We start from the raw sequence: 138999 nt of genomic DNA, 5'->3' as shown, positions 1-138999 counted from the left end.
CTGTGGGGCCTTTCATCTCCCGCTTTCCTCTCTGGGCCACTCCAGTGCCCCCCGCCCTTGCTTCTTCCCACCCCACCAGCCCCAGCGCGGCAATTACGGCGTTAATTAGGATGCTTTGATCATCTTTAGAAATGGCCACACTAGGCAGGGACGCTGCCAAGCAATTAGGGGCAGAGGGGCTGGAAGCTTAGTGGCTTCCACAGGGGGTGGGGCTGCTGAGGACCCCCAGACCCCCCCCTGCCCTCCTCCCTTCAAGAGTATCTGCCCCCAGCATAGCCGTAGACTCCTCAGGGGGCACCAGCAGATGGGGATCCCCCCTCCCAGCCCCTGCCCACCAGCCCCCCTCTGCCTGGCCCCGGGCCCAACCGTCAGCTCTTCTCCCCTGTCTCAGCCCCTTTGATGGAGCCGCAGAAACAAGGGCTCCTTTGACAGAAGGGGGGCTCAGAGCCGGAATGATGAGGCTTCAAAGGTGAGGGTCGAGCCCACTACCTCATTCCCTCCCCCAGTCCTGGCCGCCCTCCCCCTTCTGCCCTCTATATAGCCCCCACAGGCCCATTTCCCGCGGGCTCCTAGGAGGTGAGGGCCAGGTGAGGCACAGACCAGGGGAAGTGGGGAATTTTGATGTAAGGAACAGGGTCAGATGATTTGAAGGACAAAAATTCTGTGCCCAGGGGCAGAAAGGCAGTGGGAGGCAGACAGGACAAGCACGGGCAGGGTAGGCCCAGAGGAAAGAGGACGGGGTCTCCTGCCCCAGCTCCTGGTCACCATGCTGCTGGCTGTGCTGCTGCTGCTGCTGCTACCGCCCCGCCCCGACCCCTGGTCTGCCTATGGGCACCCACTGTACGTGCGCCTGCCCCCCAGCACCCTGCAAGGTGAGCCTGGGCTGGTCTGGGGGAGCGACTGAGGTGGGAGGGGCATAGAGGAAGTGGGGTTCCTGGTGTGGAAGGCAAACTTGTCACCCCCCTCATCTAGGCCTTTGGTGACTTCTCCCCACCTCCTGAGAGAAGGGGCCAGGAACTGAGATACAGAGAGGAGAGGAGGAGCAGATAGGCTGGCCGGGGAGCAGAGCTGGAGAGCGATGCCAAAGGCATAAGGAGAAGGCTCCAGACCTAGCAGACAGCAGGAAAGTGCTGCAGAGCACTTCAGCTATTTGGGCCCAAATGCGGGCAGGTGAACCATAGCCGCTTCCTGTCGATCTGCCTGAGTTCTGGGATATTTATATCTTGGGGTGATGGTTTTCCTCCTATGCTTTTAAGGACAAGTACTTTTGAGAAATTCCGACCAGTTTGTTTGAATTAAGGAGATATCTGGGCTGAGAATCTGAGACCATCTGCTTTGAGGCTTGGGCCTGGGGCCCTGGAGCATTCTTTCCCCCTCCCCCCGCCCCCCCCCAGGCCCTCTGGGAGCCCAGCCTGCTTCCCTGTGGTCCCCCAAGGCAGGGCTCAGGGCTGGGGCAGACTAAGACTCTGTCCCAACCATGCTTAATTTTGTGTCCATGTCCCAGCAGTTCTGTCAGCCCAGGGGACCCAGGCATTGCAGGCTGCCCAGAGGAATGCCCAGTGGGCAGTGAAGCGGGTGGAGATGGAGATTCAGCACAGACTGCACACCTGCAGAGGTGGGCCACTCATGCCCCTCATTACCCTGAACTGCGCTCATTACCCTGGGCTCTCTCTGTCATCCCTCTCCCTTATCTTCAGACCCCCCTCTCTTGGGGACAGACACTGCTGGGGCTGGAACCACACTACTTATAGAGTTCTCTCCAAGTGGAAAGGGCATACCAGCTTGGGGCACAGCATATGGAAAGGCAGGAAGTGGGAACAGGCTGCTGAGAACCTGTGGGCTAGCAGGTGGGGTGCAAAGCGGGTGGAAGAGCAGAGGGCACTCAGGCCCTGCCTAGGGAGGAGGAGCCACAAGAGGGTGGCAGTGAGGTTCAAAGGGCTGTTTCTCAGCAGGACCTGGACACCCCAGGCCTCAAGCACCCCTCCTCCAGGACCCACCTGAACCAGGTGAGGCTAAAAAGGCTCAGGGGGCAGGGCAAAGAGCAGGGTGGGCCTCTACGTGAGGACAGCTTGAAGTTGTCCCTCACGATATTACTTCTGCCTTTCTAGGCTCATGTGGTGAAAGGAGCCCTGGAGCTGCCAACGTGTCGCGGGCTCACGGACGCATAGTGGGGGGCAGCGCGGCTCCCCCCGGGGCCTGGCCCTGGCTAGTGAGGTTGCAACTCGGCGGGCAGCCTCTGTGCGGCGGTGTCCTAGTGGCAGCGTCTTGGGTGCTTACAGCGGCGCATTGCTTTGTGGGGTATGTTGGTGTTCCTCGGCACCTGCAAACCTAAGTCCCCAACCGTGGGTCTGGGGACTTGCCAGAAGACTTGAGAGAGAGCCGGTCTCTGCTGCCCCCTGGCGGAGGCCTGTCCAGGTTCAAGGGGCCAGCACCAGACAAGCCAGCATGCAGACCCCAGCCCAGGGCATTGTCCTTACCTGGAGGATGGCCCTCCCGCCTTCCCTACCCACCGCCCCACCCTGAGGAGGATCAGCCAGGGTTGCTGGGTGGTGCGGGTGCGCTTGGTGAGGGTCAGGAGCTCCAAGGGGCCTCCTGCATCCTTGTCCTTGCTGTGATCAGCCCTGCTCCCTCTGCAGCGCTTCGAATGAGCTTCTCTGGACTGTGATACTGGCCGAGGGGCCCCTGGGGGAGCAAGCCCAGGAGGTGCCAGTGAACCGCATCTTGCCCCACCCCAAGGTGAGAGATCAGTCCCCAAGCCTGGAGCTGGAAATAGGACCCCAATTCCATGCTTCCTTGACATTGTGCTACTCCCTTGTCCCATCCCAGTTTGACCCGCAGACCTTCCACAATGACCTGGCCCTGGTTCAGTTGTGGACGCCAGTAAACCCTGCGGGTCCCGCGCGCCCTGTGTGCCTGCCCCAGGGGTCCCGGGAGCCCCCAGCCGGCACCGCTTGTGCCATTGCAGGCTGGGGAGCCCTCTTCGAAGGTATTGAGCCGGGCAAGGCAGGGATGAACCAAGGTGTGTGGGGGAAGAAGAGGGCCGAGGGGATGGAGTTTGGGAGATCAGAGTGTAAAGGCAAATTACTGCCCAGTCTTAAGGGAAGGAATCAAAGAGGGCAATGGGAGGGGCCCCCAACCCTGAGCCCCTTCCCTCTTCCCTGTAGACGGGCCTGAAGCTGAGGCGGTGAGGGAGGCGCGGGTCCCCCTGCTCAGCGCGGACACTTGCCAAAGGGCTCTGGGGCCTGGGCTGCGCCCCAGCACCATGCTCTGTGCCGGTTACCTGGCCGGGGGCATCGACTCATGCCAGGTATGAGCCCAGACTGATTGGAGGGCTTGGCTTGGGCGGCTTCGCAGGGGCAAGATGGTTCCTTTCCTCCTGGAAAACTGCTGTCACTCAGTTTCTCTGAGCAATTATGTCCTTATAGCTAAAATGGGTACAAAAGAGCTCAGAGCAGACAGATCCTTCCAGGTGTAAGGTGGGCATGGGGGTGGTGGTGAATGCAGTGAGCTCTTCCTTTTGGAGCTCTCCTGTACCCCAGGGTGACTCTGGAGGGCCCCTAACCTGTTCGGAGCCTGGCCCCCACCCCAGGGAGGTACTCTTTGGGGTCACCTCCTGGGGAGACGGCTGCGGGGAGCCAGGGAAACCTGGGGTCTACACCCGTGTGGCTGTGTTCAAAGACTGGCTCCTGGAGCAGATGAGCGGTGAGCGCCCCTTCCAATTCCCTCTCCCCACAGTGCCCCGCGAACAGCCCTGGGACAAGTCTGCCCCCTCCTCACCCTAGCGTTGGTCCCCAGCTCCCAAAGGGCTGCATGGAGGGCTGGGAGCAAACATAGGGTGAGCTGGCCTCTGCCCCGTCTGCAGCGGCTTCCTCCACTCGTGAGCCCAGCTGCAGGGAGCTTCTGACCTGGGACCCGTCGGAGGAGCGACTGGCAGACGCCGCCAGGCTCTGTGCCTTCTACGCCCGGCTGTGCCCAGGATCCGACGGCGCCTGTGCGCGCTTGGCTCACCAGCAGTGCCTTCAACGCCGACGGCGATGCGGTGAGTCGGTTCCCCCGGCAGGGGCAGCGCCTGGGACGGGAGGCCTGACCACCTCTGACCGCCACTCAGATCCTGTCCTTCCCGCAGAGCTGCGCTCTCTGGCGCATACACTGCTGGGCCTGCTGCGGGGCGCCCAGGATCTGCTGCGCCCTGGGCTGCGGCGTCTGACCCCCGCCCTGGCTCTCCCGGCTCTGTGGCTCCGGCGGCCTCCGCGGCACCCCGTCCTCGAGCAGCGGCTACACTCAGGTACCCCGCGCCCTCCAGCCCCGCCCCGGCCCTGGGCCCCAGTCCTGTGCGGCGGAGCCGCTTTCTCCAGCTGAGGAGGTCCCGTAACCCTGCCTTCCCCAGGATCCAGGGCTACGGGAGTGTGGTTCCAGAAGCCGAGGCCAGAGCAGCGCGGGGCGACAAACAGTAAGGACGCCCCCCGCCGGCCTTCCCGAGGGGTGCAGCCTCGGGGCCGGCGGAGCCCAGAGGGGCTTCAGGCGGGGAATTCTGGGCTAGCAGGGGTTCCCCACCCGGCAACGTCGCAGGCTCTCTCCCTTTGGTCGCGGTGGGGCGGACGAGTTAAGCGGAGAACTATGACTTTAGGTCCTCATCGGCGTCAAAGAGATACTCCTCCTTGCGTGGCTGTTTAAGCTCTCCCAGCCTCAGCTTCCCCACCTGTACTGAGCAGAGGATGGCTGCCCCCGGAACCTGACCCTGGGCGGGAGGCCACTCCCTGTTATTCCAGGGCCTCTCCCCTCTGTGCAGGCTGCCCTGGGCTGGAGCCCCTGAGACAGAAGTTGGCTGCCCTTCAGGGGGCTCATGCCTGGATCCTGCAGGTCCCCTCAGAGCACCTGGCCATGAACTTTCAGGAGGTAGGTCCCCAGGCTTCCTAGACTCCTTCCTGGTGACGGGGGAAGGCTGGCATGATGCGGGCCCTGAGACAGAGGGACAGAGTCCAGCCCTGACAGGTGGAGGAAGGAGGGACAGAACCCAGCCCCAGCCCGGAATGCCCCTGCCCCGCCCCCAGGGGGACCCAGGGAAGTGGATGGGGGACCACTGTGTGTGCGCTGGGGCATGGTGGGTATAAGCAGAGGGAGTGGAGAGGCGTGGGGTGAGGGCGCATGGGGGTGCCACTGGGTAGAAATCAGCCAGGCATGAGTCTGGTGAGTTTCTGGAGTCCAGGGGGAGGGGGTGACTCCCAGTGCCTACTTGGGCCTGGGTTTCTGGGTCCCTGATTACCTCGTCCTCTACAGGTGCTGGCAGATCTGGGCTCCAAGACACTGACTGGGCTCTTCAGAGCCTGGGTGCGGGCAGGCCTGGGAGGCCGGCGCGTGGTCTTCAGTGGCCTGGTGGGCCTAGAGCGGGCCACACTGGCTCGAAGCCTCCCCAGGCTATTGGTGGAGGCCCTGCAGGCCTTCCGCCTGGCTGCCCTGGCAGAGGGAGAGCCCGAGGAGCCCCAGATGGGTGTGAGGCCGGATCCAGGGCTGGGGAGGAAGGAACACCAGGCACTCCACCCTCAGGTTCCCTCTGCCAGGCAGCCGTGGTGAGGACCTGCTGCTCCCACGCTGAGGGAGGCAGGAGTCATTGAAACAACAAGCCAACAAACTCACCGCCCCCTTTGGCACGGGGCGGGTGGGGTACTGGGTCTTCCCAGGAGTGCCATCAGAGAATTGCCGCTGCTTTAATAAATGTTATTTATATTCTGTGGAGACCATTTGGAGCTTTCTTGGCTGGGGAAGCAGTGGGTGGGCATTAGATCTGGGGGTGGGCAGAGTTTCTGGGAGCAGTTGGCAGAGATCACAGAGAAATGGGAGAAGGGGCTGCTAAGCCCCCGTCTGAGCATACACTCTGTCTCCCAGGAGGCGGCAGCTGGCCTGCCCGTCACCACTCCCGTCCATGGCTGACTCGTGTCTCCACCAGCCCCACCCTTCCTGCTCCTCTGAGAGTCCTGGCCTGGGATCTCAGCCTCTCACTCTTGGGCTCCAGCCCTGGCCCTGACTGTCCATCCCCACCCCCTCATCACCTGCCTTGAGGTGTCAGATTGCATTTCCGGCTGCCTCTTCCCCTGGGCCCCTGCCCCCACCCCCACCCTGCACCTGTCCACTCTGCCTTCTGCCCTCATTCCACAGCCCTGCAGGGCACACACAGACCAGGGGACAGGATGGAGGGCCCTGTGCTGACACTGGGGCTGCTGGCCACCTTGGTGGTGTGTGGTAAGGGCATCACCCCACCCTGGGGTCCCTCGTGCACCCACCTGGACTCCCCCTGCATGGCCCCCTGCTTGGGATCATGCCTAACTCCCACTCCCACTCTGCCATCTCTGCCTGGGAGGGGCCGACCTCCAGGGTCCCCATGCCCAGGAGGTGGTTGGATCCCCTCTGTTCAGCCCAGCCCGATGGCCCAACAGGATCTCAGGGCTGCTTCCTTCCTGGGCCCCCTGCCCAGTGCCCGGTTGCCATCCCTGGCCCTCCCCAGGCAGCTGGGGCCTGAACGAGGAGGAACGGCTGATCAGGCACCTGTTCACGGAGAAGGGCTACAACAAGGAGCTCCGGCCCGTGACCCGCAAAGAGGAGAGTGTGGACGTCTCTCTGGCTCTCACTCTCTCCAACCTCATCTCCCTGGTAAGAGGCCCCTCCCGGCCTGGGCTGGGGAAGGAGGGTAGCTTCTCCAGTGCTGGATAGCCGTGGAGGAAGCTCACCTAGGGCAGCTTCCCTCCCTGGAGACACACTGTCACCCCCAAGCCCTGTGTGCTTCCAGCACTCCAAGGCTGGTGCCCCTTCCCCTCCAGCTTCAGTTCTGTGGCCACCATGCCACACCCATGACCTGCCCTCCTGCTCCCTGGCCTGCCTACCCACCCCTGAGGGCCTGGCTGCCAGGGTTCCCTGGTTGCAGCCACATGAGGTACCGGGTGGATGTGTGCAGCAGGTAGAGACGTGTCCCTTTGACAGACAGCCCTCCTGTCTGATTCCAGAAAGAAGTGGAGGAGACCCTCACTACCAACGTCTGGATAGAGCATGTAAGGAGAATGCCCCCCTCAGGGCCAGGAGTGGGGGTCCAGGGCCCAGGGTCCCCTGTGCTCTCTTCCCCTAGGGGACCTCTAGTCTGCCCTGGATACTGTCCTCCAGAAGGGCTTAGTGCCTCCCTACAGAGAAACCCCAGGCCCAGATGCCCTTCTGTCCCACCTAGACCCCTGCTAGCTCTGATGGCAATTTCAAGAAGATTAGAATGGATCTTTGGGGAAATTGTCACTCTACTCTGATTTTTATTACAAGACACTCTTAATAAAAGTGTCAGAGCTGTCAGAAGTTCCTAATACAGAAACAAATAGGAAATAATGCTCCCTTCATTGTGCAGTGCACATTGTATACAGCTGTTCGTGACAGACCTGAGTCCTCACTTTTTACCTGCCTCCCTCCTCATCTGTCACAGCTCCCAGGTCCTGTTCAGTCTTTCCTGGTGGAAGTGGGAGTGATGAGGAAGGCTGGACAGCAGCAGAACCCACTGCTGACATGCTTTTGGGCTTCCAGGGCTGGACAGACAGTCGGCTACAGTGGGATGCGAAAGAATTTGGGAACATCAGTGTCCTGCGCCTGCCCCCTGACATGCTGTGGCTTCCCGAGATTGTGCTGGAGAATAAGTTGAGTGGCGCCTCCTTTTCCTAGGCATTCTCCACCTCTCCTCCAGCCCCAAGTTCTCCCCAACCCTGCCAGGTCTGAGCTTGTCAGTGCTCACAGTGACATGTGTCCCTGTCCCCAGCAATGACGGCTCCTTCCAGATTTCCTACTCCTGCAATGTGCTGGTCTTCAACTCGGGCTATGTGTACTGGCTGCCACCCGCCATCTTCCGCTCCTCCTGCCCCATCTCTGTCACCTACTTCCCCTTCGACTGGCAGAACTGCTCCCTTAAGTTCAGGTGCGCCCACCTCTCTAACCCCTCACTGCCCAGGGTCCCCTGGGCAGGCTGGAGGAGGTGACTGATCAACCCCCACCTACCCACAGTGGCCCTCTGTTCTAACCCTCTCACCTCACTGGCCCACTGCGGCTGCAGGTCACCCTCTGTCCACTGCTCTCCCCAGTTCACTCAAGTACACTGCCAAGGAGATCACCCTGAGCCTGAAGCAGGAGGAGGAGGATGGCCGCGCTTACCCCGTGGAGTGGATCATCATCGACCCGGAGGGCTTCACAGGTGCTGGGAGCAGCGCGGGGTGTGGGGAGGCCCGGTGACGCACACAGGAGTAGACACAGACCCACCGACACCTCTCAGCCACAGACCTAGGACTCTGACGCTCACGACAGACACATCCCGCCCTTGGAGGACCACACACCCAGTATCTCACAGGACACCCAGCGGCAGAGCTGCCCCACCCAGGGCAGAACATTCTTCTGGGTGCAGCAGGGGTCGCTGAGGACGGGTGTGGCCCACGGGAGGGGTGGTTGGTGGACACCCTGGGGGTGTGGTGGGGGAGTGGGCTGTGACACCTGATGGGGTGACTGTCACCCCCACCCCCTGTCTGTGACCAGGCTCAGATCTATGGGGCCCACTGCTTACCCCTGACCCTAGGGTCCTGCCCAGCTCAAGGCTGGGACATCAAAGGAGGCCCTGTTATCCTCAAGACCCGGGGGGAGGAGAGGAGAGGCCCCGTTGACGTCAACTGAGTTTCCTTTTGACATGTGCAGTAGCTGGGAAGTCTTTCACTCCAGCTGCACACAGTCCAGCTGAGACGTGCTCCTTATTGAACTCTGTTTGGCCTCAGCTTCCATTTTTCCCAGAGGGGGAAAAAACAGCCACAGAGGAAAACGTCCCCTGGGGACAGACACCCAGCAACACAACCTGAGACCTCCCCGCCTCCCCACCTCCGACCCTGCACCCCAGGCCCCTCACTCCGCCAAATCTCATCCTGCCCCTGAGGCCCCAGTCCCTGGGACCCCCGCACCTGGCCTGATCCCAAGGTGTCAATGTCCACCCTCAGAGAATGGGGAGTGGGAGATAGTGCACCGGCCCGCCAGGGTCAACGTGGACCCCAGCGCCTCGCTGGACAGCACCAGCCGCCAGGATGTCACCTTCTACCTCATCATCCGCCGCAAGCCGCTCTTCTATGTCATCAACATCCTGGTGCCCTGCGTGCTCATCTCCTTCATGATCAACCTGGTCTTCTACCTGCCGGCCGACTGTGAGCTCCCCGCCCGGCCACACCCAGGCCCCTGAGGCCTCTGGGGTGAGGGCCTTCCAGCACTGCCCCTTGTTTCCCCCTGGGCCACAAGGTGTCACTCCTGGAGGCCCTGCCTGGGGCACCCCGCCTGAGGGCCAGGAGGCCAGCTGGGGGAGGCCCCTGGCCCACTGAGAGCCCAGTGCCCAGGGCAGGGGCCCACTCTGCCTCTCTCAAGGAGCTTTCCAGGGGCCCCGGGAGAGTGGCCAGGCAGAGCCAGGCCTCACAGGGTCACTACTTTGGGCCTAGTATCCAAGAGGCCACAGCTGTTGACCCAGTGAGTGGGCCAGGGGCCTCTGGGAGGCTGGGATGTGGGAGCAGAAGATCAGCCTGGGCTCATGTGGCTCCAGGAAGCAGTAATTTTACAATTTCAGGACATTCACCATGAGCCACCCAGTGCCTGCCTGCCTGTGGCAGACGGTGAAGCCACAGGCCTGGGTGGTGGCCCTACTGGGGGACCATTCTAAATGGTGGTGGGGGCAGGATTCCTGGAGGAGGTGGAGTTTTGCCAGACAGGACCACTGTGGGAGCAGGTGCAGGGGGAGGGGCGGGGCGGGGGGCACATGTGACCCTCCTGCTCAGGAGCTCAGGTGGGAAGGGCAGGGCAGGGCAGTGCTGGCTGGGTCCTTGCTGGAAGGGTGGCATGTTGGGTGTCATCGTGTGCTGTGCGGATGTCCCAGCGTTTTCTGAAGGAGGGTGACACACACAGCTCTGTGATTCAGAGGGGTAGCGGGGTGTCAGGGGCTGGGCTAGCAGTGATGGTTGGGGGTTTGTTTTGTTTTGCAGTGCTGGGGATGGAACCCAGGGGTGCTGCACCACTGTGCTACACCCCCAGTCTTTTTTTTTTTTTGAAACTGGGTCTTGCCAGCCTCGAACTGGCTATCCTCCTGTCTCAGCCTCCCTAGTCACTGGGATTCCAGGCAGGTGCCATGGCACCTGGTGACAACTAGCATCCATTCAGCACTTGCCTGGTATTGACACTCTCGTGAGTGTTGAGAAAACAGGCACAGAGCAGTTAGGCTACTTGTTCCAGGCCGCCCCTCCAGTCAGTGGCAGAGCTGGGATCTGAGCCAGGCACTGCAGAGCCACAGCCTGATGTTGGTCAGGCACCATGGCCTTGTGAACAGTGGTGGCAGAGCCCCTGCGGTGGGCCCTATGGCTGGAGGTCTCGGGTTCCAGTCAACTCTGGCTCCCCAGGTGGCGAGAAGACGTCCGTGGCCATCTCGGTGCTCCTGGCCCAGTCTGTCTTCCTGCTGCTCATCTCCAAGCGGCTGCCTGCCACGTCCATAGCCATCCCCCTCATTGGCAAGTGAGTGGCCCACGCCTGACTTTGCCCACTCCCGGCCCGGCCCTGTGCGCCCGCCGCCCCCAGGCTCTAGGCTGCCTGTTGCCCACAGGTTCCTGCTCTTTGGCATGGTCCTGGTTACCATGGTGGTGGTGATCTGTGTCATCACCCTCAACATCCACTTCCGGACACCCAGCACCCACGTGCTGTCCGAGGGCGTCAAGAAGGTGAGTGCTGGCAACAGCCAACAGCTGGAAGTGGTGCAGGGCCAAGCTCAGGAGAGGGGTCAAACGGGGGCTGCGCCAGCCTCCGCTGCAGGCTGTCCCCTGAGAGGCCAGGCAGGGAAGCATGCAGCCGGGTGGGCTTTCTCTGACGCTTAAGAACAGGCAAAAACAGTCTTTTTCTTTTTCTCTTGTGGCACTGGGGGTTGAACCCAGGCTTCAGGCAGGCTAGGCAAGCCCAGTACCACTGAGCTACATCTGCAGCCCTTCCAAACCAGGCTTTGATGATAGAAGTCGGGATGGTGGCTCCCTCGGGTGGGAAGGAATTGAGAGAGAGGCATCTTTGGGGACAATGCTTGCTATTGTGTCTGGGTGGTGACTACACAATTGAATGCAACTGTAAAAATTTATCTGGCTGCCAGGCATCGTGGCGCATGCTTGTAATCCCAGCTACTCAGGAGGCTGAGGCAGGAGGGTCACAAGGTCAAGGCCAGCTTGGGCCACTTGGACCCTGTCTCAAAACAAAATAATAAGGGCTGGGGATGTAGCTCAGGAGTAAAGCACCCCTGGTTCAATCCCCAGTTCCAAAAAAATAAAGAGAGAAAAAAGAATAAGGTGGAGACTGGGGTACAGGTGCTTAGGACAGGGCTGTCCTTGCCTCTTAGGCACTGCAGGGCCAGCAGGCTGTTCTGGGACGGCCTACTACTCGTTGCATCTTTAAGTATTTAAAGGGAAGAGTTCAGTATTTGGGGCATTGATCTTGCTGTTTTGTTTGTAGTATTTATTTTCATGACCAAGTTTTGCTCTGTGCTGTGAGTAATGAGGGGAAATTGGAAGCAACCTAGGTGTCCATTAGTAGGGGATTAGGGAAATAAGTGACAGGGTCAGGGGAAGGAGCAGCTTGTGGCAGCCAGAAATGGGAGACACAACTATGAGGGAGTGTGAAGGTCACCCTGCATTTGTGAAGCAGCCTTTCTTGTATCCTCTTGGCCATGGAAGCTCTTCCTGGAGACCCTGCCAGAGCTCCTGCACATGTCCCGGCCGGCAGAGGACGGGCCCAGCCCCGGGGCCTTGATCCGGAGGAGCAGCTCCCTGGGCTACATCTCCAAGGCTGAGGAGTACTTCTCACTCAAGTCCCGCAGTGACCTCATGTTCGAGAAGCAGTCCGAGCGGCATGGGCTGGCCCGGCGCCTCACCACTGCCCGTGGGTCCTTGGTGGCTTTGGGGCATGGGCCATCTATGGAAGGTGACAGGGCAGGCCTCACACATGCCCTTTGGCTCATGTCCACAGGCAGGCCCCCAGCAAGCTCTGAGCAAGCCCAGCAGGAGCTCTTCAGTGAGCTGAAGCCCGCTGTGGAAGGGGCAAACTTCATCGTTAACCACATGAAAGATCAGAACAACTACAACGAGGTGAGAGGCCCGGCTACAGCGCGCAGTGTCCACGCAGCGCACTGGCTGATCGAGCGTGTCCTGCCTTAAGAGGGTGCTGCTCCCCCATATCCATACCCCGACTTCGATGGGGGAGTCCTTGGTGGGTATGGATCCCAGGCCTGTATTCCTGTCCAGCTGCCCAAGCAGCACACCGGCCAGGTATCCGCAGGGACACACATGGCTCCATGGTCCCGCCCTGGCCAGGCCATACTCTGAGCATTTCTTGGGGTCCCTTCTTTCTCCCATGGCTTACCTTTTCTGTCCCTGCCCAACCCCAAGCCTGCTACTCCAGACAGAGCCAGATGTCCACAGGCAGGCCCAGCCATATGTGGTCGTTTACTGTGTGTAACTTTTAAAATTCTCCCTGGAGAAAGTCTCACTTCCAGTTTGTGGCCTGGAGCTGCCAGGAGTAGCTGGGAGCACTCCAAGAGAGCAGAGGGACCTGCCCATGTCCTCGGGCCCCTGAAACCCTGCAGTATATCAGCAAGGGTGGCTGTGGTCTCCTCCCCCAACAGACACAATGACCAGTCCTGCCTGTGTCCAAGGGGCCTAAGCCCTTGCTGGGGACCATGCCAGCACATCCCATCCATCCTATGTGCTGCCAGCCCCAGACGTCCTCACAGACACGTGGAGGCCAGGCCAACACTTCTGTTGCTGGACCCTGCTTGAGGTCCCCTCAGACCTGCAGTCTGAGGACCCTCCTCACCTCATGGTGTCTGCCCCCTCCTCCAGGAGAAGGACAGCTGGAACCAGGTGGCCCGCACAGTGGACCGCCTGTGCTTGTGTGTGGTGACGCCCGTCATGGTGATAGGCACAGCCTGGATCTTCCTGCAGGGCACCTACAACCAGCCTCCACCCCAGCCTTTCCCCGGGGACCCCTTCTCTTATGACCTGCAGGACAAGCGCTTCATCTAGGGTGGCCCCGCTGGGCAGCGTTGTGGACAGTGAGTCAGAGAGGAGAGGCCAGCTCAAGCCCTGGACTGTATCTGCTTGTCCTACGAGGCTGGGGCCAAGGTCAAGGCAAGGCCCGGAGCAGCCCCTGCTCAAGAGCAGGAGCCACCTATGTGGGCTGAAGGTAGAGTAGGCTGGAGGGTTTGGGGAGAGGAGGAGGCTTGCTCAGGGACCAAGGATGGTGTCACTGCAGCCAGCCTCATGGAGAGAGGTGAATAATCGGCCCACTGTAACTTCCTGTACCCTGTGAGGGTCCCACAGACGGTGTCCTTCTCCGCCAGGACTCTGGGCCTGTGCTCCCGGCTCCCCCTGCTCCCCCACCTTCAGCCTGGGCTTCTGAAGGCCCAGCTGGGGCCGAGGGTGGGTGTCTTCCTCTCTCCCGGGCCTGGGGAAGGAGGTCTTCTGCAGGGTGGGAGCAGCAGGGTCCAGTGTGATTTTTCTAGTCCTTTCTGCTTAGGTGCTGTGGGTCTCTCCGGGAAGCCGGGGGCTGGTGTCAGAGGGCTGGGCTTGGCATCCACCAGGGTCCTGGTCTTCTTGAGTTCCCATGTATGACCCTAGAGCGCTAGATCTGGACCCCCTGGAAGGCGTGTCACCCTGAGTACTGCTCCTCCTCCCCACAGTAGGGTTGCCAGGCGATCTCTGGGACATACTTACTCTAAGCAATGATTCATTTTTATCTGAAATTCATATCTAACCAGGCAACCTGTATTTGTATTTGCTAAATGTGTCAATCCTCTCCCAAAGGGAGCCCCACTGCCTCCTATCCCAAGGTCCAAAGGCTGATGCTGTAGGAACCCTAGTTGTGGGTCTGTGGTTGGCCCACCTCCAAGATAGTCCAGTGACCCCTACCTCCTGGCATTCACACCCTGTGCAGTCCGGTCCACCCGGAAGCTGGCTGGTGTGTGTCACCAACAGAATGAGGCAGAGGTGATGGTAGGTCACTTCTGGGGTTAGGTCATAAAAGGCGCAGCCAGTCCCGTTCACACACAGTGACTCACTCTGGGGAGCCAGCTGGGAAGCTGAGGCCCTGTGGAGATGCCCACATGGCAGAGAACAGAGGCCTCCAGCCGACAGCCACTGAGTGAACTTGGAAGTGGGTCTTCTTGCCTCAGTGGAGCCTCCAGATATCACAGCCCCCTGAAAGCCCCCGAGCCAGCTGAGCTGCTCCTGGATTCCAAACACTCCAAAACAGTGTGCAATAATAAATGTTTGTTGTTGTAGGTGACAGAGTTCGGGATAATTTGTTACACAAGGAGTGTGACCTTGACAGAGCTGCAACTCAGCTCTTAGCCTCAGTTTCTTATCTGTAAAATGTGTGTGTAGTAAGTCCCACACATGGGTGTTGGGAAAGTTGGCTAGTAGTGGTGTTTATATTCATTTGTGGGCCTCAGGGGGCTCCCGTGAGAGGACTGTACCCAGGTCTCGGGCATCCAAGCCTGGCACAGGGACAGGGAGAGGACAGGAAGGTACAGTGGGCCGATTATTCACCCCTTTATGTACAGGCTTTGGGTTGTCAGGGCTCAAGCCATCTCCCTCAGAGGAGACTGGTGTCCTCAGCAGGCCACAGGTGAGCTTCTCCATCTTCAGCTGTGACCCTTTAAAGCCAAAGCTGACTCTATTTACTTCTACCTTCCACAAATTCAAGGTGCAAAACTTCATTTTCTCTGAATAAGAAAACCAGTTTAAACTCACACAGGTCAGCCAAGCAGGAAGTCCAGGCCTTCCCCAGAATCATCCAACAATTCAGGGAGGATCCCTGATTCCTGCACAGAGATGAGAGAGGGCCTGAATCCAGGGAAATGCAGTTTTTCCCATGGCCACACGGTGGCGCTGTTAGCAGTGGGTCTTAGTCTAGCCCCCAGGTGTCTTCAGCTGGGTTACCTGCTCAGATTACTGTGGACCTTCAATAGAAGACAACTCCAAAATGCCACACAAGAGGTCTCAGAGGTGGGAGGGGCTTTGGAAACTCCAGGGGAAGTGGGTTTCACAGACAGATGCTCAGTGAGAACAAAGCCCGTCGGGAGGCTGAGTTCTAGGCCCGCTGCGCCACTTAGTGAGACCCTGTCTCAAAATAAAGGATGCCTTTTGTACCATTTTCACCAGCAGCATCCGCTTCCCCAGTCCTGTCCGGTCCACCCTGGTTGACATGGTACTCTACCTCCTTCCCTGCCAGGAAGTCACACTCAGGGGAAGTTTCTCTGGAAGCCAAAGGATGTCCCTGTTCTCTCTCCAGAGCTTTTAAAAAATAAGCTTTCTTCCTTCTCACATAATAGAAGTCCAGGGGCAGTGGTGGCTGCATTGCCTCAGCAGTCCAACAAAGCTATCAGGGACTTAGGCTCCCATCTCTATAGCACATGGGCCCTGTTCCTTGTGCTTGTTGCCTCAGATGCAAGCTGACTGCCACAGCGCCACACTTCACATCTATGTTTAGGCAGCAAAATGGCCAGACATTTCTGACTCCTTTTATCATGAAGCAGTGTTCATCATGAAGTGCCACAGCATCCTGTTGGTCTGGTCAAAACATCACGTGGCTACCATTATTCTGCAAGGGAGCCTGGGAAATAAGAACAGGCACCCCTCCATGACCATCACCATGGGTGTGGCATCTGTGGATTCAACCAGCCATGGGCTGAAAATATTTGAGACAAAAAATCCTGTCTATACTATATACACACAGACGTTTTTCCTTGTCACTCCTTAAACCATACAGAGTAACAAATATTTGCACATCACTCATCCTGTATGAGGTGTTACAAGTAACCTAGGGATGATGGAAAGCACCCTGGAGGACCACCTGGGTGATGTGTGAATACTGCACCATTGTACATGAGTGCAGGGAGCAGTGGCAGGTTTGGTGTCTAGGGGAGTCCTGCCTGGGGGGACCAAGGGGCAACTCCAGTTTTCCCTCCTCTGTAATAGGAGGTGGGAAAGGATAAGGGGCAGTGAGCATGCCCACTGGTGATCTTCTCCTAGTGGACTCTGCCCTTCACACCTGACCCTGCCCCCCTGTCTCCCAACCCCTGGTGGCCGGCTGCCCCTCACAGAGGACTCACCATCCTAAGAGCCAAGGCCTTCTCAGGCCTCTCCTCCAGAGCAGAGAGGGCACAAAGCAGGAGATGCAGCACCATCCTACCTGGGTGAGATCCAGTCTCCATGCTGGTCCCTCCCAGACACTGTGGGGAAGGAAAAGGACAGTGGGACAGCATCTGCCTGGCTCCTACACTTCAGCACTGCTTCCTGACCACAGAGGCTGCTGTTGGTCTTTGGCGAAGGTGGGCTTGGAGGGGAGCAGAGGGGTGGGGGTACTGCTTTGCAGAAGAGGTGAGAAGTTGAGTCTCTGAGGCCTGGGGAGGCAACAGGGGGAGGCAAGAGGTCTCAGAGGTGGGAGGGGCCATTGGCTTTGGACTCCAGGGGAAGTGGGTTTCACAGACAAATGCTCAGTGAGAACAAAGCCCGTCGGGAGGCTGAGGCAGGAGGCTGAGTTCTAGGCCCGCTGGGCCACTTAGTGAGACCCTATCTCAAAATAAAATTTGAAGGTCTGTGAATGTAGCTCAGTGGAAACATGCCCCTGGGCTAAATCCCCAGAACCCCCTCCCCTCCTGACACACATACAAAAAACAAAGAAAAGAGAAAAGGGGAAGAAACTGGAGGGCCAGGAGCAGCTGTGACCACAGGGACAGCTGATGGAATGCCCATAGGTAACGTGGTGGCGAAGCAAGTCAGGCCCAAGGTGGCTGGGAAGAGGGTGCTGTCACCACCATCCCCCATCCCCTGGACCTGGCAGCACAGCAGGGACCCAAGGCCCTGGGCGCTGGGTTCTGAGCCAGCCTCTCAGGTCTCCCAGGTTGGGCCTCACTTCCGGATTGCCAGCACACTAAAGTGCCACAGGCAACATCCGGCACCTGAAGGCCTTCGTTGCCCTGTCCCCCAGATACCAGGAGCAGCTTGAAGTGTGGTGGCACTTGTGGGCTCCTGGACTTTCCTTCTTGCCCTTATGCTGATGATACCGCTGTTGACCGGTGACGAGTTCTTGCTTCCCCAATGTTGAAGAATAACACCAGAAAGCACACGCCGAGGCAAGGTCAGAGTAGAAATGAAACCGCTGTTGACCGGTGACGAGTCCTTGCTTCCCCAATGTTGAAGAATAACACCAGAAAGCACACGCCGAGGCAAGGTCAGAGTAGAAATGAAACCGCTGTTGACCGGTGACGAGTTCTTGCTTCCCCAATGTTGAAGAATAACACCAGAAAGCACACACCGAGGCAAGGTCAGAGTAGAAATTAGAAATTTATTAAAGGACAGCAGAAAAGACTTCTCCCGGAGGAAGAAGGGGACCCAAAAGGTGGGAATCCGTGGAAGGGCTGTTCTTTCCCCTTTTTATAGTTCTTTCAGTGATGGAATGTAGGTTGGAGGCCTACAGGTGGGCTTAATTATCACCTTTTGGGATGGGTTATCTCCAAGTCTGTTGGGGCTGTTTTCCTGGGCTCCATTAACATTTCTTTGAGGTGGATGGACTTTGGCCTAGGGCCTTTAGGACTTCATTAACATTCCATGAGTTGTCCTGCGTTTTCCCTGAGTCATTCCCAGCGTGGCCTCCATTTTAGATTTCACTCGATATTAGACCCGATTTACCTAACTACACTGACTACCTAACTTTAAATCTGGCTTCAGAAATTAGAAGTTTATTAAAGGACAGCAGAAAAGACTTCTCCCGGAGGAAGAAGGGGACCCAAGAGGTGGGAATCCGTGGAAGTGCGGTTGTTTCCCCTTTTTATAGTTTTGGTGATGGAATGTAGGTTGAAGGGGTTAGGACACAGGTGGGCCCAATTATCACCTTTTGGGATGGGCTTATCATTTCTCTAGGATGGGCTATCTCCAAATCTGTTGGGGGCTGTTTCCTGAGCTCCATTAACATTTCTTTGAGGTGGACTTTGGCCTAGGGCCTCTTCAGGACTTCATTAACATTCCATGAGTTGTCCTGTGTTTTCCCTGAGTCATTCCCAGCATGGCCTCCATTTTAGATTTCACTCGATATTAGACCCGATTTACCTGATTTACCTAACTACACTGACTACCTAACTTTAAATCTGGCTTCACTGAGACATGCCAACCCATCTGCTTGGAATAGGTGGCCACAGGCAGGGGCTGGAGCAAGGCTGTGGGCTCAGCCCTGCCCTTTCCCAGCCACAAACCACAAAGTAGGTGGGGCTCGTTTTCTCACCCTCTTTCTCCTCTGGGTCCCCTCATCTGGCTTCGGGGAATATGAGCTCAATTTTTGGCTGCCACCTCAGTGGACCATGAGTTCTTACAAGTCGCTGGGGCATACCCCAGGGTCTCCCCAGCCTCATGCTGTGCCGGCCACCACAGGAGCCTCCACAGTCTGTTGGGTGTTTTAATAAGGGCTGAGCTCCACTGAGGAGCCCTGCTGGGAAGCTGTCCTAGTCCCCAGAGCCCCGAGCTCCAGATCCTTCTTGGCCCTCCCATTTCACAGCTTGCCAGGTCTGTGTCCCTGTCTCAGGGCACAGAGGACCTGAGGATGGCCTGCTATGCCAAAGCGTCTTTCTCCTGGGCACTTCACCCTGTCTGCTCTCAGTGTCTCAGAGCAGTGGAGTGGCCCACGAAGATGTCAGGCTGGTGGCAGAGATCTGGGGTTCTCAAGCATATCACAGAGAACCTCGGGTACAAACCGTGCCTGCCCCACCGCCTCCACCTCGCCTCTCCCCAGATCCTGCTTCTCTCCCACACCCATCTCTTCTTGGTCTGTCCTGAACCCCACCTGGGAAATGGGGTTGGGTTGGGTCTCTGTGTTTGAGGGTGGGGATGGGGTGCTCATCTCTGTTGGGACAGAAAGCCTCTCCCCATCTGGGGGCCCAGGTAACCTGAGCCCAGCATTGTGTGCATCCTGGGACAGCTGACAATGCTGTGGTCGGACAGCTGGTGGAGCGGGTGGGAGTGCAGGCTGTCACATGACACCCCGTCCGTCTCTCCCTCCCTCCCTCCCTCCTTCCACCCTGGACCTGGGGAGTTGCTGTCCCATCCCTGTCGCTGGAGAGAGCCGAGGCACCATGCATGGAGGCTGGGGGCTGCTGTTCCTCCTGCCACTGCTGGCTGTCCACATGGGTAGATGGGGGAATCTGGGTCTGGAGGGCCCAGAGCAGGGGCCCAAGCCTCAGGGCACAGAGGCTCTGGGGGGCTGTTGAAGTTCCTGCCATCTGTTGCAGGGGCCCAGGGCTGGAACCAGGAGGCACGCCTGCTTGCTGACCTGATGCACAGCTACGACCCCCACCTGCGGCCCGCAGAGCGGGACTCTGATGTCGTCAATGTCAGCCTGAAGCTCACCCTCACCAACCTCATCTCCCTGGTGAGTTGAGGGAGGGAAGAGAGGCTGTCACCAGGCCCTGGGACTGCTGGGGAGAAGAGGGAGGAAGGACCCACTGGGGTGAGGGGCTGCCAGGGATAAGGAAACCCCCTGGTGGGGGCACTGCTCAAGGGCCTGGGGCCTCTGGTTCCATCAATGACCTCTGGGAATAGCACGGGGGGGGGGGGGGGGGGGGCAAGGCATGAGGTGCTCAGCCCTTCATCTGAACCCCTAGAACGAGCGAGAGGAGGCCCTCACCACCAATGTCTGGATAGAGATGGTAAGAGGCTCCCCTGCTGCCCTCTTGTCTACCAGTGTCCTTACCCTAAGGCCCCTGGCCCCCCAAAGCTGCTCCTGCCTCCTGGGCTGTTCTTCCATTCCTGGGCTCTGTGCAGGCGAGAGCAAAGGCCTGGCAGCCCCCCTCTCCCTGCAGCAGTGGTGTGACTATCGCCTGCGCTGGGACCCACAAAACTACGGAGGCCTGTGGGTGCTGAGGGTACCATCCACCATGGTGTGGCGGCCGGATATCGTGCTGGAGAACAAGTGAGCAGGGGACATGGGCAGGAGTGGGGGACAAAGGATGCCAGGCCAGGGCCCAGCTGAACAAGAAAATTACGGAAAAAGAGACAGGGGGTGAGGTGGGGGCAGAGGGTGCAGAGCAGGTTGCTGCAGGGGCCTGGGGAAGGACCCCATGAGCAGGCCTTGGGGCAGCCCTCTCCCCCTGCTGACACGGACTCTGACCCCAAGGCCAGCAGACCCGACCGTACACCTGACTCTGTCTCGCTGGGCCACCTCCCTGTAACCTGGGGCCAGTGACAGGGTTCATCATAAGAGTGTAACAGTGTCAGATGCTATAATTGGACGACTGTTTTGGCCGTCCAAGGAAGAAGAGAAGCAGAGATCAGGGCGGGCCCAGAGGGAGTCTGTCCGGGTTGGGGAAGTTGCTGGAGTCAGTAGTGGTTCAGGATAAGGACCTGTGAGGGGTGTGGCAGGTTGGGGTGTTGGTGTCCTCTGGCCTCCATCCACAAGGGACAAAGGGCTGGATTGGGCTCTGGGGTCTCTGCTTGGGCTGTTGAGGTCTGAACCCACAGCAGTGGACTGGCCTGTGCCCACAGTGTGGACGGTGTCTTCGAGGTGGCCCTCTACTGCAATGTGCTGGTGTCCCCTGATGGCTGTATCTACTGGCTGCCACCAGCCATCTTCCGCTCTTCCTGCTCCATCTCCGTCACCTACTTCCCCTTTGACTGGCAGAACTGCTCCCTCGTCTTCCAGTGAGGCCACTTATGGGGTGGGGGAGATTCCAGGAGCTGCTCTGAGAAGTGCCTGGGCAGGGGTGGGGGGACAAGTGTTCTGGAGTCCCCTAGAGGGCAGGGGCCAGGATCCATGGCTCCCAGGACTCTGCTCATCTCAGGTAGGGACTGAAGGTGCCCAGACCTCTCACCTCCTTCATGGCCTCGGTTTCCCAGCCTGTGCCCCAAGCAGGGAAATCAACGTCTGGGGATGGGGCAGGAGGGAGGAGCGGGGTAGAAGGTGACCTGCGTGCCTGGGCACCCACAGTACCCCCACCAGGCAGGGCTGTCCCAGGAGAGAAACCAGGCCAGGGGGGTCTCTGGGTCTCAGTTCCGACTCCATAAAGGTGAGAGCAGGGCCTGAGTGAGGTGTTCCTGTGTTTTAGGCGAGTGGTCTTTTTTCAGGGAAATCTGGCAGGGAGGGTCCTCCAATAATCAGACCTGAGGGACTGGGGCTGGGGCTCAGTGGTAGAGCACCTGCCTAGCATGTGTGAGGCACTGGGTTCGATTCTCAGCACCACATATAAATAAATGAATAAAATAAAGATCCATCAACATCTTTAAAAATTTAAAAAAAATTATAATCAGACCTGAGAGGGCCTCTCCAGGTGGACATGTATTTGCTATGTTATAGTTGCTGGCAGCAGCGAGAGGGACAAACCCGGAGTGGTCCTGGGTACTTTGGTCGGACAACCACATGGAACAGCAGCAGCCTCTGGCCCTTTGACTCAAACGTCCTGGCTCTCCAAAAGCCCATTCTCCCCACACTCTCAGCAACCCCACAACCAGGGCTTTACGGAGAACCCAGAAGTGCAGGACTGAACTTTTTGAAGCCAAATGCCCACTGTTGCCCTCAAATGGCCAGGTCTGGACTTTGGGGGTTGACCCTTTCACCCTCTGTGCCCCCAGGTCTCAGACCTACAGCACCAGTGAGATCAACCTGCAGCTGAGTCAGGAAGGCGGCCAGACCATCGAGTGGATCTTCATTGATCCCGAGGCCTTCACAGGTAACCTCCACCCACAGGGCCCCCACCAGATGTGGCTGAGTGGGTCAAGGCCAGACCAAGGCCATGCCCTTCAGTGGAGCTCCAGATGAAAACCAGAGCAACCCACAAAGAAAGTTCCTGAAATATCCAATGACTTCTGACTTCTTCTGTGACAATTACTCCCATTTTGGAGGGAGGGGGGTCAATACCCACTCTCCCACCCCACTGGTGTCCCTTGATGTGCCCACGCCTGCTCGCCCACCTGTAGAGAACGGGGAGTGGGCCATCCAGCACCGACCAGCCAAGATGCTGCTGGACGCAGAGGCGCCACCCGAGGAGGCAGGCCACCAGAAGGTGGTGTTCTACCTGCTCATCCAGCGCAAGCCCCTCTTCTACGTCATCAACATCATCGCCCCCTGCGTGCTCATCTCCTCTGTGGCCATCCTTATCTACTTCCTGCCTGCCAAGGGTACCTGGAACCCATGGGAGGGGAGCATGCCCCTGTCCAGCACAGGGGACCACTGGGAGGCCAGGGAAGAAGGCCCTGCCCAGGCACAGAGCAGCACCAACCATGACCAAGAAGCAGGGGCAGGGGCTCCTTGTGGGGTGAGGGGTTCCTCTGAGGGCAGGGAGGGAGGAGGTGGGGAGACCTGCTCTGAGGGCTTCTCCGTCATGGTCAGCGGGCGGCCAGAAGTGCACAGTGGCCATCAATGTGCTCCTGGCCCAGACCGTCTTCCTCTTCCTGGTGGCCAAGAAGGTACCTGAGACCTCGCAGGCAGTGCCACTCATTAGCAAGTAAGGCAGCCCTGTCTCCTGCCCACCCTTCCCCTCCCTTCTCAAGACCCCAGATTGGCCCTCCTGCCATCCCTCCACCCCACCACCCTCTGCCAGGGGACCTGAGGAGAGGAGCCGCTTATGGTGGGGGAGTCTGTGCACAGGGTGCCTGAGGGCCACCCAGCCCCGCCCACCTGCTCCTGACAGGTACCTGACCTTCCTCATGGTGGTGACCATCCTCATTGTCGTGAATGCTGTGGTGGTGCTCAACGTATCCTTGCGGTCCCCCCACACACACTCTATGGCCCGAGGGGTTCGAAAGGTAAGGCCCCTCCCTGCCCACCCCAGCATCCTCCTGTCCAGCCATTCACATGCGCTTTCCTTTGTGCCCGTCCTGGTCATATTCAGCAGCAAACCTGTCCTCTATGTACCTTCAAGCACGTGCTAAAATAGATGGATGGATGGTGATGGGAGGGAGATTACACATGTGAGCTTATTTAATCTTTATAAAACCCCTATTAAGTGGATATTAGTATCATTTTCATTTAATAGATGAGAAAACCAAGGCTCAGAGCAGTTAAGTAGCTTCTTCAAGGTCACACAGCCAGAAAATGGAGGAAGCAGTCTGATTCAGAATCTGTGTGTCCACCTGAAGCAGAAGACTGAGGCTCTTGTTACACATACAGATTCCCAGGCACCCAGGCATTCTAAGCCAGAAGAGCAAGCATGGGGGACAGGAGGCAGGAATCTGTGTTTGTAACAAGCACCCTGGTGATTCTTATATGCACAAAAGTTTGAGGCCTCAGTGTCCATGTTCAGGATACAACAGCCAAGTTGTCCCAGGGCCAGGCCACTGACCCTAATATGCTGCCTCTAAGACCTAGCAGCATGGGTCTTTCTTGCAAATGTCCAGCTTTAGCTCCAAAGCTCAGCCTGGCTGTCCAAGCTGAGCCACCCAGAGTAACACCCTTTGCAGGTGTTCCTGCGGCTCCTGCCACAGCTGTTACGGATGCATGTTCGCCCACTGGCTCCACCCACTATGCAGGACACCCGCCCCAGGCTCCAGAATGGTTCCTCCTCAGGGTGGTCCATCACAACTGGGGAGGAGGTGGCTCTCTGCCTGCCACGCAGTGAACTCCTCTTTCGGCAGCGACAGCGCAATGGATTGATGAAGGCAGCACTGGAGAAGCTAGGTGAGGCCCAGGGTGCCACTGGGGACACTCCTGCCCAGGGACTCCAGTTGGGGAGCCGGGCGCAGCAGATGGTGTTGGACAAGCATCCAAGCTGGGGAGAAAGGGGCTGGGGTTTCAAAGGAAAGACCAACTTCTTTGCCTGTTTCTCCTCCATTTACTCTCTGATACACCCCAATGGAGAGTGACCTGACTGTCTACACTCCATCAGAGAGTAGATGTACTCTCTCCCCATCAGAGAAAGGCCTAGAGCCAGGACAGAGCCAGGAGTTCTGTGGCAGCCTGAAACAGGCCGCCCCTGCCATCCAGGCCTGTGTGGACGCCTGCAACCTCATTGCCCGCGCCCGGCACCAGCAGACTCACTTTGACAGCGTAAGCCGGGTCAGGCTTGGACCGGTGGGGTGTCCAGGGTACATGAGTACATGAGCATGAGATGGGGGAAGGCGAATGGGGTGTCCAGGAGAGGGCAGTGGGTGGAAAAGGTGGAGCTGGCAACAGGGAGGAGGAGGGTCCTCAGGGAGAGGGACCATGGAAGAAGACAGGCTGGAGCCTGGAGGGAAGTAGGAAGCACCCCCAGAAATGGAGAATGGAGGCCCAAGGACAGAAGAGGGAGCCAGGGCAGGCTGGGTGCCACAGTCACCTCCCTCCCTGCTCTTGCCCTCAGGGGAATGAGGAGTGGTTCCTGGTGGGCCGCGTGCTGGACCGCGTCTGCTTCCTGGCCATGCTCTCACTCTTCATCTGCGGCACTACTGGCATCTTCCTCATGGCCCACTATAACCGGGTGCCCGCCCAGCCATTCCCTGGAGACCCCCGCCCCTACCTGCCCCCACCAGACTGAGTCAACCAATGGCTGTTGGACATACAGGAGTCATATTTGTGGGTCAACCTGTCTTATCAGCTGTGCTGCACTGCTGAGGTCATGAGGACGCTCTTTGGGAAGAGCTGGGGAAATAAAAAGACAGAGTTGGAGTCCTGGAGTGGTTAGGGATGATGGGCTGCGGTCAGGGTATGTTGCTGGGGTTGGCACCCACATAACATCAGCTAGATGACCCTGGCACTAACCATTCCTCTGCTTAGCCCACTCCTCTCTCTCCAGCAAAGCATCATCCCCCATCATTGTGAAACCGTTTGTTTTATATCATGCCCCAGCTGGATGATGAGTCCTCCCTGAAGGAAGGCAAATCAAGAGAGGTGTGAAGAGCCCTCTCAAAAGAAGGGTGGCAGCCCATGCCAGCTGGCATGTGGCTCCCTATTCCTGGGTGCTATAAGCACCCAACAGCCACCTGCAGCAGTGACTTTCCCCTCATGTGCTTTTTGTGTCATTGACCACAGAAGATTTCTCAGGTTGTATCATTTTTTTTCATTGCTAACGGTTCCTCACAACATCACAGACAGGAAAGAGTCACTATTCCCCCCTTGTGTCATATGGGCAAATTTGGGCCCAAAATAAGAGGGACTCCTCCAGATACTAGTGATTCAGGGAGGTTTGGAGTTCAGAATTCCTGACTCTGACCTAATCTCAAACACTCTAAGAAAGAGTCTGTGGCCTGAAAAGTAGACTTTCTTCCCACTCTTCTCTAAAGCCAGGGCCTTTGCACTGGTTCCAAAGCATGGTTAAAACAAGGAAGAGCTAAGCAGGAAGATGATTAACAAAGAGCCACTGGGCTCTGCCTTCCAGAAGGAGACCTTGATCAGACTCTCTTGGCCCCACTTATCAGGAAATAAGACCATCAGCTGTAGTCTTCCTGGGGTAGAGGCATGGCCCCGCTCTGAGCATAGAAGGGCCTGAGTTCTGCAGGTGCCCATGAGCCAGTCACTTATGCCTCTTAAGACTGCTTACCCGCCTGTAATATAGATACAGGTGTTTCTATATTATCCTAGCCACAGGATCAGAGATGGGAGTAATAGTGATTCAAAACTGTGAAAGTGTCACCTAAAGGCGGGAAGAGGGGACCCGGAAATAAGTCCTCCCCCAAGCCAGGTTGTTGGCTTTGGGGCTCCACTGCCAGCAGGTTCATTTTATTTACTCGATTATGTGTGTGATGTACCTGGGGCGGTCATGACCACAGGGTCTTAGGGAGTGGCGAGGATGGGGGTGAGGCTTCCACCCAGGATACCATTGCACAGTCTCAGGTTCCTTACTAGTTTTGTCACCATGGTGCGACTTTCTAGCCTCTCAGGAAGGCTCAGAGAGCCGAAGGTAAGCTCCAGCTCTCAGCCCACAGTAAGCACTCAGAGATGAACACTGGCTACCATTAACCGTGGGTTCCTGAGTCTGGCACCTGTCACTCCGGAATCCACACGGCAACCCGCCGAGGTGGGTCAGCTCTACTGGACAGCGGTGCCAGGGGAACTGGCCTGGGGAGGTTTAGAGAGGAACCGGGCCGCGTCGCCGCGCCGAAGGTGGAGTCGGGATTTGTACCCGACAGCCAGCGCGGAGCCCTGGCGCGGCCCACAGACGCCCAACAGCCCTAGGGTCCGCAGCGGCCCGCGCCTTTGCGCATCCTCCCTGGGCGGGCGCCCCGGGAAAGCTGTCCCGCTCCGGACCTGCGCGTCGACGTTCCGCTGAGCCACGTGCAACCGGAAGTTGCCGGGCCCTTGCCGGAGGGACCAGGCAGAACGGAAGTCACTCTGTGAGATAGTGGCGACAGCGGCGGCGAAAGGATGAACAACAAGTTCGACGCGTGAGTGGCGCGTGGCCGCCCCCCGGGGCCCCTTCCCCCAACCGTTCCCCCCGCGCCCGCCCCCGCTGGGACTTGGCGGCGCACACTCTGCGGCACCGGCCTCCCTCCAGGGCGCGGCCGCACGGGCGTCGGCGGCGGCGGGGAGGAGGGGGCCGGGGACCCCAGGGCCTCCGGCACCGAGGGCGAAGCGCGGGGCCCGCGGGAGGGGTGGCCGAGCCGCCCGGAAGGAGGAGATTCCCGCGGCCCCGCCCCAGGTGCGGGGTGCGGCGGCGTGGAGGGGTGGAGACCCCGGCGGCTTGGCGGTTTCCGTAGCCCGGCGTGCCAGCCCCGCTTTCCTCACGCACGCACCTGGCTGGGCAAGGTCGCCTGGCTCCTCTGGGAATCGGTTTTCTCCTCTGCAAAGTGGGGACGGTAACAGCCGGTGTAGTGCAGCTGTGATGAGGCCGTGTGGCTGCCGCGCGGCGCGGCGGCTGCCCAGTGACGGAATTCTCACCCTCTTCCCGAGATTCTGCTCTTTCGCCTCCCCATCTGGTTTCCAGGCTCCCGGCACGGCGGGCCCACCCCGCACTCCCTAGGACCCACTCTGATCCCTAGTCCCAGCGTCACATAATTTAGGGGTACGGAGAGGAAATACAGGTCCTTCCAATGATTGTATCTTTTTGCATTACAATTTTTGTTCGTATCTTTTAACAGTACCTAGATAAGGGTATTACAACAGTTATACCTTGAGGTAGATTATGTTTTTACCTCCTTTCTATTAGTCTAATCTGTCTCTTATCCGAAGACCCAGATCCTAGTCCCAGATCCTCCAGTTGTTTGACAACAGAAAAGTCCCCCAATGTCTGAGCTGTTGTCACCCCACGTTAATGTTAATACCCTGCTGGAGGAAGCCAGTCATAGTCAGCAAATAGTCTAGATTGCCGATTAATGCAGTTATAAATGCAAAGTGGAATTACTGTTAATAGGTTTTGACCTGGTGTTGCCGACAGAAATTGTTTTTCCCCCCAATACAATGGGTGCTGTTGTGCAAATTCAGGGCTACTAGGTTTCCAGCGTACTCTGCAGCTCCTCAGGCATGTTTCTTGCTTACTGAGAGGTCTCTGATTCTTGAAAAAGTAGGGGTCTTCTCCATCCTGCAGCTTAGTTGAGTCAATCAGTGTATGGACCCCTCACTCCCATCCTAAGGTGAACAATTCCTAGCTCCAGATCCAAATCCTACCTCAGTGGAGCTTTCTTGTAACCCTTATATCCCTCCTCCATTTATTTGACCAGATCATATTGCAAACCTGAAAGGAGTCCTGCCGGGTGTTTCTTTCTTTCTAATTCTCTGCAAATGGGATCTTGTTACCTCTTTGTAAAGAATATGAGGCTCTCTGACTTGAGTAGCTTGCCCAAAACAATAGACAGGGCCCACCCAGATTTGTTATTTTACTTTGGTTCAGGCATCTCCTGACAGAAGTTAACCTGAGTCATTTTAATTATTTCTGATTATTAACTGTTGTACTGAGCCAGAATCTTTTAATATCTGTCCCCTAGCTTTTCAGGAAAAAAAGAAAGAAAGGGGGAAAAACAATAATGTTTTCTTTTGTGTGTGTGGGGGGGGGATGGAAGCCAGGGCCTCTGGCTTGCCCAAGTGCTTCACCACCAGCTTTCTTAATTAGAAATTGATGACCTTAGTTTTGATTTTTTCATTTAGACTATTGTTACATATTTGGAGTCTGAACTCTTTGCCACATCACCACAAAGGATGTATTTCAGCTTTCCTCAAAGTGAGGTTCCTGGAGCTGGTAGCACAGTAATATAATCTGTGGACTCAAGAGAGTAAAGAGGAGCTCAAACCTCCTTTACCATGTAGGTCTTCTTCTCTGAATGTAACCAGATTGTAATTACTTTTTTTTTTTTTTTTTTCTTTTTGGTGGTGGTGCTGGAGATTGAACTCAGAGCCTTGTGCATGCAATATCCCCAGTCCCAAGGTTGTAATTATTTTTAGGGGAAGAAGATATGAAATTGTAGGATCCTATTGACATGTAAAACTCTAAGATGATTTCTCAAGAACTGCAGTCCTGATTGTGATAAACAATCAGGTTTCAGATTTTGGTTTTCTAGATACCATACTTGATTTTGACCATTGTCTATATAAATTACCTTTTAGCCCTTTCTTAACTGCTGTCTGAACCACTTATTTGGCATTTATTGCTTTCGTATTTTAGATCCATGAATTAAACAAATGTTTGTTTTCTGCCACTGTCAGATGCTGGAGATAGAAAGGTGGCTTCAGATTCCTACTGTAAAGAATGGGTCTAGTTCAGAGTGTGAAGAAATTCCTGGGCAGCAGCTTAGTGAGCTAACCAACTACACAGTCTGGACAGCCTCGTGTCCTGATTGTCGGCATGAGCTTATGGAACACTGATTTTTCAGTGCTTGGCTCAAATCCAGCTTTGATCTGGGAAGGGAAACCTCTTGGAAATAGGTTGCAAAAGATTTGCCTTATGCATAGTCTCAGAGGGCAGGGTAGTTGGCCAGCTCCCGATCAGGAAGTAAGGAAGTAAAAGCACTAGATGAAGATGCATTACATTTTCCATTTGCTGGCTTAGAAAGGAGTCAGTCAGGAAGCAGTCCTGGGATCGTGGTAACATTGTTTCTTCTTTGCCATAATTATTTTTCTTATTCTTCCTGGTTTCTACTAGTGATCGGCAGCAAAACCCCTAAAAAGAAAAGAACTTAAATGCTTTGGGGGATGACAAAAATGAGAGATGTTGGGTGACTGCCCTTCTTCTGCCAAGAAGACCCCAGCAGCTGTCATTGGGATTGGAAGCTAAGAAGAGAAGAGTGCAGTTTGTATCCCTGCATTGTGCCCTGAGGATTTAGAAGATATCCTGGGCCTAAGCCTAGAAAGACCCATGAGATGTTCTTGATTGGGTGGCCAAAAACTGCCCATGACAACACATAGCAGGGACAAGTGTAAACATGTTTATATGGGGAAATTCAGAAGAGGGGAGACTGACATTGCCTCTGATGGGAGATATTTCCAGGAGAAAGTGAGTCCTGAAGGATAGTTAATTAAGGGAGGAGTCAAGACCACATGCTGATCATGACAGGTGATATTAGAGAACTGCAATTAAATTGAGGCAACTAAGTGAGAGGAGTGTGTTGAGGCAGGAAATGCTGTTGAAAGAGGGCATAACAGGGGCTTTAGCACTATGCTGGGACATGAATATCTGTGTACCATATCTCCTCAGTTAGGTCCTGATAAGACTAGATGCTTAGTAAATGTTGGTAAATTTGGATCCACAGAACTTGTGTACTAGGTAGACTCCTTTTGAAAAGGAAAATAAGCGCAAGTTTAATCGAGGGGAAGAAGTATCATAAGCGTAGATAAGGGTCTCCCAGAAGTCCAGGGAGGCTGAACTAAGCCAGAGAGAGATGGCCATTTTGGCAACAACAACCAAGATTGCCTCTCTATCCTCTCTTCTCCAATCTCTCTCAACTAGCTTGCTGTTTTCACTCCTTGTCTTGATTCTCTCATGGCTTTTCTTACATGGGGCCCTTGTGGCTGCCCCAGCTTTCATATCTGTGATCTTTCCTCTCGGGTGAAATGCTGAGGGAGGATTGCTTATATTTTTTAGCTAGGCCTTGAGTCACAGGTTATTGCCCAAGCTGGACTGCTTGGGGGAAGGGAATGCCAATGACACGAGTCAGATTCTAGAGGATCTTGCATTTCATTGTACTTTATCATCCTTGAGGCTAGGCATTAAAGAGCGAAGGACAATTGACAGTCTTAGGATGAAAATTAAATAATAAGATTTGCAGTCAGATAATACATTTCATGGTGGGGATGGGGAGGCTCATGGCACAGGATACAACTACCGGAGTATCCCTACAGCTAGGGCAGGCATCTCAACACACAGCTAATTAATCTGTTCTCCTATTTCTCAAGTGTTTTTGGTGTTAGGCAATGGGGGTTCAAAAACCCCTACAAATGCAGTTTCCTAGGACACATTTCTATGTCTTCGTATGATAATGTTTGTGGTTATACTTGGTGCATCATTGGTATCTTTCTTGACAATTGCCTAATTCCGTTGAGTATACATATAGTTATGAGGCCAGAAAGTTGATTCTGGAAAAATCCCATAATAAGTGAATAGTCCAACTGTAGAATAAATGGCATTCTTATCTTTGTAAACTCACAATCTGTTTATAGTTTTACCTGGATCAGTAGATTTGAGGTAGTTGCTCTGTGCTTGAAAGGGTAACTCCTAAAGTGCATTTGACTGTACTTATTGAGGCAAGAACACATTCATTCATCCTGTCGGGCATTTATTTGCCCTTTTCATTCAACAATTTTTCAGTGTGTTCTTGTCCCAGGGGCAGGAGATATTGAGATGATGTAAGACACTGTTCTGAGGGAACCCTACATTTGGTAGGAAAAACAGACATGGGAAATAATGACACGTCATCTTGAAGGGATGGTGTTTGTAAGTGGTGGGAATATAGGTTATTAGAAGGAACGGGGGAAGGGAATGCCAATGACACGAGTCAGATTCTAGAGGATCTTACATTTCATTGTACTTTATCATCCTTGAGGCTAGGCATTAAAGGACAATTGACAGTCTTAGGATGAAAAATTAAATAATCAGATTTGCAGTCAGATAATACATTTCATGTTGTGGAGGATAGGTAGAGATGTGTGTTAAGGAGCCCATTTAGAGATTTATCGTAGTGATTGAGATGACAGAAGTAGATGGCCTAAACTAAGGCATTAACAATGGGGAAGTCTAGGAGACATGGAAAGAAAGAAATGTGGCAATATATATATAGGTAAGATTAACCTTCATTTGAAATGCAAAGGAATTATTTGATAGAAAAACTTCTTGTGGGGCTGGGGTTGTGGCTCAGTGGTAGAATGCTCGCCTACCATGCATGAGGTACTGGATTCAATACTCAGCACCACATAAATGTAAAATAAAAGATATTGTGTCCATCTAAAACTAAAAAAAAAAAATAAATATTTAAATAAAAAGAAAAAACTTCTCGTTATTGCTGGGTGTGCTGGTGCACCTGTAATCCCAGCAACTCTGGAGGCTGAGACAGGAGGATCTCAAGTTCAAAGCCAGCCTCAGCAATGGTGAGGCACTAAGCAACTCTGTGAGACATTCCTTTATGTCAGGTGCATCTCACAGGCTCGCAATATGAGTGACTGGATTGGTTACATGGTAGGTTGTAAGATCTAGTGGCTCTGTTAAATAATGGGAATCAGCTTAGTCATGTAATAACACTACTTTGTCTTTCTTTTCAGCTTGAAAGATGATGACAGTGGGGACCACGATCAGAATGAAGAAAACAGCACACAGAAAGATGGTGAGAAGGAAAAAACAGAGCGAGACAAGAGCCAGAGCAGTAGCAAGAGGAAGGTGCGGTTTGTGCTGCGCAGGCCTAGTTGCCTCTGGATGAGTCGTGTTTGTCTTGTGGAGTCTGTTTATTTGGAAGACATCGGGTTAACGTTGTAGTACCCTATTTTGTAATATCTGGTTAAAAAAAAAAAAATTGTGGATTCACTGAAAACATAAGTGATTGGGACTTAGAACATTCCTCTTGCCATATCTTGAGGTGCTGTCTGGCCTACAAAATTCACCTTGCCCACCTTAAGCAAGCCCAGTTGTTGCACTCAGCTAGCTAGACTGCTGGCTGCTTCAGAAGTTGCCGCTCAGTTCTTCAAATTGTATGCATCCCTCCAAACTTTAGACTTTGTAGTCAGTAATAGTCTGAATTGAAAATGACATGGAAGAGAAAAAATTTGGGGAATGAGAGCTAGGTGGATCAGCTTTTTCCTTGAGATATCAAGGCAGTCGTTAATTTATTTATTCTACAGTATTGCATACCTCCAAGTGCAAGCGTTTTCTGCTAGGCATTATGAAGACACGAAGGTGAATGATACTGTGGATTGAGGGGCTCACGTTTAATAACAGTAATAAAAGGGTAGCTGGTATTGAGCACTTACTGTGACACTGTCTGAGCACTTTACATATACTAATTCATTGGACCCTCTCAGCAGCCATTTCAGATGGCCATTATTAATTTCCCCATTTTGCAAGTGAGAAACCGAGGTACAAGCAGATTAAACAACTTGCCACTCTTAAATGATAAGAGTATTCTGGAGGAGGCAGTGCTTGGACCAGGCATAACAAATATAAATGCCTGTGATATAGGTGGAAAGTCATAAGAGCCATAAGAACACGGGTGAAGTGTTAATAGGAGTTTAGAGTCGGTTAACCACTAGAAAAATTTATTTATTTATATTTGGTGCTGAGAATCGAACCCAGTGCCTCACACATGCCAGGCAAGCACTCTACCACTGAGCTACAACCCCAACCTTATGTTCTTTTTTAATTGTGAAAGTAGTAGGGAATAACACTGTTAAATGTTTCAGAGTTGTAGAGCGCATGACAAATGCCTAGGGCAAACCCACCCTTTTTTACTTTCCAGGCTGTCGTTCCTGGACCAGCAGAGCATCCCCTGCAGTACAACTATACGTTCTGGTACTCCAGGAGGACCCCAGGCCGTCCCACCAGCTCTCAGAGCTATGAACAGAATATCAAGCAGATTGGCACCTTTGCCTCTGTAAGTACTTAGTGGTTTAATGGAGTGTGCCTTGGCAGAATGCTCATGCCTGTGTTTCTGTGGCTGTGTTTATGTACCTTCCTGGTAACTTGTTTAACATTCTGCTTTCCTTACTTGACTAACCTGAGTCTCCAAGACCAGACTTATTTGTTCTTAGGTTTCTCGTTAGACATCCACAGTTAACCATAGCAGGGTATAATACAAAAAAAAAAATTTTTTTTCCTTTTGTTTGTGGTACAGGGATTGAACTCAAGGATGCTCTACCACTTAGCCACACCCACAGCCCTTTTATTTATTTATTTATTTTTTTGAGGCAGGGTTTTGTTAAGTTGTCCAGGCTGTCCTTGGATTTGTGATCCTCCTGCCTCAATCTCTGAAATTGCTGGGATTATAGGCTGTGCTGCTGTGCATATCTGACAGGTTTGTTTGTTTGTTTAACCAAGGGGTGTTTTAACCATTGAGTCACATCCCCAGCCTTTTTATTTTTTAATTTTTGAGACAAGGTCTCGTTAAGTTGCTCATGGCCTTGCTAAGTTGCTGAGGCTGGTTTTGAACTTGTGATCCTTCTGCCCTGGCCTCCCAAATTGCTGGGATTACAGGTGTGAGCCACCATGACTGGCTGCAGCTGACAGTTTTTTGGTTTTTGGTTTTTTTTAAGTAGATATATTTGTTGAGTCCTTACATGCAGAGTGTAATTGGGGGACACAAAATTTTAAACTACATGGTCTTCATCCTCACAAACTTAGACAATAAATTTGAAAGCAAAGTTTGAAAGGTTTTTTTTTTTTTTTTTTTGGGTATGTAAGAGCTTTCTATTAGGATTTAGCCATGAGAGTAACTGTTATAAAGTAGCATCTTTTTCCTGTGTTTAGAAAGAAAATGAAATCTCTAATAATTGTTTTTGTGGGTACCATCAGAATAGTGTCCAGGTTCTGTTTTATTTCCCTCCCAGATGACTAGATTTGTGAACTTGGAGGTACTAACTGAAGCTAACGGGAGTCTGTTCAACAAAGACTATTACACACTAACTGTGTGCTGTACATTCAATCTGTGGACAGAAGCAGATGCAGGATATGTCACTTTGTTAAACTTACTGACATATTTGTCCTGTTTCAAATGTAGATCTGGAAAAGAATACTGTAATTGTAAACTTTGCAATAAGGCATGACATTGTTGTGTCTAATATGCTAAGACACAATAAATAATAGGACTTTATGTAATTTCCTTCAGTCATTAAAATAGCCCTATGGAATTAGTGATATTATCCATATTTTGCAAATGAGGAAAGTGAGATCTGGGTAAAGTATCTGTTATGAGGTCTCAAGTCCTCTGCTACTGAATTGATTAAGTGGGAGCCACTATTGAAACTCAATTCAGGTAGGATATGAAGGGAAGATTTCACAGTACACCAAAATGAAGGCCAAAGGCTACAATTTAAAATTGTTCTCATTAGCCAAACTTTATTTTTGTATTTATTATTAGTCAGATATACCTATTTAACTGGTAATAAATTCTCTCTTGAATGTGAGATCAACAATATTGCTATGCTGAGGTGATAGAATTCAGCCCTATGCAAATGACTTGTTTGGTGCTGCCTCATCACTGGTAAATTTGGGCTTGTTTGAAATATTACAAATAGCTTGTACACTGGTGCATATTTGGTTCAAGAAATGTTTTTTAAGGGGCTGAGGATGTGGTTCAGTGGTAGAGTGCTTGCTGGGCATGCAAGGGTTCAATTCCTAGTATCACAGAGCTGGAAAAAACTTCACTGAATGAACTCAAGACCCTAATAATGTTCTAAAAAGAATTATGGAGCCTGTTCTTGGGGCATGTCTGGGATTTTTTTTTTTTTTTTTTTGACATGGGGTCTTGCTTAAGTTGCCCAAGCTGGCCTTCAATTTAGGATCCTTTGTAATCCCTCCCAGGCAGCTGGGATTACAGGCATACCCACTGTGTGACTAGGGATTTCTAATATAGAATAGACAGTGAATGGAACTGCAGGAAAAGTATGGCTGGTACACCTATAATTCCAAGGAAGTTGGGGTCTTAGAGAATTTGAACATATTATGAGAAAGGAATTCTTGGCAGAGGGAACAATAGAATTAAGCTTTTGAAGTATACATATTTTTCTAATATTTCAGAATCCCATCACTAAAGTTTCAGTTGCCTGCTCTGTGGGAATGAAAGCTAGACAGTACAAGTAAAGTGGCAGTCCTTATGTTGTGAATACTAAACTGGACCGGGGCATATGTATTTAGGACTTTGTTAAATTACTTTGAAGTAGTTATGAATATTTCTAGGATTTTTCTTTCCCTCTTGTACCAAAAAGAAAAAAAAGTGAATTTATGTATAAATTCACATGAAAATTTTATGTATAAACATGTATATGTATAAATTTATGTATAAATTCTCATGAAAGAGGGGGTTGTATTTTCTTTTCTTTCCTTGGGGTTTATATGTTAAGTTGAGTGGTTTGTCATCAGTTCCCTCTTGGGTTAATGCCTTTTTAGTAGTCACTGGATGTGTGACAAGTGCTTAAAGTCTGCAATCATATAATTCAAGGCATTAGGAAGTAGTTTACAATATTATATTCCTCACAGAAGTAATTACATTATGAAACCTTTTATCAAATCTAAAGCGGTATTTTTCAATAGTTCTTTTTTTTTAATATTTATTTTTTTAGTTGTAGTTGGACACAGTATCTTTATTTTATTTATTTGTTTACTTGGTGCTGAGGATCAAACCCAGGGCCCTGCACGTGCTAGGCGAATACTGTACCCCTGAGCCACTACCCCAGACCCTTTCAGTGGTTCTTAATCCTAAATTTAACAGCATTTAAAAGTTCTTGAAATTGGGGTAACTAAGAAGGCAGTATCTTGAAATGGGAAGAGTGTTAGACTTGGAAATCCCAGGGCTAATGTATTGTGGTGCTTGACTCTGCATGCTGCAGCAAGTCCTAAAACCATTTATCAGCTATAAAATGAGGAAGGTAATTAAGATGGGGTCCTTTTTACACTTCACATTCTGAACTTTATTTATTTTTTGTTTCATTTAGGACTTTTAAAAAGACATTTTTCAAAGTTTAATAATGTTTCTGAAACTTTTTGCTTTATTCCTCTATGGTGGGAGTACAAGCTTTTGCAGTTTGGCTGTAAGACTGGAGGAGACCCCACTGTTGCAGTGGTATTTGGATGGGGAATTGGTGTGGTTTCTTGCCACCATGTCCCTTCAGTTTTAATTCACAGTGAGCCACTGGTTCTGGTGGGTGTGTACTTTGTTTCTTTCAACCATGTTAGGTTTAATAAGGCTTTAGATTACTGCTTTTTTTTTTTTTTTTGGTATTGTACTGGGGATTGAACCCAGAGATACTTGGCCACTGAGCTACATCCCTAGCCCTTTTGATTTTTATTTATACTTAGTGAGACAGGGTCTCTCTAAGTTGCTGAGGCTGGCCTCAGACTTGCATTCCTCTTGCCTTAACTTCTGAATCTCTGGGATTACAGGTCTGGCTAGATTACTGTTCTTTGTATACAAGTGACCACTTCATATTCCAAATCACTGTATACAGTTAAGCCTAGCAGTTGCTGAGGTATCACACTACTTGAAGTCCTACAAATAGCACTAGTTTCTGACTTGTTTTATATGTGTAAAGCATTTAACGTGTTCCTATTCCAGAGAGGAACTGAAGGAGACAGCCATTGCATACAGTAAGGGTGTAAGATCAGTTTCTCCTCATTTGTCATCAAATCTTGACTTGAATGTCTGTCGATATCCATTTTCCATCATGCAATTATGGTGTCTTGCTGTGTGTTGATTTGGCCTCCTCAGCATGGTGTTGACAAACACCAGCAGTTTCTCTTCAGGCTATTACATTTTTTTAAGTGTGCCTCTTCACTGGCCAGTACTTAGTAGGTATCCTCTGCAAATTACAGAGCAGTAGTGCCCTCATCAAGACACTGATGAGAGAAATGGGACCAGAATGATCAATATCATTGAGCAGACATTTGGTAGAGAAATATGTCTCATTTTCTATGAAGACCTGAAGGAGGAACAAGGAGAAATAGTTTTCTTAGCTAAGGAAAGGGATCTGAACGTAACCTCTGAGAAACTTCATCCTGTTTGATTTTGTACGTTTTAGCCTTAGTAAGGGTATGCTGGTACAGAGTAGTACATGCAGATGCTGCTGTTGCTTAGACTTAGTAACTAAAAACAAACTAAAATGTATTTTGTTCCAGCTAATGCTATATTTGCTAGTTAAACAGTCTTTGATCAAGAATTGATTTTGTTCTGAAAAAGACATTCAGGCTGAGTTTGTGTGGTACTTGCATATCTCACGACTAGTGGATTTCCATCATACAGAAAACTAGTCCTCTTCAGTGGGAAGGCCCTTATTGACGTGGTGTCACCTCAAGCTCCTGGCAGAGGCTAGCAGTCCTCACCTAGAGTTTATTCTTGTGTTGCCAGTGGTACATTTTTCTTTGATCATACTAAGGCTTTTTCTCTTATAACACCTTCCTTTCCACACAGTGCTCCAAATGGAAGTGTCCTCCAAAGAGGAAAGCTGGAGCAGAGCCTTCTATGCCTATGTTCTTGCACCTTTGGATGAATTCAAAGAAAAAGGAAAAGATACATCTTTGGTATTTTGGGGTCTTCTCTCTGCAGGTGGAGCAGTTCTGGAGGTTTTATAGCCACATGGTACGTCCCGGGGACCTGACAGGCCACAGTGACTTCCATCTCTTCAAAGAAGGAATTAAACCCATGTGGGAGGTGAGGACTGAGGTCCTTGGACTGCTTTTTTGAGCAAGTTGTTGTTGTTTGTTTGTTGAAGCCCTACCAAGGTTAAAACTATTTCAAGTGTCCTCTCAACTACAACACTATTTGCTACACCCTTGGAATCTGGACCTCTGGGGAAAGGCACTGATGCTGTTGCTTGATTGTATGGGTTGGTGCTGGGTGTTTTTAAAGATGGTGGTGTTACTCAGATGGTGAGTTAAAGAATTTTTTTTTAATTGCCCTTACCTGTTCCCATAGAATTTGTGTGTATTTGTGCATGTAATACTTGTATATAGTATAAAGTGATAGGAAAATAAAAGGCCATAATTGGAGACCCACAGTTGAGCTACTAGTTGGCTGTGCTCTGGCATAAAGCATTTCTTTTTTTCTTTTTTAAGAATATAACCTTTAACTTTTATTTTATTTGTTTTTTTTTATGTGGTGCTGAGGATTGAACCCAATGCCTCACCCCTACTAGGCAAGCGCTTTACCACTGAGCCCCTGCCCCAGCCCCAGCCCCAGCCCAGCATAAAGCATCTCTTCTGATGCCAGGGCATTTTTCTAGCAGATGGATGTGGCCACATACATCCCATTCCCCATATTTTATGCAGTTTGTTTGTTTGTTTTTGTTTTTGGTACTGGGGATTGAACTCGGGCAATTTCACTGAGCTACATCCCCCAGCCCTTTTTATTTTTTAATTTGAGGCAGGTCTTTCCCAGGCTGTCCTTGAACTCGTGATCCTCCTGCCTTAGGCTCCCAAGTCGCTGGGATTACTGGCATAAGACATTGCCCAGCTTTTATGCATCTCTTATTGTTCACGTGACCTTAAGCCTTATTTGCCTTTCAAACTTCATCTCCCATCACCTCTAAATCTGTTCTATGCAGTTAGACCCTCCTATTCACATCCCACTGAAGTGCAGTTAGTACAAAAGCATGTTCTTTGTGGTGCCTTCAATGCCTTTACCTGCAAACTCCTGTTTCCCTCAAGACCAGCTTAAATATTTGCTCTTGGACTGGGGATATAGCTCAGGTGGTAGAGTGGTTGCCTCACATACACATTCCCAGCACCACCAAAAAAAAAAAAAAAAAAGTTTGCTCTTCAGTGTTTCCAGCTGTCAGGTTCTGTCTTACTGTGCAGTTTTCTTGTTACAGGAACACTTGTCAGACTGTTTGGCTGTAGTTAATTTTCTTAACTGTCTCCTATACTACATTGGACCTAAGTCGATTCTGGGGCTTTGTATCTATGTACTTGATACTTGGTGACACTCAGTAAATTGTAGCAAATGAAGTGATGAATGCTGAAATCTGGCATTTCTAGCTCAGCAGTAGAGCACTTGTCTAGCACGTGCAAGGCCCTGGGTTCGATCCTCAGCACCCCATAAAAATAAGTCAATAAAATAAAGGCATTGTGTCCAACTACACCTAAACAATAAATATTAAAAAAAAAAAAAGAAATATGACATTTCATTTTGATTCGTAAAGTAGTTCTAATTAAAAGGGATTAGTTTTTAAAGATCTGTTTTATTTAGCCTTTTTTTTTTTTACTTTTTTATTTCAGATATTTATGGACCTTTATTTTATTAATTTATTTATATGTGGTGCTGAGAATTGATCCCAGTGCCTCACACATGCTGTGCAAGTGCTCTACCACTGAGCCATAACTGCAGCCCCAGTTTAGCCTTTTTTAAAAAATGGCTTGTACCAAGAATCCCTGCCTTGTTTTTTGTTGTTGCTGCTATTCTGTTCATTTTTCCCTAGTCTTGTTTTGTTTTGTTTTAGTTGTAGGTGGACACAATAACCAGTAAAGGTTATTTATTTTTATGTGGTGCCGAGAATCAAATCCAGTCCTCATACATGCTAGGCGAGTGCTCTACCACTGAGGCACAACCCCAACCCTTTCTCTAGTCTTACCACGTTTTTATAAAATAATATGTTGGAGAACTAGAAATTACAACCAGATTTGTTAGTATTTAAGAGATTCTTCTTTTTTTTAATACCTTTATTTTATTTATTGTTTTATGTGGTGCTGAGGATCGAACCCAGGGTCTTGAACGTGCTAGGCAAATGTTCTACTGCTGAGCCACTACCCCAGCCCAAGATTCTTGATTTTGTACTGTTTAATGTGCAAGAAAAAGTCATGAGCCATTATTTTAGCTATAACTCTTTCTTTTTGTAGGATGATGCAAATAAAAATGGTGGCAAGTGGATTATCCGGCTGCGGAAGGGCTTGGCCTCTCGTTGCTGGGAGAATCTCATCCTGGCCATGCTAGGAGAACAGTTCATGGTTGGGGAGGAGATCTGTGGGGCTGTGGTCTCTGTCCGCTTTCAGGTAAGCTACCCTAGGCCAGTCTGCTTTCATGTGTTGCTCTTGCTTACCTCCTGCCTCTGGTTTGCTTTGATGATACCTTCTGTTCCTCCCATAGGAGGACATTATTTCCATATGGAATAAGACTGCCAGCGACCAAGCAACCACAGCCCGAATCCGGGATACGCTTCGGCGCGTGCTTAACCTACCTCCCAACACCATTATGGAATACAAAACTCACACCGACAGCATCAAGTACGTGTTGGGGGTGCTGGGGGGGACAGATCCCTGAGCTTAGCAGAAGTAGCTCCATAGTTGGGCCCAGAGGCATATGGTCATGCAGGAGACTGGCTTGTGGAAAAGGGACAGACCAGCCCCCTTTAGGCTTCTGGTCACTTGCTGCAGTTCTTGTTGGCAAGGCTTCCTGCCCACCTACACTGCAAGGTGCTTTAGAGCAGAGAGTCCTACTGCAAAAACCTGGTGCACTGCTAGGGCTGCTTCATTTCTAGTAGGCTATATTGTCTTTCCTATACTAATCACTCTCTGAAAGTGAAAGACAAAATACTTTCCTTTTCTGGATGTTTTTAAAGATAATTTTATTTAACAATGAAGTCCTCTTCCCTACCCATCCCTCATCCCACTTTGCATGTCTGTTTAACTGTCAGCTTCAGTCTGTTTTCTTCATCCTGGGAAATTGACTTCTTATCAGGAATGAGGACTCCATTCCCTCTGTAGAGTGGAAGTAGAAGAGGAAATCAGGGTAGTGTGTGAGAGAGGAGAATCAAGGAAAGATAGAGAGCACAGGGGAAAGAAGCTTTGGCCTCTCCTCAAAATTTGGGGCAATGGAGCTCTCTGTCCACAGTGAGAGTCACTGGTGAGGTTTGCTCCTTCAGCAATCAGGTGTCAGAAGTAAGCTCAGGTGGTTAGAGAAGAGCATGGGGAGTGGCTGTCAGATTGTCTTGAAAGCAGAGGGAAAGCCAGCCAGCTAGGAGCCAGGCCCATAGGTTTAACTTCTCCTGTGGCCCCCCATCAGTATGTGCCTTTGGCTAGACTCTCTGCAACTCTGCTTCAGTTTTCCCAGCTGTAAAATGGGACAGTAATACAAGGGTTTGGTGAGATTGACTTAATCTATAACTGAGGGTTCTTGGCAGAACCCTCTGAAGGCTCCTTTAGGGCCAAATATTATTATCACTGTCATCATCATCTTTAGTAATAATGTCATCATCATGCTGTTCTTACTAAAGACTAGTAGTGAGCCCAGTGATTTTGTTCAGCAGGCAGACCATTTGGGATTCTTTCCCAAGGATGCACAGGTAATGGTGTGGGTGGAGTTTGCTTATACCAGCTAAGTGCCAGCTTTTAACTGGGAACACTGCCACAGAAGTTGGTTCAAAATCAAATGACCGGCTGTGACTCACTGTAACCACCAGCAGTTACTAGCTAGCCTGGCCCTGGTTGCTTGCCTCAGCAGTCTGGTAGTAGCACTGTTCTTCTCCAGGCTAATCTGTCTTGCTGTCTGTTCAGGGATAGACACAGTTTTTACACTCCTGCCAGCTTCAGGCCAGGCTGGAGAGATCTACATTGTTTTCTGGGACTTTATTTTCAATGATCCCAAGATCCCCCCCACTCAACCACACCCACCGCAAAGCCAGCTTTGCACCTAGGCAGGAAAGGGAAAGGTGTTTTTCACCAACTCTCCCCTCTCTGCTGTTCTCCTTCTAATGCCTCAAGGCAATTCGTCCTAACTATTGTAGAATGTGTAGGTCCTCCCGGAGTCTAGGAGAGCATGCGGACTTCTGCTATAGTCTGCTGGAAGGACTGGTCTACTGCACGCTGCTTCCCCAGAGACCTGCCTCTGGGACTCCAGCCCTGCAGCCATAGGGCCAGAACACCCTCCTTGAGACCCAGATGCCACCTTCCCTTGTGCCCTCCTCTCTTTCCTCTCCCAATGAGCTACCTTTTGCACTTTTACTAGAATGCCAGGCAGGCTGGGCCCCCAAAGGCTCCTTTTTCAAAACCTCTGGAAGCCGCGGTTGAATGTGCCATGACCCTCTCCCTCTCTGGATGGCACCATCATTGAAGCTGGCGTCATCGGAGTCTCTTGTTCTGTTGGCGTGCCACCTGGAAGACCCTTCTGTCCTGGACAAGAGGAGTGGAAGAGCATGTTATGCTTTGAGAACAGGCTGACACGCAGCAGCTACAACAACAGCTGAGATCACAAATAAATGGTGCTAAACTAGCTTGTCTCATGCTCTTGCTCTTTATGGTGCATCAAGATGTGGCCTTTTGGACTGATTGTCACCATGTTAAGGGATGGCACAGACCTCATGCAAAGCCATCCAGGGAATGCAGCCTCATTGCCATGAGCCCATTATGTAGTATCATGTGGTACTTTGTTCCAGGACTGCTGAGGCCTGATATAATGAGGTGACACATAGCTCTCAAAGTGAGTCCCCATTTCCTGGTACTTGAATTCAGTTCCCATCTAGCTAATGTTGATGACCAGAGTGGTTTCTGATTTGAAGTCAGCTTGATAGTCTGTAAAGGTTGGAAAGGGGAATCCTTGACCTTTGCTTTGCTAACTTCTGTTTTCCTTTACTTCAAAGAATTTCTTGCTTGGAGGTAAAGCCCTGCTTCTATCTGTGTGTGGCTGACATACACATAGCTTCCTTGCTTTGGGCTAATGGGTGTTCTGGCTGGTATGAAGCTGCCCAAACCCTAGATTCTTTGCCAGCCTCCTCCCTTTCTGCTTTCCCTGTAGAGCCAGATCATCTTCCTCTTTGAGCAAGTCCTGCTTCCCAAGCTCATGGTGATAACCTTCCCTTCCTCCCAGCCCAGTGTTCCTGTGCCTCAGGGTCTAGGGTGGGGAGGGCTTTCCTCTGGTGTAAGTTTGACACTCAAGAGACTATACTGTGCACATACCAGCCTCTTGTGTGCTTTGTGGCTTTGGCTTCTGTGTGCTGCAGCTTGGCATTCAGGTCCCTAACCTGTTGGAAAGTTTCAGCAAGCCTCGTGTTACTTTAGTTTTACTTAGAAGCTACCATCAAAATCAAACATAGTCATTTTGGGGTACGCTGGGTCAGGATGCCTTACAGGTTCTCAGGAGTGGAAGTGGTGGTAAGGCTGTTTTCCAGATGGCTCTTCCACTTTGGCAGCAGCAGTGCCGTTCTGACAACTCCAATCTCCATTTGGCTCAGGATCCCACAGAATACACATTGGGGCTAGTGCCTTGGGTTCAGATGTTCTGGGAATATTTGTGTCATTGCTTCTTTGTTTATTGCATTTCCCCAAATTGGTAGAATATATGAGATTTGCTGGTTATGGAAAGATCTGTTCTCTGCATTTTTAGCATTTGTCAGAAAAGACCTCCGGCCAGGTGTGATAGCACACACCTGTAATCCCAGGGATTTGGGGGACTGAGGCAGGAGGATTCCAAGTTAAAGGCCAGCCTGAGCAACTTTTAGAAAGACCCTGTCTCAAAATAAAATAAAAAATAAAAATCTGGGATGTAGTTCAGTGGTAGAGCACCCCTGGGTTCCATTCTTAGTACTACAAGAAAGAAAGACCTGGCCCTTTCCTCCTGCCTTCCACTGTCATGTTGCATGCATTGACCTTAATTTCAGCTACGTTGTAACTACTCTAGGGGATGAGCTTGATGTCAGCTTCCAGAATAGGAGTCCTTCAGAAAGCACCAAACTGACCTTGAGACCCTTTGGGCCCCAGCAACATATGAGCAGAAGTCAGAACTGGTTCTGCTTTGCTTGTTCATTGTAGATCTTCGATAGGTGTGGCTTTGCTTTGAATTAAGTGATATCAGCTGCTGGAAATTGAGAAAAACAAAGAAAATGAAGGAAGAGCCCAGAATGGTCTTCCAAGTATTCTGGAGGTTAGGGCTACTGAAAGAGTAGGGTGAGAGGGTATTTTTAGGACTGACTTGGGTTCTTCAGTCAAGTGCTCCTCCCTCTAGCTTGCTGTGTTTTGCTCTAGTCCTTTACCTGTTTTACTTGCCAACCTTCCTCCAGTATACACTGCTTGTGGCCTTTTCCTGCTGCAACCCTAGGTGAGCCAAGAGATGTTCACTGTTCGCTGCCCATAGAAGAGGGTAATGAGCTGCTTTGCTGGAAGGGCTTTTGTCCTTGTTTATTGCCAACTACCCCTAAGAAATATGAAACTTGTTAGACAGTGTTTGCTCAGGTCCTGGTTCCATTTGATGAGGCCAGTTGCTAGTTGAGTTCTCATAGGTTTGAGACCTTGTATCAAGTGACTTGCCTGGCTTACGCCCTGCTTTGAGTATAGACCTCATAATAGCCAGAATCTTAGGACCATCAGGATAAAGCTGGGCACAGAGCCATGTAAAACAGCAAGGTCTTTTGTGAGGAGTGATTCCTCTTTATTCCAGAGGAGAGACAGTTTGAATTATCAGGACTTTCTTTAGCCATGTCTAGGTATCGTCGTATTTCAATACTGAACTTGAATATACAGGAAAGGACCACCCAATCCTTTCTCCTGTCAAGGCTAAATCATAGCCTGTGCCCTTCAGTCACCCCATTATGGTTATTGGCCTGCTTTTGTCTTTGTGCTCTGTGCCACCATGCCAATACTCAAAACAAAGGAAGTCCTGATTGGCAGGAGTCAAACTGCATGAGCACCACCCTGACCCTTCAGGGAGGTGGGGAGAGGTAGAATATAGAATTACGTAGTAATGAGATCTCTGATTTTACATAGAAATTATCTCTCTGCTCTCAGAATTTGCTTTCTGGTAAGTGAGGTGGGATGAGTGGACTTGAAAGGACTCTTTGTTACCATGTCATGAGTCTGATTTTAACAACTCTTGTCATAGGTCACTTTTTTCATTTAACTTGCTCTTTTTTTAACCTTTAAAAGAAGAAAGTTATAATTTTACCTAATATACCTAGGCTGCCTGGTAGAAAGTAGCTAGAATATTCATACCTGACTTGCCTGTGATTATACCAAAGACTATGGCTAGCTACTTCACTTTCATTGAATCCATGCAGGGAATTTCTGAATCCAGATTCTTCATGACAAGTAAAGATATTTACTTGTCATGAAGATATTTAATGTACAGTAAAGATATTTCTTTTTCTTTTTAAATATTTATTTCTTAGTTGGATACAATATCTTTTTTTAATATTTAATTTTGTTGTTGTTGTAGTTGGACACAATATCATTATTTATTTATTTTTATGTGGTGCTGGGGATCGAACCCAGGGCCTTGCCCATGCTAGGTGAGCTCTCTGCCACTGAGCCACAACCCCAGTTGTTAATTCTGAAGAAAATGGGAGGGCAGTTTAATTCTGAATGGGCTAGAGGAGAGCTCTGAAGTCCATGTTGCAGGCTCTTAACCCAGTGAACTGCTCTGTTTAGGTTAGTGTGGTAGATACGGGCCTTCCTGAAAACAAAACAACGCATGAGATGAAGCTTCAGCATGGCTGTATAATCTTGTCAATACCTAAGTTGTTTAAAAAAAATAACTTAAATCTCACTGTTAGAAAGAAAGGGGTTTCTCTAGGTTGTTGCTTAGGCGTTGGATTCTGCTTTGCCCTTGTTTATTTGGACTAAAGAGTATAGTGACACCTTCTGATGTCACTCATGGGCTCACAGAGTGTACCTCATCACCATCTCTCCAGAATGGGCTATGGAGTGTACATCTTGCTGTGGGATATTGAGTTTGGGAGCTGGCAAAGATTGGCATGTTTGTCAAGTGTTCTTCATGTTTTCCTCAACTCACTCAGTATATGCTAGTAGCTTTAGTAATGGTTTCTCTGAAGAAACCATTCTCTTATAAACCACTAATTATAATTGCTGCTGTTCAAATGAGGGAAATAATGAAATTGGTATAAACATTGCCTAGAAGTTTGAAGCTGTACTAGGTCTCTATTAAAATAATCCTTCCTTCCTTCCTTCCTTCCTCCCTCCCTCCCTCCCTCCCTCCCTCCCTTCCTCCCTTCCTCCTCCCTTCCTCCTCCCTTCTCCCTTTCCCTCCCTCTCTCCCTCCCTCCCTACTTTCTTCTCTTCCTTCCTTCCCTCCCTCCCTCACTACCTCCTTCCTTCCTGTGCTGGGAATTAAATCCAGAGTTTGGGTATTCTAGACAAGTACTCTACCACTGAGCTACATCCCCAGCCCCACTCTTTTAAAAAAAAAAAAAAAAAAAAAAGTATATTGTGTGGTCATAACATTAAATATGTAGTGAGGGACATGGCATATTGTCACCCTGGGTGCTGTCATCAACTTAAACCAAGAGTGGAATAATTATTAGTAAATTTAGATTTTAAAGAACCAAATTTTATGTGTAATTCCTAGGGAACTTAACACTTGGGGACTGAGAAGTGGCCAGGGCAAAAAAGATAGCAAATAAGCTCCTCTAGGGACACTTGAGGAGGGTGGGGCTTCCAGAACCCGTGGCATTCTGTTTTCCTCCTTTCCTTCCTCACCCAGCAGTCCTGAGAGCACCACTCTGCAAGCATGTGTACCCCTCCAAATACATTTCCATTCCTAATTCCAGTTTCTAATTTGAGTTAATCAGCCTGAAATTTGTAATGAGCATTGTCCCCTGGAAATTTGACCTGCCATGACAATACTTACGTGGGCATTTTAAGAAAACAGAACCTGACACAGGGTCTGAGTTTAGAAGAGTTAGAAGATTGAAAGTGTGGAAAAGAAAATGGTATGTTTTCTTCATTGCATCTTTAAACATCATAATGCAGTTGAGTACTTGGCTGTACCCGCGCATGAGGCCTTCCTTGTAAGACAGGTTGTCTCCACCACCTGTTCTAGGGGACCTGAGGCAGAAAAGGAAGAAGGTGATGCTGTTTTTTGCTGCAGTGAGTTGAAAGTGTTTCTGGTCATGGCTGAGCTGCACCTCTGACCTTGGTGGATTCCCCTGTAGCCTCATTGAAGGTGCACTGGCAAGTCCTTGAGGAATAGTGAGGGCCAGGCTTCCCACATGGGGCAGGTTACTCCCACCTGTCTTGTGGGGCAAGTGCTGGGAGCCTCCCTGCTCTGGTCCCAGCTCCTGTGGCTCCACTCAGCCTGAAGGGCATCTGGAGTGGGAGGTGGGGTGATGGTGCCTACTCTCTGTTCAAAGTGTTTGATATGAATGTGCTGTTGTGTTTTTTGTCTCTGGTTTGCCAGGGCCTGGGAGGAGTTTCATGGCCTGGTGAACAGCAGCGGCCGCTGATCGGACGCTCCCCCTCTGTCTCTCACACTCAGGGTAGGGCCTTGTCTACCTTCTCTGTAACTCTGTGACATACCTCTCAGCCACGGGAGCCCTTTTCCCAAGGGGATGCTCTCTGCCTATTTACCCCGAGCCTCAGAAACAACAACCCCCGTACCATTGGGTTCCTGTTCTCCTTGGTCATAACTCCTGGGGAACCCTTGGGCAGGTCGCTTACCTTATTAGGCTCTGTCCCCATCTGGAAAATGAAATTCCATGGACCAACAGGCCTCTGAGTTTCTAATGCTGACATTTCATAATGGTAAATGTGCCTCAAACTTTTTTTCATTTTGCTCAGATATGGCCATTTTTAAGCCATTTGCTAATATTCTGTGGCTAAAAGGGCAGTTCCATAGACCCTACTATGGGTTAGGTGAGAGGTATGTCTCTTGTTTGCTGGTGTTGTCTGTCAGTTGTGAGGAAAGATTAATATAAATTCAAATTCAGAGTTTTAACAATGAAAGTCAGTGTAAGTGGGGTAAATTTCAAGACCATTGCAGGTTAACTGGACCAGCACATGTTTTCTGGCAGGGAGGGACACCGAGATTGGGAAGCTTGGGACAGCTAAAGCGTTCACTTCAAGAGTGTTTACATTTCCATCAAAAGAGTACCCAGTCCAGCTGGACACAGTAATGCATGCCTATAATCCCATCAACTCAGAAGGATGAAGCAGGAGGATCACAAGTTCAAGGCCAGCCTTGGCAACTTTACAAGACTCTCAAGCAACTTATCAAATCCCTGTCTCAAAAAGGACTGGGGATATAGTTCAGTGGTAGAGCACCCTTGGGTTCAATCTCCAGAACCAAATAAATAAATAATGAAAAGGACTGGGAATAGAGCTCAGTGGTAGGACATCCCTGGGTTTAATCTCCAGTACCACAAATAAATAAATGTGTCTGGCCCTGCAGCAGAAGAATTTGGTATATTTTCAGTATTGGGGGAATGGATGGAAGGCCAGCATTTGCTTATGCCAAAGATGAGAGTCTGCTTCTAGACATCAAGCTACTTCTACCACTCCCATCCCTGAGAAACAGGGTATTTCTGAAGTTAGAACACATCAACTGCAATAGCTGCTTCGAAGCCCACCTTCCCAGGAAGGAAATGAGGTTTTTCCAGAAGAGGAGATCTTCCTTCCTCAGAGGAACTGGAAGACAGATGATGTTGTGGGTCACAGAAGCAAGTAGCCAAGGATGTGGGTACCATTATGATCTAGAGATGAGCAGTTGCAGGGTTTCTGTACACACTGATGGTGCCCCATTTAAATAGTTTGATTTCATTATTATAAATTCAAGTTTTAAATGACAACACCTGGTTTTTTAAATTCCAGTTTTAAAACTTTTCTCCAAAATGTTGTCGATATAGAATTTCAAGATGGCTGCCAGTATACAAAAAAAGGAATGAAATGTCAGTTTCATTTCATCATGTCAGTTCTAATAGTGGATAAGTTACTTAAGAGTGCTCACAGTGAATGTGAGGAAAGGTTTCAGTTGGAAGGGTTTACTTCTTAAAGTACATCAAATAATTGTTCTTTTTAGAGATTGGTCCACCGAGCTGGGCGAAGTGGTAAATGCCTATAATTCTATAATCCTAGCAGCTCAGGAAGCTGAGGCAGGAGGATCACAAATTCAGAACCAGCCTTAGCAACTTATCGAAACCTTAAGCAATTTAGCGAGACCCTGTCTCAAAGTATAAAAAATTTAAAAAGGGCTGGGGATGTGGCTCAGTGGTTGAGCACCTGTTGGCTCAGTCCTTGGTACCACCCCCCCCCCCAAAAAAATTGTCCATCTTAGTTTTCATGAAAAAAGTATTTAAATTGGGTAGTCAGAATGAAAAACAACTTAAAATGAGCTTCCCTCCCTTTAGCAGACCTTAAATCCTCCAGGAAATGTATCTTTGAATTGCTTTGAAAAGCCATATACTTGCATAATTGCTTTTGTATAGACCTGTTCTTTTTGTGGCTTCCCTATCTTTTCGTACACTTGATGGTTTGGGTGTTCTCTTTGAAGCACAGCCTTGGGAGTCCGTGAAGAGTGTTCGAATTTGAACCAAAAGAATCAACTCACTTCATTGCCTTAGCAGTCTTTAGAGGAATTCATATATCATCTCTACTGCCTGAGCCTTGCTTTCAGCATAAGGTGTGCTAAGATTTGGATGCCCTGCTCTGGTTGTTTGATCTGCCATGTTAGAGCCCACACTACTTTGGCCATCTCTTACGCATCCCTTTTCCCCCACTTACAAAAAGATCATGATCTATGAAAAAATTGGCAGAACAACTGCTCTTTAAGTAATTCTTAAACCTCAAATGTTTGTCCTCACCTTATCAGCTATTTTATGTCATTATCTATAACTGCTAGTATTTTAGGACCATTTTATTTGAATTCTGTTACAAAAAGTACACTTCTTTCACCATGGCTTCAGTAGAAATCCCAACTAGCCCCTGGGATAGTATCCTGTTACCTAGACAGCTGGCTGGCTTGCATAGGACTGAGGTCTCTATTGTTGGGAGGTACACTGGCATGGTTGCTCATGGAGATGAGATGGAAATTCAACCCCACTGAATCTAGAAGGAGTTTGCAGTTTTATTGAGTATGCAAGGAGAGGAGAGAGAGCCAGGACTGTCTACTGGGGTAGACTGCTGATAGCCAGGGAACATTTTCCTGAAGATAATGTGCATGTCAGTCAGTAGGTTGATCGTGAGCGCCCCTTCCAAGCCACCCTTCAGGGCAGAGACTCAGATAGGATTCCTGCTTGGATGATGCCCAGCTTTCACCTGAGGACCCGGAGTTACTTCAGTGTTCCTGCTGGGTGCCAGCACAGTGACAGGTAACTCCAAGAGGGGAGGCATTCTCTGGCTGAGAGTCTTGCTCCCTCTCACCTACCTTTAGGAGTTAACTCCTACTTTCACTCATTATTCCAGAGCTGACTTTTCTCTTTCTCTGGAAATACTATTTTGAGGCAAAATGGATCAGGAAGCTAGTTGAGTATTTGGTCAACAGTTTTCCCTCTGGGAATGTGAATTTAGAAGCTGTGGGACTGGGAATTCTTTGAGTCCTGTTTGGTACCAAAGCATAGCCGTTGCACCATCACCGCACGACCAGAGGGCCAGAGGGCCAAGGGACCAAAGGGGCTAGCTTTGGGGAATTCATGGTAGATTTTTGAATTTCTAATTTGCTTTTAAAAGAACAAAAGTACATAAAGAGAAAAAAAAAAAAAATTGCCTGTGACCTCTGCCACTTCTTGTCTACATTTTCCCTTTCCCTGTCACCTAATCTCTATACTGCAACCTGGAGGAAAGTCTCAGTTGAATATTTGTCCCCAGCTAGTTTGAGGTGAACACATTTCTTTGATTAAATTTGGCACCCAGCTTTTCTGAACCCACCCTTTTTTAGAAAGGTTGGACCATAGCCACAGGCCCTTGCTGTCACCAACACGAGGCCACTTGCCCTCATTACTTTTTTCTATTAAATCAGACTCTGGGAAAACTCAGCTGGATTCTTTCTGGTTCGTTTACTGTTCTCCCTATTTCCATTTTGCAAATGGATCTTACACAATAGGACTTAGAAGGTTTTCTAACTATAAACAGGCTTCTAATAAGAGAAAGAATTAAACTAAGTATTAAATATTTGAATGGAAAGTGGTAGAACTCTTCAGTTTGTCTGCTACGAAAGAAGACTTTATTTCAGTACAAAATTTCTTTACAGAAGATTAATTGAGCAGCTTATGGCAATGATTAGCTTGAAAATCCTCTTCTTCACACCACTGAACAGGTGGACAGCTGGATCCCCACCTGCCATCTCCTTACTCCAAGATAGACAGTTTCAGTCAGAATGTCTTTCCACAGCCCTACCTGTCTGTTCACTCTTCTAACAAGAAGAGTGGTGTCCCACAGGGCCTGGTGCTACACACTTGTAATCCCAGCAACTGGGGAACTGAGACAGGAAAATAGCAAGTTTGAGTCAAACCTGGGAAACCCTGTCTCAATATAAAAAAATGAAAAGGACTAGGGATGTGGTAGAGTGCCCCTGGGTTCAATCCCCAGTTCCAAAAAAAAAAAAAGTGGAGCCTGTCCTGATAGACCAGTGCTATCCAGTGGCTCTTGAACATAGAGGGGTCGTACAGGGAAAGAAGTAGAATAGAACAACTTCTCGCAAAATTGCTTTCTTTAACATTCCGTGTATGTAGGATGAACAGTCCTCTGAAATGCAGGCTTGGTGATATGGCACATCATACCTAGAGCTCAGAAATGCACAGCCAGCAAATGTGCCTGCTTTTCACTGTGGTATGATCAAATAGATTCCTTGTCATTCTTTACTAGCTATTTTTGTTACCTCAAAGGGATCTGTCCTTTTGAAAGTTTTTTAAAAAATATTTTTATTAGTTGTTGATGGACTTTTATTTTATATTTGTTTACCTGCGGTGCTGAAGATTGAACCCATTGCCTCACACATGTTAGGCAAATGCTCTAACACTGAGCCACAACCACAGCCCACCTTCAGAAAGTTTTTTTATAACACTAGTCTTTTAAAAATATGGCCACCCATTAACCTTACATTCAACCTTTGGTTTCCTCAGCAAAAGTAGTTGAAATGCTCAGCAACCATTGACTAATGAATCACATGGTCATGCATGTCAGTTATAAAAAAAAAAAACCTGTGGACTTTGGCAAAAACACCAATTTCTGCCAGCTTGAGCCCATCTGCACTAGTCATCCCATCCCATCCCACCCCATCCCCCGACCTCCCCCCACACACCCCTCCTTTACTTGACTAGTCATTCTCTTTGGAGTAGGGCTCTTGGTTCTTGTCCTTCTGCCATCAGCCAAGGGCAGGTGAAAACTGCCATTTGTCTGGGCTGAGCATATTTTCTAAATATTTATTTACTTTGGACCAATATCACAAGTCTGGTTAATAGCCAGAATTTCTACAAATTTAAACTTAAATGGAAAATAGCAACTTCAGAAACTAGAATAATGAGAATTCCTGGCAAATTTGAACCTGAAGCACTAGGCTGGGGCAGTAGCTAGGTGGCCTTTAAAATCCCTGAAATTTTGAGATTGGGGTGGTGCTGTGACCTTCTAAGATGTCATTGGATTTCTAGTGAGGACAGGAAAGTTTACTAATGAATGCCACACCTGCCTGAGTCCAGTGAAAGGCTGCTAAGAGTGCATGTGTTGAGATCTGCCCCCTCCTCACACTTCTTGGGAAATTAGAGCTGTTTCCAAGGTGCCTAGAGGGCGCCTCCTGGAGCAGCCTCCTTTTGTGTTTTAAACTGAAGATGGCTGGGTTGGTTTATCATATGGCTGGATTGGTTTTGTTTATCATATGCACAGTTTGGTTTAGTGTGTCTCCCTTGTGTGCTTTGCTTTACTTCATCTGCCCCATTTCTACTGTGCCCTTTCTGTCCCCTGCCCCAAATAACTGCTGTTGCTGGATTCTTATGTAACCTGTAAGAGTTTCTTAGTGTCTAAGCAAGCAATTATGTGTGTAACCTTATTCCGCACCCACTCACATGAACGTGATTACTATGTACACACACTGTTTTGGGATCAGTGGATCTTTGGAATCTTTCCATATTAGGAGAAAACTTTTTTTTTTTTTTCCTAGCTGCATAGGGTCGCATTGTACAGGGTGCCATGACATTGATATTTACCAGCCCCCTTTTCATCTGCATTAGAATGGTTTCTTATCTATTACTATTGCAAACAACTGAGTAGAAATTTTTGCAGAGACTTGGAGGCAGGTCACTGTTTGGCATTAGACTGACAAGGAAGGAAAGCCCTGGGGTGTGGAGAGTCCAAGAGCTTGAGTTGAGTCCTCCCGGTTTGTGTGTGGTTGTGTCTAGACAGTCCATGTATTGAATGCTGTGTTTTCTCCCGTTTTCTCTTTCAGGGACAATTCAAGCTTTCGAAATACAAAAATCACATTGTGAAAGTACACAAGCTGGCAATAATCCTTTTCTGTTTGTGTGTGTTTGTCCGAAATGGATGGAAGGCCTCTGCCAGTCCTTCCGTCTACCCGCTGAAGGGACGTCAGTGAGCCATGTGCTCCCCTTTTGCACTCATTCCTGGAGGACGGATTCCGCTAGACACCCTCCAGCATTGCTGACTTTATAAAGCGGAGAAATGGAAAACGTGACTTTGTAACAGACATTGTTTTTAGGGGCTTCTGGGAGGGGGGAGTGCAGCCTTTTGTTTTGCTGTGTGCTGTCCAGACGCCTTCCAGGCCCTCTGTTGCGCTGCTCTCCTGCTATGCGAAGGGCTCTGTAACCACGTGGACAGGCCGGAGCTGTGGATGAGCGTTATCAGTATTATGAATGCCTGTGCATCGAGGAACAGCTCTGCAGAGTTCCAGAGTAACCGAATGCCTCTACCAGCTCTGCCACCAAGTTATTGGGACCATTTGTTTCATCCTCTCCCCCAGGCCACCGCTCTCTGAAAATGTGTTATTGATGTGATGACTGCCCAGGAATTTGTGTCCTCTCTCCTGCCTTACGCTCTCCAGTTTCCCTCCTATGGGGACTCTCTCCTCCTTAGGCACTGCTGCACTTAGAATTATAACCTGGTGGGAACGCTGGTCCCACTGGCATGGCTTAGAGAGTATGTCTTGGTAAGCTTGACTAGAACCCAGTTTGAGGGAACTAGATGATAATGTAGATCCCAAGTGCAGGATTTGGCGCTGAAGGCAGTGATGGAAACATTTTCCCCTATGAGCAGGGTGTGTGTGCCAAGCCTGCTTCTGTGGGTTCTTGTATGCCCCTCACTGAGGAAGGGAAGTGACAGCTGGCTATTGCCAGGTATTAACACTTAGTGTGTATATTCTACAACCCTGGAGAAAAGGTGAATGATTTTTTTTTGCATGGCTGTGCCTGACTGTGGTGGTTGGAGAACCCTCCTTTCAGTCCTTATCACTGGGTATGTATGTAGCAGACGTGTGCTAATGCATGATGCCCACACAGAGCTGGTGAAGGCCACTGCAGGTGTGCTTCTAAAACAACCAGTTCCTCATCAGAGAAGGTATGTGATGTGACCCAGAAGGACCGAAGCCAGAGAGGTCAAAAGAGCACCTAGGATTCAAGTAAGTAATGAGCAGGAGACCTCCCACAGCCTCCGAGCAGCACTGTCTTACTTGGCTCTTGTGAGCAGAGATCACAGTACCTTAAATTAAGGCCTCTCCTTAAAATGTATCCTTGAAGCCTGAGGGATCCTTGCCACTTGGTCTTAGGAATTATATGAGAGTAACAGGTATTCCCTTATTGTATTTATCTTACTCTCGTCCCACTTTCCAACTCCTGACCCCCTCAATCACCACTGGGGATGCTTCCTGAAAACAAAGGTGTACAAGGGCCAAGAGGGAGGTGCTTCCATTACAAATGAAGTTAGATCCAAGAAGAAGATCTCATAGTGATTGAAACTCCAGGAATATGAAGAATGCATTCTGCTGTACAGACAATTGTGAAGGGCTCGGGCAAAGCCAGGAGCAACATTGGCTCTAGTGGGGAACAAAGGCTGCCTCTGGAGATTTGAATAGACCCCAGGAGGTCTTCACTTTTGCCTAAACTCAGATTGCCATGTAAATTCCAAAGAAAGCAGACATTTGGATTTGCCTGCCTTTGGGCATCTACTTGATTGTTGTGTGCATGTGGGTGTGTGAGGACGTGGACAGTGTGTTTTATGAGTGGGAGTTTGTGAGGCCTAGTGCTTAGGTATATTGTCCATAGATTAGCTGTTTTGTTGTTTTTTTTTTTTTTTTTTTTTTTAGATTTTTTTAAATCTCCTTTGTTTTCTAGAGCTGCTCATATTCCCCTTCCTTTGGTCATTGTAGTATTTGACAGTTATTTTTTTCCCATCAAAAATATGCTGACCTTATGTTGGTTAGAACAGGCTCATCCCTGTTAGGCAGCATCTTGCCCCAGCGTTCTGTCAGATATTCTGCCTAACAGCATAAGTGATGGCTTGAATAGTCAGTTTATCCACACGACCCTCTTTTCCAAACTAGCTTGAGAGGTCTCTCCATTTATTTTGACTCCACAGGCCTCTGATATGCCAAGATGTGACGCGGTTATGGTTTTTGGTCACGGCGTCACCTGTTCTAGAGGGAATAAAGGTCTGCCAGGGCTAACATGACCAGCAGGCTAGGTTGCCACTGGAGAAAAGGGAGTCACAATTGGGGCAGTTCTGTCCAACCCCTTTTCTGGGGCTTCTCTTTGAAATTGGCTCTTACTCCTCTCCAGTGCCCTTCTCTTTGTACCCTTCTGTTCATGTGTGTGTGTTTTCCCTGTGACACTGGCAGTGGCAATGATTTTCCACCCAAAGAGAAGCTCCTGGCCCACAGAGTTCCAAGAGTGAACTTCCAAGTACTTGCCAGTGAGGAAGGAGCAGCGGCTGTGACCGGGGATGTGGTGTTGCACTTTCAGAGCAGTTGTCTGCCGCGGTAATAAATGGAAATACCAGCAAGAACCAGCTCGTGGACTCGTTGATATAAGGGAAGCAGGGACTCTGGTGGTTTGTTGCTGCTACATCTGCCTGTCAGTGTGGGAGTGTCCATTTTAAATGCATTCTTGAACCCAATATGTGGGATAGTCAGAGGATGCTGATTACATTGATGTAGATTTATTATTATGAAATATTCTCTAATTACTATAATCATTGCTGCAACTCAGTTTGCCTTTTTTAATACTGGCAACTAAACCCAGGGATGCTTTACCCCTGAGTTACATCCCCCGTTCTTTTTTCTTTTCTTTTAATACTTTTTTAGTTGTAAATAGGCAATACCTTTTATTTTATTTTTTTAGAGACAGAGTCTCACTGAGTTGCTGAGCACCTCACCATTGCTGAGAGTGCCTTTGAACTCTGGATCCTCCTGCCTCAGCCTCCTGACCCGCTGGGATTATAGGTGTATGCCACAGCACCCGGCTCAATTTACATTTTTAATATCCAAGTATAGGTGTTAATTCTCCAAGGAATACTGGAGTAGAAGAAATTCAAAGAATTTGATTTTGAGGCAAGAAATCACTCCAGACCTCAGCTTGGAATATTTATTTATATTAAATAGTTTATTAATAGTTATATTAAGTAGTTTGGTCTAAAGATTAACTTTTGAGGCATGCTAATGACCAGCACCCTTGGGAAATTAAAAGGGAAAAAACTCCTTCCAAGCCTCAGTTATTAGTCAGTTTTCTGTTACCATAACAAATATCTAAGGTTAAACTTAAAGAAAGAAAATGTTTACTTTGTCTGCAGGTTTGGAAGTTTCAGATTGCTTATGGGTCTGTGGTGAGACAGCACCTTGTAGTGTGGCAAGCTTCTCACCTCACGGTGGCCTAGAAGTGAAAGGAAGAGGAGGGGCAGGGTCCCAATAACCCCTTCAGGGTCATGCCCCTTAATGACCTAGTTTCTTCCCACAATTCCCCAACTCCTAAAGTTCTACTACCTCCCAGTAGCATCATGGGCTAGAGACCAAGCCTTTAACGTGGGGGCCTTTGGGAGACAAAATATAGAGATGGGCATACTGATGCATACCTGTAATCCCAGTGACTCAGGAGACTGAACCAGGAGGATCTGAGGTTTCAGGCTAGCCTCCACAACTTAGTGAGACCCTATCTCAAAATACATAAAAAGGGCTGGGAATGTAGCTCAGTGCTAGATACCCAAGGGTTCAATCCCCAATGGAGGGGGGGGAAGCCACAACAAACCTGTAGTATCCAGTATTTTTAGTGAGAAATTAAAAGTAATCCAATCTTGAGACAGTTTTGGTAAATGAGATTTTTTTTTTTTTTCCTCCTAAACTAGGGATTGAACTCAGGGCCTCACACATGCTAGGTAATCTTTCTACCACTCTGCAACATTTCTAGTCCTAGATTAAAAAAAAGTTTTTTATATATGTCAGTTTATGGTCCAAATAAGAGATGGAAACCATGCAAATTATTTTAATAATATGACATAAAGAATTGATAGTAACTAAAGAAAAGCAAAAAGGAGTATTCAGGAATCAAGGAAATAGGGACTGTGGGTATATCCTTCAGTAATAGAGTGTTTGCCTAGCATGCATGAGACCCTGAGTTCCATCCCCAGGAAGAAAGAAGGAAAGAAGACAGATCAGGGGATGGCAGTTGGGGAAGAGCCTGAGGATGGGTGTTGCTTCTCTGGTGTTGTGTCTGAGGCTGTTAGGAAGCTGGCTCTGAGCAGGTTGCAAATGGCAGCTGGAGTCCCCTTCATCTGTGGAACAAACTGCTTCCTCTGGAAAACACTGGCAGGGGCCAGCTGGCAAAGTGGAAGTGTCTGCAGAGCTCTGTCCCCAGTATCACAAAAGCACAGTTAAAAAGAATGGATGTGGAGCAGAGGCAAGAACTAGAATGCTACCCACTCCCGCTTTGCCCCTGGGTATCGACAGGCCCTTCTATTCCCAGGGCCACAAAAGCAACCCTTTCTGCCCCAGAGAAATGACTAATTGTAGAACTTCTCATTCTCTTCCTCAAGATGAAGAAATGTGAGGCCCTGCAAACATATCAATCTCTGGGCTCTGTTGATTCCTCTACTTGAGCCATAGTTCCATCAGAATATATAACAATGTTACTTAAGGATCAGAGGATAAAGTTAACTTTTCTAAAAAAAAAAAAAAATGAGCTCTATCTCTGGCCACATTTGGACATTTCTTATTTCTCCTATATCTGCTCATGGCCTTGGGTTTGCTTTCCTTTGACTGCAGTCCTGCTGTCAGCTGAAAGTATTAGCCAAATCCTGCCCACTGACCTACTTGTATATGACCTCCAGTCGGATGCCTGGACAAAGAACCCACCTCTCTTCCAACAATTTATGGAAACATGGCTCACTGAGGTGTTAGTTTGAGCCAATAGCGTCCACAGCAGGCTTCTACAAACCTCAGAATGTCCATCAACAAACACTTGCCTGGGCAGCATGACGAACACATGATGATGGAGAGATGATAGGAAGCAGTGGGATGTCTTTGGGGAGCTCATAAGAAAGGGGAAAGGCATGGAGATAGGAGGGCCTGTTGGAATTTGTGGTTCAAGTACAGTCAGTTTGGGCCTAGTCCAGTGGGCAGGTGACCTTCACTCACCCAAACTCTGGAAGTACAGAGAGTAGGGGGATGGGTTTGTGCTGGAGATGTTGCCTATGGGCAAGACCCGCATTTATGCAGTAAATTGTACCATTTGCTGAAAACTGACTCTTTCTGCTAGGCACTATAATTTTTACATCAATATTTCATTTAAATTTCACAATAGCACAAAAATAAAATGGATCAAAGACCTCAGAATTAGACCAGAGACTGCAAATCCTGGAAGAAAAAAATAGGGTCAACTCTCCAGCTTTTACACACAGGCAAAGACTTTTTTAATAGGACCCCTAAAGCTCAGGAAATAATGCCAAGAGTTAATAAATGGGACAGCATCAAATTAGAAAACTTCTACACAGCAAAGGAAACAAAAATGTGAAGAGAGAGCCTATAGAATGAGAGAAAATCTTTGTTAGCTATTCTTCTGACAGAGGATTAATGTCTAGAATATATAGAGTTCAAAAGACTGTACACCAGGGGCTGGGGCTCTGGCTCAGCAGTAGCACACTTGCCTGGCATGTGTGAGGCACTGGGTTCGATTCTCAGCACTGTATATAAATAAAGGTCTATCAATAATTAAAAAAAAAATTTGAAAAGAAACTGTACACTAAAAAATCAAATAACCCAATTAATAAATGGTCAATGAATTAAACACATACTTCTCAAAAGAAGAAATACAAATGGCCAACAAATGGTTGAAAAAATGCACAACATCATTAGTAGGGAAATGCAAATCAAAACTACAAGTAGATTTTATCTCACACGTCAGAATGGCAGTCATCAAGAATACAAATAATAATAAATGCTGGAGAGAGTGAAGGAAAAGGAACACTTTTACATTGTTGGTGGGATTGTAAATCCAACAAGACTATGGAAATCAGTATGAAGATTCCTCAAAAGACTAGGCATGGGACCACCCAGCTGTACCACTCCTTGATATTTGTCCTGAAGAATTATTAAAGTCAGCATGTTGCAGTGATACATACAAACTATGGAACCAGCCTAAGTGTCCATCAGTGGATGAATGGATAAAGAAAATGTGGTATATATACACAATGTAATTTTATTCAGCCAAAATAAAAATGAAATTGTGGCATTTGCCAGAAAATGGATGGAACTAGAGATCATCACTGTCATGTCCATGGTGGTGACTTAGAACAAAGCAGCCTATGCAGGAAAGGAACCTCAATCATGCGCCGAGCAAATGCCTGTCCGTCAGTGGGATCTCCTGACTAAAGCTTGTCAATCATCAGGACCCCCTGACCAATCCTGGAGTTCAGCCAGCTCCCCTGACCAACTCCAGTGGGACAAGGGACCTTTTCCTGTCCCAAGCTCTTCCCTTCCTGACTAAGCCCCATAAAATCCCAATCCAGTAGAGCTCCCACGCGTTTCTCCTCAGACCCTTCTCCTGTCCACTCTGTAGGTCTGATCAAGTTCCGCCCAGGAGTGATATCTCAAATAAAGCCTCTTTTGGTGGCCTTTTAAAATCTGCCTCCTTTAGTCGCTGCCCGCCTTTGCCTGATCTTACAATCATGTTAAGTGAAATAAGTCAAACTCAGAAGTTTTTTTTGTTTTTTGTTTTAGTGTATTTTTTTAGTTGTAGTTGGACACAATACTTTTATTTTATTTATTTTTATGTGGTGCTGAGAATCAAACCCAGTGCCTCACATGTGCTAGGGGAGTGCTCTATTTCTGAGCCACAACCCTAGCCCTCAGAAGGTTTTCTTACATATGTGGAAGCTAGTGAGGAAAAAGGAAACGAAAGGTAGGGATGGATCTCCTAAAAATCTATGGAAGGGACCGGGGTTGTGGCTCAGTGGTAGAGCACTTGCCTGGCATGTGTGAGGTCCTGGGTCCTTAGCACCACATATACATAAACAAAGTAAAAAATCCATTGGCAACTAAAAAAGTATTTTTTAAAAAATTAATGGAAGATTAATAAAGGAAAGGACCAAGTGGTGGGAGATAGGGAGGAAGTGGGGCTTCTGGGAAATGATAGTGGCTAAATTACATTGTTATACTATGTGCATATATGAATATGTACTGAGAAACTGATGTGACTCCATTTTTGAGAAACCATCCTCTAACTCAGAGCAAATCCTGTCCAAGGAAGAGCGCGTGACCCTTGTCCTTGGAAAAATCCACAGATCACTCCTAAGCATATACCCACCCTGCTGAGTTATTTGTCTACAAATAACAAGAGAGATCTGCAGGCCCCAGGTGTCCCTGACTCAGTTAGGCTAGGTGAGGACCCATAGCAACCCCCTAGCAACCACCAATCAGCATGAGGCAGGGAAAATACCTGGGATGCCAGATGACACCCCAGTAGTTTATGGTGGTTGATATAACATGTTGGGAAACCATGTAGTTTAGCACATACACCCCTTGTAGCTTAAACCAATCAGTTCAAAGGAATCCCCCTCTTGTATTAACCAATCACCTTTACCCAAGGCAAGTGGAGAGTGGAAAGTAGAAGCTTTATTAAAAAACAGTGGAAGGGGGAGGTCTTCCCTTTTTTATAGCTAAGGTCTTCTTTTAGTCTTCCCACATTCATGTCTTTTGTTTCCCTTTATCTTGCAGTGATAGAATGCAGGTGGAAGGCCCAAAAGGTGGGAGATAGATTCAGTAATCCGGGCAGGAAGGGCCTGGGATGGCTTTTGATTAGCACTTCCCTCCCTGTTTGCTAGGAGCTGTTTCATTAACAGTTTCTTAGGATGGGTTCCAGCCTTGGGGACAGTAACATTTCAATTTCCCAAGTGTTGCTCTGCTTTCCTGGACTCCATTCTCTATAATGGCCTCCATTTTATTTATCTTACTGGATATGAGACCCGATTTGCCTAGCTATACTAACTACCTATCTTTAAATGTGGCTTCAGAGGGAGTAAGAGGTAAGGGACATTAATCAGATAACAACTGTTAGCCAAACCCCAAAACACGAATCTACATTCCCACATGTGTATTAAAATCTTGAGACTCAAGTCAGGTGTAATGGTGCATGCCTGTAATCCCAGCTGCTCAGGAGGCTGAGGCAGAAGGTTTGCAAGTTCAAGGCCAGCCTGGGAAATTTAGCAAGACCATGTCTTAAAATAAAACAGTTTTAAAGGACTGGAGTAGAGCCTCATTGGGAGTGTATGTGCATAGTCTGCCTGAGGTCCTGGGTTCAGTCATCAGTACCACATAAAACAAACAAATGAAAAAACAAAATTCTTGACTCAAAACTCCAGGTTGCTGATCCCCTAGGCACCATTGACGTGCTGCTTGCAACCCTGGCCAGTCCAGAAGCAACAAACACTTCTCATGGACTGTCCTCCTACCCCAAGGCTTTCCCCACTCAGCTTTCCCCCACCTCTCTTATCTACAGCCAATGAAGGTTTAAGCAAACAACTTTTCTTTCCCCAGATTTTCTTTATAAAAGTGTTCTTAGCTGTAAATCCGGCAGAATTTATCCAACTGCTAACTAGCCTTGCTCCTGGATATTGAGGAACTTGTCCCAGAACCTGATCCTTTTTCCTGCTAGCATCTCTAACTGCTCAGTAAACCCTTTTATTTTAGAAAGTTATTAAGAATCATCAAATGTTTTGGTTTAACAACGTTGATACCTTGAGAGCCAGAAGCCTGTCCCCAGCAGTGACCTCATCATGCTCATCCCAGGCCCCCACTCCTGGACATGGAGAATGTCCCATCCTACAAAGGATGAGCTCCTCTGTGTGGCCTGGCTCCTCTGGCACCACCCAGCACTGAGCTCCTGGAGGGTCTCCCACCCCATGCTGTGTGTTCTCAGGTGTTCTTCATGTGCTCTGGCTTGCATTTCTACACACTCCAGCTCCTGTAGTAGGTCACTTCATTGGGCCTGGAACTGTTGAAGGACTTCCTGCATTTCTTTCTTTAGAGCCCTTCCATGTCATATTTTGACCAAAGGGATTCCAGATTTTCCCAGATGTGCCTTTGTTCCTCCTGCTTTCTTGACACTCATCTGCTGTAGAAAGCCTTCTTTCCACCCCTTGCCTTTCCACTTCTGTTACCCATCAGATACTGCTTCTTCCAGGGAGCCCCCTGGGTCCCCTCCTGCTTGAATTATAGGCATTTCCTGTGTTCCTGCAGCACTGGCCCATGGAATTGTAAGTACTGGTGCCCTTGTCTGTCCCTGTTGGTGGGTAGGTTCCAGGAAGCCAGGAGCCTTGCCTTCCTCATCTCTGAACAGAATGGCATGGATGCCAGCTGCTAGCAAAATTCCTGCCAAAAACAGATTCACAAAATGCCTTAGTCACTCTTTGGTGTTTAGCACTGCACTGCTTCTGACCAAAGAATTGAAGTGCATCAATGGGTTTATACTCATGGGGTTCCCTTGTCTTACTGGTGTTCCATCATCCTAAAGGGGTAGTATAAGAGCTACTGACTTCTATGGTTAAGTTTTGTTCATTGGGAATTAACAAGTTCTTGTGCTTTCTTATCAAGTGCCTGCATTAGCCAGGTGTATAATCTGATTATCTTCAAATTATGAAAGTTTTATTTTCTCTTTTCCAATTTTTTGAACTCTCTTATCTTTCTCTTACCCAATTGCATTGGCTAGTATCTTCAGAACATTGTTAAGTCATGCTACTAACAGTGGATGTGCTGAATTGTTCATGACTCAGTGAGAATCCCTCTAAGAATCTTCTTTACATAAGATGCAACCTTTGCAACTGAGATATATTTTATCCTCTTAAAGAAGAGTGTTGAGAGCCACAGCCGAAGGGGCCCCAGCAAACTTCCAGCTGCCAGCAAACTTCCAGCTGACAGCTGATGATTGGCTCACAGCGGCCCCAGCAAACTTCTAGCTGCCAACTGATTGGCTCCTCTGCGGTGATGCTCATTGGGCTGTTTCCCCGCCCTTTCAGACCACAGAGCTGCTCATTGGGGGACTTTTTTTTTGGCTCTGCCCACACGACCCAGCCAATCAGCCTCAAGAGCAGGAAGAGTGGGGGAGGTTGAGAGGCTTGTGGAAAGCCGGTGGTGGCAGTTGGGCTCTGAGGGTTTTTCCTGAGGAGCTGTGTGGTGTGGTGTGTGTGTTCTAAAAATAAAGTTCGTTTCTTTTGAAAAGTGGCTCCTGAATTGTGCCCAGCCAGACTGCAGCAGAAGAGAATGAAGGGTTTAAAAGAGTTTTGTGGGAGAGCATATGAATATACTATCTTTTAAAACTAGTCTCCTAATTTAATGAACATTTGGGCTATTTCCCATCTTTTGCTAATTAAAAGAAATGAATAACTTTGTATACATAACCATCATTTGTACATGTACAAACATAGTTGTAGGATCAGTTCCTAGAATTGGAAGCATCAGATTGCACAATGGTTAATGTGTCAACATTACTTGGCCAAGGGATGCCCCAATGGCTGATAAGATATTATTTCTGAGTGTGTCTGTGAGGATGTCTCCAGAAGAAACAAATATCTGAATCAATTGACTGAGGAGAGCAGATTGCCCTCTGCAGTGTGGGTGGGCCTCATCAATCCATGGATTGTCTGATGGAACAAAAAGGAAAAATTATAGTAAAGTCACTCTTCCTTCAGTCTGCTGGCCTCAGATATCAGAGGTCCTGATTCTCAGTCTTCCAACTCTGAATTATTCCACTGCTTCTCCTGGGTTCTCCAGGTTGCAAATGGAACTTCTTAGCCTTCAGAATCACATGAGTCAATTCCCATAGAAAATCTCCTCATATATGTATACATATTTTAGTTCTATTTCTTTAGAGAACAAATTCAGGCTGGATCAAAGAGTCGGGAGATATATAAAACTTTTCAGGTTTGCAAGAAGATGATAGATGAAAAATTGTATCTCAATGTCATTCTTAATATGACTAATTGAGTTTTTCCATCTATTTAAGGACAATTTGTATTATCTTTTCTGTCCATATTGTGACCATTTTTTTGATTGGGTTGATGAATTTTTCTTCATATTGATTTCTGGGAGTTCTTTATATATTAGGGAGACTCTCCCTTTGTTTGATATGAGCTTGGTCAGGACAGGAACCAACACAGTCTATTGAGGAGTCCAGGGTGGCTTATTCATACATTGGACAGAATGAGGCCTTTTCTATGCTGTTGCCCAGGAATGGGCAAGAAGGCCAAAGATGAGTTTTATTATCTTCAGATGAAATCCTATTGTGTTCAGGTCAGCTCAGCTCTATAGTGGCCACCTATGTAACATGTGGACTCTCCAGGGTGTAAGAAGCCCAAGTACCAAGAGGGTGGCATGAGCATTTCCTTCTCTTCCCACTTGCAGTCACTGATGGCCTATCCAGTTCTGCTGTGCCTTCCGAGTGCTGTGAGTAAGGGTTCTGGTGCTGATGTGCGGGTTTGCTCAGCTGCTGTGTCTCATAGGCCCTCTCTCTCGTCCACAATCCTCTACTCTCATCAGTTGGCGGCAAGGGTTTTGTTGTTGTTGTTTAATCTTAAGAACCTGAGGTGGAGAATAGAGTTTGGGAAAAGGTTGAACTAAGCAAAGCAACCAGAAAAGAGTCGTGGTGATCCATGACCACCAGGTGGCGGACGCTGTGTAGAGCATGGGCCCGCTGGGAAACTGAGGTAGTGCAAAGGTCCTCTCCACCCGATTCTTGAGATCAGACCAGAAGGATCTCAGACAAGTTGCTCAGAGTAGCAGGTGTGAGTTTATTAGAAAGGATAGGAAACGGGAAAGGGGACACTCTTGAGGGAGAGAGCGGGTCCTCTCAGAGAGGAGAAGGACAGAGGGTCAGGTAATTTCACTTGTTTGCCTTGAATTCACTGATCGCAGGTTTGCAAGAAGAGTTGGCCCTTCATACCATGGGTTCAGCATCTGCAATTTCCACTGAGTATTGAATATATTTGAGAAAAAAAATTCCATCTGTGCAGAACAGGTACAGACCTTGTTCTTGTCGTTGTTCCCTAGGTAATACTGCATCAACTGCTCACATAGTATTCATGTGTTTTAGGTATTATAAGTGATCTAGAGATGATTGAAGGTGCGTGGGAAGATGTTGTAGGTTGAACAAGGTGCTGGGCCATTTTACTGAAGGGATTTGAGCACCTGTGAATTTGAATCCTTGGGGTCCTGGAACCCAGCTCCCCCTAAGGATCAAGACATGGCTCTTGGTACTTTCCAAGCAGACCTTATTTTGCCTGAGTTGTTTTTGCATCCAAAGTCTGGTTGCTATTAGTTGAAGTAATCAAGCTTTCTTTTTTACAGCTTTTGGAGTTTGAGTCATACCTTTTAGGTCCTTTCACACATAACCTGAATCCACTTAGAAGGCTGAAGTGTCAAAGAGCTGCAGGGCAGGGGTGGGGTGTCGGAAAACAGCCATGTCTGCATGAAAGAATTTTCAGGGAGGACTGAGGGCTGTGCTGGAGGCTCAAGCTGGTGGCTCAAGCTGGGGAGCAGCATGACCAGTCCGGACCTTCTGGTTCAGGAGTCAGCAGAGCTGGAGAGGAAGAGTGGGAAGAAGCCTGGGCCAGGCTGAAGGGATCACCAAGGCACCTGTGGTGGGCAGGGGAGATGGTCAGGGCAGAGCAATGGAGGGCTGGCGGTGCTGGAGACCCTAGAGAGGCAAGCAGAGGCAGGGTAGGAGTCACCGAAGAGGGCGAGGAGGACAGTCATTCCAGAAAGAGTGATTCCAGGTGATGACAAAAGGCCAGAGGGTGGACACAGGAGAGGGCAGGGTAGGCCAAAAAGCCAAAAAGAAGGGCAGACGAGGGTAGTCCATGGATGGTGATGTCTCCAGGCAATGACTATTGCCAGGAGTGAAGCCCGCATACACCACCCATGTCCTGGTCCTGACTGTGTATCGTGATCACCAGGGTCAGAGCTTGGGCACCAGCGAGTCCCTTGGCAGCTGCAGTGGTGAATCCCTGAACTCACCTCTGCCCCATTTCCATTTCCTCCAGCTCTGCTCCTGCTTAGCCCCCATACAGCCTCAGGGTGGACCCAGGGGTGAGCTTGGGCTCAGGGGTATCCTCTGGTGGCACATCAGCTTATCTTGATGAGTCTAGGGTAAGGGAGGAGAATGTCTGCCCGGCCAAGGACGGCCAGGCGGAAGATGCCCAAGTCACTGGGGAACATGGCTCTTTATTACAGTCTTCTTGCAACATGCCTTTACAGCTGCCAGCAAAAAGCCTGTTAAATCACATTTGATGCTGGAATGAACCCTCCAGGGCTGCATGAGAACAGGAGGTATCAGTGCAGAGTCACGTTCACTGCAGTACACACACTGACACAGGTACGGAAAGAAACAGACATGTGTGCATATGGGGGTTGGTATACATCAATACATTCCCTGACTCTGTCCTTTGAATGGGTCTGACACAGTGTCACCCCGATAGCATCAAGTATACCTTGTATCCAGATCATGGTTTCTAAATACAACTCTCAAAAAAAAATTAGACTCAAATAACTTATTATAGAGCTGGGTCAGGAAAAGTACAAAATAAGCTCAGAAAAATGTTGCAGGGCCAGAAAATAAAGACTTACTAAAAACAAACACAAAACCCCATACAGGACACAGGAGCCAACGGAAAGCCTCCACTGGGGAGAACTGGAACAACTTGACACAAGATACAGTAGCCCCGGATCATAATTGAAAGCATCAAATATCTAAATCCATACTGGGATAAATAAATGACTGGATAAGTGAACAAATGAAGGAGAATAGGCAGATCCTCCATGAGAAGAATTCCAAATAAATTATGAAATAACTGCTCCTTGTTTAGGTGTGGGCTAGTGACTCACCTCAAAGAGGATGGCATGGAAAGGCAATAAAGAGAATCTGAAGCAGGTGTAGTGGGGCACACCTGTAATCCCAGTGACTCAAGAGGTGAGGCAGGAGGCTGGCAAGTTCAAGGCCAGCATGGGCCATCTAGGAAGACCCTGTCTCCACATAAAATTAAAAAGGGGTGGGGATGGTAGACCTTGCCTGGATTTAATCCCCAGTACCAAATAAATAAATCCCCAGTATATAAATAAATAAATAAGAACTTGACAGTGGAAAAACCCAACAAACTTGCCAGGTGATCATGGTCAACACCAGCAGGGAGAAGTCATGTTATAATTGTGTCTGGGTATGATGGGGTGAGAGTGACACTGGACTTCTGTGGTCTCCCTCCCCAAAGACTTTAACCCCACACCTGTCATTAAAAAAATGTCGGACAAATTCCCGTGGTGAGGCAGCCTATAGAATACTGACAACGTTCCTCAAAACTTGGAGTCATCAAGAACGAGGAAAGTCTGAGAAACTCAGAGTCGAGAGGAGGTTTCAGAGTTAGGACAAGGAGAATGCCATGTGGTGTCACTTAGAGCCATGGAGCAGAAAAAGGATGGTAAGCAATACTAAGGACGTCTGTATAAAAATTGGACTTTAGTTAATAAGAATGTGTCAATGTTGGCTCATTAATTACAACAAGTGTATTATACTAATATAAGAAGTTAATAGCAGGATAAACTGAGCGTGAGATACATGGGGACTCTGTATTAGCTTCACTTTGTTTGTTGGTACTGGGGCTTGAACCCGGGGGCACTCTATCACTGAGCTACAACCCAAGTTCTTTTATTTATTTTTTTGAGTTCTGGAGTTGAACCCAGGGGTGCTTCACCTCTGAGCTACATCCCCAGCCCTTTTTGCTTTCTGAGACAGGTTCCCACTAGGTTGCTTAGGGCCTCTCTAAATTGATGAGGTTGGCCTTGAACTTGCAATCCTCCTGCATCAGCCTCCTAAGTTGCTGGGATCAGAGGTGTGTGCCACTGCACCCAACTATAACCCAGGTTCTTTTTTTAATTTTTAAAATTTTGAGACAGGATGGAGGAGCAGAGATTCACTGGATTAGAAGGGGAGAATCGGGGGGAAGAGAAGGAGGATGGGAATAGGAAAGACAGTAGAATGAATCGGATGGAACTTTCCTACATTCATATATGAATGTACAGTCAGTGTAACTCCCCATCATGTACAACCACAAAAATGGGAAGTTATATTCCATGTACATATGATATGTCAAAATACATTCAGTTCTCATGTATAACTAAAAAGAACAAATTTAAAAATTTTTTTGAGACGGGGTCTCACTAAGCTGAGATAAGGCTGGCCATGAACTTGAGATCCTCCCGCTTCAGCCTTCCAAGTGGGTAGGATTACAGGTGTATGTCACCATGGCCAGCAAATGTAAAGGATCTTACAGTCCAAGATGAGCATAAAAAGAATAAGGGACAATTGGGATGAGATTTCAAAAGGGAGAATGAGTTGCCTTGTCTGTTGGAAAATAGGTCATCCATGTGGAAAGGGTGCAGAGACAGAGCCAGGGAGGCCCAGGATCCCCAGCACTGACCCAGGTAGAAAGGAGTGTACTGAGAGCAGGAGATTGGGAAGCCTCCACCTGCCCAGAAGAGAGCATTCAGCCAACGGCACCAGGCCCTCCATGCTCCACTGGAAACCTTCTAGCCTGGAGGAGGGAACAGGCGGCGGGAAGAGCTTCAAGCAGCCACAAGATTGATGGTGGAAAATGGCCTTGTTGTGTGGAGCCAGATCCTCTGAGTGGGACTTTCAGGGAGGCAGGCTTTAGATTTAAGAAAAGCTGCCTGGCTATTTGAACTATCATCTAAAAATGGAGTGGCTGGCCTGGCAGTGCAGGTGAACAAGCAGAAGCCGGAAGGCCACCTGTTGGGGGATTTGTCAAGGAGATCCCAGGGGGAGACATGCAAGAGTAGACCAGGCGACCTTAAGGCCCCCTTCAGCACTGAGATCTGAGAATCTAACCTCCCCACTCAACAGCCACATGGACCCCAGAGAGGCAGTGGAGTCAGACGGACTGTCGTCAGCTGGTAAGCAGGTTCTGGCACCGCGGCCACCCAGCAGCTTGCCAGTTTGGCTGGGAAGGTGCTAAATGCCCAGGCTCTGAGCTCTTGGCCGCCTGGGAGGTTCATGTCACATATTTATAAAAGGATAACTCTGTGGCCAGCTTCTCCCAACTGCAGCTGCCCGGAACGGATAGAAAGGGGGATGTAAAATTCCCTCCAAGCCAAGCAGGAAATTCCTCAACACAGGGGTCAGCAAGGAGAGACTGGATCTGAACTGCTCCTGCACCTGTCCTGCCCTCTCTCCTCCCACGCAGGGCCCTGCTGCTGTCCTGCCTCCTCTGCAGCCCTCTCTCCTCCACACAGCAGCCCCTCACCCCCGCCAGGACTGCCCTGCTCTGCTCCGGTTTCCCTGCTCACCAGGCTGCCCAGCGCTGGCACCTCTTGCCTCCAGTCCTCACAAATGTTTTTTTTCCTCTTTCTAGATGGAAGGTTGCTTTTATTTCAAAAGCAAGCCAAAAACCAGCCAAACTTGATATATCCACATAATGGAATACAATTCAGCAATAAAACAAGTGAGTTAACAAGCCGAAAAACGACATGTGGAGGGGCTGGGGTTGTGGATGGGGCTGGGGCTCAGTGGCAGAGGCTCCCCTAGCACATGGGAGGCCCTGGGTTCAATCCTCAGCATCACATTAAAGAAAATACTTAATAAAATAAAGGTATTGTGTTCAACTACAACTGAAAAATATTTTTTAAAAAGACATGTGAAACCTAAAATATAAATACATACATACATACATACATACATAAATGTATATTTGTTACTAGGAGGAAGAAGCTAGTCTAAAAAGACTGCCTACGGTATGATCCCAACTCTATGACATTCTGGGGAAGGGAAGCTCTGAAGACAGTGAGCAGATCAGGGGTTGCCAGAGATGCAGGGAGTGGGAAGGAGGGGAAAATAGGTGGAGCTCAGAGGATCTGTGTTAGTCAGCTTTCAATCACTGGGACCAATACCTGAAACCAGCAACTTAGAGGAGGAGAGTTTATTTGGCTTACATTTTCAGAGGTTCAGTCCATGGTTGGCTGGTTCCATTGCTCTGAGCCAGAGGTGAGGTGGACCGTCAAACATGGCAGAGGGTGTGGCACAGGAAAGCTGCTCAGTTCATAGTAGCTGGGAAGGGTGGAGGCAGGGACAAAGTAGGCCCCACCTCCTAGAGTTTATATAGTTATATACTTTATATACTTCCCTGTAGACCTTTCAAATTATCAATCCATCAGTGAGTGGATTGATCCACTGATGAGGTCAGAACCCCTGTGATCCAACTGCTTCCCCAGAGCCCCACCTCTGAACATTGATGCATTAGGAACAGACCTTCAACACAGGAGACTGCAGGGAACATTCCAGATCCGACCATAACTGGAGTTTTAGAGCAATGAAACTTATTCTGTAGGATATTGTAATGGAAGATGCAGATTGTTATACATTTGTCAAAACTCAGAATGAACAACATGAATGGTGAAGTTCAATGTAAACTATCGACTTTAGTAATAATAATAGTGTATTGATATTTGCTTCTCATTTGTAACTAATGTACCTCACTAATGCCAGACAAAATGGGGGAAGTTGGGAGGAGCAGAGGGATTTATGAGCATTCTATACTTTCACTTATTTTTTTTCTGTAAACCCATAGCTGCTCCTTTGCAGTGGGAAGTGGGGGCAGAGTACAGCTAGGAAGGGGGATAAGCTCTGGAAAAGTCCATGATCTCACTTATTCAGAGAAAGCCACTCTTACTACCAAGGTACAACCTTGTACTAGATACTTCTCAGAGAACTCTAACAGTAGGATCATTCTGTAGTTTCTCTCTCTTTTTTGTTTTGAAATAACATAGACTTGCAAAAATAGCACCAGTGGCCAGTGCCTCCCTCAGCTGCCCCTCCTATGAGATGTCACATAACTGCAGTACAAAAGTAAACCCTGGACACCGGCATCGTTGTAGGTTCCGTTTGTAATCTGCTTTGTCTATTTAACAACATATCATGAACATCTTTCTGCATCAAAAATATCTGTTGTGGAGGGGTTTGTTTTTTTGTTTGTTTGTTTGGCAGTAGTGTGAATCAAGCCCAGGGCACGCTGGGCAAGTGCTCCACTGCTGAGCCACACCCCCAAACCCTGTTATTCTTTATTCTGAGATAGAGTCTTGGTAAATTGCCTAGGCTGGCCTCTAGCTTGTAATCCTCCTGCCTCAGGCTTCCAAGTAACTGGGATTACAGGTGTGAGCCACCACACCTGTGGAGTTTTTGATGGCTCTGTAATAATTCATCATGTGCATTTCCATAAGGTACCCAGTGGTCCCTAAGGGTGGGAGTCAGTTACTAAGAGCATCAATTCTAACAACACGCTTGGCTCCCTGTCTCACTCCCACTTTCTCCTATTGCTGTTGCCTGGCATTACTTCCCAAGAAGTCATTTGCATTGAATCCTCATCTCAGGGCCTGCTTCTGAGGGAAGCACCAAAAACAGAAGGGCTGGAGGTAGAGTGGGCTGCAGGGCTGTGTGATTAAGTGGCCCACAGTACCATCAGAGAATCAGTGCTTTTCTTCTCTCCACTGTCTCTCTCAGGACATCTTTTATCTTCCATTCCAGCCTTCTTGGTGACGAAATGGCTGCAGTGCTTCCAGGGTTCACAATGCATTTCATTCCTTCCAGAAAGGGCAGGAGGGCAGGAGTCCAAATGCTCTTGCCAAAGAACAAGGAACCTTCCTTCCCAATAGCCCCAGAAAACCTCTGCTTGAGTCTCATTGGTTATGATAGAGTAGGTGGCTAAACCTAAACCAGTTCTTTTGGACAATTAAACTGGTTTTCCTGGCCCAACCATTTGGGGAAAAAGGTGGCATTATCCTAATTGGATTAAAATAATCATCCTGGGTTCTTTTCACAGTACAGGGCAGAAGCGTCAGGGGTTTCAGCACATGGGGAATCACAACCTGCATCATAGAGCTTTCAAAATGTCCTTCGCTGGGGGTGTAGCTCAGTGGTAGGGCATGAGCTTAGTAAGTGCAAGGCCCAACATCCTGGGTTTAGTCCCACATTGCAAAACAAACAAACAAACGTACAATTTCTATATATACTGGCAAACTGTCCTTTAGAAAACACCTGTTTTCTTGCACTCTCTCCTAGTCTGGGTTTTATTATTATTTTTTTAGTCTTTGCCAATTTGATGTGTAAAAAATGGTATTGTTCTATTTAGGAGCATTGTGTTTGTTGCAGATACATAGATATAATTTACTATTATAGATATGATATAGATATAAATATAGACTTCATGTGTCCAAAGTAATTGTTTAAAATTAAGTTCATAATTTTTTTTATTGTACTGAGGATTGAACCCAAGGGCACTTTACCACTGAGTCACATCCCCAGCCCTTTTTAAATTTTTTCTTTTGAGACAAGATCTTGCTAAGTTACTTAGGGCCTTACTAAGTTGCTGAGGCTGGCTTTGAACTTGTAATCCTCCTGCCTCAGCCTCTAGAGTTGCTAGGATTACAGGACTGAGCCATTGCACCTGGCTTTTGTTTGACTTTTGGTGATATATGTGGGATTAAAATATTAATACATTGCCATATCTGTTTCAAATTTTCTCCACATTGTCATTTGTTTTTCTTTTTTCTTTTCTTTCTTTCTTTTTTTTTTTTGCTGAGGATCAAGACCAGGAAGGTCAGAGCCCCAAGCATGATAGAGAAGCACAGTACTTTGAGCTACATCTTAAGCCCTGTCATTTGCTTGTGTGTGTGTGTGTGCGTGCGTGCTGGGGATTAAACTCACTTTATCACTAAGCTAAATCCCCAGTCCTTTTTATTTTGAGGCAGGATCTTACTAAGTTACTGAGGGTCTTGCTAAGTTTCCCAGGCTGGCCTGGAACTTGAGATCTTCCTCCCTCAGCCTCCCCTAGTCTTTTGAGATTACAGGCATGTGCCACTGTGCCCAGCCTGCCATTTGCCTTTGAATTTTATTTGTAGTATTTAAAAGTTTTATCTGGTTAAGTTTATCAAAAATGCCTTTATGTTTATTTTTGCTTAGTTCTTTTAAAGTTATGCAAACTTTAACCTATTAAGTATTTTCTTCCTCTAAATCCAGTACTTTTTGTTTGTTTGCTTTTACTTTTAAGTCCTTAATAGATCTTGAATAAATAAATGTGTTAGGTAGACATCCTACCCTATTTTCCATTCTATGATGTAGGTGTGTTTTTTAAACACCATTTATTTGTGTTTTTGCTTTTGTGGTACTAGAAAGTAACCCTGGGACCTTGTACATGCTAGGCAAGCACTAAGCACTATCTACTAAGCTACATCACCATTCCTTAAAATACCCTTTGTTAAACATTCTTCTCTTCAAGAAATAAAAATGTACATATGTATACATACTTACACATACATATGTGTGTATGTATATGCATGTGTGAGTGTAAGTATATTTGGTGCAAGGAAGAGAAGCCAAAGTCTTCTGCATCTTTATCATATATTATCATATAAGTTTGGGCTCACCTATGGATTTTGTGTTCAGGGCTATGGCCATTTCTATAAATCATTGTTTTTAATAATCATAGTTGGGTACATTGGTGCAGCTGAAGAAGGCTGAGGCAGGAGGACTGCAAGTTCAAAGCAAGCCTAGGCAACTTAGTGAGTCTCTGTCTAAAAAAGGGCTGGGATGTGGCTCAGTGGTAAAGTGCTCATGTTCAATCCCCCATACTGCAAAAAAATAAAATAAATAAAAAGCAAAGCAAAGGACCCTACTTGTGGAGAGACAGCCAGGACTCTACTGGACTAGACCCCGAGGTCCCTCACTCCCAGATCCTGCTGGTTTGCTCTGATCAATCTCTGCGGGTGCCTTCCCCTTACTGCCCATAATGCTCTTCCTGGCACGGACCAATGTCTCCACGTGCTGTTAGCACACAGTCTCATTCTATACTCCCAAAGCCAGCAGCCAGGTCACCATCCCGTTTTACAGGTAAGGCAGCTGAGACCCTAGGAAAAGAAACATTGGCAGATTGGACATCCAGTACTTGCAGAGCCCCGGAAGCGGTGGGGTGCAGCAAGTAACCCCCCTGCTCGGAATGCCCCACTCTCCAGGTCCTCCAGTGCCCTCCTGTCCTCTCATCTCCTTCATTTTCTTCCTTGCCCATGATGAAGGAAGATACTCGAACACTAAGGCCCACCTTTTTCTGGGTGGAATATTAAAGAATGAAGGACAGGAGGGCTGGGGCTGGGGTTCAGGGTACAGGGTGCTTCCCAAGCATGCATGAGGCCTTGATTTGCATCCCCATCACCAGGGTGGAATGGGAACGCGGGAGACCAAGTGGTCAAGATTGTGCTTGCTCTGTGGCCTTAACGTATCCAAAAAAAGATCTTCAATATAGCGTTTGACACCTGGGAGCCTGAAGTTCAGGTGCAGAGGGAGCCGGCTCTGGGATGGGTCCAGAGTGGCTGCTTGCCAGCTGCACGAACCTGCGGTCCTCATCCGGGGAGGTGAAGATTCCCTACCCGGTGAGCTCGGTTAGCATTCGGTGACCCCAAGTGCAGACCAGCCCGCGGGGCGCGCGGCCGGCATTCAAGGGCTGCGGCGGGCAGGTGTGGAGGCACTTGGGAGTGGTTCGCAGCCTCGCCCTCTGGTGGTCACCCTCTGCTTTTTACATTTCAGCCCTCGCGGGGAAGGGAGAGAGACAGAGGCGCGGGAGACCCCCAGGGGGCCCACTGGAGCCAGGCTTGGGCTGCTGAGGGTGGGGGCGGGCTTGGGCTACTCTGGTGTCACCTGGGGTCCAGGCTAGGTCTTATCTTCCTCCCTGCCCAGGTAGCTTCACTATCACCTCAAATCCAAGGCTCATGCCCTTCCGGCTTTGCCCTGGACTGCCCTCCTCCGCAGCTCTTCGCAACAGAGGGGAAATTAACGGGCTGCACAGGACTTTGGTAAATGATTCATCAGTCCACGTCCCCAGCCGACCCCGGTGTACATGCTGGATCCCGCCTCTGGGGGCTGGGGGCGTGGCTTCGCGTAGAGCCCTTGCCGGGCCTTCCTAGGCCGGCCTCCACCTCTGCCTCGTTGTACTTTTTGTAGAATAGAGCAATCACTAAAGGGGTGTTACTCAATAAGGGAAGGGAAATAAGTAACTTAATTAACTTTTTTAAAATAAAAGAATCCCATCCCGTTTCCCTTCATTAAATATTAATTATGGGCATCCTTCCTTCTTCCATCAAAAACAAAAACAAAACACCACTAGGCAGGACCAAGTGAGGGAAGTGGCCCTGGGGCTGGGGCCAGGGGTCAAGAGGTGCCCCAGGTGGGAATGGAGGCCACTGGAAGGGGAAGCAGCCGGGGGAATTGGGAGAGTAGTTGTGCCCAGGACAATGAGAAAGAAAGTCAATATGTTGGGGAATGATGGGGCCAGGTGTCTCTCTGTTGGGAGAGGACAGACAGGCAAAGAGAAAGGCCTGTCGTGTTGGATTGGGATTGGCGGTATCAGTCTAAGACCACGATTTTTAATACATCTAAAGAAATAAATATAAATGTAAATACACATGCCTGTGTGTTTCTGTGGGTGTACAGACATGCTACCTCGCTGCATGTGCTGAGAAGACCTGGGAGCACAGCTCACTTCTCAGAATACCTGCAGTCCAGATCTGGGTTGGCAACACCATCCTCCATCCAGAGGAGCCACTGCTCCCGAGAGCCATGGTTTCAGTTGGGGCTGGGACAGGGCGAAAGGAGGTGAGTCTGCAACATCATCAGTGGAGGTGAGTCCTCCTTCCTGGAGGTAAAACCCAGCCTGTGACCAGGAGGAAAACCTGAACGTAGCCCAGAGGTCTAAGTTAAAGGGAAAGATCAGTTGAAGAGACTGACAGCTGGACCAGGCAGGTTGGAGTGGGAAGAGAGGGAGCAAGGAGGGAGCATAGGGCCTTTGAATCTCTGGCACCCACGGGGTAAAAAGACAGGAGGCCAGGCACAACTGGCAGGGAAAGAGCAATTTCCAATGGTCTTAATAACTGAGGGTCTGCACTCCCACTGGCCAGAGAGAGGTTTCACTGAATGCACAGCTGCTTCAGTGGATACCCCTGAGGTGCCACACCTGAAAGGTGTGGTTACATTAGCCAGAGAGGAAAGACTACTCCAGACCAATCCTGAAAAGGCTTAAAAAGTCTGAAAAAGATTGGGGTTATTTGCAAGTACCTGAATTCCCTGCCATGAAAACTTCAGAGCTCTTAGAATCTAGAGCAGTGGCACACACCTGTAATCCCAACTCAGAAGGCTAAAACAGGAAGACTGTAAATTTGAGGCCAGCCTCAGCAATTTAGCAAGTGCCCTGGATTAAATCCCCAGCACTAAATAAATACATACATAAATAAATACCTCCAAAGCTCTTTAAAAGGAGCACAACAAAGTCCAACCCCCTAAAATACAAATATCACAATATCTGGCATCTAGTGAAAAACTACTTGGCAAAGAAAGGAACACATGACTTTAATCTTGGAGAGTAACACAGACAGTGTAAAGTGTCCCAAAGATGATGGAATTTTCCAAGTTTCCATTTAAAATGGGCTCCAGCTAACAGTCCTTGATAACACTTCAAAAAAGGATCCTGCTTCTCATGCGGTGGTAAACTGTTGCCACTTGCCCACAAGCCAGGTCAGTGACCTAGTGGCCCTAGGCTTCGCAGAAGCTCCACACTTTTCACACCAGGCTGCCCACCTGACATCATTCAATTCCAAACTTCGATGTTAGGAGCAATGCCGCTTCCTACAGGAAGCCATCCCTGACCTTCCCGGCCCCGGTAATCACCCAGTTATTCATCCTGGCCAGTTAACACGGTTTGTGCGAATGTTTTATTGTCTCCCTCTGAACCCAAGAATCGGAGCCCGGCGTGTCCTTGAATCGCCGTCAGGAAGCACGGCACCTGGCACAGGCTGTCTTCCATAAACACTTGCTGAATGCATGAAGACCTGTGAGCAAAGGCGTGGGGTGCGATGGATGTAGGAAGTTCTGCGGAGCGTTTCCCAAGATGATCCCTGACCAAACGGTGGGGTCCGGCAGAGGGCGCCCCCGCGGGCGGGCGCCTGTCCCAGGGAGCTGGACTCGCGGGGGCGACGCGCGGTTTGCTCCGAGAACCGAGCTCTGGAGAACCGTGCCGGGGCAGGTAAATACTCATTCCTGCCCTGACCCCACTTATTTCTATCAACAACGACCTTTCTCCTCGGTGTCACTCTCTCTTCAAGTCACGATCTGTAACGTTGAGAGCGTCGCCTTCAAGGCGAGATGTTTCCCAGACATTAAATGGGGGGTTGCCGGGAACGGTGGCGCACAACGGTAATACAGCTACCGGAGGATGGTGAGGCAGGACGGTCGCAAGTTCGAGGCCATCCTGGGCAAAAAAATAAATAGGCATCCTGTCTCAAAAACAAACAAACAAATAAAATTTAAGAAACGGACTGGGGATGTTGCTCGGTGCCCAGAGGAGGCCCTGAGCTCAATGACCAGCACCTAAAAAAGAAAGCGGGCAGGGAAACGGAGGGTCGGTTGCTGCTGGGACCCTTTAGAGCCCCCTTCAACTTTGCCAGTCCTGTTCCCCGTTGCCCAGGTACCCTGTCACCCTCACTTCCACCACTAGGGGCACTCTGGGGTTTGAACTCCTGGCTCTTTCATCCTTGGCTCTCAGGCGGGTCTCCTAGAGACCCCTCGGCCTCCTGCAATCCCTGAGCCTAAGTCCTCAACTGAATGCCGCTGCCATGTCAGTGAAACAGGAGGAGGCTTTTCTCCTCCTTCCTCACCTCCCCCCTCTGCTCCGTGGGGTGGGTGGTAGCGGGAGACGCAACAGGCCTGGAGGGGCGCTGAGCAAGTGTCGCATTCACACTGACTCTCATTTGTAAAGTTGGTGTGCGCCGAGTCGGCCCCAGTGGGCTACTCCGACCTGGGCACATGCCAGGCCATCTGATTTTTGAAAAGGCAGATCCGGCTCCACCTGCAGAGATCAAGTCCTTCTAAGGTGAGGTCACTTGGCATTTGAGTGGGAAGGTTAAATATGGCAAAACCCCAGGCGTAGATTTCTAGAAAAATTAAATGAGGCCGTGCATGTAAAGATAAGCCCTGTACCGCACATAGTAAATTTTCACTAAATAGGAGCTTTTACTGTTGTTAGCATTAGTAATCAAGAGTGTAGGTAGGATAGTGTGTATTCATCATCTCATTGAATGAATGAACAATTTCTGGGCATAAACAGGAAGAGGGGAAGAATGTGCTAGATCTCTCAATTTTCACGTGGGGAGGAAGTAAGAAACTTTTGTTCTTTTTTTTTTTTATAGCAGCACAATTCACAATATAGATGCACTTCAATAGATGAATGGATAGGGAAACTTTGGTATGTATACACAATGGAATATTACTCAGCATTAAAAGAGGCCAAAATCATGGCATTTGCAGGAAAATGGAAACTTTTGTTCTTGACTTTGTTAATTTAGGAAAATACGGGTTCAAAAATTTGTTGGGAGTCAGGTGTGATGGTACACGTCTTTAATCCTAGGGACTGAGGAGGCTGAGGCAGGAGGATTGAAAGTTGGAAGCCAGGTTCAGCAATTTAGCAAGGCCCTAAGCAACTTAATGAGAGGCTGTCTCAAAATAAAAAGGGCTGGGGTTGTGGCTCAATGGTTGAGTGTCCCTGGGTTCAATCCCCAGGACTGAACAAACAAATAAACTTGGTGGTGCTAGGGATTAACCCAGAGCCTCATGCATGCTAGGCAAGTGCTCTACTTCTGAGCTCTAACCTTGCCTCAAATTTTTGTTTTTTAATTTAAGGTGACAAGTAGTGGAATAACATTAAACTTACTTGGGAAAGGGGGAAAATGCTTGCTCAATATAGCAAATGAGAGGTAAAGAAAAACCAGGCGGGGCTGGGGATGTGGCTCAAGTGGTAGTGTGCTTGCCTGGCATGCGTGCGGCCCGGGTTCGATCCTCAGCACCACATACAAACAAAGATGTTGTGTCCGCCGATAAATAAATATTAAAATTAAAAAAAAAAAAAGAAAAACCAGGGAACTGCAGTGTAAGCTCAGAAAAATGTATAAAGCACAATGACAAAGTAATTTCAGGGCTGGGGTTGTGGCTCAGAGGTAGAGCACTCACCTAGCAGGTTCAAGGTGCTGGGTTCGATCCACATAAAAACAAATAAATAAAACAAAGACAAAAAATGTGTTTTAAAAAAATAAATAAATAAAAATAAACAAAATAAAGATGTTGTGTCCACCTACAACTAAAAAATAAATATTTTTTAAATAAGTAATTTCAAATACACCCACTATCAGAATACCTGTGGGTAGCTAAACTCTTCTATTACAGGCAAGAGGTTTTTTATTGTTTTTTTTTTTTTTTATCATGAGTGTCCATTCATGTAAACATATGATATTTTTGTTTTGGGACTGGGGATTGTAGGCCCTCTGCACAGCTCAGCATGCACTCCACCACTGGGCTACCATCCAGTCCCTGTGAACAGAGAGGCAAGGTCAAGGGCAATGTAAATTTCAACACAATTATTCATTAATTCCTTCCTCCCTCTTTTTTTTTTTTTTTTTTTTTAGTTGTAGTTGGACACAATGCCTTTGTTTTATTTATTTATTTATTGTTATGTGGTGCTGAGGATGAACCCAGGGCCTCGAAAGCGCTGGGCGAGGCTCTACCACTGAGCCCCAGCCCCAGCCCCAGCCCCAGCCCCTCCCTTGTCTTTTTTACCCCTTTGCTCAAATATGTCAGCACTGTGTTGAGGACCCGCAGATCCAGAGATGAATTGACTATGGGCTTCCAAGAGGCTCCCCACTAAGAGTGACAGGCAGGAACCCAATCTTGGCTCTCTTCCAACTTCTTATCACCTTCTGGGCCTTCGCCTGAGGCCATCTCCCTTGTAAGGCTCTCCTGTTCCTCCTTACACTGAGGCTCTCCCTGTGGGTGTGGACCAGGTCCCCCTGTCATTCCCAACAGTGGCTAAAGGGGACGTGCAATAAATCCTCATCTTTTGCCCTTCCCTGTCGTTGTAAAGCCAACAACACAAACAGGTGGGCAGGTGCCCAGCCAGATGAGCCCCCTCCTCTCCCCTCCCAGAGAAGAGAGCAGGCCAGGCGACTCATCGCAATTACAGTGGTGCACAGGTGATCCCCTCAGTTTCTGCAGGATAGGAAGGGACAGGATCCTTAAACACGGGCAGCCTCTCCCAACCCACACACGGCTGTAAAACCCCAGAGGAGGGACTGAGAGTGGATGGCCTGTCGCACCACCTGCCGAGAGGGAGGTTAGTCCTCCAGAGCCCCAGAGTCAGGGAAATGGGGACAGTTCAGACAGGGTCTCCATGGCTGTCACTGCTATTGGAGCAGGCTGCCCTTCCAGTCTGTGGCTCCAGGCCAACCTGCAGGTCAGCTTTTGTGGAGATAACGTGTGGAACTGCCCTTCAGAGAAGAGGAGACCTCCTCCCCCAACACCTGGGGAACTGGGTCTGTCCTGGATTCTGCTGGTGTCCTCACAGGGGCGCTGCAGAAGGCCAGGGAGCTGAGGGGCGCTGGCTGCTGCTGACTGGCTGCCTGTGTTGAGCAAGTGGCTCTGAGACCCATGGGCCTGCCCAGGTATCCCTTTTCCAGGTGACTTTGGGGAAGCTGAGGGCCAGACCTACAGCTGTCAGGCTGTTTGGAAGGAGCTTGAGGCTGGGTGCCCTGTGGAGTGGACCCTCCCGCCGGCTGTGGAGACCCTGGGATGCTGGCTCTTGGTGCCTTCCTTTTCCTTTGTGTCTGTCTCAGCTGGGGGTCCATGGACCTCCAGGGCCACTGTGGACAGAGTCCCCTGGGCTCATCAGCTTGGGTGGGGATGACAGTCACTAGTCCAGCCAAGTCCCCTGGGGCTTTCCTATAGCCAGCTGGGTAAGCAGCCTGGTGGCTCCTGCTGGATGTCTCCAAATACCACTGACCTTCCTCTGTTTTTTTTTTTTTTTTTTTTTTTTTATTGTTGGTTGTTCAAAACATTACATAGTTCTTGATATATCATATTTCACACTTTGATTCAAGTGGGTTATGAACTCCCATTTTTACCCCGTATACAAATTGCAGAATCACATCAGTTACACTTCCAATGATTTGTATATTGCCATGAAGACATTGATTCTTGTGGACCTGTTGTGGATGAACTAACCAGGCAACATCGTGTCTCACACATTGTCAAGAATATTTTGTGGGACTGCAGGCGTAGCTCTGTGGAAGGGGGCATTTACCATGGCCAGGCGCTGGTTCAATGCCAAGCACCAAAAAATTTTTTAAAAATATTTTTTAGTTGTCATTGGACAAAATACCTTTATTTTACTTACTTATTTTAATGTGGTGCTGAGGATCCATCCCAGGGCCTCGCAGAGAAGTACTGTCTGCTCCAAACCTCTAGAGATTCTGAGAACCATATCTGATTCCCCTGAGGTGAGCACTGTTCCGGTGCTCACATCTAGGAGAGAGGGCAGCTGAGGCTCCATGCCTGGGGACCTTTGTGGCAGCAGCCAGCCTGGGGCAGCATGGGGCTGTCGCTCCAGATGGGTGCAGGTTTCCACAGGCCAGTGCCCCTTCTGGAGAAAAGCCAGAGGCTGTTACCTTCTTGGGCCCTTGACCTACCTGGCCCAGGATTCAGAAGGTTTTAACACCAGGCAGGAGTTATGATTTCAGAGTTCGTATCACTGCTGTTTTGTTCTGTTAAAGTTTCTGAGATACCCAACCACTGGGGCACATAGCACCTCTACACTGAGTTGTCCCTCTTTGGGGTGTTTTATTTATTCATCTTTACAATCCTGGGGATTGAACCCAGGGTGCTCCACCACAGAGCTACATCCCCAGTCCTTTTTTACTTTTTGTTTTGAGGCATGGTCTCTCTAAGTTGCTGAGGCTGACCTTGAACTTGGTATCCTCTTGTCTCAGCCTTGCAAGTCACTGGGAACCAACACATGAACCACCATACCTGACTCTGAGGAATATTTTATTGAATAAAACAAGCATGAGCTTCGTAAGACACCAAGAATAATTTAAAACGTTAGATACAATATATATGTCTAGCAAAGGACTTGTATCCAGAATGTAGGAGGAACTTTTACAACTCAAAATAAAGACACACAACCCAGTAGAAATGGGCCAAACATTTTTATAAACATTTTATCAAAGAAGATATGTGGATGGTTAATAAAGACATGAAAATCTGAACAGCATCATTAGTCATGAGGGAAATGCAACTTAAAATGGTGAAGCCAGGCATGGTATGCAGGCCTATAATCCCAGCCACTGGGGAGGCTGAGGCAGGAGGATGGCAAGTTTGAGGCCAGCCTCAGTGATTTAATGAGGCCCTATGTAACTTAGCAAGACCCTGTCTCAAAATAAAAGATGAAAAAAGGCCAGAGATGGAGCTCAGTGATTTCCTAGCATGTGAGGCCCTGGGTCCAGTGGGGTTGGGGCAGGGGACACCCTACCTGGTTCAATAATAAATACAACGGATAGTTTCCTGTTATTTAGTGGAAGAAATTTGCTCTGTCACAGTGGTCCCCAACCTTGTCCTACCTTCTTCATTATGCACAGTTATGTGTGTATTCTATATATTCTTTATATGCAGGTGGATACAGCCTTGTGTATGATTCTACATGGTATTACATATAGTTCTAAAATACATATTTTCTTCTTACAAGGTCAAGGTTGATAACATATACTCACCAGAGTATTCATAAATCTCCCTCTTCTTTAGTCTTTGTACTTAGATTGGGCTGCTCCAGACCTCAGTGGTGCCTGGCCTGCTTGTCTGTCCACACTGTTTGTCTATGTTTGCCTCTGTGTGGTAGCATCAGGCACAAAGCAGATATTGTTTTTTTAAAAAAAATCAAAAAATTATTTTTTAGTTTTAGGTGGACACAATATCTTTATTTTTTATCTTTATGTGGTGCTGAGGATCGAACCCAGTGCCTCATGCATGCTAGGTGAGCACTCTACCACTGAGCCAAAACCCCAGCCCAGATATTGCTTTTTTAAAGAAGTGATCAGGGGGCTGCAATTGTCTGAGCAATTTGTTCCCTGATCTTTGAAGAAATGCTTTGCTTAGTGACACATTTCTTTTTTTATTTTTATTTTATTATTTTTTTTAAAGAGAGAGAGAGGTAGAGAGAGAGAGAGAGAGAGAGAATTTTAATATTTATTTTTTAGTTATGGGCGGACACAACAACATCTTTGTATGTGGTGCTGAGTATGGAACCCCGGGCCGCACGCATTCCAGGCGAGCATGCTACCGCTTGAGCCACATCCCCAGCCCCACATTTCTTTTTTTTAAATAGAGTAGTCATTTTCTTTTTTCCTCCTAACCCCCAGTACTGGGGATGGAGCCCAGGGGTGCTGTACCGATGAGTTGCATCCCACCCCTTTTTATTTTTTATTTTGACACAGGGTCTTGTTGAGTTGCCCAGTGGGCCTGGAGCTTGGGATCCTCCCATCTCAGCCTCAGGAGCAGCTGGGATTGTAGGCGTGCGCCACCGCGCCTAGCATAGTCATTTTCTTTTAATAAACTTTTATTGAGGACTAAGATTGTTTCAGCTATTTGTTGTGGTTTAACAACACACACAGCTCAAATTCAGTGGTGTGACCTGTTCTCAGCAGCCCTGTCCAAAACAACCAGCAGGTAGAAGGAGCCGGCATCCATCCGCGGATGACTGGGGCAACTAAATGTGGCATAGGAGGACACTGAAAGTTACCCAGCCTTAAAAAGGAGGGGAATCCTGTAGGGACAAACCTCGAGGCTGTAGTGCTAGGTGAAGTCAACCAGACCCAAAAAGACAGACGCTGTAGGGCACTGTAGGACACTGTGAGGCACCTGAAGTCTCAGATTCCAGAGGCAGAAGCAGGAAACTGATGGGCGGGGCCAGGGAAGGGGGATGAGGGTTTGTTCCTGGGGTGCAGTTTCAGTTTGCAAAAGTCCCGGGGATGCGGAGCTCCACGTGGAAGTACTTAACACTGCCAAGCTGTGCACTTAAAATAACTTGGTCAGTTTTATCATGTTTGATTTACACAACTAAAGAAAACACAAATCAAGGGATAAATAGACACCACCATCTCCTGATGCTCTTGGGCGCTCTGGGTCAGTTTGGGCACAGGCAAGGTGGCTCCTCTCTGCTCTAGGATGTTTTGGAGCTAGCTGGGGTGACTTGATGTCTGGAGTGATCCTAATGAGTGGGCTGGTGGAGGTGGGGACAGATGGCCTCCTTCCAAGATGAATGACTTTACTCACAGGTGTGGAACTGGGGCAGGGTTGGGGGCTGGTCCCTCTGGACTGTTGTTGACTGGAGCCCACTTGTGTTACCTTCAGCTTGACAGCTTTCAAGCAATTAGACTCAGTTCGTGGTTATTCAGGGTTCCAAGTGCACATCTCAGAGTGATCTAGCCCCATTTCTACCTCAAGCTTTTAGTCCACCAGTCACAAGAGCGCATGCAGGTTCAAGACATGGGTGCAGGGCTGGGGTTCAGGGGTAGAGCGTTTGCCTAGCATGTGTGAGGCACTAGGTTCGATCCTTGGCATCACATAAAAAAATAAAATGAAGATATTGTGTCCATCTACAACTAAAAATATTTGAGAGAGAGAGAGAGAGAGAGAGGCGCAGATCCTACCTTTCGGTTGTAGGAGCCCAAATCATGTTGTAAGCGAAAGGTTCAGTTTGCTGCCACCTGGGAGAGTCAGTGAACGAGAGGCAGAGTAACAAAGACTGTTATTGGCGGCAGGTGGGCATTGTTGGCAGGTAGTTGACTCATGCCTTCAGTGAACACGGCACCCTTAACCCTAGGCGTGAATATTTTATATGATTTTTCAAAGGCAGGGACGTGGATATCAGCAGGAAGGTGCCTTAGCTCCAGAGTTTTGGAGAGGAGCCTCTTCTGGAGTGTGGGATGTGCACATCTTATCTCCTTGACGTGGCTCAGTGAGAGCTGCAGCGTGGTGGATCCAAACAAGACGCCGGTGATCAACGCTTCTGTGTTGGTTTAGCAATCCGTGTTGATTTTTGTTGTGGTATTTCTGGCAAGAACCCTTCCAGGTGTGATCCTGTAACTTGGGACTAGGGAGTTCTGGGAAGGAAGGGTTTGTGCATTCCTAGCTGGCTTTAGTGTGCAGTTACACTGTAAAAGAGTAGGCAGAAATGAAGAGAAACTTCTGATAAGTGTGTCTAGATGATGACAGGTGGGGTCAGGGGGTATGCTTTTAATTTGTGGCCAAATTGTGAAACTACACAGACACAGATGCAGAAAAGTCCACATATCAGGAGATTCTTGCTTGATGTTATTGTGCAAAGTGAACCACGCATACAGTTGCCAACCAGATCAAAACCAGAGCATTACAGGAGCTCAGAACCCCTCTTCTTCCTGTTGCAGGCATCCTCTTGACCTCCACGTCTCACCTGACTGACTATACTGCTAACACTTTTCGATTGAACTTTTTTTCCCCCTCAGTACTGGGGATTGAACCCTACCAATGAGTTACATCCCCAGTGGCCCCCCCCACCCCCCGACTTGTTTTTGGATACCGGGGATTGAACTCAAGGGCACTCAACCACTGAGCCACACTCCAGCCCTATTTTGTATTTTATTTAGAGACAGGATCTCACTGAGTTGCTTAGTGCCTCACTGTTGCTGAGGCTGGCTTTGAACTTTCTATCCTCCTGTCTCAGCCTCCCAAGGTGCTGGGATTACAGGTGTGCGTCATTGCACCTGGCCCCAGCCCTTTTTATTTTATATTTTGAGACAGGGTCTTGCCAAGTTGCTGAGGATATTACTACATTGCTGAAGCTGGTCTTGAACTTGCCATCCCCCTCTTCAACCTCCCAACTTGCTGGGGTTATAGGCATGCACCAATGCACCTGGCAAAATTAAATTTAAAAGGCTGCAGATGTAGCTCAGTGGTAGATTGCTTGCCTAGCATGCATGAAGCCCTGGATTCAATTCCAGCATTACAAAAAAAGGGGGTGGCTGAGAGAGTGAACTAGAGAGATCCTTAAGAAGTGGTCCACAGCTGGGTATGATGGTGCATGCCTGTATTCCCAGCAACTCAGAAGACTGAGGCAGGAGGATGGCAAGTTACAGGCCAGCCTCAGCAACTTAGCAAGATCCTATCTCAAAATAGAACATAAAAAAGGGTTCAGTGGGGGCTGGGGTTGTGGCTCAGTGGTAGAGCGCTAGCCTCACACGTGCGGGACCCTGGGTTCGACCTCAGCACCACATAAAAATAAATAAGTGAAATAAAGGTATTGTGTCCAACTACAGCTAAAAAATAAATATTTAAAAAATCCTTTGATTATAAAGGATAAAGGATAGAGATGGACAAGTGCACAGGGTCAGGTATGGAGAAGGGATGCAGTGCTTCCTGACCTCTCTTGGCATGCTACCCTCCAGGAACCTCCTCTTGAGAGCAATAAATTTTTAGGTAACACTGTTCGAAGAGTTTTTCACGTGTGTTCAGTTTCCACAGTGTAATTTGCCAGAAGCTCCGAATCCTGTCTAGGCACTACAGCAAACAGCCCCAGAGAGGCGCCACCCATCGGCCAGCATCAGGCCTCAGACATGTGAGGACAAGTCTTCAGGGCATTCCCCAGCCCAGCCTGGGTGCTGCCCCTGCTTTCACGAAGTGGACTCCAGGAGAGATTTCCCCACCCAGATCTGCCCCAGCTGCAGATCTGTGAACCGAATATAGGAAGTGTGGGAATGGTTTGTTACACAGTAGTAAAAATGAACATGAAGTCTTAGAATTAAACCAATGATTTGGTTTTCCCTACAAAAGGTAGAACCTCCTTTAATTACACCAAAAGAACATTAGTGCAATAAATGAGCTCATGGGTTCACAACAAGACAAACACTGCCAGCAAGAAGTCCACCGTCAGGTACTTCCTCATTGTAAACAATGGCATTTATTTTCTGACAGTTCTATATATTCATTATAGGATATTCCAAAAAATAAGAATTTTTAAAAACAATTGTTAATAATTTGGTCCTTCTGGTTTTCTTCTATATATTGAAGCTTATGTTACAAAATATGAGTCACACTTAAAAGAAGAGTGATCTTGGTCCATCATCAGGGATCATGCTTAGTTCCTTGTCAGGCACACACCCTGGATGTTAGAGAAGGCGTGCTGGGGGGTGTCTGGGATGGCCAGGACTATGGCCACCTGGAGTAGTCACTAGTGACACATTGAGTTCATCCCCAGGGGTAGCCAGCGTTGCCTGGTGAATAATTGCTGTCAGGGGTGGGACACAGCTTAGAGGGTGTCCTGTCTCCCACCCCTATGTCAGTGGTAGGGAGGCTGGGGTTTGCTGGTGGACACAGCCCCTCATCTCTGCTCCTGCCGGGGATGTGCCTTTGAATGGTACCCAGTGACTGTTCACATCACACATGTGCATTATGCAAAAGCGCTTCCTCATTTGGAAACACTCAAATGAAAAAATGGAATTTTGTTCAAAACTCACTCTCATTCACTGAAGAATTTTGAACATTATGTTTGGAAGTTGAAAGACAAGGGAGAGCTTTTAAATTTTTTCATGTAAGCAAGCATAAATTTTAGCATGTAAATGTGGTTTTAAAATGTTATCGCCTATTCATGCGAGTTTCTTTTTAAAAAATATTTTTTAGTTGTAGTTGGACACAGTATCTATTTAGTTTTATGTAGTGCTGAGGATCAAAGCCACTGCCTCACACGTGCAAGGTAGGCGCTCTACCACTGAGCTATAGCCCCAGCCCTCATGCAGAGTTTCTTGTTAATGGAGTCTATAAAATTTTAAAAAACATTTGGTCAAAGATATCACATAAAATGCTCAAAACAGATGTGACAACAAAGCAGACCTGCTGGTCACCTCCACCAGGTTAGGAATTGCAGCACCTTGTAATAGGTTTGTCCATTTCATGCACAAAACCTGTTTTACACAACAGTTAAGAGAGTTAGTTGGAATGTTAAACATATGTTTATGCTATGTTTGTTTTAAAGTTATTTATTTGTATCAGGGATTGAACCCAGAAGCACTTAACCACTGAGCAACACCCTAAGCCCTTTTTGTATTTTTATGTTGAGACAGGGTCTTGCTAAATTGCTGAGGGCGTCAATAAATTGCTGAGGCTAACTTTGGACTTGTGAACCTCCTGAGTGCTGGGATTACAGGTGTGAGCCACTGCTCCTGGGTGCTGGAGATCTAACTCAGGACGTAGTGCATGCTAAGCATGTTGCTCTGCCCTGAGCTGCACTCCACAACCCCCGAAATAACATTTTAATTACAGGCACATATGCCCCGCCATCTCCTTTGTCCCCAACATGTCATATAGGATGCACATGACAGAGGCTGGACCCTGACTCAAGTTTCCAGGCCAAAGAGTCATAGACATGTGCTCAGCCTGCTAGGGTCTGAGTTGAGTCCGCCCTGTGTTTACAAGATTCTTCTCAGTGCTTGGGTGATGTAACCAACCGTCATGAGCATCAGCTTCCTTAGGGAGAATGACGACTGTACTTGTTTTTACCCTCTTGTTTAAACTGTTGCTTATTTTCAAGTTTTTTCTTTTTCTTCTTGTGTGTTACACCCAAAACAAAGCAAAGCAAACCAAATAGGTCCAGAGCTCCTGCAGCTGAGCTGGTCTCTTACCTCCAGGGGAACCAAAACTTCTTCTGTTTATTTGCTTTTAATATTTTTAGCATGTTTTGGAAAAACTTATTTTCAGTGAGTGAGGTGCTTTTAAAATTATTTATTTATTTATTTATTTTGTACTGGGGACTGATCCCAAGGGTACTTTACCCTCGAGCTATATCCTCAGCTCTTCTGATTTTTTGAGATAGGATCTCGCTTAATTAATCTGCTGTAGCTGGCCTTGAACTTGAGATCTTCCTGCCTCAGCCTCCCTCCCGAGTGGCTGGGATTACAGATCCTGCTGCACCGCCCCTGGCCGTGTTTTGGGTTGTGCGTGCGGGTGTGCCTGCTGGGAATCAAGCCCAGGGCCTCAGGCATGCTGGGCGAGCGGTCCTCCACTAAGCTGCTCCCCAGCCCCTCCATGGGGGTTTGAAACGCAGCTCTCCCGCCCCACACTCCCTGCTGGAGCCTCCCACTCCAGGACCTCGGGACAGGTGGGGGCACGCGGTGTCACCAGGGGTGCTCGCCTCCCCTCCCCCCAGTCTGTCCCAAGCCGCGAGCTCCTCAGTCCGGGACACTTCTTGGGGGCTAGAAACGAACGGTCGGGAAAATTTTGACCGATATCGTTTCCCCGGGGGACCACGGGGTCCCCGGGCTCCCCAGGAGCAGACGCTGGCGGCAAGGTCGGAGTCGATCCCGGGATTCACGCCCGAAGCGGGCAGGCGGTCAGCCTCCCAGCCCCAGCCGGGGAGAGGAGAGACGCGGTCGGCGGGACGCGAAGACGCCCAGGGCCTCCCGCCCGGCTGACGGTCCCCGAGCACCGGCGCCTCCTTAAGTCTGCGGCTCCGCCCTGCCGGCCCCGCCCGCCCGCCCGCGGTTCCTCCCAACCGCTGAGCCCCTGCCGTCTCGGCGGAGTGTCGCGGAGCCACGAGCCTGCGAGGAGCGCGCCACCCGCCGGGTCCCCGCGCCTGGACAAGCGTCCCCACGTCCCGGATCCGCCAGCATGGCCAGCGAGGAGCTGGCGCGCAAGCTGCAGCGCCGGCTGCGGCTCCAGGAAGCTGAGGAAGGCGGCCAGGGCGACCCCCAGCCTGCGCCCTTCGCCGTCCCAGCCCCGAGGCTGGAGCCCGAGCCCGAGCCTGAGCCCGAGCCCGAGCCCGAGCTCGAGCCCGAGCCGCCCGCCAGAGCGCCCACAGCCAGTGCTGGCGCGGAGCTGAGCGCCCAGCTGAGCCGGCGGCTGAACATCAACGAGGGCGCGGCGCGGCCCCGCCGCTGCAGGGTCTTCAACCCCTACACCGAGTTCCCGGAGTTCAGCCGGCGCCTCATCAAGGACCTGGAGAGCAAGTTCAAACTGTGAGCGCCCGCGCCGTGCGCCCCGTGCGCCCCGTGCGCTGCGCTCCCGGGGCCGGGCCCAGGACCCAGGAGGAGGGCGGGGGTCCGGGAGGAGGGGCAACCGGGGCAGGAAGGAGGTGCAGGGGCCCCGGGGTGCCCTTAGCGTTTGAGCCAGCGGAACCGGGTCCTGCGCGCCGGTCTCTCCCCGCGCGGTGGAGGGACCTTCCCGCCGGGAGTCAGAGCGGGAGCCCTTTGCACCCGGACCGAACCCAGAAGTTGCCCTGGGGCCACCAAGCGGGTGTCCCTGGCTCCGGGAAGGGTTCCGCCCCCTTCGCGCGCAGGTCGCAAGACGCACTGAACCCCACTTCTAGGAAAGGGCGCCTCACCTGCCAGCTCGATCTTATCCCCGAGGGGGAATTAGCCCCTGTCGTCCTTTTGTCTTTTAAAACAAAAGGGGAAAGTGAATGCTTGGCCGCCGCGGGGTCCCAGGTACCCGCGAGGCTGAGAGCTGCAGCCCTAGGCTTCCAGGAGACTTAGCAGTTCCCGGGAGCGCGAGCGGCGCGGGAGCCTCCTGGGGGCGTCGCCAGGTGGCTCCCCGCTTCCTGCCTGTGGGGCCCGAGGTGTGGGTCAGAACCGGCCTCGGCAGCTGGCTGCATTTGCGCCTGGCTATGTAGTGAGCGGGGGATCGCTCACCCGGGGCACCTGGAGCCCGCACACCCGGCGAAAGAGGCGGCACGAAGGGTCTTGTCGTCTGGGACCTCCCTGTCCTCACTCTTCTCATCTGGAGAGTGGGAGCAGTAATAGTCCCTTGCCTTTTAAGGCCATAAAGTATTTTGCACACCGTAAGCTCCTACCGAGCTATTAATATTATTTCCAGAATTGGGCCGAGACCGGAAAAATTACTGGGGGAGCGCAGGCCGCCGGCCAGGTCCTGCCGGGGCGTCTTTAAAAGCGCTTGGAATGTGTTTGTCCTCTGAGAGGAGGTTCTATTTAAAGGGCTGTGGCGGGCGTTGTGGGGCAGGGAGCCTGAACTGCCCCTGTTCTGAAGGCTACCGAGGGGGCACCTGGGAGCCTCCTAAGGCCGAGCCTCCCTGACACCTAGATTTCTCTGTAAGCTATCTGTGAGGCTGGTCCGCCCACCCCCCGGGGGGGGTTATTTGTGGTTATTGCTTTTCATGGGAAGACTGCTCTGGCCTGGGTGCTCCCATGTCCCAGTGCTACTTCTCAGGCTTGACAGATTCAGGGAGGGCGTCTGGGGACGGACCTTCATTTTCAGGTTGCTGTGTGATCATTTGAGTTTCTACCCTCTCTCCTTCATTTCTTTCACTCTTCCTGCAAAACCGTCTTAGGAAGGGTAAGTTTGTTAGCTGCCTAAGAGTAATGCAGGGAAGACCACCCCGTGGGAGGGCCCTGGGAGACCAAGCAAGGTGGCCTCTGTAAGGAAACAGGTACTGGACCAGCGTTCTGTGTCAAGCTAAGAGGAAGACAGTATGTGATCTGGGGTCCCGACAGAGTATAGAGGAACCTGTGCATAGTATTTCTCTTGAGCTATGACATTGGTTGGGTCTTCTGTCACTTGCAGTAAATATTGGCATAAACAAAAGGGGAATTATTTGGCTCCTGAAACTAAAAAGCCAGCATCAGCTTCAAGTATGGCTGGATCTAGGAGCTCAAAGGATGCCATCCATGCTTTGTTTCTCTTTCTTTTTCTTTTTCTTCCTTTATTTTGGTGCAGTGGCGGGGAGGGGGTTTGAACCCAGGATCTCTCAAGCACACACTCTACCACTGAGCTACCCACACCCAGCCCTTGTTTCTATTTTTTAAAGCCACTCCCTCTCTGTGTTATCCTTATTCTAAAGTAGCTCATCCCTGGCGGTGGCAGTGTGGCCACAGCAGCTCCAGTAAGTCCACTGGGAAAGAGCATCCACGGCAGAGGCCTTGGTGTGACACTTATTTGCAAGGAAGGTAGCTTTACTGTTGTCTCCCTCCCTCTCCCTCTCTCCCTCTCTCTCTCTCTCTCTCCCTCTCTCCCTCTCTCCCTCTCTCTCTCTCTGTCTCCCCCTCTCCCCCCCTCTCCCCCTCTCCCCCTCTCTCCCTCTCTCCCTCTCTCCCTCTTTCCCTCTTTCCCTCTCTCCTCCTCTCTCCCTCTCTCCCCCTCTTTCTCTAGCACTGTACTGGAGATTGAATCCAGGGTCACTCTACCTGAGCTAGGTCCCTAATCCTTTTTAAATTTAAATTTTTTTTGGCACTGGGGATTGAAACCAAGGGTGCTATGCCACTGAGCTACATCCCCAGCCCTGTTTATTTTTTGAGAAGGTCTCACTAAGTTGCTTAGGGCCTCGATAAGTTGCTGAGGCTGGCCTTGAACTTGTGATCCTCCTGCCTCAGCCTCCTGAGTTGCTGGGATTAGTTATGCACCACTGTTCTTGACTGCTATTGTTTCTTGTTGGCTCCTAACCAACTGCTGTAGTCAGGGAATTCATTGCTCTTGTTGGCCAGGCCACCTTGTGCCCCCACCCTTGAAGCGAGGGCATGTGTCCACAGCTGGAGTTCTCCCAGACCCTGCCCACCTGTTCTCCCCTCCCTGCCTTACCTTCAAGCGCCACAGCTCTGCCACAGCTCCACGTAATCCCAGACTCCCCTATTCATCCGTGAACCCCAGGATCCCCCAGCTGGCTCGTTGTCTTTCTCTCAGGGGGCTCCTGCCTGATGTGTGTACCTGAGCAACCACTGAGTCTCCTCCCTCTCCTCCTGCCACTCCAGCAGGTCTCCCCATTCTGGATGAGTTTGCTGCCTGGACATTTCCAGTGCATCTGGCTGTAGCCCTCATTCCCCTCATAGAGGCCATGTGGCCGTGACCACAGTTGATGGACCAGCCCTGGTCTTCTGAAGTGCCTGCAGTGCCTGTGGTGGCTAGGTCATACCAGTCCCCTGTGTGCCCTGCCCCGCCCTTGCCCAGGCCAGGGCAAGCTCCAGGCTCCGCCCCCCCCCCCCCCACACACACATACACACACACATACCAGGGAAAGCTGCTATGGAGCTTGATACTGGGTGGCTTGCAGGCCGGGCCGGATCACCTGTCCTGTAGCTGGCCCTCTGTTGCTAATGACTTCTGTGGTCCCAGCTTTGCCTGTGGCCCAGCCAGGATACTTACTGAGCCCCGGGGTTTCCTCTTCCTCTGCCTACTGTCTTTTAAAAGAGCTTTTAAAGAAAAAATTAGAAACAGTGTGCAGGCTTGGTGGCTCCCTTTTCCCAGGTTTCCCCGATGTGGATGTGCCACAGCCCCCCCCCCCCCCAAAGCTTCTCTTGCACCGACCACACTGATATATCTGCAGCTGCCTTGACCACTGGCTGCTGGCCAGGCAAGGAAACCCCTGCCCAGGCCTCTGGGTCCCTCTGCAGCCTGCACTTCCCCTGAGGCCAGTGGCACTCATGCCAAGGCCTTCCTTGCTCAGGCTGTGTGGCGGTGTCTAACCAGCCAGCTGGTCCCTACGGTGCCTCTGCCCGAGACCTGAGAATGTTCTCTCCTTCATTTCCCTTTGGTTTCTGTGCCAAAAAAAAAAAAAAAAAGTTAAAGAACATACAACACAGCCGGGTGTGGTGGTGCTCACCTGTAATCCCAGCCATTTGGGAGATTGAGGCAAGAGGATCATGAGTTTAAAGCCAGCCTCAGCAAAAGCGAGGCCTTAAGCAACTCAGTGAGACCCTGTCTCTAAATAAAACACAAAATAAGGCTGGGGATGTGGCTCAGTGGTCGGGTGCTCCTGAGTTCAACCCTGGTACCAAAAAAGAAAGAAAGAAAAAAGAACATACAACATTCCAACTTGTCACACTGTGGGTTTCTTTCTGAATTTTACTCATGGCAAAGCAGTCCCGGGTGACTGTGAGGACCAGGGCTGGGGGCCAGGCTTCCCAGGTTCACACTCTGGTCCCACCCCTTGCTCCCTGGAGCACGAGATTAAAAGCTCTCTTGCTTCAGGTACCCCTTCTGTTAAGTGGGAGTAGAATGGGACCACCTCTCCTTCAGGGGATTCAGTAAATTAACTTGCATGAAGCAGTTGGCTCAGTGCTTGGCTTACGTCGGAGGCCCAGTCAGTTTTAGTCACTGATTTTCAGAACGTCACATAGCTGTAATTGTGTGTGTGTGTGTGTGTGTGTGTGTGTGTGGTACTGGGGATGGGACCCAGGGGCGTGCTGCCGCTGAGCTACATCCCTGGCCCTTTTGTAGGTTTTTGTTTTGTGAGGAGGATCTCGCTAATTGCTGAGGCTGGCCTTGCACTCCGATCCTTCTGATCTTGATCCTTCTGCCTTGGCCTCCTGAGTTACTGGGCTGGTGTGCGTCCAGAGCTTTTAATTTGGGGAAGTTTTGTGTTGTCCTTTTTTTAATAACTTACTTTGCCAGTCTCATTTTTCCTTTGAAGTTGATTGAACTTCTGCTTGAGCTGTGGAGTGGCCTGGTCACTCAGGGGGTTACCTGTTCCTTTCAGAGTCCTTTGAAGGGACCACTAGTTCCAGTGCTGAGTCAGCACATGTGTTTTCTGGTGCTTTTGAACAGAGTGCCACATGCTGGGAGCTTAACACTGCAGAGGCCGTTCTCTTGGTTCTGGCAGCTAACAGTCTTCAACCAAGGCCTGGGTAGGTCCTGCGCACTCCGGAGGCTCTGGTCCTTCCTTGCCTCCCTCCTCGCCTCTGGGGGCTGCTGGCAGTGCTTGGCATGCCCTGGTTTACAGAGGCAGCACTTCAGTCTCTGCCCCTGTTGTCACCTGGTGTTTTCTCCCTATCTTCGTCTCTGTCTTCACTTAGCCTTTCTAATAAGGACATCAGTTGCCGGAGTCAGGGCCCATCCTGGTCCAGCGTAACTTCATCTTGATCACACTTGTATCTGCAAAGATTCTGTTTCCAGAGATGGTCACATTGTGAAGTTGTGGGTAAACATGAATTCTGGGGGGGGCGCTCTTCAACCCAGCACAGCAAATGAGCAGAGCTGCCCAGTCCTGGTGGCAATGTCTCTGGAGATGGGAAGACCTTCCCAGGAGGACCTTGATTTAGGAAGTTCAGAATCTCAGACTTCTCCAAAGCCAGCATGAGCCTCCCTGCCCCCCCATCCCCCACCCCATGGAGAAGCAGTCTTCCCAACCCTGATTCAGATGGACTTGCTGCCCAGCTACAAGACAAACCCAGCGGAACTGAGTCCCAGCCCTGCGGGGCGCACACTTAGTTTCAGCAAGAATTTCACTTTTCAGCAGTTTCTAGATTCACATTCTGATGTCGCCTAGTACATGGGGCCCTTGGAGTATGTAACCTGATGAGACCACGACACAAAGCGTACCCGTTCTTTTTGTTGGAAAGGGGGGCTAGATTGTCAGGCACACATGGCAGAACATGCTTTGGTCTTTTAAATTGGATTTTCCTAATTTAACGAATATGGCTTGCAGATTTCTTACATTTTCTAGGCTTCCAGACAAAAATGGATGGGGTTGTGGCTCGGTGGTAGAGCACTTGCCTAGCATGTGTGAGGCATTGGGTTCAATCCTTAGCATCACATAAAAATAAAGAAATTTATGAAAAACAAAATAGATCCTTCCCAGCCTGGGTACTTGTTGGGATCTTAGCGTGGCTATGGCTTATCTTTGTGTCCCTAGGACCTGACACAAATGAGCCTGCTCCTAAACAGTATGTTGTAGAAGAAAGAACCTTCTGATGAGTGTGGGAAGCCAGGGGCATCATCTCCCTGGCCAGAGACGGTTTCCTCTCCATTTCCAAGTGTGTCACTGGATACTGGGGCTAGGAGAAGAGAATAGTGGCCTGATTTTAAAAGAAACTGACTCTGCAGAGCGTGTTGAAGGCTGAAATTCGAGCTGAGCTGGCCGGGCAGTCAGGGTTAGACAGGAAACTTTAATTACCCCGGACTGATCCAGAGGCCCCTTTCAGAGGGAGGTAATGAGGACAGTCACTTAAAGGCAGGACCCACACGTAGCACCTTGGAGTGCAGCTCTGGTGTTTCTGCAGCACGCAGCAAGCTTGTCTATTCCCCAAAGAGAGGGTGGGGAGAAGAGCGTTCTGCCTGGGAAGGTTGTCTTTTTATTAAAAATCTGAGATGGTGATGTCATGGACACCCTGCCAAGGCCACGGTCCCACAGCACTGGAGGCCAGAGGGTGGGTTCTTCATTCCTCACCCCTGCCCCGTTTCTTCTTATCCCCTTTGGTCTTGTCTAGGAGGGAGGAAGGAAGAAAGGGGCATAGACCCCTGGGGCATTTTTCGGTTCCAGGAATTGAACCCTGGGCCTCGCACATGCTAAGCACGGGCTCTACTCCTGGGCTACGCCCCACGCCTCCAAAAGCGGTGGGCGTTGGAAAAACTGGGGATTTGCCCTCTAGGGAGCTTTTCCTGGGAGGCGGAGGGAGGCGCCTGCATGTTGAGACCCTGATCTTCTGAGGGAATTGGCTTTAAAGATGGGAAGGTGGGGGCTGGGGGGCAGAGCACGTGCCGAGGATCGTGCAGTCTGGGCCCCGAACATCCCAGCACCGAAGGGAAAAAAAAGAAAAGTAGAAGGTGGATGGAAATAAATGGAAGGTAAATGCTTTTCTTCTCCTTGGAGATAGGCAAGGACTTTGACTCTTCCTGATGGTAGCCTCCGTCGCCAGTGATTCACCTTAGATTTGAACTTCTCTCTCTGTACATTTGATTATTTTGAATTGAGGGAGTCAAGGTTAGACAGGAAACTTTAATTACCCTGGACTGATCCAGAGGTCCTTTTGGATCCAGAGCTGGTCTGAATTTCTGAGGGTGCAACCCTAGGCTGGTCCTCTGTTTAGGGACGTGGTCCCTGGCAGGAGGACCCCGCCTTGGTTTAAGCACTGGGTGCTTTCATCTTCCTGCACCTGTGAATAATGAGCTGCAGGCAGAGGCGCCCTGGGCTGCTGGCCTTCTCCTCCGTAGGAGTTTCCCTTGCCCCCCACCTTACTCCCCACCTTGCTCTCAGTCAAGGCTCCTCAGTATCACATTTTATGATAATTTAAGTGACAAGACTTTAAAATGGAGTGATTGAAAGCAGTTAGTTAAGTTTCTGTTTTGTTTTGTTTGGGTTTTCTTTTTGCAGTGCTGGGGACCAAATAGAGCCCCATGCAGGCTAGACAAGTGCTCTGCCATTGAGCTGCACCCTAGCCCAGTGGGCTGGAGCTAGCATGACTGGAGACCCTGTGAAGATGCTGGATGTGGGCTGGCCAAGGGTTGTGGTCATTCTGAACAGAGCGAGGAAGAGTGGCTACCAGCACTGAGAGTGGATTCAGGCCCTGAGAAGAGGTGGAAGCAAAGACCTTGGGGATGAACCTTCTGAGACAAGATGGGGGCTGAGACCTGACCCATGGTGGCAGCTGGTTTGGCCTTAGGTAGCAGCAGGTGGCAGTGAGGACTCAGGGAAAGGAAGCTATAGCTGTAGGGAAAAGCGAGCTCTCCTAGGCCTAGGCTGTGAGCCTTTTTTGTTTGTTCATTTGTTTGTTACCTGGGATTGAGCCCAGGGGCACTTGACCCCTGAGCCACATCCCCAGCCCTTTTCCTTATTTATTTATTTATTTGTGACAGGGCCTTGCTCAGTTGTGGAGGCCAACCTTGAACTTGCCATCCTCCCTCAGCCTCCTGGGTTGCTGGGATTACAGCTGTGTGCCACCACACTAGGCCCCTTTCTCTTGAGTGTCATTGGAGGGGACTGGCCTGGCTCCTGGCATGAGGTTTGTAGTTCGAGGAGTTGAAGGCACATGGGAGGCTGGGGGTGGGGCTCAGAGGCCTTCAAGTTTCCTTGTAGGCCATGAGTGAGCCAACCTGTTCTGCCAAGGGCCAGATAGGAGATCTTCTTGGGTTCATGGGTCCTGGGAGTCCTGTGGTCACTCTTGACTCTGCCATTGCAATGTGAGAGCAGCCGCTTGGACAGTGTGAAATGACTCGGTGTGGTGGGTTACGGCCATGCAGCCTGTGGGCTGTAGTTGGCTGGCCCCGTCTAGGCAGTAATTCCAGAACCTTCTGAATGCTGAGTCTCATGGATCTGCAGGAGGCTTCACTCTTCCCCTGCCTCACCTCTTGGCCCTTATCCCCACCCGTGGCTGGGATTTCACTCACTGGGACAGGCCTTAGGTCCCAAAGGGAAACAGCCCCTCAGTTTGGTGTGCAATATGGCGAAGTTGTAATCCTGGGACCCCAGAGCTGCCTCTGGGAGATTAGCACCAGAGCAGGAATGAGAATTGTGACTGCCTCTCCTGTCCATCAAGGAAGCCGGGCAGGTGATGCCCCCGGCTGGGCTCCTGGTGTGGCTTTTGCATCCTCCGTGGGTCACCTTCCCAGAGAAATAGCCCAGGGTGTGCTTGAGTTTAAAAACTCGAGAGGAAAAGGAAAAATGAAAGCTAATTTGGAGGCATGTGGAACTTGGCCTTGGGCACTTGCCTCCTTGACCCCGTGATAAGAGCTGCAGTTCCCGAGCTCAACTCTTCAAACCCTCAGACATCTTGTGTGGCACTCTCCACACACACATCTGCTGAGACGTGGCCCCTCGACCCAGGAAAAGGTCCACTGGTTTGGAGGGTAATAGGAGATAAGAATCTTGCAGATTAAATAAAAGTTAATTATTTTTCATCATTAAAGAATAATGAGTATAATGTTCCCTGTTTAAAATTTCCTATAAAGTAATACAGGTATTTAGAACTTAAGAGAGTGGAAGCTGATACCAACTGGCTTGGTCCATGTTCTTATGTTGTGGTGTTTTATTTGTTTGCAGTGCTGGGGATTGAACCCAGGTCCTTGCACATGCGAGGCAAGTACTTTACCACTGAGCCACATCTCTGGCCCCTTTTATTTTTTCTTTTGAGACAGGATCTTACTAAGTTGTTGGAGCTGGTCTTCAACTTGTTATCCTCCTGCCTCAGCCTCCCAGGTTGCTGGGTCTGGTGCATGTTCTTAAAGAATGTTGAGACTGTGATGTTCTGCTAGGTATTAACTGGGAGACCTTGGGCTCGAAGGATGGAAAACCCTGCCCTAAACTCACTCATCAATGAACAAATGTATCATCCCACCAGGTACAAGAGCACATGCCTGGAATCCCAGTTATTCCAGAGGCTGAGGCAGGAGGATCACAAGTTTGAGGCCCACCGGCATGAGCAACTGAGTGAGACCCTGTCTCAAAAATTTAAAATTATCAAAAAGGATTGTGGATATAGCTCAGTGGTAGAGTGCCCCTGGATTCCATTCCCATACTGGAAAAAAAAAAGTAATATATTGTCCCATGTAACAGGGAGTCCAGAGGACAAGGGTGGCCTTGGGTGCAATGGGTTGCTGCTGTCATCAAGGACTCCTCTGCATTCCACAGGCCTCTGTGTTGGTGTCATTCCTGGGCTACTGGCAAAACAGTGAGGTTCCCCGTCTCGTACCGTCACCATAAGGAAGCCTGAGGAGGTGACTCCAGAGGCGGAGGAGACCTCTACTTGGATCTCCCAGGCTCTTGACAGGTTGCAGGAAGAATTTAGGGATGTGTCAGGCGTTAGCAGAGAGAGGAGGAGCTTTTCCAGAAGGGACAGCGTGAGGGCGAGCCCTGGAGAGAGGGGCAGTCAGGTGGGGGCTGGGTTGTCATTAGGCACAGAATTAGGTAGAAAATGTGTGATCCTAGTGGGCTGCATTTCCTCGGGAGTGGGAAACACTGAGCAAGACGGCGCCTGCCCACTAGGGGTTTGGTCGGGCGTGGATGCGAGCTTGTCTCAAAGTCTCTGGCAGTCAGGTGGTCCATCCGGCCAGGGTCAGCTGCACAAGGTTAATGGTCTCTTTCCTTGGGTGCCTTTGTCAGGCTCACGTGTTGTGCCTGATGGAAAGTTCCGTATTCCCAAGGGGACATTTTTCCTTTAGAGACTCAGTTTTATCTCAATATTCCGAGTTTCTGTCTCAATACCTAGCAGAGGCAAAATCTATAAAACAGAAAAGACTTAGGGTTCTTTTAAACATCGGGGCGGGGAATCTTCCACAGATGTGTCCCCAAACCAGCCTCTGTCGTGCTGTTGGCTAGCACCCAGTCGCAGTCCAGTGACTGCCCCGGGAAGGTGACATCACTGTTTTTGCATGAGCTGGGGTTAGGCCTCCTTCCCTGTGGCCTACACTGGGGGTTCTGTTAATGAGAAATATGGGGGGGCCCTGACAGAGTCCCTCTTGGGCCTTTGTACTGTGCCTGCCTCTCATGTCTGGCTGAGTTTGTGTACCCGAGGGGCTTTTTGATGGCAGGTGGGGATTCCAGAGATGGGAGGAGCAGCCCATCACTGGGGGCTCCTGCAGGCCTTTCCTCTGGGACGCTCCTGTCATGGTAATGGACATCCGTCCCCTGTGCTGTTCTTTTGCCTGGGGCTGGGTGGGACCCCTGTCAGTTGTTCCTTAGGCCATCCTTCATTACACCCCCGACTTTAGCCTTGTGCTGCCTTCCACTCTGAATTGTGGGCGTTGTGGGCCACCCACCCTGCCTCTCTGGAGAGCCCAGCTGGTTCTCCATGTCTGCTCCTGCCTCCTGCCTGTGAAGAGTGTGTGCTGACACCCCCGCTTTCTTTCTAGCACCCTCTAAACCTCCTGTGTTCCCTTCGTTATCATGGGCACCATGCCCTGACTTTCCTCCCGCTTAGAAGGTGCTCCAAGTGGAGAGGTGGGGAGTGCCTGCGGCCAGCCTGCCATTTGGGGCTGGGAGTCACCTTGTTCCTTTATTGGTGGTCTGGAATTCTATTGTTAAGGGCCTTCTCTCAGCATGGAGGTCTTTGTAAAAGCCCAGGGTGCACGTGTGTGTGTGTGTGTGTGTGCGCGCGTGCGTGTCTGATTTGTCTTTTGCTTTTGAGACTGAGGGTGGGACCCAGGGCCTCCCGGGTGCTAGGCAGGTGCGCTCCCCTGAGCCAGGCCGGGGCCTTGTGTTACTCTCCTAACCTGGCGCCCTTTGTTGCTGACTTAAGGTTGGACTTGGAGATGAGACTTGGTTGCCGGTGACAGCAGCGGCTGCCTCAAGGCCCATTCCTGGTTGTAGACCAGGGAGAGGCTGGGGCCGGCATGGCTGGGTGGAGTCTCAGGGGCTCCCTCCAGTGTGCTGGAGTCTGACTCCAAAGTAGTGACCCTCACCGCTGGCCTCCCCACCCTCGGCGGCCTCGCCTTGCAGACACTCGCGCAGCCCACTGTCAGCTTGGAGCAGGCTGCAGGAAGGAGGAGGATTCTGTTCAGGATCTATAGGCTGCCTGTGCCCACGGCTGGCTCTTCTGCCCTTTCCTGGTGGTGAAGCAACAGGAACCCTCTACCGCAGGGCTGCAGCTTGTCCCCAAGCTGGAGTTAGACGTCCCCACCCCCAGCACTGCTACTGAACTGTGTTTTGGGCAGCTCTTACCACATATCTTTCTGCTGACAGTCCCGGCTCTTGGCCCCGTGGGGATTTGTGAGCTCTGTCAGGGCCTTGGATCAGCCATGCTGGCCTTGGATCCCGCCCAGCGTGGCCTTGGCAGTGACAGTCTCTGCCCCTCCCTGCATGCCTCATGCCCCCTCCCGCAGAACAGCTGAGGATGTTGAGCTCTGGGCTCTCTGGCACAGCCCAGCAGCTGCTGGTGCACTTACTGTGTGCTGGCTCCACTCCTGCCATGTGCACACAGTAACCCATCTTTTCCTCACAACCCTCTGAGGTGGGTGCTGTTGGTACCCCCACTCTGAGGCGCAGACAAGCTAGGGGACTTGCCCAGTGCCATGCATCTTTCAAGTGGTGGAGCTGGGATTCGGATCCAGGCTACCTGCACTCTAGTCCTCTGCATCACGAGCCTCCCTCACATTCCCATCCCCAGCTAGAGGGGAGCTGGTGCCGCCTCTGCAGGTGGCCTGCAAGCCCCACTAGACCACCCACCTCATACTTGGACTTCTCCTGTCCATCCTAAATGTTGTAGCCAGAAGGGCCTTGTTACAACCCAGGCCCCGTTACTGTGTTTCCCTCTTCAGCAGCCCTGTGAGTTGGAGGTAACATACAACATTCAGTGGCTCCCTATTGCCCATGAAACGGTATCAGGTTCCTCATGCTGCCCCTTGGGCAGCTGGCTGTTGAATTCTTCTTTCTCACTAGTTCTCCCAGCCTGTCTCCACTATCAACTGGGCTAATTCCTCAGAGCTTCTCCAGCTGATTATATTTCAATCTGTCAGTTATTATTGATTCTTGTGGAGCTCCCCACATCTTCCAGAGTTTTCCCTGGGAAAGCAGAAACAAACTAAACTTTCTGCAGATCCGCCCCACCACAGGGCCCCACCCCACCCAGCGCCCACTCAGCGCCCTGCACAGCTGGGCGCCTTGACCTCTGTAGAGGTCTCTGTGCTCTACTGGCTGCAGCTGCCGGGGCCCTAATCACCACCAGGGACGTGAGCGAGCCCACACCTCCACTTGGGCACACGCCTGTTAAGTGAGATGTGGAAAAAGGAAAGTGACCACCTTCTCAGGTTGCCCCCAAGATCAAGTGACCACTCACTCAGGTGTACAGTCAGGGCTTTAATTAGGTCACTAGTTCTGGCCCCACGTGAGGGCTGCTGGGTTCAAGTTGGTGCCAGCCTGGAGGAAGCAGGGTCCTGCTGGCAGGAAAGGGTGGGTGCAGTGGGGGCCTCTGAGGGCGGGTGGGGCAGCAGTGAGCTTTTCCCTTCCTACCTGGAGCAGCGGGGCCCCAACATGGAATTGGGCTGGCAGGGCAGGGCCTCCACCTCTGGGGATGCTCTCTCTGCTGCTCTGCCACCTCTGCCCAGTGCCCACCCCAGCTTCTCTGACTTCCTGGGCTTGGAAGTCAAAGGGGGGCCTGGGCTGGGGCCTGGCACGAAGGAGTGCCTGTGGAAACCCTGTGTTATGGCAGTCCCAGGACTAGTTCCCAGGAGCCTCCAGCTGCGTTTCCCCAGCTGAACCCCCAGGGGAAGTATGCGGAGCTCAGGGTGGGCTTCCCTCTGCTGTACGGCAGCTAGCCCTGGTGGAGAACCCTCTGTGCCTGTCCCACCCCACCTTTAGGGATGGCTCTGCAGGCACCCTGTCAGGAGCTTATTTGCCTTCGATGTTGGCAACAATTGGACAAAGGAGGAATCAAATGCCAGAGAGCTCCAGTACCTCACCCAGAGCCACCACACTGGCATGTGAGGGTGCTGGGACTTTGGACAGGGAACGTGACCCCAGGAGCGCACACCTGCCTGCTGCTTCACCTTCCTGGAAGGAACGGGGACTTCTCAGCCACCTGGTACCTTTGCACTGCCGGATCAGGCTGTCTGAGGCCAGCCCCTCCCTGGCCATCACTGGGGGGTTCTGGCGTCTGTGTGAAGCACTTTGGGCTATTGATCGGCATGCTTCTTTGGGGCGGTCATGGGCCGCTTTGCTTTGTTTCCATCCTGGGTGGCTGGTGTCAGTGGGCAGTCTGTTTGCAGTCGAACCCTCTGTACCCAGGGCTGCCAGTGACCAGTTGGAGCACAAGGCTGGGGAGGCGGGTGTGGTCAATGACCATCCTGTGTGGTCACCCACCACCCTGAATCCATGTGACAGCCCTGGTAGGAGGGCACTCCCAGGCATGCTTTTGGGACAGGTGGATGTGGAAGAAGGGTAGTGCTGCCCCCGCTGCCTTGCAGGGTGCTGAGCTCACGGGGGTCCTTGGAGTAGAGGGCTCTGTCCTGCTCTCTCTGTTCTTTATGGACTTCCAGACACAGCATACGGAACCACAGGGTGTGGTGGCTGATTGGAGGGTGGTGTCCCAAACTCCACGGGTCCCCTGCAGCCTGCCAAAATGTTGGCCTTTTACCAGAAAAGGAGAGGAATTTACCAGAAGGGAGTCCTGAAGCCCTGGCTTCACAGCAGCAGATACAGCCAAGTTCAGCCCTGTGCCCATGCCATCCTCGTGCCACCCCACACCCTCCCCGCCCCCTCCAGCCCTGTGCGTTCTCCCTCCCATTCGGGCCCTGCTGTGGTCCACTCGCCCCCACTCCCAAAAGACCCAGCCTGTCTCTGAGCCGGGAGGTCTTTCAGAGGCCGTCGCCTGGAGCTGCCTCCCTGATTGAGGCTCCCTGGAGGTGCCTGAGGAAGACAGCTCTCTTCCCGGGTGCCTTGTGGACATTCCAGCACCCCAACAGGATTGGACCCGCGACAGAGGCCCCCTTCCCCGGCCCTGCTGTCTCCCCCTGTTGGTTCCCGCTGGCCCCGGGCCCCCTGCTGTCCGCACTCTCGCCCAGTGTTCTGTGTCCGCCTGCCTCTGGGGCTGGCTGATCTTTTCTTCGGCTCTTGGAGGCCCAGGTAGCCAGATGCAGAGGGAGCCAGAGAAGGAAGCAAGTGATTGGAGCACAGGAGAGTCCGGAGCTCCTGAGCCGGGAGTGGCAGTGAGCCAGTGCCTGGAAATCAGAAGTGTGGGGTCCAAGCTGTGGCGCCTCACCCCTCAGAGCCCTGCCTTCTTCCCGCAGCGCCCACTGCTCCTGCCGCATCCCATGGGAAGGAGGGAGAGCAGGTGAGTGACAGCCAGGGGGACCGGCAAGAAGGATGGAAGCCAGAAACAGAACTGGGCAGAGGGACTTTGGGGAATCCCTGAGGCTGCTAGATAGGCACAGTTAGGGACACCCACAGGGTGATCCCGGATGGTCCCCAAAGGGACCACCTGCTGGTAGCTGTAGTCTGCGGTGCCTCCCTCTGGGCCTGGAGCCACTGGGGAGCTGTGGAGGCTGGGTCCTCTCATTCAGCAGACCTGGAGGCTCCCGGAGACTCTGAAGTTCTAACAGTTCCACGCGCCCTTGTCCCAGCAGCACTTGGAGTGGCCTCGCCTGGCTGTTTGAAAAGTCACACCAGTTCCTAACAAGGCCCTTCTATGTAGAGAGAAGCAGGGGTCCTGGTGGTTGCTGGGGTAAGCCACCCCCCCAGCTCTAGGCATTTTCTGGGGCACTGCCACCCTCCTGGGAACCCCCCACCTCAGGGGTCCCTCGGGGAGTTTCTGATGGCTGAGCCTCGGGCGCACAAAGGCTGCTGGCTTCTCTCTTTCTTCATTAATGGCAGGATTATTCTGGTGAGGTGAAAACCAAGAAGACCCAGGGGCTCTGCACAGTGGAAGCCAAAAGAACAAGTGATTCATGGACTCAGGAGGGGTCTGAAACTGGGTGGACACTGGACACCAGCCCTTGTCCCCTTGTCACTGTCTCCTCTGTAGCTGGCCGTGTGGGGCTGGGGCTAGGAAACTCCTGGTTCACTCAGGCAAGGCTGGGGGCTTCTTCAGGTGATGGGCATGCTCAGTGATGGGCCCACAGGTGAGGGTCTCAGCCCACTTCACCACCATACCTTCAGAGATGGCCCCTGTCCTTAAAGAGGCAGGAGGCCTGGGCAGTGGGCTCATCCCTGGAAAGGGCTGCGCTGGACCAGGGACCACAGCAAGCGGCCAGTTACTGAAGATGGTGGGGGCACTTTGGGACCATGTTCTTGCTGGAAGGCATGTGCTTTCTCCTGGCGCCTACACACAGGGGCTAGTTCATAAAACCAGCCCCTTACTCACCGCGACAGGCGCCAGCCAAGGTGAGCTCCCTCAGACTCCTTTACAGCCCAATAAGGCACTTAGGGCTGGGATCACTGTTCCCGGAAGGGTCAGGTCTCTCTCAAGGGTCCGTCAGGGAAAGGTTTCCACCGGTCTCTGTCTGTGTCACCATCCTGAGTGCCAGTGGGACCAGAGTCCCTCACAGGGACTGAAACAATGGTAAATGTGGAAAGAAGTCACAGTGCGGAAGGACACCCCAAGCAACGGCGACACGGGGTCTTGGGGTTATGAATGGGTTTCCTTTACTGGTCTGGGTTGCCTTTAATAAGAAAGATCTGGGGGTTGGGTGTGGCTCAGCGATGGAGCACTTGCTTAGCGTGTGCAAGGCCCTGGATTCAATCCTCAGCACCAAAAGAACCCACAAAATTACAGGGAAGAAAAAAGAGCTGAGAAGTTGGTAGAGGAGGATTAGGAGCTCACGGGGACTCCAGTGAACCTGAAAGTGTTTGAAAGATGCCAGCTGTGTGTTTGGGGTGATGGTCGGGGCCGTGGTACCTTGAGGATTTGAAATAAAAGAAGGGGGAATGTAGGTTTAGGCCCAGCTTTAGGGAGAAAGCAAGCCCCAGTCAGATGGAGCTTGGTCTGGGGCTAGGGTCCCCCTCCCCAGCTGACCACTTCCAGGTTACTCTGGGGCCAGGTCCCACACCCCGGGTCTGGAGAGTTCATCTGTGCTCTGGGGGTAGGGGGTGCCCTGGCCCCCACTCAGGCAAGGTATTCTAGGTTCTGTCCCCTTTCTAGAGGGTTGGATTTCCAATTGCAGGGAAGGTGATAGCATTTTCATGGGGAAGGGAGCAACAGATGTTTCTTGTGTGAAGGAAACAAATTCACTTGCATTGGCCTGTTTAAGAATAAAACAGATGCTATTTATTTGAAATGCCTGGCTGGGGAGACTGTTTCTCCAAATGTTTGTAAGGTGGCAACATTAGTGCACTTGGTGCAAGGTTGCAGTCAGTCTGTCTAAGGGTTTGCATGCCGCACTGGTTTGCAGAGGGTGGCCTTGGTGCAGATTAAAGATGAGCATCTCCCTCCCCTGCAAAGTGTGCTTGGTCCCAGGGCCCTGACTTGCAGGCCCTGCTAGGGTTCTCACCTCCAGCCACCTACGATGCACCAATGGTGGCCTCCTAAAACCTTCAGGGAGGCCTGCATCTTGTTTCTTTTCCTCCATCATCACCATCCTGCTGGGGGGTGGAAGGGGGGGGGGGCTCCGCCCTGCTGGGCAAGCACTCTACCACTGAACCACACTCTCTTTGCCTTTATGTTTTAATAACTTTGTTTCTGTCTTTGTTAACTGGAGAGGCAGCCTTGGCATTGCAAGGACCAACCTGAATATCAAGGCCCCTACCCTAAAGCCTGATGTGGTACCTTCAGCCCTGCAGCCCAGCCCGGGGCAGAGCTGAGAGCTTGGAAATCAGGCTGGGGAGGAGATCCTCCCTGTTTACCTGCCTGGCCTCGTGACCTTGGGCTGATGGTGATGGGCTCAGGTTTCTTCAGCAGCCCAGCAGTACCATACCCCTTAGAAGAAGGTTTAAGAATAAAACAGATGCTATTTATTTGAAATGCCTGGATGGGGAAACTGTTTCTCCAAATGTTTGTAAGGTGGCAACTTTAGTGCACTCTTGATCACAAGTGAGTTGCTTTGCATGTGTAGGTAATGTGTGGCACCATGTTTCACGGTCAAAGTGAGAAGCCATGAATATCACAAACACTGCACGATCATTTCTGCCAAAGTCTTCAGATATTAACCACAGGAGGCATGATGCTCACAGTGATGACAGTGATCTGTTCATGGGACATTGAGTAGACATCCCCTAGTCTCTTGAAAGTTGAGGGGTACCACGCTTGCCTTCCCTGCTCCCATAGAAGCTTAAAACCCCAGGCCAGTGCAGTTCCCTTAGAGGTGGGCTTTGCTACTTATTACAGTTGTCACTGTCCACTAAGTGGGACTACTGGTTACCACTTCCCAGCACTGCTGCATTTAGTGAGGTAATTTAGCCCAGTGCCTGACCTTCAGTGAGCTCTCAATAAACAAGAAGGGCAGGTGGCTTGTATTAAAACTTTTCACAGGACTGTCCTAAAGATCAAAAGGACCAGCCTGTGAGACAAAGGTGGTCAGCTGTGAAGAGAGCAGTTGTACTTGCTGAACGCTTTGAGCCCCACTGTGTCCTGGGCTCTGCAGAGTCGGGGGGTGTTTCGAGGGAGGAGATAAAACAGTGAGAAGATGAAAGGGACGTGTTGAGTTTTTTTCCTGCCTGTCTTGCAAATCTAGGCCCTGAAGGAAGTGACTGTAGACCAGCCCTTGGAGAGGGTCACTTTGAAGAGACGGGTGCCCTTCTGAATTCAAGTCCCGGCTCCACAGGGAAAGGGATGCCACTGATGTGGTCACTTTATAGTCCTGCCAGGACTTCAATAGATGGCACTAGGCCGATGCTTCTAATAGGAACAAAAGAAGGCAGGCTTGACTGAGCACCTGGGAGTGGAGGGGCAGCTGGCTCACGATTCCTTTCTTTCCTGCTCTCGGCCTTGGAGATGTCCCCTCCATGTCTCCACAGGCTCCATCCCTGCGCCAACCTCTTGCCCCCAGCAGAACCCAGCCCAGGCCTGCGTGGGCCTCAGCCTTGGCTCTTCTCCTGTCTGGGATTTGCCCACTGGGGTGGTGGGCTTCTGCTTCCAGGCTCATAATCTCCAAAGGGGTTGGACCCAGGCTTCTCACCAGATAGGAATTGGACTTTCTCGAAGCCGTTGCCCAGAGCTGGCTGAGGGTCCTTTCTGGCTTGTGTGCTCTTTGGAGAGTTTGGGGTTGGAGCATCCAGAGGAAAGTTTTTCCAGAACCCCAAAGGAGAGTGGGAGAACGGCTTTGCTGACGCCTCTCTGTGGCTGGAGGAGCCCCAGCCTGGCTTGGCCCCACTGACCGCCTCTGTGTCTGCGGCAGGCAGTGCCATCTCTAGGTCAGTGAGCTGGGAGCCACTCGGTGCTCTCCCATCTGACTGAGGACAAACCCCTGCCTTGTTCCCTGACCTTTACTTCCCGTCCCCACCCTCCCAGCACGCCCCTTTCCTGCCACCTAAGCCTTTCAGCGGCTCCCTCACAGATTCCCCTCTTCTCCTTTCTTCTCTGCTGTCCAGTGTCTGCTACACTGCTTCCTGCCCGTGCCTGGACAGACTCACGTCTTAACGGTGCCGCCCGCAAGGCTCCGGTCTCCTCTGAGAGCTTTGTTGGAACGCATGCTTTGAGCTGAGCACAGGGCAGAAGACTTCCACTCAGATCCCTGCGTTCAGGGAACTTAGTGGTCATTTAACTGGCCACCCCTTCTTCTATTTTTTGTGATGCTGGAGATGGAACCCAGGGTCTCGTGCACCCTGGGCAAGCACTGTGCCACCTGGAGCTGCCCCTCTGCAGTGGAAAATCACTACAGGTGGAGGATCTGTGGTCAGATGAGCCTGTGCTGTTTCCCTCTGGTGAATTTTGAACACATGACCACATGGAAGGCTCTGGAAAGTTCCACACCATGGAAACCTGTTTTCTTTGAGTAGGACTCCTTTTAATGGACACTGTCCATCTCAGCCTATTTGTGAGAGCTCTCTTGACTTTCAGGGTCCAGATCTGGTCAGCTGTTGTAAAGAAAAGATCCTCTTTGCATCTCGTGGAAATGGGTCTCATTTCCGCGATCAGAGCTCCTTTCTGGCTGCCTCTGGGCCCCTGGGCAACGTCCAGAGATAGCTCTTTTTCTTCCTGGAGCTGAAGACCCCTGGTCCCTTCTCCCTCTGTCCTTGCACGGGGTCTTAGGCCTTCCCACCCTCTTGGGAGCCTCCACTGACCAGCCCCAGCTTCCCTGGAGTGTGGGGTCTGCATGGGGTGGAGCAGGGCGTCAAGGGGTGGGTGGGAGTAGGTGAATTTAATGTTCAGGTGGACTTGGCCACTTCCACAGGAATCATCTTTCTAGTGCATCTGGAATATTCTATTATATCTATCATTCTTTGTTTCTTTGTTTGTTTGGGACTTTTCCTTCTTACCATAATGAGTATGTGGCCTCCAGGACTCACTGTGGTATCCCGGCCTCCAGGGTGTGGTCACACATGCCACTGAGCTCTTTCCTCAAGCTCTGTGCTTCTGAAGTTGGCTTGGGGTCTTAGTTTCAGGACCTTGATTTTTTTTTTTTTTTAAATAAGCTCCTTCATTTATTGCTACATGATTTTTTAAATTTATTTTTTAGTTATTGGTGGACACAATGTCTTTATTTTTACATTTATGTGGTGCTAAGGATGGAACCCAGTGCCTTACGCATGCTAGGCGGGCGCTCTACATCTGAGCCACAATCCTAGTCCCCTTGATCTTTTTTAAATGAAAAAAAATTTTTAATTGTGTAAGGTGAGTGTGTGTGTATGTGTGTGTGTGTGTGTGTGTGTGTGTGTGTGTGTGTAAAGTAAAATGTACTTCTTTAAAAATTTTTTTTTCTGGTGCATGGAACCTCAAGGCCTTGGGCATGCTGGACAAATGCTTAAGCCCTGAGCTACAGGACAGCCCCAGCCCCCAAACTGACCATTTTTAAATATGCAGTTTAGTGACATTAAGTACATTCACCATCGTCCGGTCCCTGAACTTTTTCTTTTTCTTTCTCTTTTCCCCTCCTTCCCTCCTTCCTTCCTTTCTTTTTATGGTACTAGGGAGTGAACCTAGGGGCACATCCCCAGCCCTTTTTATTTTTGTTTGGGGACGGGGTTTTGCCACCTTTCTGGGTGGCTCAATCACAGAGGGTCCTCTGGACCTATGGGGAATCTGCCCTGTGGGTCTCCCGCCCAGGGCCTGACAGAGGGCCTTGCTCACCTGAGCAGCAACTCCAGTTGACCATGGTTTTCTGTTGGGCCCGTTTGACCACCAGCTTTCAAAGGTACATGAGCCACATGGCCCAGCAGTTGTACTGAGATGTCTACCCAAAGAAACCAAGAGGGAGTTCCACACAAACACGTGTGTACCAGTGTTCAAAGCAGCGTTATTTGTAGAGCCAAAAAGTGGAAGTGGCCCAAGTGTCGTCACCTGATGAACGGATGGACCAAGTGTGGCTTGTGTCTGCAAGTGGAACGTTTTTTGGCAACAGAAAGGAATAAAGTCAATGGATGCACACTGGATAAATGAGTGAACCTTGAAAACGTTAGTGAAGGGAAAGAAGCCAGACAGGAAAACTATATATTGTGTGAGTCCATTTATGAGAAATTTCTAGGTGTCAAATCCACAGAGACAGAAATGCTAGTAGTTGCTAAAGGACCAGGGTGAGAGAAGCAGGGGGGATGACTGCTAATGGCTATGGATTGTTTTTTAGGGTGATGAAAATATTCTGGAATTAGATGGTAATGATGGTGGCATAGAGTTGTGAATATACTAAGAGCCACTGAATGGGCTGGGTGCAGTGGCCACGCCAATTATCCTAGAAAATTGGGAGGCTGAGGAAGGAGGATCCCAAGTTAGAGGCTAGTCTCAGCAAGAATGCAGTTCAGTTACAGAGCATGGCCAGGTTCAATTTCCAGAAATACAAAAAAAGTACCACTGAACTGTTCAATTTATAGGAGTAGATAGTATAATATGTGAATTATGTCTCAATCAAGCTGGGGTTTTGTTTGTTTGTTTTAAAGTACTCACATCCATCTTTGTGTGTGTGTGTGTGTGTGTGTGCTGGGAATTAAACCGAGGGGCAGCTTACCACTGAGCTACATCCTCAGCCATTTTTATTTTTTATTTTGAGATAGGGTCTGGCAAAGCTGCTGAGGCTGGCCTGGAACTTGAGATCCTCCTGCCTCAGCCTCCCCAGTTGCTGGGAATAGTCCATTCTTTGATACTACTACTAGATCCTGGGCTGATCCATTTGTGATGTGTGGATTCTACCTACTTCCTGGCAGCCTGGAGGAAGCTTGCACATTTCCAGATGTGGAACACCTGTCTTCAGGGCTGCTCAGAGGTCACCAGCATTCACTCAGGGATCTCCTCTGTGACCTTTAGCACCTTATCAAATAACTCTTCCAACAAGGAGGCTGCACCCGGGGGTGGGGAGGACTTGCATAAAACATGCCCAGCAGAGGAGGTGGTGAGTGCTGAGGCCAGACAAGGACAGACAGTGGGTGCTGTTGACAGCAGAGGCAGAAGTGGGAGGCCCTGGGCTCTGGGGAGCAAGAAGGCCACAGAGCAGAGCAGGGCAGGCTAGAGGGTGGGAGGAGAGGCATGAACCAGCCACAGTGGCCGGCATGGAGCACCGTGGGGACTCCTGCGCCCCACCCCCACCCCAGCTGGCCTGGCTGTGTGGGCCCTAGAAATACCACAGCCCTCAGTGGCCAATTTCCGGAGGCCACGGCTGCATTTCTTGGTGGGCGTCGGTGGTGGTTCTCGACAGCGGCAGGTTTGTGTTCCTGGGGGTGGGTGTATGAAGAGGTGGATAGTGAGGAAGGCTAGTTTGCTTATGATTAGTTTAGTTTGAAAATTATGGTGAGGGGCTGGGGATGTGGCTCAAGCGGTAGCGCGCTCGCCTGGTGTGCGTGCGGCCCGGGTTCAATCCTCAGCACCACATACAAACAAGGATGTTATGTCTGCCGATAACTAAAAAATAAATATTAAAAATTCTTTCTCTCTCTCTCTCCCTCTTTCACTCTCTCTTTAAAAAAAAAAAAAAGAAAGAAAATTTTGGTGAGATGTGTGGAACGGATTTTCCATTTTAACCATTTGAGTGCACAGCTCAGGAGTGTTAAGTGCGTTCCCGCTGTGAGGCCAGCGTCACTGCCCACTGTCCACTGTCCACTCTTCCTCAGCCCATGCTGAACCTCTGCCCATCATCACACAGGAGCCCCTATCTCCCCCAGCTCGGCCCCCATTGGGTCCCTCTGTAGTGGACCCCACCGTGCGTGTCCCCTTGTGCTGGCTGACTTCATCTAGTATTCCCTCCCTGAGGGTCCTCCCTATGGTGGCATGTGCCAGGGTTTCCTTTCCCTGGGTCATTCCCACCGTTTGGCTGTGGAGACCTGATTGGCTCTTTAAAGCAGGGCATTCAGACCTGAGCAGCAAGAGGCCTCTTGGTATCAAAAATATGAAGGCCCTCAAGGGAGGGGAGCCAGGGGGTCTGCAGGAAGCCCCCTGAGGTCAGGTGTGTGGAGAAGGGACAGGGCTGGACTGGGCAGAGGCGGGGGAGGCTGAGCTGAGCTGTCTGGAGATGCCTCCCCCCCCCTCACCTCATGAGGCTGGTCCCTGGAGGGGGCTGGGACAGCCAGCGGAGGTTCTGTGAAAGGACAGTCAATCACACAGATGTGATCATTTAGACCTGGCGAGTGACCCCCGAGGGCAAAGCCAGAAACCTAGGCCAGGACCAGGCCCAATTCACAGCCACGCAGAGTGGGAAACGGCTTCCGGAGACACGGGACAGGCAGCCCAAGGGAATGGGGGCTGTGGGAACTGGGTGTGCAGGGATGTGGGGATGGTGCCCAGGAGGAGGTTCCGTCCTGTGAGCGTAGAGGGTGCCGTGGGCACCGGTGTGCTGCTCCCCCAGCGTGAGGCTCCCCCAGCGTGAGGCTCCCCCAGCGTGAGGCGCCCATGGTGCTGATGGTCTGAACCCGGGAAAGTCAAGTCAACAAGGCACATGTTCATCCTGGGGAAACGCGTGGCCTGGAGGAGATAAGAGACTGACACTAATGTGTACCACCGAGTCCGCTCTTAAGTCCTAAGGTGTCTTGCTCAGAGAGGTCCCTTCTGAGGAAGTGACCTGGACACTGAGTGGGAGATACTTGAGTCGTTTTTCAGTGAGTGAGGGCTGGGGATGAGGACACCTGCCGCAGCAACACGCACAAGAAGAAACAAACTCATAAATGAGAGACTAACAAGTGTCCCTTCTTCCTGACCGTGCCTTGCTGCGACCCTGCAGGTATGATGCTGGGCGCGACGGCTTCATCGACCTGATGGAACTGAAGCTGATGATGGAGAAGCTGGGGGCCCCCCAGACCCACCTGGGCCTGAAGAGCATGATCAAGGAGGTGGACGAGGACTTCGACGGCAAGCTCAGTTTCCGGGAGGTATCTGCATCCTGTTGTTCCTGGGCCCTGGGGCGGGACCCCCAGTTTACAGCCCTCTGGGGTACCAACGGGTCTGCCTCTTGAGAGTGCTGTTTGGAAATTTAACCTGCAAAGCTGCTTTTAAAACTATGCTCAAGGGGCGGGGGGGTGTTGCTCAGTGGTAGAACCTGGGCTTAAAATGTCTGAGCCCTGGGTTCCCTCCCCAGCACCCACCTCCTCCGCTTTAGGGAGGTATTGAGCCGACGTGCTGGTCTGGGAAAATGCTCAGGAAACAGACTGAAAATCACCTGACTTGTGTAAAGTGGTAAGAAATCTAGAAGGATGTTTCACCAAAATATCCGTAGTGGATATTTATAGGCACAAAGTTTTGGTGTGTTTTTATTAAATGAGGAATAGAGTGACCATTTCCCACCCTAGACAGACAGGAGCTGTATACTCTGTACTGTGGGCACTGTGCTTGGTCTTCCTCTGTCCTGACATGCAGCTAAACCCTCGAAATCTCCATGCTAATGAGATGGCAGCAGGCCACCCCTAGGTAGATTCAGGATGGGGCTGGTCACAGGAAGGACCAAGAGCAACCTCTTGGGAAAGCAGACCATCTGAAGGTTAAATGATCACCAGCGGCCAGTGATTGAATCCGCCGTGTCTATGTATAGAATTTCCATGAGACTGAAAAGGCCTGAGTTGGGGGATTCTGAGTAACTGAGAGGAAACTCCTGAAGGGCGGTGAGGTGCCAGAGGCCTGTCCCTGGGACTGCATCTGAAGATGAAAGGGGCAGTCTTGGGGACTAAGCCCTTGACTGTGGGCTCTGATGCCTTCGCAGGCAGATAGTGATGGCACTGAATCAGATTCGAGGTCGCCCAGCTGGTGTCTGCTGGCGGCTCTGCCCCTAGAGAATCGCTTGCTGGCTGGTGCAAGGAGACCCCACGCACCTGGGGTCAGAAGTGCTGTGTGAGGGAGAGGAGGAAAGCCACGCTGGCTCTTTACCCCGTGTCATTAAAGTGCATCACAGAAAGCGTGAGTTGGCATAACCCTCGAGACGGCCTCAGCCAGCTTTCTCATGTCAGATGGAAGGAAGGCCCAGCCCGCGTCAGGCCCCTGCGCAGGGCTGAGTGGGGCTGCCCAGCCTGCCCTTGGCACCCAGGGCTGATCTTCACAGCCCCGTGGGGTATCACTCACGCCCCCTGCTGGTCATGGGCTCTCTCTACCCGGGTTCCCCTGGGGTACAGAGGTAGAAGCGCTGCCTTGGTGAAGCTTGAGGAGACGCTGGGGAAAGAGCCTCTGCTTTGGTCCCCAAAATGGTGACCTCTGGAACAACACGCCGGGGGCATGCTTAGGGTCTGTGCAGTCACCAGCTGAACTAAGACTCAACTTACGGGTCCCATTTTGCTCAGAGGCTGCCCACATCTGCTCCTCTTGAGTCTAAGACACCTGGCTCGCCTTGGATGAGCTGCGGTTTGGGCCACTTCCCGAGGCTCTGGACATCCAAGGCCTGGAAACCTCCAGACGGCCTGTCAGCTCTCAGCCCCCTCCCAGAGCTCCAGTGGCATTGGCTTTAATCCTTGTCACTTCCGGGGGACCATGGGGGCCCTGCTGTGGTCCCGTGGGTAGCCACTGTACCTGAGTAGGGAATTTGAAAGTGCAAGGACAGGCCCGGCCTCCTGCTGAGTCATTTCACCACTGGTCTCTGCCTGGGCTGGGAACTGCTGGATCCACACTGTGCGCAGTGAGAGGAGCCCGGACTGTGGCCCCATCTTGGTCTGCCACATGGGGCTGGGTCACTTGAGCAAGTCGTCGTCATTCTTCTCGTACCTGGGATTGAACCCAGGGGTACTTCACCATGGAGACCCGTCTCCAGGCCCTTTAGTTTTTATTTTGAGACAGGGTCTCACTAAGTTGCCCTGGCTGGCCTTGAAGTTGTGATCTTCCTGCCTCATCCTCCCAGTTGCTGGGATTACCAGGTGGGCGCCACGGTGCTGGCCAAGGTCTTTTGTGTTTGAGCCTCGGTGACAAGAACTGATTTTCCTTCTGTGTCATCGACCAGCCAGGAAGGGAAGCCTCACCAGAAACTGCATTCCCATCACTGCGTGGTGGGCTTCCCACCTCCAGGACTGCAGGAAAATAAACTTCTACTGTTTATGACACCCGGTCTGTGGCGTTTTGTTAGAGCAGCCTAAGCAGATGAAAACGGGGGTCCTTGGCTGCCCTAGCGGAGCTGGGGGAGCCACCTGCCCAGTCATGGTTGATGGAATCATGACGGACCTCTGGCCACCCTAGTCCAGTCAAATTCTCTCTCCTCTCTTAGACTTTTGCTTCAAGATGACTCTGCAGGTGGCTGCTCCCACTCAAAGTAGGGTGGCCACGGCCTGCCACGTGGACCAAACAGGCCAGATGGAGAGGGAATGTTGTCCCTGGTCAGAGTTGTGCTGCTCTCAGTCTCAGGCCTCTCCGGGCCGGTACCTGTTGCCCCTGGATTCCTGAGACATCCTCATGTAACAAATACCTCTTTTTGCTTAAGCCAACAAGTTTATTTCTATCCGTTTCCATCTCAGAGCTCTGACTAATATAGGGGTAGCATTTGTGTCACCTGTCAGAGCTGCAAGGGGTGAACAGTCCCCCAATCTACCAGAGGCATCAGGCTGTGGCTGGGCGGCCTCGGGCTTTGTGAGCTCTCTCTGGCTCTTTGTTCTGCAGCTCCCCCCTCCTGCTTCCTCCTAGTCATAGTCAGGACGTTTTCCAATTCTTGTACACCATGCCAGTCTTTGTGGACTATAAATAGGAAGACAAACAAGGCTGGGTGGTTGGAGAGATCGTCATTCAGGGGCAGTGAGTGATGGTAATAAAGTCAAATGGGAACGTCTGGCATGCTTCAGGGAAGGCTGACGTTTTCAGGTTGAACTGGATTTTTTTTTTTTTTTCTTATTTGGGGTCAGGAGACCCTGGAGTATGATGGGCCACTGTGGGTAATCTGCTGAGATGGCAGAGCCAGGGTCCACGAGCTGGATCCACCCCAGACCTGAGACTCAGAGGAAATAGCTTTAGGGAAAAGAGCCGTGAGGAATTCTTTAATGTTTCCAGTTCACAGAGCCCTCCAGAGAACACAAATTCTGTTGCCTGTTCTTCAGATGTGAGAAAACCGAGTCTTGGGGACAGAAGAAAACCCTGAGGTCACTTGGATTGGTGCTGAGCTCAGGGTGCTGCTCCCTCTTTTCTGAGCTGCTTCATGGGGCCAATAAGAATAGCTGATATGGAGAGCTATCTGCTTGTGGAGCTACAGGGGAGAGGGTTCTGTAAACAAAATGATTTAGGTCATAATTTTAGTCAAATTTCTGATGCTATAACAAAATACCTGAGGCTAGTAATCTAGAAAGAAAAAAGGCTTATTTTGACCTACAGATCTAGAAGTCCAGGAGCATAGTGCTGGCATCTGCCAACTTCGGGTACCACTGAAATTCATGGTGGAAATCACAAGGCCAGGCCATGAGTGGACAAGAAATGGCATGGTGAGAGAGAAAGTAAGAGAGCAGAGGAAGCCAAACCCACTCTATTCCCGCCCAGTCCCAGCAGAAAGGCCTTCATCCCGCTTGATGACCTAATCACCTCTTAAAGGCCCACTGCCTCTCAACACTGTTCTAGTGGGTGTTAGTGGGGACAGGCTATGGCTGCAGGGTACAGAAGGGCTGGCATTTTACTCCTGCCCACAGCTCACGTTGGCAAACACTGAAGTCTTTTTTGCTTCAATCTCTTCCCGGAGAGAACTTGGTCATTGCTGTCCCCGCCCTTTTGGCCTTGATCCTATTCCTGGGGGCCTGGCCTCCATGAACAGGCTTGTTTTCTTTGGGCCATGTTCTGGCCCGATCCTCTGCAGCAGACTGAGTCTTTGCCGTCCTCTAGTGAGAGGGTTAGAAGCTGCAGGTGGATGGACGTGGCCTTTCCGTCCACCCAGGCTCCTGCCCCTGCCTCAGCGAAGCTCCAAGTCCCTGGGCATCGGTTAGTTCTGGGGGAGGTCCGCAGTGGACTGAGGGCCCTGGAATGAGGAAACTGAGAAGGTTTGTTTTATTTTCAGAGGGGGTCTCAGTATGTTGCCCAGACTGAAATCTTCCCGCCTCAGCCTCCCGAGTGGCCGGGGTGACAGGTGTGTGTCACTGCACCCAGATCAGAGGTTTGTGAGTGAGGCGTTTGGGGCTATGAGGGTGGGTGAGAACCACTCCGTGGAGCTCACCTCCCCCTAGAGCAAGAGCCTTGGGGTAGAGCCAAGTTGGGCTTTGGAAAGCCTGTCCCACTTATTGGATTTGTCACTGCTTCAGTGATGTCCTTTAACACAGGAAAAAGGTGTGAAAAAAGACCTGGAAACCTGAAATTTCCTTGTAGACACATAGATTTTAGGTCTCATCTGAAAACCTGGAGAAATCCTCTTTTGATGATATGGAGTCTATCAGTTTATACCCAAATGGAAAGTAAATAATAGACATTGCATGGTAGTTGTTTGACAGGTAGATTTATAAAAATTATTTAAAAAGAATCTAAAGCTAGGCATGGTGGTGCACGCCTGTAATCCCAGTGGCTCAGGAGGCTGAGGCAGGAGGACTGAAAGTTCAAAGCCAGCCTCAGCAACTTAGTGAGGCTTTTAGCAACTTAGCAAGACCCTAAATAAAATATATGGAAAAAAAGGGGGGGTTGGGATGTGGCTAAGTGATTAAGCGCCTCTGCATTCAATCTACAAAATCGCCTCAGGAGAGAATAGGAAAGTGGGGAGCCTGCTATTTATGTTTGATCAATTTATTTATTTAATAAATTATTTTGTTGAGGCCTTAGGACAAGTTGCATTCAAAGATTAATTCTTTCAGGTCACGTTTTGAATCTGGAGGAAGTAGATGGATTATTCAATAAATGATGTGGGGATTACTAAGTAACCATTTGGAAGAAAATAAGGTTAATAATTACCCTCACAGGATAGATGGAAGAAATTTCAGAGATTAATTATTTATACTTTTTTTTTTTTAAGAAGCCATAAAAGTAGTGGACAAAAGCATAGGTGATTGTTCATGTAACCTTGGTGGCAAGAAAGGTTTTTCTGAACATAACTCTGGTGAGAGAAAGAAAAAGATTTGAAAGAGTTTATTTAAAACTTCTGAAAGTCAAAACTCACTGTATGCACAGTTAAATGACAAGTGACAGAGCTAAAGTTTGAGAGATCTTGTGAAGATCTCTTAGCCAACAGAAAGATAAGCAATCTGATGGAAATGTAGAATACACGCTGGGCATGGTGGCACATGCCTGTGATCCCAGCAACTCAGGAGGCTGAGGCAGGAGGATCACAAGTTCGAGGCCAGCGTCAGCAATTTAATGAGGCCCTAAGCAACTTAGTGAGACCCTGTCTCAAAATAAAAAATAACATAAAAAGGGCTGGGGATGTGGTTCACTGGTTAAGCACGGCTGAGTTCAATACCCAGTACCAAAAAAAAGAAAAGAAAAGAAAAAGTGGAACACACAAGTAAAACAGAAGTAGTTAACAGGCTGGGGTTGTGGCTCAGTGGTAGAGTGCTCGCCTAGCATGTTCGAGGCCCTGGGTTCAATCCTCAGCACCACATATAAGCAAAGGTATTGTGTGCAACTACAACTAAAAAAGAAAAAAAAAAACATTTAAAAAATAATAATACTTAAAAAAAGAAGTAATTAAGATACATCAAAAATATTATTTTGTTTCAAAATAATATATAGAGAGATCTATTTGATTTTCCTTTTGTAGCTATAAGCTAGGATGTTGCCAATTGTATCGATAATGCTAAAACTATTTTGTGAGTTTCTGAGGGATAAATTCCCAGCCATGGCATTGGTGGTTGGGCAAATGAACAGCATTTTATTTGATTATTTTTTGTGTGTAATTTTGTGTTGGGGATCGAACCCAGATCCTTGTTCATGCTGAGCATGTGCTCTGCTCTTGGGCTGTGCTCCAGCCCCCAGCATTTTATTTTTGGCATATATTTGTGGGTGCTGGCCATGGGGCCCAGGTCCTAGCACATGCTGGGCACGCCCTCTACAACTGAGCTTCACCCCAGCGCCCTGTCTTTTCTTTGGCCATCTGATAAGGAACAAACCAATTCATCACACACCACATAAATGCCCTTTTCCAGTGCTTGGCAAGAATGGCCTTAGCTGGGGCCCGAGGGATTTTCTGGGTCTCTCAGGGAGGCCGAGGTACAGCAGGCTCCTGTCCTTCTGTCTCCCTCCTGCAGTTCCTGCTCATTTTCCACAAGGCCGCAGCGGGAGAGCTGCAGGAAGACAGCGGGCTGCTGGCGCTGGCCAAGCTCTCGGAGATCGACGTCGCCCTGGAGGGCGTCAGGGGTGCCAAGGACTTCTTTGAAGCCAAGGTACGTTCCTGTTCCTAAAGCCAGTGCTCCCTCCTTTACCCTGTCTGAGGGACAGGCGCTCCCTTGTCCAGTGCCTCGCTCAGGGAAATAACAGTGTGTCCTTGTGCCGTTGAAAAGTCAACACAAAACAGAAAACAACCAAAGAGTAAATACGCTTGGTCCTGGTCAGGTTCAACAGACCCGCTGGTGCAGCGCTCGCGGTCAGCGCTCCATAGACACCTGGCAAAGATCTCCACCCAGCCCTGGATGAGTTGGTGCTAAACACATGGGTGGTGGGGTGCGGGCGGGCACAGGGTGCCTTGTCTTGAATGGGTTTTTGCACGTCCCAGTGGTCCGGACTTGGGGAGGAATGTCCAGGGTTGGCCCCGCAGCCCTTCCGGGTGCTTCCTTCCATTCACAAGTTCACGCAGTCCCTGGGCATTGATGTGCCTCTCCACACGAGGCTGGCCTCCGCCCTCTTACCTTCATCTCTGCAGAACACTCCTGCAGAAACCAACGGGAGAGTCCTGCACATCCCGAGCTGAGCAGACCCGGGGTGCGGGGGAAGGACACAGCTCCGCAGCTGTGCTGCCCAGGTGCAGATCCTGCCTCTTCTACTGGTTGCCTCTCTGTGCCTCGGTTTCTTTATCTCTACAATGGGGCTGAGGCTGATGAGAGCATTCCTGAGGATTAGATGCGCTCACTTATGAAGTGCTGGGCAAGTGGGCTCACTGAGAACTCCCTGGGTGATCTGAGCTGTGGGGAATCCCTGTCACTCCAGGCAGGAAATAGCTTCTGGGATCTTATCTAGGGACAAAGTGTCCTTGGTCACATATCCTAGTCTGCTTAGACCCTTTAGCAGGGCTCTGTTCTCATTGTTGTTGTTGTTGTTGTTATTATATTATTCAGCGCTGAGAGATGAAACCCAAGGCTTTGCAGATGCAAGGCAAATGTCCTATCACTGAGCTACATCCCCATCTCTGTTTAAATTTTATTTTTGAGAAATGGTCTCACTAAGTTGCCCAGGCTGAGCTCAAACTTGTGATCCTTCTGTCTCAGCCTCCCTCAGCAGTCGTATGTCACTGCTCCCCGTATATTCTCCCTTTTCCATGTCACTGCTTAGAGATGGATTCTGTCATCTTTCTGCCACCCCACAAGCTGAATTCCTAGTGCTTTCACTGGACAGGGTCAGGGTCAGGCCAACCGCTCGATGTGCCTTGAAGGAATCGTGTGTCCAGTCTTAAGTGGATTGACCCTTTCTTCCTGCCTTCCCTTTGACTCACTGGCCCATCCCCAGCAAAGCCAGCTACTGCTTTAAGCTCTAAGATACAGCTCCTTCACGGGGACAAAGAGTTTGTCCTCCCCAGGGGGCACGCACAGTCCAGTGAGGGAAGCGGACTCCCCCTGACTGAGCCAGTGGAGAGGAGGGAGGGTCCGTTCTGCTGGCTTGGGTCCTTCGTAATGGAGGCACACGTGCAGAACTCTTCTGACACCTTGGGAACAGTCCTGGGGTTGAGACACCAGGATGGTGCATGTGCTCAGGGCTGTAGGTAAAGTGAGCGTGAGTCCCTGGGAGCGTCTTAAGGGGCACTCAGGACCTGTTACAACCCAGCTCCACCCCTGCTCCAGCCCCTTCCACCTGCTTCAAGTGCTGCCAGGCCCTTTTCACGCCTGGACCTCACTGTCCCTCTGTCTGGAGCCCCACCTCAACATCTCTGCCTAGCAAACTCTGCTCCTTCCAGAACTGCCCTCAAGGCTTGGCCCCTCCAGGCTGCTCTTCCTGACTCTCCAGGTAGTCCACCCTGCCCTGTGTGCCTCTAGTGCACATGGAGCTGTTCGGGCTGCTAATGGTCAGCCGCAGTGAGGACCAATTGATCTTTCTGTAGAGCAGCTTGGGACTCGCCGTTAACATTCTACCTCTGGGGTTTTATCTGTGAGCCTTCATGCAAATGCACATAGAATGTCTGGACAAGAATTTCTGTTTGGCATTGTGGATGACAGAGGAAAATTGGAAACAACCAAAATTTCTGTTATCACAGAGAGAGTCCATTGTGGTGCTGCCACGTGCTTGCACCGTCATGAAAGAATGAGATGTGACAGCGTCTCTATGTGGACAGATGTCCAAAATAAATTAAGCAAAGCAATGTATGCCATCCATGATTTTGTGAAATATTAAATACAACCTGGAAAATTACATGCAAAACTATTAGTCATGGTTATGTCAGAGGGACTTTTTTTAATATTTCTGTAATGTTTTATAATGAGTGCATATTATTTTTATAAGCAGGAGAAAAGATGAAAAGCATAACAATAAATTTTTTCCACTCGTTATGCTTCTATGTCTGCCTCCTCAGCCAGACTCAAAGGCAGCGTGGGCGTGTTATCTTTGTAATTACAGTGCCTGGTGCGTAATAGCTCTCAATAAACGTTGCCTTGAATGCCGAATGGAGGGCATCACGGCTTGAATTTGGGAGAGGCCATTTAGGAGCTGACACTGGTGACAGATGTTCTGAGATGAATGGGGATTCACCTTGTAATCAAGGAAGGGAAGGCATTCTGGTCGTGGGAACAGCAAATGTGAGGGTTTCAAGGCACGGAGGCAGGGAGTGTCATGGAGAGGTGTCCCAGAGTGGTGAGGATGCATGAGGGAGCAGGATGCGTGAGGGAGCAGGGCTGGTGATGTGTCTGGAGTGGAAGCTGAGATGAAAGAACTGGGCCAGCACGTCCCACCCTTTGGCCGACTGTGGCACATGTGGTAGATGACTAAGGCTGGTGACTCCTGGGCGCAAGGGACACACTCAGGGAGCTCTGACCTGCCCCAGGCTGAGGGACACCTGCTGGGAAGGCCTTTCCCCAGCCTCTGAGCATCAGGACCACCTATGGACGAGCTTCCCAGGCCCAGGAAATGTGTCATTGATCAGCTGTGCAGGCTGGTCCCAGGCACCGCCAGGAGTAGACTGCACAGCTGCAGGCGCCGGAGACCCCAGGGGTGTTTAAACAGGTCCTTGATGCTCCTAGGGGTGGCAATACAAGGGTGGAGTTGCCTGGGAAGAGATTCCACAAATGTCTGGAGAAGAATGTAGGTCTAAGGAGGGCCGTGGCCTGGGGAAGGGAGGGGGTAACCTGAACCCAGGACTCTAGAACTCTCTGTGTTCGTGTCCACCCAGTGGGGGCTGAGAAGTTGTGAGCCATGGTGTGAGAGCTGCGGGGAAAGGGATGAGATTTTAATTCAAGATTGCCTCCCACCATGGGAGTGTTTGAGGAGAGAAAGTTAAAATGAGTTTTGGTGTCAGGTCTGAAGTGACTTCAGGCATGCCTCTATTTGATGGGTGTCACATTGGTGCAGATGGCTTTTGATCACATCTTGTTAGACAGAAACTGACTGCATAGACGGCTACAAGTAAGTCTTTTTTCCCTGGGAACCATGTGCCCACTTGTAAGTATGCTACTAGGAGGATGGGGGTACCGGACATCAGGGTTGTGCAGTCATTCTCCCATACGTGTCCCTTCCTGACCCCACTATTGGCAAGGGCTAGAATGTCGTTGCCCTGTGGGTCCCTCCTGGAGTCAGGAGCAGCGGGGTCACTCTCCACATGCAGGCGAGTTTCTCACGGGAAGAAAGAAGGGAAGAAATGGATACTTCGTCTGCATCCAGTGTCACAGACTGCGGGAACCATCTCTTCACAAGTAAAAAGGTGAAACCAAGAATTCAAGGAGATTGACCAATGGTCAGTCATGATGGACGGGACTGTGGGGGAGGCTGGCACTTCCCCACAGAGAAGAAGAATGAGTGAGTAGTCAGAGGCCCAAGGAAACCCTAAAGAAATACTGATTTGGAGCTGTGTTCAGATTAGTGCTGGGGTGTGGCTCGGGGGTAGAGTGCTTGCCTAGGTTTCATTCCCAGTGGCGAAAAGACAAACAGGAAACAACAAAGAAACACAGATTAAATCAGATGAGGCCCAAACAGAGGTCCTGGGCCCCACAAATGGGTCAGAAGAGATTTTTGAGGGCCCAGGTTCACACGAGGTCCAGATCACAGTAGGATGAAGAGTGAACGGGAATTGGAGGGAGAGCCCTGCTAGTTAGGCATCTTGTCAAGGAAAGGTCTGGACCCAGGTGGGGAGAGTAGCTTGGGTTCAGGGAAGAACTTTTTGGTTTATTTCATAGCCTGGGGAAGATATCAGAATGTTCAGGTTAAAGAGAAGCAGTTGGGAAGACAAAGACAAAGACACAGAAGACAAGAACAAAATGGGGTAGCCAGGCATGGTGGTGCATGCCTGTCATCCCGGCAGCTTGGGAGGCTGAGGCAGGAAGATCTCAAGTTCAAGGCCAGCCTCAGCAATTAGCAAGGCCCTGTCTCAAAATAAAACATAAAAAAGGCTGGAGATGTGGCTCAGTGGTTAAGCACCCCTGGGTTCAATCCCTGGTACCAAATAGAAAGAAGGAAAAAAGGGGGTGGTTGCTGGATAAAACAAGGACTTAGGGGGTATAGGATCCAGAGACTTTTATAGTGGACAGAAGAAATACCTCAAGTGAAGAGATGGCAAGAATTTCCCTCCTCTAACCTGGCCAGGAAGGGTGGGGAGGTTGGGTGACTAACAAGCACAGGGGAGTTGGTGCTGGGTCACACCCTCTGCCAAGTGCTTGAGATCCGTGTTTTGTCTAATGCTGAACAAAAACTTTAGAGGTAGGTGTTTGGTGCCATTTTGCAGAGGGAGCTGAAGCTTAGTGGTTTGTCAGTAAATGCCTAGTAGCTGACTCTCCACACACAATATGCACTTATACATTCGTGTTAGTGTATTATTAATTTTATAAACAATACACAGCACAAAATTCACAAACAATGGATACACACTGCTTTTATTGTCAATTGGGCACAGCCTATTAATTCTCAGAGAATGCAGTCCTTGATTTTTGCTGGACTCTTGTATTTATAGCTATTCTGTGGTTGCAATGTACAAGAGAATATAGTTCCAATATGAATGTTGGTTGACATTTTAAGTTAATTTGTAAGAAAACAAAAGGATATATTTTGAAGCTTCACTCCTTAATGAATGGAATATTAGAAGAATATTCTCTCAAATTTTCAGAGCTGTTTGTCATGTAAAGGCAACAGACTCCACAAACTTCCAAATTTCATGGGCACTTTAAACCTGATTTTCCATTGCTTTAAAACAAGATTGTATAGATAGTCAACGAAACAATAAACCAAGCCCAAAGATGTAGCTTCAGTGGCTCTCTATGGTGTCGACACTCACACTGCAGTTGCTTTCAAGGGAGATTCACGGTAACAATGATACATCACCATCAGTATTTCCATCCTATGTGTACTGGGCTAGGGATGTAGCTCTGGTGGAGGGCTTGCCTAGCAGGTGCGAGGCTGTGGGTTTGATCCCCAGTACTGAAACAAAAACAAAAAAACAACATCACAGAGGTATAGAAGAAATACGTAACTAAAGGCATAGATAATAGTAAAATGTAAAAATGTAAACAGGACATGGAAACTTTTCTGGGCTCAATTCTCAATAATATATATATAACTTTTGCTTTTAGTATGATTATAGTATCATATAATTTAATTTTTATAATAGCTGTATTTAATACCCAACTCACAAAATTTACGAGAATTGAAATACCATTGGTGTTTGAGCAGGTACAGCCAGTTCCAGAGTGGGCCCCTGGACTCAGGGACATTAAGGGAACAGCTCAGGGTCTGGCCTTCCTGTCCTTCCTAAGCACAGGGGGAGGCGAAAGGAGAATAAAAAGTGGGAAAGGGGGTGACTGCTAAGGGGAAAGAGATGAGGGAGGAGGGCTGAACCCTACTGATGACCCAGCCTGAATAGGAAAGCTGATGTCCCAGTGGACCCAGGCACTACCTTTGTGAGGCCTCTTAAAAAAAAAAAAAAAAAAAAAAGCTGGGTGCACACCTGTACACACCTGTAATCCCAACAGCAGGTGGGGGAATCACAAGTTTGAGGCCAGCCTGTGCAACTTAGTGAGATCTTGTGTCAAAATAAAAAGGGCTGGGGATGTAGCTCAGTGATAGAGCACCCCCGGGTTCCATCCCCAGTACTGCCAATAAATAAATGAATAAAATTATGTATTTTACATATTTCTGTGGTCAAGACACCTTAAAGTTAAAGACACACAAAAGACGGGGGAAAGTAACTAAAAATATAACAAGAGTTAATACCTAACAGAGAACTGCACATAGAAAAAAAAAAAAAAAAACAGCTGGAAAATGGGTAAAGGATATAAGTAGTCAATTCACCAAAGAGGAAATAAAAGGTGCCAGGTTTTTTTTTTGTTGTTGTTGGTTTTTTTTTTTTTTTTTTTTCCTATCAGATTGGCAAGAGGGAAGAATGTTAATGGTAATCTTGGCAAAGTTGTGGGGAAATGAGCACCTCTGGTCCGTGATGATGGGGTGTGAGTAGGAATAGCTACTTTTGAGAGCAGTTTAATAGTTTTTATTAAAATAATGTACACACCCAATGTGGTGTTAAGAAATTTTACCAAATGGATGAGACACTGTGGTGGGTAATCAGTTCTAGGATAAAGGATTTTTAGATGGATTTATCTGATATGGTTTTGTAGATAAATTGTTAGGTTTAAAAAACCCAAATGCGGGGCTGGGGATGTGGCTCAAGTGGTAGTGCGCTCCCCTGGCAGGCATGAGGCACTGGATTCGATCCTCAGCACCACATAAAAATAAAATAAAGATATTGTGTCCACCTTAAAAATAATAATAATGTGTATGTGTAGTTTCACCAAACAGCCTTTAAAAACAAAACAAAACAAAACAAAACAAATGGTGCCACATTCTACTCCCAGCCCTGACAAAAACATGTTAATATTTGTAAGTAAATTTAGAATGATTGATTTAGAGAAAACTCAGACTGCAATGGCAACAATAAAAACTGAAGTCTTTGGAGGAATCTGTATGGTAAGGGCTTCCCTTTGCCACAATAGATGGACAGATGGACGCAGTACCAACCAGAACCCAGCAAGGGGACCTTTGCTTCTGCCTTTTCCCCTAGAAGGTTACAATATTATTGTGAAATTCAAGGAATGTAAAAGTGGGTAATGGCTGAGGGTGTGGGTAAGGGCTGGGGGTGTGACTGAGGGGTAGAATGCCTGCGGAACATGTCCAAGGTTCCCAGCAGCAACACACACACACACACAGAGTGAATAGTTAGCAGGGATGTTAAACAGTATCCTGAAAAAGAAGATAGCAACCTGAGTGGATAGAAGTCAACTTAGAGGAGGAGCCGTATGTTCTGGCTCACGGTTGCAGGCTGCATGGCTTGGGCCTATGGTGAGGCAGAGCACAGTGGCCGGGTATGTGGTGGAGCACAACTGTCGGCCACGGCAGCCAGAAAGAGAGGAAGACAGGGGCCAGGGACAAGGTGTGGTCCCCCACAGCATGCACCCAAGGACCCATGTCCTCCAACTAGGTTCACCACCTTCCAATAATCCATTCAGCTATGAGTCCCAGGAGCCAGCCCTCATGTCCAGTCACCTCTGAGCATTGCTGTCCCGGGGAAGAAGTCTTCAACACACGAATCTCTGGGGGACATTTCAGATCCAGCCATAACAGCCAGCAGCGTGTGCGCCACAGCAGGGGACTCCTGAGGACCACAGGCAGGCGTGTCCACTGGGCTCCTGCCCTCCACGCCCTGCAGCTGCTGGCTGGGTGCACCAAGGTCCCTCCCCACACCTAACTGTCCCTGTGTGCCGTTTCTCTGCAGGCCCAGGCCTTGTCCTCTGCCAGCAAGTTTGAAGCCGAATTAAAAGCTGAGCAAGATGAACGGAAGCGGGAGGAGGAGAAGAGAAGGCTCCGCCAGGCAGCCTTCCTGGAACTCAAGGCTGCTTTCAGCGCATAGTCCAGCAGACCCTGACCTCTACCCACAGCAGTGCCTCCACGGTGCCAGGAGGGATTGCCCAGCATCTTTACCCCTGCAGGCCCCTCCCAGCCTCCTCCCTGGCCCTAGGCCTCTCCTCAGCCTCACTTGGGTGGCAAGGGGCTGCCGCCCCCCCCACTGTCCGGCCCCTGCAAGAGGGTCATGGGATGGCCAAGTCCCCCTTGCTCACCTCTCTGCCCTCCCCTGAAGCCAGGTTCAGCCTTCCCCTTCCCTTGCTCCATGCCAGTGAGTAGCCTGTTGTGTTCATTTGTATAGAAATTCTTTCTTTTGTGGTCCTCAGAGGACATGTTAGCTCACCATTTTCTTGGGAAATCCTTCTCTCCTCCCATTTCTGTTGTCTTTCTTGGTCAGATTCTGCCAGTTGCTTTTGTGTGGTCTTCTGTAGTGGTGGCAAGATCCAGGGGGCCAGGTGGACCACTGCCTACCCACTCTCCAGCATGGGGAGCTGCAGCAGGAGAGGACTCAGCATAAAGATGGGGAGCACTGGCCTGCAGCACCCCCCTGGCCTTCCCTCTTCATTCCCCTGCTCCGTGTCTCCCTCCTTGGGCGGTTCTGTCTTCCACACCTAAGTGCCTGCTACTCACCTGTGAGAAGGAAGGAATCACTTAGAGGGGTTCCAGGTCAACTCTAACTCTGCAGATCATATTACAGTGGACCTCTCAGGTTCCCACGAGGTCAGGGACACAACCAGTGCCTTTTGAAATCCCCAAAGTCATGGCCATCCTCTCCATCGAGCCAATTTCCAACATCTGCTTCAAGGTATTGAGGTAAATATGTTCTTACCCCTATGATAGATTTTTATATTTGTGAGTTCTTAGGATTGCTCACACGGACCAGGGTCTTGTTGTATTTTTTAAAAAAATATTTCCTATTGTCATATTTATTACTTCTCTTTTGCAACTTCTCTCTTTAGGATAAAGAAACCATCTGCATTTCTACCTTAAAGCTCTTTTCTTTTTAAATAAACTGTGCAAATGAACTTGGCCATCACAGCAATGTACCTGAGTCTTCTTTGACTTTAGGAAGAAGAAGCATGTGTTTTATGGGGGCCAAGTCCAGCCCTGGGCTTCTGTTGACAGGGATTTCCTGTAGCATAGTTAGGAACGGGAACCGGAGGGAGGATTTTCACTGGAAGTTCGGGGTACTAGGGTTGTCGGCTACTCACCCCTGCACCTCCTTCACACCAGCGAGCGTGCTTCCAGCCACTGGTCATATCTCTAGCTTAATCCTTTTGCTTCTAGACCCCTTGAAATGCTGACGAGGTCAGTGCCTCTCCCAGGTATGACATCAGGATGCTCAGGCCACCTGTGCAAGGACCCAGGCCTTAAGGGAACACCCTTTGCTCTCCTAGAGGATCAGTCTATTTCTGCACCAACCCATAACCTACCATTCTCAAACATTGTTTTTCTACCTAGGGTCACATTCCAAATCTCTTCATCAGAGGGGAGGTCCCAAAAAGAATAGAGAGGTCCTTAACATGTGATCCAGCTACTGTGCTCCTTCAAATTTACCCAAGGGAGAGAATGGGGTTTGGTGGTACAAGCCTGTAATCCCAGAAAATTCTAGGGTGGAGACAGGAGGATTACAAATTCAAAGCCAGTCTGGGCAATTTAGCATGACCCTGTTTTAAAATAAAAAATGAAAAGGGCTGGGAATATGGCTGGGTTTGGCAGTGTACACCTGTAATCCTGGCAACTGGGGAGGCTGAGGCAGGAGGATCTCTAGTTCAAGACCAGCCTCAGCAACTTAGTGAGACCCTAAGCAACTTAGACCCTGTCTCAAAATAAAAATAGATAGATAGGTCTGGGGATATGGCTCAATGGTTAAGCACCCCTGGGTTCAATTTCTGGTACCAAAAAAAAAAAAAAAGTAACATTAAAGGATTTAGGATATATATTGGGTCAGATAACCAAAAAAATCAGACGTACACTGCCTTTGTTCCCATCTGGTCATGACATCCTGCCGAAGTTGCTCCCACCTATGGTTCTGTTAGTAGCTTTGTATCGCTATGACTGAAATAACTAACAGAAACAAAGGAGGAAAAGTATATTTTGGCTCATGGCTTCAGAGGTTCTGTAGGTCAATTCCACTGTTCTGGGCCCATGGAGAGCCAGATCATGGCACAAGAGCAGGATGATGTGCTGCTCTATTCATGGCAGCCAGGAGCACAGAGAGGAAAGGAAAGGGGCCGGGAAGGGGAACCCTCCCAGCACCCGCTCTTAGTGCCCCAGCCCCTCCCCATCTGCCTATGGTTACCACGTGACTCCCTTCAAACCAGGATGTATGGCTTAGGTTACAGTTCTCGCAATCCAGTCATCTCACCTCCAAATATTCCCGCACGAACCCAGGAGCTTTGGGGGGACACTGCAGATGCAAACCATAACAGGTTCCCGCTTCCACTCCAGGGACAACTCTTCCTGGTTCCTTTCCTGGGTCTCTGCAGGGACCCAATGTTTCTCTATCCTCATTTGCCCTGACTGACCACCTTGCAGTTGGAATCATCTTTATAAAATGCAAATCTCACCCTAACATCTTCTCTTCCATTTTTGATTCCCACTCTTCAGATCTGGGGCCTACTGGCCTTGCCCCATCTCCTGCTCCTCCCTCTCTCCCTCGGTCCTGGGAACTGGGACTGTACAGCAGCTTAGGCAGAGCACAGCAGCTCCTGGAAAGTGCCACCCCCTCAGCCCCTTGCACATGCTGCTTCCTCTGATTGGCACTCCCTCCCTCTCTCCTCCTCCCTCCCATGGCAAACTACCCCTGAGAGTATCATCAGGAAGCCCTTGCCCTCTGTGGTGCCCCCATGCTGGACCAGGAGCCCTGTCCAGGGTTCCCATTTCCCCTTGAGATTGTCTCTCTTGCAATCCTACAGCAGCGTTCAGTATCCCGCTCCTGACTCCTCTGCCTTCTTGTTTGAACCATGAACTCTTCTGTGGACATGAGCTTGGCCTTGCCCACTGCCGGAGGCCTAGCGTGTTGCCTGGCATGTCACAGTCCCTGCATGTTGATTTCACAAGAATGTGATGGGATTTTTCAGCAGAGAGGGATGGGAAAGGCAGGATTCCTGACCACTGGTGTCAGAAAGCTTATTTTTTAAATTCATTTTTGTGGTACTGAGAAGTTAAGCCAGGGGTGCTCTATCACTGAGCTATATCCCCACTCCTTTTTATTTTTTATTTTGAGACGGGGGGGTCTCATTAAATTGCTTAGGGCCTTGCTAAATTGCTGAGGCTGGCCTTGGACTTGGTTTCTTCCTGCCTCAGCCTCCCGAGTTGTTGAGATTGCAAGTATGCACTACTGACGTGACTGATGTCAGGAAACATCTAAGCACCTTAGATTCTATAATGGAATACCTGAAGGTGGGTAACTTTATTTAAAAAAAGAGATTTTACCAGCTACTGTGGCAGAATGGGAATGATTCCATGCCTGGCATATCAGTGCGCAGTACACATGGGTCTCCTTTCTATCCACCACTCTCTCTTTCTGTCCAAGCTACAGTGACCCAGAAATCTTCAGTCCTGGATGCTGTCTTGACCCCAAGGGCAGATGTCCACTTACCTAGTTTTTGGGGGCTCTTTGCTAACCAGCCCAGGGAGACTCCTATCCATGTGTCTGCTCACCTGCCGTGACCCTGCAACTGGCAATTGCTGAGCTTGCTGGGCCTGATCATGGGAACTGGTGCTTTTGACCTTGTCTCCTTGCTGTCCACCAGGCCAGATTTTGGCCCATTTCTGCCCACCAGGCCAATGTTCCAGAGATATCCTCTGGGGTCCTGTAATGGCCATGGGGTCCTCAGGGGCCCATTTAGGGTTCTCCAGCCTGGGGAGGTGTGGAGGATGGAAACTCATTAAGGGTAGTTTTCCTGCTTTCCTCCAGTATTGTCAGAAACCAGTCACTTTTGTGGTACTGGGGATTGAACCCAGGGGCACACCATGCTGAACTATATCTCCAGCTCCCCCCCTTTTTAAAAATTTTTTAATATTTATTTTATTTTTTTTTAAATTTTCAGTGGACACAACATCTTTATTTGTATGTGGTGCTGAGGATCAAACCCAGCGCCACATGCATGCCAGCCAAGCGCGCTACCGCTTGAGCCACATCCCCAGACCATAAATATATATATTTATTTTAGTTGGTGCTGAGACTCGAACCCAGGGCTTCACACATGCTAGGCAAGTGCTCTACCACTGAGCCACAACCCCAGCCCTCCTTTTTTAATATGTATTTTTTAGTTGTATGCCGAAGGCCGGCTGGCAGCAAAATAACCGGGGGGTGACGAACAACTTGTGTAGATTGATACAGCAGGAGTAGGAGCCGTTTATTGTAAGACAACAGAGGTATTTATACATTCCACACAGCTTCTCTTAATTAGCATAAACTAGATACAGCAGTCAACCAATAAGAAATCTCCACACTTAATGGCTCCATGGCTCCACCTCACAAACCACTCCCCCTGGCAAAATGCCAGGTGCCATCCTGACTTGTTTACAGACTCTAACAGTTGTAGTTGGACACAATACCTTCATTTTATTTATTTTATGTGGTGCTGAGGATCGCACCCAGGGCCGCACACATGCGAGGCAAGTGCTCTACCGTTGAGCCACAACCCCAGCCCCATCTTCAGCCCTTTTTATCCTACACTGCCCAGGCTAACCTAGAACTTGTAATCTTTCTGCTTCAGCCTCCTGAGTAGCTGAAATTATAGGTGTGTATAATTTCACAGCAGCCCCCGGCCTGCTGTTGCCTTTTTGAAGGGCAATTTGGTGGACCATTAACATTAAAAAGTATATCTGTAAGCTAGGCATGGTGACACATGCCTGAATCCCGTTCCTAGAGACTGAGGCAGGAGGATGGAAGTTTAAGGCCAGACTGGGCAACTTAGCAAGACTCTGTCTCAAAATAAAAATTTACTAAAGGGCTAGGGATATAACTCAGTGGCAGAGTGCTTGCCTAGCATGTGCAAGGCCTAGGGATCAATCCCTAGTACTAACAAAATCAAAAACAAATTGTATCTGTATTAGTTACTTATTTTTGCGCCAACAATTCACCTAATGACTTAGTTACTTAAAATAATAATTAACATGTATTATCTCCCACAATTTCTGAGGGTCAGGAATTCAGAAGTAGTTTAACTTGGGTGGGTCTGGCTCAGGGTCTCTCATGGGGCTGCCATCATCTGAGGGCTTCACTGGGGCTGGAGAACGATTGACTTCCAAGGTGGTTCACTCACAGGGTTTGCAAGTTAGTGCTGGCTGTTGGCAAGAGGCCTCAGTTGCCTGCCACGCCACCCTCTCCAGGGGGCCGCTTTGTGTCCTCACACCATGGCAGCTGCCTTCCCCCAGAGCAAGTGCTACTGAAGCCAGATTTGAGGATAGGTAGTTAGTGCAGCTAGGTAAATCGGATCTAATATCCAGTAGGATAAATAAAATGGAGGCCATTATAGAGAATGGAGTCCAGGAAAGCAGAGCAGCACTTGGGAAATTGAAATGTTACTGTCCCCAAGGCCGGAACCCATCCTAAGGAACTGTTAATGAAACAGCTCCCAGCAAACAGGGAGGGAAGTGCTAATCAAAAGCCATCCCAGGCCCTTCCTGCCCAGAAGACTCCTCCAGCCCACCTAGCTCCCACCTTTTGGGCCTTCCCACCTGCATTCCATTACTGCAGGACAGAGGGCAACAAAGGACAGGAGTGTGGGAGGACTAAAAGGTGACCTTAGCTATAAAAAGGGAAAGACCTCCCCCTTCCACGGATTCTGCCTTTCGGTCCCCTTCTCCCTCCAGGGAGAAGTCTTCTCTGCTGTCCTTTAATAAAGCGTCCACTGTCCACTCTCCACTGGCTTCCGCGGGCTTCTCTGGTGTTATACTTCAGCATTCTGGGAAGCAAGGACTTGTCACCGGTAAACAGTGGTAACACTACAAGAGAGAGGAACGTGTAGGCCACAGTGTCCTTAATCACACTTGCGGGTTGCATAGGTCAGCCTTCTTGGCAAGAATCACTGGGAGCCATCTTGGAGCTGACCACCACAGAATCCATCAGGGCCCTTAAACAAATGTCACATAATCGAAGGCAGACTGACGTAAGCAGAAGAGAGATTGACTGAAGACACACTGAGGAGCTCCCAGACTCGCTAGCAGGGCTGGGGGGCTGACCTAAGCAAGCAGGCAGGAGGCCAGCTGACTGGTGGCCAGAAAGCACGTCTTGGGAACCAGCCAGGGGTGGTGCTGCTGCCCCGGCTGGCCAGAGCTCTGCGGTGTCCTGCTTCTTCAGGTCGTTTGTTCCAGATTCAGCTTCAGGCGAGTCCAGTCACATGCCCCTGTGTCGGGGGTGGGGGTGGGGCGGGAAGGTGTACCATCTCCATTTTGTGTTTTCTGTGAAAGGAGGCAGGTCCTGCCTCTCACCAAGATTCACATTTCCCCAAACATGGGAAAGTGCAGACCAGTCGTGAAAAACAGCAGATGTTCACTGTTTTGACTTTGGAATTTATCCTATAGGTAAATATAAAAATGAAAAAAGATAAATTTAAGGGACTACTCATGACAGTGTTGTTAGTCACAGCTAAAATGTGATAATAATCAGAATGACTATCAGCATGGGATTGGTTAAATCCATCATGGTACAGACACATAAATATGCAGAGCTGGGTAGCCATTAAAACAAAATGTGAGCTGGGCGTAGTGGCCCACACCTGTAATCCAAGCAATTCAGGAGGCTGAGGCAGTTTGAGGCCAGCCTCAGCAATTTAGCGAAGCCTAAGGCCCTGTCTGAAAAAAAAGAAGGGGATTGCTGAGGAGGTGGCTGGTGGTTAAGAGGCCCTGGATTCAATCCCCACTATCAAATAAACAAAAACATGGAGGACTCCAGGCATAGTGTTCCTTGGGAAAGCCCTGGAGCCCAGCAGAAGGCCTAGTAATGCTGAGCTGGGTTCATTGTGTTTATGTTAGAGAGGAGACATGAAGCCGTGTAGAGCTCTGCCTGAGAAGACTGCAAGCTTCATGACGTCAGAAATCAGGTGGACTTTAGGACCACTATTGTATTCCCAGCATCATACTATTGTATTTATGCATACAATATTTCGGGAAAAATGACATACAAAACTGAGGGGAGGATAACCCCAGGGTCCTATAGGTCTGAGAGAGTTAAATTTTCTTGTATATGTTTTTGAACTCAAAAATTTTTTTTGCATGTGGTACTGGGGATTGAATCCAAGGGTGCTCTACCACTCAGCCACATCCCCAGCCTTTTTACTTCTTATTTTGAAAGATGGTATCACTAAATTGCAGAAGACTGGCCTTGAACTTGTGTTCCTTCTGTCTCAGCCTCCCAAGTTGCTAAGATTCCAGACATGCACCAACGTGATTGGCTTTGAACTCTATTAAAACCATAAACATATATTGCTTTGCTATGATAACAACTACCACCATGGCCACTACTCTTTTATTAACTAACAGCTAATAAAAAAAGAGAGGGGAATCTATGACCACACAGAAAATGAGAAGAATGTTAGGAAGAACCCTCAGGGGCAACAGAAAAATGAAACCCTGAATAGGCAAAAGACACAGAAGAAAATGGTTAACGTTTTGGGACACATCATGGGGTATTGGGTGAAAGGACACATTAACTATATTTCAAGATTTTAAAAATGATTTAATTGTCTTTTACCTCCAGAGTTTGGAAATGAGAAAAAAAAAATATAGAGAGAGAGAGAAAGAGAGAGAGAGCCAGGCACAGTGGCACATGCTTTTATTCCCAGAGGCTTGGGAGGCTGATGTAGGAGGATCACCAGTTCAAAGCCAGCCTCAGCAATTTAGTGAGGCCCTAAACAACTTAGCAAGACCCTGTCTCAAAAAATAAAAAGGAGCTGGGGATGTAGCTCAGTAGTTAAGCACTCTTGGGTTCAATCCATGGTATGAAAAAAAAAAAAAAAAAAAAGAAAGAAAAAGAAAAAATATTCAAGTACTTTTATGATAAAACCTGTTTTTCAAACACAAAAGTGAATTTATTTCCTTAGTACCTTTTCTGAGTCCTGTTGATGGCCGCTCAGTTCTCTGGAGCGTTTTCTTCAGCCATTCTTTTCCCTGTGTTCTCCCTTTGCTCTCCAGGAGGTACCCAGCCCTCTCAGGCTTCTGTGCTAGTCCATTTTTCACTACAGTGAGCAATGCCTGAGTACTTTATAAAGAAAAGACGTTTATTTAGCTCACAATTCTAGCGGCTGAAGGTGCAGCCTAGCACTGGTGCTGGCCGGGCCCCTGCCTGTGTCACGCATGGTGATGGGATGGCGGAAGCCTGTGAAAGGAAGAGCTCCTAGACAGGGCGGGGAGTGGGGAGGGCCTCTCAGTCTCAGGAATCCCAGGAAGAACGACCCTACTTCTCTCCTGAGGGCAGTACCCCCTGAGCTCATGAATTCCCAACAGGCCCTGCCTTTTCTTTTTGTCTTTTTCTTTTTTTTTAAAGAGAGAGTGAAGAGAGAGAGAGAGAGAGTGAGAGAGAATTTTTTAATATTTATTTTTTAGTTTTTCAGCAGGCATAACATCTTTGTTTGTACGTGGTGCTGAGGATCGAACCCAGGCCGCATGCATGCTACCGCTTGAGCCACATCCCCAGCCCCAGGCCCTGCCTTTTCAAGGCACCGCTGTCTCCTACCATTATCACAGGAAACTTGGGGGGACAAACTTCCAAACCATAGTGGGTCCCAATCCAACGGCGACTGCCCTCCGCACTCACTCAAGTTCCACCCTTCCCCTCCATCTTCTTTCAAACTTCTACACCCTCTTCCTCATCACCCCAACTCTTTGTTCTCACTGTGAAGGGGACATTCAGCCTCCACATCTGTGGCCATTAGCCAGCCCCATTCTCCTTGATGCTTCTGCCGATGCGACATTACCAACTGGTCCTTTTCCCCTTCTGCTCTGAAACTTGCCCCTGCATCTAGCCTGGTCCACCTGTTACTTCTCTCTGGGCAACAGCAACACCTTTTCCTCCCAAGAGCCTATCTGGGCTCCTTACTTTTCTTTTCTGGGGCTGCTGGTTATGGATGCTTCCCTGGATTTCAGACATCTCCTCTCCATGGTTGACCCTCACTCAGATCTTTAGCTCTTACCCCCCAATCTCCTCACGTCAATGGCTTCTCACCCTTTGAGATGACTCAATGAAGTGGGTGGCCTAAAATAGAAACTGACGGTCTTCTAGTTCTAGAGGTTGCAAGTCCAAGAGACATGTGTGGGCAGGTTTGGTTCCTTCTGAGCCTGTGCACCCCTCACTTAGCTTCTGGTGGTTGCTAGCAACCTTCGGTGTTCCTTGGCTTGGAGAAGCATCTCTCTCATCTTGTCTTCATGGTCACATGGTGCACTTCCGTGTGTGTGTGTGTGTGTGTGTGTGTGTGTGTGTGTGTGTGTGTTGTGTCAATTACCCCCTGTCTACATGGACACCTGCTATATTGGTACAGGGCCCCTCATGACTCCTTCCTCTTTCCTCCCTCCCATCCTCCCTTCCTCCCTTTCTTCCTCCCTCCCTCCCTTTCTTCCTCCCTCCCTCTCTTCTTCCCTCCCTCCCTCTCTTCTTCCCTTCCTCCCTCCCTCCCTCTCTTCTTCCCTCCCTCCCTCTCTTCTTCCCTTCCTCTCACTCTTCCTCCCTCCCTCCCTCTCTTCCTCTCTCCCTCCCTCCCTCCCTCCCTCTCTTCTTCCCTTCCTCCCACTCTTCCTCCCTCCCTCCCTCTCTTCCTCTCTCCCTACCTCTCTCCCTCTCTTCCCCCCTCCCTCCCCTGTACTGGGGATTGATCCCAGGGCCACTCCACCATGGAGCTACACCCAGCCCTTTTTATGTTTTATTTTGAGACAGGGTGAAAGGTGAGTGACTCACCAACCCAAGAGATTTTATTGAGGGGCTGCCCAAAGGGGAAGAAAAGGAGAGGCAGAGAGAGGAGAGGAGGAGGGCAGAGAGAAAGAGAGCAGAGAAGAAGAGGGAAGAGAGCAGAGAGGAGAGAGAGAAGGGGAGGAGGGCAGAGGGCAGAGAGAAGAGAGCTGAGTCACAAGCTTCGGCTTAAGAAGGGTTCCATGGGGACGTGGCAGGTGCTGATTGGCAGGGTGACTCAGGAACAGCACTGTGCCTTGTGGGGATTGGTTGAGAAAACCTTTGAATTTGGCGCTCTTCGCTCTTCAGCTTGGCGCCCTTGGGGAGGGGTAAGGGATTCAGTGATGTTCTCTTGACCATGACCGGAAACTCAACTTCAGTGGGGAGTCTCCCACACACCCAACCCAGGGTGTTGCCCAGGCTGGCCTCAGATTTGCCATCCTCCTGCCTCAGCCTCCCTAATAGCTGGGATTACAGACAGGTACCACTGTGCTCTGTGATTCTTTTCTTTTCTTTTTTTCTTTTTCTTTTTTTTTTTTTTTTTATAAACTATCTCCAAATAATGTTACAGTCTGAGGCACTTGGAGTTAAGTTGCCAACATGTTTGTTTGTTTATGCCAGAAATTGAACCCAGGGTCACTGGACTACTGAGCCACATTCCCAGGCTGTTTTATTTTTTTATTCTTAAGTTCTTAGAATCTTGCTAAGTTGCTGAGGCTGGCTTTGAGCCTGCAATCCTCCTGCCTCAGCCTCCGAGCTGCTGGGATTACAGGCATATGCCGGCTCAACATATGTTTTTGAGAGATATAATTCAGTCCGTGACAAGGATGTTCTAGTCACTATTACTGTGAGTAGATTACCTCAAAATCTACTGACTTAAATCCACCATTTTAACATGTTGATACATTCGGTGATTCGGGAACTCAGACAAGGCATGGTGAGGATCTTGTCCTGCCTCGTGATGTCTTGGGCATTATGTGATGCTGAGGATGACTAGACGCTCGGGGCTGGAATCGTCTGGTTGCATTTTTCACTCAGATGTCTGTCTGGTTGCGGATGATGCTGGTGTCAGCAGGGACTTCAGTCAGG

The 138999-nt window shown here is 49.7% G+C and overlaps 5 protein-coding genes across 10 annotated transcripts; all 5 read left to right on the top strand.

Moving 5' to 3' along the window:
* Positions 1–766: 766 nt before the first annotated feature.
* Prss56 (serine protease 56) lies at positions 767–5571 on the top strand. The gene is made up of 13 exons (XM_076866414.1): positions 767–872; positions 1508–1615; positions 1953–2006; positions 2109–2298; positions 2637–2736; positions 2827–2986; positions 3165–3307; positions 3540–3702; positions 3863–4039; positions 4127–4285; positions 4388–4450; positions 4790–4896; positions 5278–5571. The coding sequence occupies exons 1-13, from the start codon at positions 767–769 to the stop codon at positions 5569–5571; spliced, it is 1824 nt and encodes a 607-aa protein (XP_076722529.1).
* A 614-nt stretch (positions 5572–6185) lies between these two features.
* On the top strand, positions 6186–13123 carry Chrnd (cholinergic receptor nicotinic delta subunit). 3 transcript variants are annotated; one of them, XM_076866152.1, is made up of 12 exons: positions 6186–6237; positions 6500–6645; positions 6996–7040; positions 7552–7661; positions 7781–7936; positions 8100–8209; positions 8994–9194; positions 10428–10539; positions 10628–10742; positions 11736–11940; positions 12028–12146; positions 12900–13123. In XM_076866152.1, exons 1-12 carry the CDS (start codon positions 6186–6188, stop codon positions 13080–13082), a joined length of 1554 nt encoding a protein of 517 aa, XP_076722267.1. In that variant the 3' UTR covers positions 13083–13123. The 3 variants fall into 3 exon arrangements, with proteins under 3 accessions (XP_076722267.1, XP_076722268.1, XP_076722269.1); XM_076866153.1 differs by having other exon boundaries at positions 6491–6645; XM_076866154.1 differs by lacking the exon at positions 6996–7040.
* Positions 13124–19183: 6060 nt separating this feature from the next.
* On the top strand, positions 19184–24553 carry Chrng (cholinergic receptor nicotinic gamma subunit). Its single transcript, XM_076866157.2, has 12 exons — positions 19184–19238; positions 19340–19479; positions 19712–19756; positions 19910–20019; positions 20592–20747; positions 21675–21772; positions 22020–22220; positions 22432–22546; positions 22733–22847; positions 23502–23718; positions 23954–24087; positions 24380–24553. Exons 1-12 carry the CDS (start codon positions 19184–19186, stop codon positions 24551–24553), a joined length of 1560 nt encoding a protein of 519 aa, XP_076722272.2.
* Positions 24554–26312: 1759 nt separating this feature from the next.
* Eif4e2 (eukaryotic translation initiation factor 4E family member 2) lies at positions 26313–55786 on the top strand. 3 transcript variants are annotated; one of them, XM_076866026.2, is made up of 8 exons: positions 26313–26399; positions 31696–31810; positions 32883–33017; positions 37680–37784; positions 39968–40120; positions 40215–40351; positions 47250–47328; positions 53220–55786. In XM_076866026.2, exons 1-7 carry the CDS (start codon positions 26380–26382, stop codon positions 47293–47295), a joined length of 711 nt encoding a protein of 236 aa, XP_076722141.1. In that variant the 5' UTR covers positions 26313–26379; the 3' UTR covers positions 47296–47328; positions 53220–55786. The 3 variants fall into 3 exon arrangements, with proteins under 3 accessions (XP_076722141.1, XP_076722142.1, XP_076722140.1); XM_076866027.2 differs by lacking the exon at positions 47250–47328; XM_076866025.2 differs by lacking the exons at positions 47250–47328; positions 53220–55786 and adding an exon at positions 42072–42335.
* Positions 55787–77316: 21530 nt separating this feature from the next.
* Efhd1 (EF-hand domain family member D1) lies at positions 77317–129043 on the top strand. Of its 2 annotated transcripts, none has more exons than XM_076866056.1 (4): positions 77317–77383; positions 113644–113791; positions 120029–120163; positions 127891–129043. In XM_076866056.1, exons 2-4 carry the CDS (start codon positions 113678–113680, stop codon positions 128023–128025), a joined length of 384 nt encoding a protein of 127 aa, XP_076722171.1. In that variant the 5' UTR covers positions 77317–77383; positions 113644–113677; the 3' UTR covers positions 128026–129043. The 2 variants fall into 2 exon arrangements, with proteins under 2 accessions (XP_076722171.1, XP_076722170.1); XM_076866055.1 differs by lacking the exon at positions 77317–77383 and adding an exon at positions 89795–90218.
* Positions 129044–138999: the final 9956 nt, after the last annotated feature.

The sequence above is a fragment of the Callospermophilus lateralis genome, chromosome 9 (genome assembly GCF_048772815.1).
Source record: "Callospermophilus lateralis isolate mCalLat2 chromosome 9, mCalLat2.hap1, whole genome shotgun sequence".
NCBI classification, from domain to species: domain Eukaryota; kingdom Metazoa; phylum Chordata; class Mammalia; order Rodentia; family Sciuridae; genus Callospermophilus; species Callospermophilus lateralis.
The sequence above is the reverse complement of the archived record's forward strand: the minus strand, read 5'-3'. Positions and strand labels throughout refer to the sequence as shown.

What these genes read in the sequence shown, in the direction of transcription:
- Prss56 (XM_076866414.1), top strand. Translation starts at nt 767, where the DNA reads ATGCTGCTGGCTGTGCTGCTGCTGCTGCTGCTACCGCCCCGCCCCGAC. An exon ending in CAGACTGCACACCTGCAGAG is followed by an intron (nt 1,616 to 1,952) that starts GTGGGCCACTCA and finishes GTTTCTCAGCAG; the next exon opens with GACCTGGACACCCCAGGCCT. An exon ending in GCAGCGCGGGGCGACAAACA is followed by an intron (nt 4,451 to 4,789) that starts GTAAGGACGCCC and finishes CCCTCTGTGCAG; the next exon opens with GCTGCCCTGGGCTGGAGCCC.
- Chrnd (XM_076866153.1), top strand. Translation starts at nt 6,186, where the DNA reads ATGGAGGGCCCTGTGCTGACACTGGGGCTGCTGGCCACCTTGGTGGTG. An exon ending in TCTCCAACCTCATCTCCCTG is followed by an intron (nt 6,646 to 6,995) that starts GTAAGAGGCCCC and finishes GTCTGATTCCAG; the next exon opens with AAAGAAGTGGAGGAGACCCT. An exon ending in ATCAGAACAACTACAACGAG is followed by an intron (nt 12,147 to 12,899) that starts GTGAGAGGCCCG and finishes CCCCTCCTCCAG; the next exon opens with GAGAAGGACAGCTGGAACCA.
- Chrng (XM_076866157.2), top strand. Translation starts at nt 19,184, where the DNA reads ATGCATGGAGGCTGGGGGCTGCTGTTCCTCCTGCCACTGCTGGCTGTC. An exon ending in CCAATGTCTGGATAGAGATG is followed by an intron (nt 19,757 to 19,909) that starts GTAAGAGGCTCC and finishes CTCTCCCTGCAG; the next exon opens with CAGTGGTGTGACTATCGCCT. An exon ending in GCAGTGCCACTCATTAGCAA is followed by an intron (nt 22,547 to 22,732) that starts GTAAGGCAGCCC and finishes TGCTCCTGACAG; the next exon opens with GTACCTGACCTTCCTCATGG.
- Eif4e2 (XM_076866025.2), top strand. Translation starts at nt 26,380, where the DNA reads ATGAACAACAAGTTCGACGC. An exon ending in GAATTAAACCCATGTGGGAG is followed by an intron (nt 37,785 to 39,967) that starts GTGAGGACTGAG and finishes TTCTTTTTGTAG; the next exon opens with GATGATGCAAATAAAAATGG. An exon ending in TGGTCTCTGTCCGCTTTCAG is followed by an intron (nt 40,121 to 40,214) that starts GTAAGCTACCCT and finishes TTCCTCCCATAG; the next exon opens with GAGGACATTATTTCCATATG.
- Efhd1 (XM_076866055.1), top strand. Translation starts at nt 89,872, where the DNA reads ATGGCCAGCGAGGAGCTGGCGCGCAAGCTGCAGCGCCGGCTGCGGCTC. An exon ending in GCAAGCTCAGTTTCCGGGAG is followed by an intron (nt 113,792 to 120,028) that starts GTATCTGCATCC and finishes TCCCTCCTGCAG; the next exon opens with TTCCTGCTCATTTTCCACAA. An exon ending in AGGACTTCTTTGAAGCCAAG is followed by an intron (nt 120,164 to 127,890) that starts GTACGTTCCTGT and finishes GTTTCTCTGCAG; the next exon opens with GCCCAGGCCTTGTCCTCTGC.